This window comes from Styela clava, chromosome 12 (assembly GCF_964204865.1).
Source record: "Styela clava chromosome 12, kaStyClav1.hap1.2, whole genome shotgun sequence".
NCBI classification, from domain to species: Eukaryota; Metazoa; Chordata; class Ascidiacea; order Stolidobranchia; family Styelidae; genus Styela; species Styela clava.
Window position 1 is genome coordinate 19,379,750 of NC_135261.1, and position 135,257 is coordinate 19,515,006.

A 135,257-nucleotide genomic window follows, 5' to 3' on the forward strand; every position below is an offset into this window, starting at 1 on the left:
CTACCGGTACTTGATCACACGATAAAGAAGGCATGAATAACTTATGAATAAAGAGCAGACAATAACTTGTCCACACAGTGTTTTACTTATTCTATACTAATATGAATTTGGAATGAAAATCATATATTAAGCAAGTAGGAACACTCAGCAAATGAATTCCTAAATACAGAAATATTTTCACATAAAATATGACTTACCGATTTTTTCGGCTAATAATATCACAAACAAGCAGGTACTTCAATATTTAACATTTAAACAATCTTAACTGTATGGAAAAAGAATAATATATTAGACCAAATCAGAGAAGCACAAACCCTGTCAGCCTGTTCAACAAAATCCTGAAAATGGCGCAACCACGAGACAAACTTGCGCAACAATCTAAAGTACCACAATGAGGCGACAAAGGGCAATAAATAAAATGACGGCTGAGCCATCATTTACATGGCTCCCCTAGAAATGCTATTTCTATACTAAAATAAAATTACAATTTCACAATGTCTATTTCTGGCTCCCTCGTCGGGAATCTTCTCCCCTATCTCCACTCTCCAAGAAAAGAATCAACTTTTGGATTGGACGATCAAGAAAGAGAACATCCCTTATACGCTTTCCTCTCTCATCGAGTGTTGAATCTCCTATGTGAACTCGAACTCTTCGAACATGACCATCTGCATCGGGATAGACATCAACAATTCTTGCCATCTTCCACTGATTTCTTGGTGTATTTTCGTCAACGACTATGACAATATCACCAATTTTGAGGTCACGTTGAACTTTGTTCCACTTTTGACGAACTTGGAGTGATTGTAAATATTCTTTACGAAATCGAATCCAAAATTCATTGGCTAAATGCTGTACTCTCCTCCATCTTTTACGCGAGTACAAATCTTCCCTTCCAAATACACCTGGTGGTGGTAATACAAGTCTTGTCTTCGCAGTCAACAAATGATTAGGCGTCAGAGGCAGTGGTGAATCAGGACATGACAAATTATCCACAACTAGAGGACGTCCATTGACAACTGCTTCAGCCTCTGCCATCAGAGTGCGAAGAGAATCCTCATCTAGTTGCCTTCCATTCTTTTCCAGGATGGATGAAAGAACTGCTCTAATACTACGAATTTGACGTTCCCAAACACCTCCCTGATAACTTGCAGCGCTGACATTGAACTTGAATGGGAAATAATCACAATTTTCTCTAAGTAAAACTTCTTGAATTTTTGAATGATTCATTGCCTGTAGACCCTCTTTTAATTCTCTTGATGCTCCAACCATGTTGGTTCCACGGTCACATCTCAGTTGTCTGATTGGCCCATTTCTGCAAATAAATCTTCTTAGAGCATTTATAAAGCTGTCGGTTTCTAAACTTGGGGCGATTTCAACACGAACAGCACGCGATGCCATACATGTAAATAAAACTCCATATCTCTTGAGTTCTTTTCTCCTTTCTTTGATAATGAAGGGGCCAAATAAATCTGTAGCACAAAATGAAAAACATGGACTATCATCCATTCTGTCTTTTGGTAAATCAGCCATTTTCTGTTCTTGAAATGTTCCTCTAAGTCTCCTACATTTTGTGCAGTGATGTATGAAACTTGAGACAGCAGCAATGCCAGAAACTATCCAAAATCCAGCAGATCTTATTTCATTGAGTGTAATTCCTCGTCCTTGATGTTTCACGACTTCATGATAATGCTTGATTATCAGAGTTGTAATATGATGAGACTTGGGCAATATGACAGGATGCTTCAATTCTTCAGGCAAACTTGAATCTTTCAATCTTCCCCCAATTCTCAACAATCCATCAGATCTTATACATGGATCAAGCTTGAATAATGATGAAGATTTCTTTACAGTATCGAATTTCTTAGGTTTGTTCAATATTTCGATTTCATCTGGATACACTTGACACTGCATAAGTTTTAAAATTATCTTCTTAGCATCTTCCATCTCTTGTACAGTTATTGAATCAAAAGATGAAGTCAAATTCTTGTTTCTACGATTTTGAAGAATTTTCAGCCATCGGCATAAAATGACAACAAATCTCTGAGCTTTGTATAAACTTGAAAACATTGACAATCTCTCCAAAAGACTTGGGAAGGATTGCTCTTTTACTTCAGTCAAAAATGTCACAGAATTACGTATTTCTGGATCCGAAGCATCAAGCTCTTCGAATTCATGTGAAAACTCTTTTTCCACAGTAAGTGGTTTCCACAGAAAATCAGGTCCCTTTAGATATCGATCATGTTTGGTCAGTAGATCTTTTGGACACAAATCTCTTGAGGCATCATCAGCTGGGTTGTTCTTTGTATCCACATAAAACCATTGATTTGGCTCACTATGATCACGAATCTCTTGAACACGGTTTGCCACATATATGTGAAATCGACGAGAATCATTTGAAACATAACCAAGAACAACTTTACTGTCTGTCCAATATGTTTCCTTGATGTTGACAAAATTCAATTCTTGTCTCAACATGACTCCAACCCGAACAGATACAAGTGCCGCAGTCAATTCCAATCGAGGTATCGTGATAGGTTTCAATGGTGCTACTCTAGACTTTCCCATCACAAATGAACAATGAATTTGATTTTTCTGATTGGTCAGTCTTAAATAGGTGCACTGGCCATATCCACGAGTCGAGGCATCACTAAAGTGATGTAATTCAGTTTCTTTGATTTCACCAAAATTACTTGGCTTGAAACATCGTCGAATTTTTAATTCGGCAAGATGATGAAGATCATTTCTCCATCGCTCCCATCTTGGTTTCAAATTATATGGAACGGGTTCATCCCATTTGCACTTATCACGACACAACTCCTGAAGAATGCGTTTTCCTTCTAAGACAACAGGAGCAATAAATCCGAACGGATCATAGATTGAACATACTGTTGACAGAATTCCACGCCTTGTGAAAGGACGATCTTTCAAAGTAATACGAAAAGTGAAACTGTCATCCACAATACACCATTGAACACCCAGTGCTCTTTCAACTGGTATTGGGTTACTTCCAAGATCTAAATTCTTGAACTTTGTCGAGCGATCATTCTCATCAACAGCTTGTAAAACTTCATTATTATTAGACACAAATTTTGTCAAATTGAAACCACCTTTAGCACACATTTTCTTACTTGCTTTGATCAACGATGTTGCTTCTTCAACACTATCAACTGACTTTAAACCATCATCAACGTAGAAATTCTTTCTCAAGAATTGAGCTGCTTCTTCACCAAATTCCTTTTCATAGTCATCTGCAGTCTTCTTGAGGACAAAATTACAGCACGATGGACTCGACGTAGAACCAAACACCATGACTCGCATCCTGTAACAACTAGGTTTTTTCGTGCAATCTCCATTGTCCCACCACAGAAATCTGACAAAATCTCTGTCTTCTTCGTTAATTCGAACTTGATAAAACATTGATTCGATGTCTGCCATGAACGCAATTTCCTTTTCACGAAATCGAGCAAGTACTGATATCAGTGAGTTGGTAAGATCTGGTCCTTGTAGCAAATGCCCATTTAAACTTTGACCTTCAAATTCAGAACTGCAATTAAATACAACTCTGATCTTGTTTGGCTTACAAGGATGAAACACTCCATGATGTGGAATATACCATACATATCCATGATTACCATTGTCACCATCGGATAATCTCTCAGCATATCCCTTTTCAATTGCATCTTTCATGAATGCACAGTAAAGCTCTTTAAACCTTTCATCTTTCTCAAAACGCTTCTTAATTCCTTGTAAGCATCTGAGAGCTAATTGCTTGAAAGCTTCACTTCTTTGTTTCGAAAAGGGAGAGACATCTCATAATGACCATCCTGTGTCCTGTGAATACTTGATTGACACTTCTGCAAAAATCTACGATCTTCGATAGAAATAGGTTTGTTCGATGTACCATCAATTTCTTGCTTTTTGATATTATTCTTGTGCATGCATTCAATGAAATCTTGTTCGAAACTTCTCAAAATCATGCAAGGGTTAATGACTTCTTTAACTTGATTTATAGGTACAAATTGAGGAGAAATGATGTCAGGTGCATACAGGTCATGTGATATCACTTTGTTACAAGTTTTGGTAGCATATCCACCAACACATACTGCATCAATCATTCCTACAACTCCCCATCCTAATGCTGTTTTGATAGCATAACTTTCTGTGTCGGCATCTGATATAATTTGCAACGGACGCAATGCTTGCATACAATCAGTGCCAATGAGTATACCAATATCAATATTAGGATCACAGTCCGGGATTTCATCTAGAATATCTTGGAACTTTGTATACTTGTTCAGAACCCTCTTGTCTATAATTTGATTACGATTTACTGGGATGGAATCTCTTGTGTAACATGGAGGCAAATTTATCTTGTGGCCATTACAACCTAAAATTTGCAAGCCCATAATCTTGTATGAATCCACCACAGTCGAACTGGTCATAGTAGAAAGGTTCAATCTCACCTTAAATCCATTTGATTCCAAGCTTCGTCTGACATCATCCGAAATGAATGTGGTATCAGATTGTTCATCTAGAATTGCATAAACTTTTAATTTCTTGCTTGGTCGATCAGCACAAAGTATTTGTATTGGTACAATCCTTGTAGTTCGAATAACTTCTCGAGCTTCTGATGCATGACAGGTTATACTTTTCTTACAATCAGCATTCGTTAAACTATTTTCTTCATTTGAATCTATCTTCGTCTTGACCTTGCGAACGAATTCTTCTGAATGTATGGCAGTAGGGTGACCTTTACCACAAGTTTTGCAAATCTTTCTTTTGGTGCATCCTTTCGAACGATGACCTTTTCTTAGACATGCAAAACATATGCCATTTGACTTGATAAATTCGATTCGGTCATTGTAAGATTTCTTGAGAAAAGCTGTACAATCATTCAGATCATGTGATCCTTTACAACACACACACGAATCTGAGAAATGGGTAGTTTTCGACTTAGCTGTTTGTCGAGAACTGTGAACTTCTTCGCTTGCATCAATAGAGTACGAGTGAGAACCTCTATTATAAGTCCTTCTTCTAACGGGTACATTTGCAGCTTTCTTATTGTTAGCCACAAGTTCATCTAGTACTCCAGTTCCATACAGAGGAAGTGTAGTTACTTTAGATATTTTCTTGACATGATCACAGAATTCAGAAAATGGTGGAAAGCTTCCATGTTTTCTGTGATATTCACATGCATTTGACGACCATCTATCTCTTGCCGACTTTGGCAATTTCAAAACAAGAACTTGGATTAAGTCTTCATCATCCAATTTCTTCAGTAAAGTAGAATTTTTTACCAATAGCTTACAACTAGTAAGAAAATGACAAAACTCACGCATTCCTTTTCCGCCATCATTCATAGGTATGATAGGCCATTGCTTCAGTCTTTGCTTGTAAGCTCTGGATATTGTAGCCGAGTCGCCATACCACTCCATTAGTGTCGCTTTTGCTTCATTATATGCGTTTTCATCATCTATGCCCATGAAACCTTCAATAGCCTTTCTTGCATCTCCAGTCGTATACTTCAAAAGATAACGAAGACGCCTGTTAGGGTTTCGAACATTTCTTTCAATAAGATCTTCAAAATCTCCAAGCCATATAGGAAATCTCAATAAATCACCATCAAAAACTTCTGGTTCTTCATTTGGCAATGAAGCCCTTTGTTGAATATCAACAACTGTTTCAACTAGTCTTTTAATTTCTGAACTACTAGCGCCATCTGCCGATGGGTTTTGTGGTGCAGTAGACAAATTCAATGGATATGAAACTTCGTTTTCAGCAGTGTTCGAATAAGCAGGATTTGCATTCATATGATTTGTAACAAATGGTACAGCTGTATTTTCAGGTGCCGGTACCAAATTTTCATTCGTTAAAGCAGTTTGTTCAGCAGTATGGAATTGATGCGGACTTACTACAAAAGGTTCGTTCGGTGCAAAATGTGTCACATCACGTCTACTAAAGCTATCATTTTCACAATCAATTTGAGCAAAAATATTCTCTTCTGCTTCTGCTTTAGCAATTTCCTTTTGCAGATTCATTCTTCTCTTGTCAGCTTGTAATTGTATTTCAGCTTGTTGTACGTTTGCTTGAAGCCTTACAGCTTCAGCTTTGAGTTTTGCTTCTGTTTGTGCTAGTTCTGACTTCAATTTTGCATCTGCTTGTGCTAATTCTGATTTCAATTTTGCCTCCTCTTGTGCAATTTTTACTTCAGTTTCAGCAAAACTAGCTTCTGCTTGTAATGAGGCTTTCTTGGCAGCTATTTCAGCCAGCCTAAACGCCACAGATGAGCTCGATGATGAAGAATAAGATCTATGAGAATATCTTGAAAGACTGGTATGTACAGAACTGACATCTTTATCAGTCTCGATGCTTCTAATTTCTTCAATCGCTTTAGCACAAAATTCTTCAAACAAATGTTGAGCATTTATGAAAATATCATTTTCTTCATTAATAGCATTGGCATCAACTAACAATGCTACATACTCCTTATGTGCTGTACGATAGCCATGAAAACATAATTCGAAGGTTTTCAAATCGTCTTTTATAGTACGCAATGAGACACCATCATCAATACTTTTCAGGAGCTTCGTTCTTATTTTTGAAAACAATTCAAATTTCGACTTACACCTTTCCAGAAGCATTTTAACTTGATATTCTTGTCCTTTTTCTGTAAGTGTTCTGCTACGTTCAGACCTTCTGGGATTTTCTCTCATATCATTACCAGAATTAGAGTCCACGTCATCACTTGCATTTGTAGATCTTGCTGTAGCCATGATTAATAATGTATATTCCCTTTCCTTGGTATAAATATCTTGTATTCACTGATACAGGGTGAAGTTTCGCAAAATTACAATAACATGTTTATTGATCATCAATATTCTGATATTGTTCTACTGACTTGCTTAGTAGATCTTGAAATCTTTTACCAACTTGTTTGCAATAGTGTAAAATTGTTTACTAACTTGGTTAGTGAAGCCAAATCGTTTACTAACTTGGTTAGCAATCGACAAAATCGTTTACTATTACGGCCGCTGTTCACGATGCTACGAATCAAACAGTCTATTTAACCCTTTTGTCGCAGACTCGCAGTCGTATGTTCCGCCGTGTAGGTATAACCGTCGTTTAACTCACTGCTGCACTCACTGAAACCTGGAAACCCCAAGAAACTGTCCAACACAATGTTTTGATGTTACTTCCAAATCGTGTTCAAAAATGACCAAATGAAATAACTTAGATGTTATGAAGCGTTCCAAAATAGTGTCTCAGTGGACTGATGAAATGTTCCAATATAAAGTCTCAATGAATTGAAGAAGTGTGTAAACTGCAATTAAAATAAGAGTAAAACGTATAAGCAAAACACAACAGTGATGATCTAAAAATACCAGAGACATTGGCAAAATACAGTATAGGCTACCGGTACTTGATCACACGATAAAGAAGGCATGAATAACTTATGAATAAAGAGCAGACAATAACTTGTCCACACAGTGTTTTACTTATTCTATACTAATATGAATTTGGAATGAAAATCATATATTAAGCAAGTAGGAACACTCAGCAAATGAATTCCTAAATACAGAAATATTTTCACATAAAATATGACTTACCGATTTTTTCGGCTAATAATATCACAAACAAGCAGGTACTTCAATATTTAACATTTAAACAATCTTAACTGTATGGAAAAAGAATAATATATTAGACCAAATCAGAGAAGCACAAACCCTGTCAGCCTGTTCAACAAAATCCTGAAAATGGCGCAACCACGAGACAAACTTGCGCAACAATCTAAAGTACCACAATGAGGCGACAAAGGGCAATAAATAAAATGACGGCTGAGCCATCATTTACACTTACACTACACCACATTGTACGATTTGCAGTCTTTCTCATAGTGCTGCATATGCGGGATGTAAGAGATATAAAGAAGAAACTCAGACCCTTCGTAAAAACAAAAATTTGAATTACTCAGACGTTCGCAACTTTATTTATCGTTTGAAAAATAAAGCGACTGGTCAAGTAAATAAAAACCTTGGTTTTGAAAGACAGGACGTTGAGGCTTCTACAGTTCTACACCATTCGTTCGTCTGGCAGTGAAAGCACCAATCTATACCAGAACTTTAAAAACGGGTAGTGCTGACATTTGTTGTTGCTCAGCATTCAGGAATATCCCGTCTACAACGACAAAAAGATATCTTCCATTCTTTATCCAAATCTGACCAATCAATGGCTGAGCTTCTTGATAAAACAAAAAATATCCCCAAACAAAGACCTCAAATCACAGTAGAATGACAGGACGTTAAGGCGTCTACAGTTCTGCACCATTCGTTCGTCTGGCAGAGAACGCACCAAGCTATACTAGAACTTTAGAAACTGGTAGTGCTTCTCTGATGTCAGCGCTCAGGATTCAAGAATATTCGGTGTACATCGCCAAAAGATATTTTTCATTCTTCATCAAAATCTGACCAATCAAAGGCAGAGCTTCTTGATAGAACTAAAATATCCCGAGACAAAGACCTCAAATCACAGTAGATCCCATTCAATTCTTTGTATTTCTTACTGAGGTTATACAAAATACTATCGTTACTAATTCGGAAGGACAAAGTGTTGACAAATCTTCTATAATATCTATGTCAGCCGGGAAAACAAATTGGATTTTATTTAAAAAGCGTAACGCTTCAGTACATGGCCTCTGATAAAATTTAATGGCGGGGCTTGAGGTAATTTCTTTTTGCGTTCTACGGTGGAACTTTAGGAGCATATACATAAAACTGTATGAATTTAGGGAGTAGCCTACATATACAATTTAGAAATGAAACTAGATATCATTATGCTACAAGAAACTCATTTAATACCAAAGTACTAAATTTTTTTCAAATGATATTCAATAGTAAGAAAATATAGAACAATTGCAAAGGTAAAATTCTTTACCCCACAGAGAAATATCTTTGAATGCGCCATCAACTGTTGAAATGCAATGCATAGGAATTCATAAACATATATGTACCAGTATTTGTCAATGTATATATATATATATACCTCCTGGAAACATTCTAAATCAAAAATTTCAACTTTATCCTAGACTTTCCGTGTAGATCAATATTCTTTGGAGATTTTAATGCATATCATCGGATGTGGTTGAGCTATAAACCAGTGGTTCTCAACCGGGGGTCCGCAGACCCCCGGTGGACCGCGAAGCATTTCAGGGGGTCCGCGATTGAATTAAGATTTTAGGAAATCATTTGCAGTTTATTATCGTTTTTTGTAACACGCTCGGCATTTGCTGCCTACAAAAACTATTTCGATTTATCTCCCGTAGACCTATTGTGACAAATACGAGTTATGACATCACAATGATAAATACGGGAACGCAGCTACAGTGATTTCAAGGGCATGTGGTCACTGGTCACGTTCTTATTTGAAGCGAAGTATCTAATTGTTCTACATCCAACGTGTAACAAAGAAGATTGTGTTGCTTACTAAATTTTAACAAGCATGGCTAAATCAGGAAAGTTATCTTGAAATGGGATTTACATCAGTGTGAGAGGGTGGCAAGGAGAAACCGCAATGCGTTTTATGTTATGCTGTCCTCAGCAACAAAGCCATCAAAGCTTAAGCGTCACTTGCATCAGACACACCCAGAGCATACCGAAAGGAAGTGACAAAAATTATGCGCAGGTAAAAGACGTTGACATCAGTTATGGTTGTTCAATTTGTTGCAAACCTATTTGTGCGAATTTGGTTTTTCTGATCTTGTTAGCATCAAAACCGTCTCAAGGTTGACAGTGATATTCGTCTGATACCAAAAGATTATCATCGTACCGAACAGGCTTTGACTACTTTCCTCAAGGGACTCGTTATACAAACTATTTAAATGCCCGACCCCGAACGTACAACTTGGCTATTCTTCCCAGAAATATATTTTACATCGAAGTTGTATTGTATTATTTGTTATTGTAAAAATATATTTTCTCCCTCTATTAAGCTCTCTGCCCATCTATGTAAGCCGTAAATATATATATACTACTACGATGTAAACGTAATGATTTATGCCCCGTAGCAGTCGTTTGCATAAGCGTAGTTAGTGACATATGATCGGTTCAAGGTAAATTTACGACCATGTAAATATACATGCCAGTGTTCAACACAACAACACGCTCAATACACGCTAATGATTCGCGTTCACTTGTGGAATATTTTATTTCAGTCGCCGACAGCGTTCTCAAAGCAAAAGCTACTGGTTTCTCCCGGCCATGTGAATGGCTTCAAGAACTACGCTTTAGGCATCTATTGAAACAGAGCATCTGGATTGAAATAGGACAAAGGTGGTGCGCTGACTAATCTTCTTTTTAGTTCATCAAAACTCTTCTGTTCATTGGACGACCATTCAAACCTTCCTTCGGTGCAAAGTAATATTCGAGTTTCTTCACAGCAGCATCTCTTCGAGTGTATCTGCTTCCTAAAATGTATTAAGTACGGTTCTCGTACATTTGAACCCACGACAATTGCACATGCATATATACTATTCCACGTATGAATTTTTTTTGTTTTGTGGATATTTGAACCCATGGATTTTAGCACCCGCATATAGATTGAACCCGCGGATATACACACGGGTTCAAAAAACTTCAAATGTCGTTGGTCACCATTAAATATACGTCGACCTTCCGTACCAAGACAGTGTATCAATAAAACTCGTTTCTGCTCACGTTTATCGTCCGTAGTAGCTAACAATCCTATTGCAATTTGCAACACAATAGTTTTCAAAAGTTTTATACCACGCATTCCAAATAACTTGCGGTTCCCATGAATACTTTGAAAACAGCTGCGGCGGAGGTAACTATATATTCGCCATTTATGATATCTTTGTTGATCCTCGCTTCCGTTTACCCTCATTGCCAAATGTAGTGTTTATTTGTAATGCATAAATAAAGTAAGCATGTAAATTATACAAGTTACCTGAAAAGTCTATTAGAGTAGACCCAGCGAGAGACAGGTTAGCGCGACCACCTTCACTATTCGAATGTCCTTTAAGAATGTCCAGCCATAGCCCTTGATCAACATTTAGCGATAATCCACCAATACAAGAATATCGGTCAGAGACCGAGGAATCATCGATCAAAAGTTAGGGGATCCGATTAAAACCGATAAGTAACAAGAGAGCAATGCTCAAATATATGGACACTCAGAACAATTCCCCAAAAATCATATGCGGTGACTTACCAGTACCTGTATAAATAAATAAACAAAGCACCACATCACAGTAATCTAACAGACAAAAACACGGTGGTCGCAAATTGGTTGACAAAGATATTATCGACGTATTGGAAATGCGAACTCCCCAATTCCACCTCCTTTAAATGTAAAAACGCGAAACCAATCAATCAATCAATTTTATTCGGTCACTCTGATACAAACAAAACAACAACAAAGGGACAAACAAAATACAGAAGACCTGGAGGACGGGCATAACTTAATAAACAAGAGAGCTATGCTCAAATATATGGACACGTAGAGTCACATAATTTTGATGACGTCATAGCGAAAAAAAAAGTAATAGCCTTCTGGAGAAAATTTTTATCTTGAACCACTAAAAATTTCAATGCAATTGGTCCAGTATTCGAAGAGAAAAGCGACTTTTTAAAAACGTGTCAAGCGGTACTGAGTTAGCAGTCAGGCAGCATCTTACCTGTACACTGTAGGCCATATACGGTAATTGATCACAGAACAGTTGTTCCCTTGCAAATTTTATGTTGTTTACACTTTAGGACAGATAATTGATCACAGAACAATTCTTCCCTTTCAAATTTTATGTTGTTTCCAGTAGACTCTCATCAAAACAAGAGAGCTATGCTCAAATATATGGACACGTAGAGTCACATAATTTTGATGACGTCATAGCGAAAAAAAAAGTAATAGCCTTCTGGAGAAAATTTTTATCTTCAACCACTAAAAATTTCAAAGCAATTGGTCCAGTATTCGAAGGGAAAAGCGACTTTTTAAAAACGTGTCAAGCGGTACTGAGTTAGCAGTCAGGCAGCATCTTACCTGTACACTGTAGGCCATATACGGTAATTGATCACAGAACAGTTGTTCCCTTGCAAATTTTATGTTGTTTACACTTTAGGACAGATAATTGATCACAGAACAATTCTTCCCTTTCAAATTTTATGTTGTTTCCAGTAGACTCTCATCAAAATAAACAAATATAGTAGGCTACAAGTGCTACAACGCTTGCATTACTGCACTGGTAGGACCGTGAAAGAATAAGTTACGGTAATTTCATTGTGGTAAGACACCGGTACCGGCACCAGTACCAGTATCTTACTTACGTACTGAGCTACCAGTACCGGTTAGCAGTCAGCCAGCATCTTACCTGTACCCTGTAGGCCATATACGGTAATTGATCACAGAACAGTTGTTCCCTTGCAAATTTTATGTTGTTTACACTTTAGGACAGATAATTGATCACAGAACAATTCTTCCCTTTCAAATTTTATGTTGTTTCCAGTAGACTCTCATCAAAATAAACAAATATAGTAGGTTACAAGTGCTACAACGCTTGCATTACTGCACTGGTAGGACCGTGAAAGAATAAGTTACGGTAATTTCATCGTGGTAAGACACCGGCACCAGTACCAGTATCGTACTTACGTACTGAGCTACCAGTACCGGTACCGAACCTGTAGGTCTGATATTCCGTTCCGCATACGATAAGGCTATAAAACTTGCATTGCAGCATTAGTAATACCGCGGAAGGAATAAGTCAATTTCACTGCGTTACGGCACCGGTATGGCAACTTACCAGTACCGACCTACAGTAGCTGTAGTACTGGGCAAGACAATCGATCGCGAAACCGCTTGAAATAAGTGTAAAACAGTGTTCCCATGAGTAAAAATAAATACCGCGAAATTTTGTATGAAATATCATATCTCATAGGATTCATATAAAATTTAAGAATAAACAAAAGTAATAGCCTTCTAGCGAAAAAATTAATCTTTAACCACTGAAAATTTCAAAGCAATTGATCCAGTATTCGAAGAGAAAAGCGACTTTTTAAAAACGTGTCAAAGAACAAGAACAACAACATAATATTGAAACGATCGTTATGTCCACTACGTGTCCAATAAACAAATATAGTAGGCTACAAGTACTACAACGCTTGCATTACTGCACTGGTAGGACCGTGAAAGAATAAATTACGGTAATTTCATTGTGGTAAGACACCGGTACCGGCACCAGTATCGTACTTACGTACTGAGCTACCAGTACCGGTTAGCAGTCAGCCAGCATCTTACCTGTACACTGTAGGCCATATACGGTAATTGATCACAGAACAGTTGTTCCCTTGCAAATTTTATGTTGTTTACACTTTAGGACAGATAATTGATCACAGAACAATTCTTCCCTTTCAAATTTTTTGTTGTTTCCAGTAGACTCTCATCAAAATAAACAAACATAGTAGGCTACAAGTGCTACAACGCTTGCATTACTGCACTGGTAGGACCGTGAAAGAATAAGTTACGGTAATTTCATTGTGGTAAGACACCGGTACCGGCACCAGTACCAGTATCGTACTTACCTGCTGAGCTACCAGTACCGGTACCGAACCTGTAGGTCTGATATTCCGTTCCGCATACGATAGGCTATAAAACTTGCATTGCAGCATTAGTAATACCGCGGAAGGAATAAGTCAATTTCACTGCGTTACGGCACCGGTATGGCAACTTACCAGTACCGACCTACAGTAGCTGTAGTACTGAGCAAGACAATCGATCGCGAAACCGCTTGAAATAAGTGTAAAACAGTGTTCCCATGAGTAAAAATAAATACCGCGAAATTTTGTATGAAATATCATATCTCATAGGATTCATATAAAATTTAAGGATAAACAAAAGTAATAGCCTTCTAGCGAAAAAATTAATCTTTAACCACTGAAAATTTCAAAGCAATTGGTCCAGTATTCGAAGAGAAAAGCGACTTTTTAAAAACTGTCAAAGAACAAGAACAACAACAACATAATATTGAAACGATCGTTATGTCCACTACGTGTCCAAAAAGTTGAGGACGGGCATAACTTAATAAAAAAGTTGAATACGTACAAGTACGTGCCCGTCCCCCAAAAACAGAATAAAACAAAAACATCGGGCAACAACTTATAAATTAAAATGTGAGACGTGTATGTGCTTTTCCTATACAGATATATGGATTAAAACACTCGCTGACGAAAAATGGTGATGTTGTGGGCTTACTTCAATTATATTGCAAAAATAACACAGTGACAAATTTTTTTTTACTAAAAAACAAGCTTGGTAAATGGATTGGATGTTCCATAGCAGTCTATGCACGAATCATGGATTGGGGTGTTGGGTTCTTTTGTCTTTTTCTGTTGGTTCACTTTAAAATCGTTGTATCCGTTCCAATGCTTCCAACATTAATATCGAATTTCCACGCACGACCACCATTCAGCCATTCCAACAGGTGCAGTGATCCCATCTTTTCTACGCTCTGTTCCATCATACACGACTAGATTCATAAAAGATCGAAACCTCGCAAAATACCCGTAACAAATCGTCCACCATTCAACTTTAAATCCAATCTTTTATCCATAAATTTCTTTAATTCTAGTGGATGGGCTCTGCTCATGTTGATAATGCGCGTGAGACGACCACGTCTATAACTCTGTTTTATTTTGTATGCCCATATTTATTCTTACCACTTGAGTCACTAGTGAGCAGCTGTGTAACTTTCTCTTCTAGCTGGTTTGTCAGACTGCCGGCAGTGTGGAATTTCCTCTGTGTTTTGGGTTATTATTATAGTGTTTTCGTGCCGTTAATCTGTGTAATTCTTGTTGTAAAATGATATTAGTAGTACAGGTTTACTAGTTCTCCAGTTTGGCATAGTTCTGTTCACTAGTTAGCTTGTATTTAACACTTCCGTAACTAGTCTATTTTCGCAGTTTATTTCCTGTGTGATTTCTATGCGTATTTCCATGTATATTACGTGTTTATCGATAAGATAGGATTTGTGTTGTATCTTTAGTGTCATACTAGTTATTCTTATGTATATCTAGGTATGTTTTACCCAATTTTTAGTATCCCATTATAAGTAAATAGTCCATGACTGTGACGTCATAGACCAATTCCGTATCTTGTGTTACGTATGTATCCTACGGTATCTGTACTGTGTTTTTATTTGTTTATTGTATTTCTTATTGGAGTATTTGGTTGTATTAAGTTCTTACAGGTGTATAATTAATCTAGTTAGTTAACTTAGTTACTCTGCTGTAATTGGAACCGCAAGAAGATTATTTTGTGATTGACATCTATTGCAACTCCAGTGTCCAAGAAGCTGGCAGAAAGATCCGGTACGCCACATATACGAATTTTTGGCGAGCACACGCCAGGATATATTATTTGACACGGGGACTATAAAGACTAAGCCGATTAAGTAGGCTAGTCTGTGACGGATAATATTTGGACAATATTGGACATTTGAGGTTGCCGAATTTTTTTTTAATTGCGGTTGCCTGATATCTTGGAAAAATGGTTAAGAGAAGAAAGATTGTACCGGCACCAAAGGAAGCCAAAGAGGAGAATGAACTTTTGCATCTGCAAATACAGATACTAAAGGCAAAACTGAAGGAATCAGAAGAAAAACAAGAGGAAATGTTGGAAAAGCAAGAGGAGACTGACAGTCGGTTGCAACTGATAGACAGTCGCATGCAACAGATGGACGGTTGTGTACAACAGATTGGAAGTCAACTAGAATCAGTTGAATTCCAAAATACAAAAATGGGCTCGTCATTTGAGCAGATGTACAGCATTCTGCAAGATATTTCTGGCGTGGTTAATAAAGGAAAAATTGCTGATCCTGAGGAAACCCAGCCCATGTCACATGACCCAAATGTCAGCTTGATCACTTCAACACCAGCAACAGTTGTTCCAAAAGCAGCACCTGTTCTCAAGCATGATGAAATTTCTGATTTTGGATCAGAAGATGGACAGCCAGAAGGGAAGCGGAACGCGTTCTCACAGACATTAGAAGTGAAATTTTTGGAGAATGGTCATGTGAGTAACCTTACACCTACAATTCCTTTTTTGAATGATAATGGTAATGAGGGCACAAATGTCAGAAGGCAACTTAGTACTAGGCCGAAAATGGTTACAGTGGCTACACAATCAGCTCCTCCAGTGAGCGCTAGTAGTGTCTCAAATGCCAATGTTAGTCGTAGTGTTCTCAATAGCACAGCTAATGCTACGATGATGGCAAGAAATGCCAAAAAGCCAATGTATTTCGATGGATCCACTGTCATGACGTGGCCCAGTTATTTATGCCATTTTGAATTGGTTACCAGTTATAATCAGTGGGATGACGACACTGCGGGATTAGAATTGGCTACTTGCATGACAGGTCAAGCTCTAAATGTGTTGAAAGATTTACCAGATATGAAACGTACTAGCTATCGTGATATTGTGGCTCATTTCAATCATTTCTTCAAACCTGTCGGAAATGAGAGCTCCTACCGTACTACATTTCACTGTCGTAGGATTAAGCCAAATGAAGCGCCACGGGATTACGGTAATAAGTTGAAAGAGCTTGTTATTCTTGCCTACCCAAATCTGGATATTACTGGTCAAGATGATATTTTGAAATCGCAATTTCTTGCCGGTCTAACCGATGAAAGCATGATCAAGCATGTTACCATGCAACAGCCTGATACTTTCGAAAAGGCTTTGTCTCTTGCGACGCTGTATTACTCTGTTGATAATAACCACTCCGAGGGAAAGAACATGTCTAAACCGCGCATTGCAGCAGTGAAACAGAGCAATACTGGTAATGTAGTTAATCAGCAAAGCGACTTTTCTCTTGAAGACAGTATCAAGTTACTTGTACAGAAACTGGATGAGGTTATAGGATATGTTAAACCGCGTGCCAACAATCGCAATTTTGATGGTGTACCACGCAACCCGTGTCCTCGTTGTGGTAAACATGGTCACTGGGGCAGGGATTGCAAGGCTTGTTTTAATTGTAAGCAGACTGGTCATCTTAAACGGGATTGTCCACATCTTCAGAATCCCGCTGATCCTGCAACAGCTGCTTCCTCTTCGACCGCAAATTTAAACGACACTCAGCGGGCTTGAGGTCCTCAGTGTCCGCTGAATTATTACTTGATGACGGACCAACGAACCAGAATATAGACCTGAATATTTGTTCCTTGCAATATGACAATAGTTGGCATGCGAAGGTACTTGTAGACAATCAACCGTTCAATTTTCTTGTAGATAGTGGTGCTATGACTACTCTGATCGACATTTCCATCTTTGAGGCTATAGGTGGGAAAGAAGCACATTTAGCACCGCTCGAAGAATCTCTTGTTGCAGTGGGAGGACATGATTTATCACCACTGGGTACATTGGAAGTTGATTTGTCTATTGATTCTTTTGCATCGCGACGCACTGTTGTTGTTGCCAACCTAGGTATGTCTAATGGTATTTTGGGCATGGACTATCTCCGAGAACATGATTGCGTTCTTTACTTATCATCTGGACACATGATGATAGAGGGTCATGAAATCAAACTGTTTACTGAAAAGTCTGTACCGTGTTGTCGTGTAACTGTTCGAGAAGATATTACTATACTGCCATATTCTAAGGTTGTTATCCCTGCACAACTTAGTCGTCCTTGGCCGAAAAGCAATTTGTCTGACGTTGCTGCTCTTGTTGAACCGCTGAATTCTTCTTTCCTCGCTGATGGCATTCAGCTGATCTCTTCTGTTGTGGATCCAGAAAAGTCCACTGTTCCTGTTCTAGCGGTGAACCAAAAAGGCAGACAACTTAAGATCAGGGCTGGATCTTTGCTTGGTATTGCACATCCTCAACTTGTAGCACAAATTCAAGTTGACGAATCCGATAATCGAGTTATAGCTTCTGAATTACCAGAACATCTACATGACATGGTCAATTCCGTTGAGGATCTAACCCCGAGTCAACGTGAACAGTTGGTCAATTTGATTTGTGAATTTCATGATGTATTTGTAGGACCAAATGGTGAACTTGGCCGTACTTCAGCAGCAAAGCATAGGATCATCACAACCACACCACAGCCGATTCGGCAGGCTCCTAGTCGAATGGGGTGGGCGCGTAGGAAGATAGCCGAAGAAGCTGTTGATAATATGCTGGCTCAGGGTGTCATAGAACTCAGCGATTCCCCATATTCTTCTCCCATTGTCCTAGTTCCCAAAAAGGATGGTTCTACCAGATTTTGCGTGGATTTTAGATTGCTTAATGACGTCACATACAAGGACGCATATCCCTTGCCGCGTATTGAGGATATCATTGAGTCCTTAAACGGAGCACAATGGTTCTCAACTCTTGATCTCGCTAGCGGATATTGGCAAGTGGAGGTTGATCCTGCAGACCGTGAAAAGACAGCATTCAGCATCCCAGGCCGTGGTCATTTTCACTTTGTAGTGATGCCTTTCGGTTTGGCGAATGCTCCCGCAACATTCGAACGGATGATGGACAATATCCTTGGTGATCTTCTGTGGAACGGGTGTTTCAATTTTCTTGATGATGTTTTGGCTCATGGTAGTGATTTCTCAATGGCACTCTCAAATCTTCGGGAAGTTTTTATAAGACTTCGCCGTGCCGGTTTACGCTTGAAGCCCTCGAAATGTAAACTTTTCCGTCGAAGCACCTCTTATCTTGGTTATCTTATTTCATCTGACGGTGTCTGTTGCGACCCTGGAAATGTTGCGGCTATTAAAGAATGGAAAACGCCAAATTCTGTCAGCGATATTCGTAGTTTTCTAGGCACAGCGAACTACTACCGGAAGTTTGTTCAAGATTATTCAACAATTGCTGGACCTCTTATTCGATTGACCAGGAAGAATATTTCCTTTGTATGGAGTACTGAATGTCAAAAGGCTTTTGAAACTTTGAAGCATTGTCTGACATCTGCCCCAATTCTTAGCTTTCCGAGGACAATCGGCGAATTTGTATTGGATACTGATGCCAGTGGTTTTGGGATTGGTGCAGTGTTATCTCAAGTTCAGGACGACAATGAACCAGTAAGACTATGTCCAAGTCTCAACGTAGATACTGTGCTACACACCGGGAACTATTAGCTGTGGTGTGGGCTGTTCGTCACTTCAGACATTTTCTTCTCGGGAGACCGTTCAGAATTCGCACAGATCATGCTGCTCTGAAATGGTTGATCAATTTTCGTGAACCTCAAGGAATGTTAGCAAGATGGATATTAACACTTGGCGCTTATGACTTTAAGATTGAACACAGACCTGGCGTGAAACATGGTAATGCTGATGGATTGTCACGCCAAGTTCGCAAATGCAAGCGAGAAGATTGTTCTGATTGTGGTACCAATGGTGATGTGGTAATGGTAATGTTATTGTAAGTGCAAAATCAAAACAGCCCGGTCAATCATCGTCAGACGGTTCCGATTGTAATTGGCTAGATACCTACACAGATGAGCAAATTAAATCTTTGCAAAGTGAAGATCCAGATATTTCTGCTGTTTTGAAATGGAAACAACTTACGGCTCAGAAACCTGACATTCAAAAATACATGCCTGAATCAACAGTAACCAAACGTTTGATGTCACAATGGGATTTGATTTTTGTAGATAATGGACTTCTCTATCGTCGTTGGATTCCTGATTGTAAATCGGAGGAAGCGCATATCCAATTGATTGTTCCATCAAATTTGAGGCAGGATTTGTTCCATAAGCTACATTTTTTGCGCACTGCAGGTCATCTTGGTGCTAATCGGACTTTCAAGAGTATAAGGCGCAGATTTTATTGGCCCGGTTTCAAAAGGGACATTCTTAAATGGTGCAAATTTTGCAAGTCTTGTGCTTCAACAAAGATGCTTTACGGAAGAAGACAGGGAGATTTGAAACAACTTATATCTGGAGCTCCTATGGAAAGGATTGCCATTGATTTTCTTGGACCATTGCCTGTAACTGAAAATGGAAATGAACACATTTTGGTTTTGTCGGATTATTTCTCTAAATGGGTGGAATGTTTTGCTTTACCAAATCAGCGAGCTGACACCACTGCTGATGCATTGGTTACTCAATTTTTTTCGAGATTTGGGGTACCAAGAATTCTCCACTCAGATCAAGGAAGAGACTTTGAATCAAAATTATTTTCAGAAATGTGTCAATTGTACGGGATTCAAAAGACTCGAACAACTCCATATCATCCTCGTTCAGATGGACAAGTTGAACGTTTCAACAGGACCATACAGCAGATGTTGAAAGTTTTTGTAAATGAGAATCGAAATGATTGGGACGATCATCTCCCATATCTTTGCATGGCATATCGCTCCACTGTGCATGATAGTACAGGATATTCACCGAACAAGTTAATGCTTGGACGAGAAATTGAGATGCCTGTTGATGTTATGTTTGGCAAACCAGAGTCATCTACTCATCCTTGTTACACTGAGTTTGTCGAATGGTTTTCCTGTGCAACCGAAAAAGCTTTTCTTCATGCTAGGCAACATCTAAATGCTGCTGCAACCAGACAAAAGCGAAATTTTGATCTGGGTGTAAAACCACTTACTTTCCAGAAAGATGAATTGGTGTGGTATTATTATCCACCAAAGCATCGCAAGCTGAGTATTCCTTGGATTGGACCTTATCGAATTGTGGACTGTTTACCTAATCACTTGTATAGGATTCAGAAGAATTCGGGAACACGTTCTCGAATTGTACACGTTGACAAGGTAAGACCTTACCTTCATGAAGATGAAGAAGACAATGATATTGACTTAACTGGATTTGACATTTTACCTGATGTGGAACCTATTATGGAAAATAATGAGCAGGTTGCTCATGATATTTTTGTAGAATTACCTTTCTCTTCAAGGCCAGACACTGTACCAGAAGAAGTTACAGTTGATGCGAACTCTGATAATGGCCAACGTACTAGGCGAAGGCCTAGATATTTGAATGATTACATTTAATTTGACTTTGATAATGCTTTTATCAAGCTTTTAACAATTTATTGTTTTGATTTTAGATAGACATTTCATTTGAGTGTACAGTTCTTTACATTTTCTTCACATTTTTATGGTTTTTCAATTTTGAAGATGGAAAATTTCGTTGTAATTTCCCATCTGAAAAAGGGGGGAGTAATGAGACGACCACGTCTATAACTCTGTTTTATTTTGTATGCCCATATTTATTCTTACCACTTGAGTCACTAGTGAGCAGCTGTGTAACTTTCTCTTCTAGCTGGTTTGTCAGACTGCCGGCAGTGTGGAATTTCCTCTGTGTTTTGGGTTATTATTATAGTGTTTTCGTGCCGTTAATCTGTGTAATTCTTGTTGTGAAATGATATTAGTAGTACAGGTTTACTAGTTCTCCAGTTTGGCATAGTTCTGTTCACTAGTTAGCTTGTATTTAACACTTCCGTAACTAGTCTATTTTCGCAGTTTATTTCCTGTGTGATTTCTATGCGTATTTCCATGTATATTACGTGTTTATCGATAAGATAGGATTTGTGTTGTATCTTTAGTGTCATACTAGTTATTCTTATGTATATCTAGGTATGTTTTACCCAATTTTTAGTATCCCATTATAAGTAAATAGTCCATGACTGTGACGTCATAGACCAATTCCGTATCTTGTGTTACGTATGTATCCTACGGTATTTGTACTGTGTTTTTATTTGTTTATTGTATTTCTTATTGGAGTATTTGGTTGTATTAAGTTCTTACAGGTGTATAATTAATCTAGTTAGTTAACTTAGTTACTCTGCTGTAATTGGAACCGCAAGAAGATTATTTTGTGATTGACATCTATTGCAACTCCAGTGTCCAAGAAGCTGGCAGAAAGAACCTGAGTGGTGATACCAATTCCGGTACGCCACACGCGATACAGATTACAGATACCGAAACATACAACGCGTAGCATTCACTAGTCTATTCAAGCTGACACGTCCCCACCCGACGACCAACCTGCCAAGTTTCATCTTTTTATCTCTTATATTTGTATGAATTTTCAAGCTTTTGACAGCTACGAGTTAGATCAGTGTCACCGCGCTGTGTTACAGTACCAAAACTTCTCTATCTTTAAAAACATTGGGCTCCTAATTGCATTTCTGACCGTCATATATTTTAAGAACACGGTTATTTCGAACAAAACTCGTCAAATTATAAACAAAGCACCACATCACAGCAATCAAACAGACAAAAACACGGTGGTCGCAAATTGGTTAGCCCCACATCACAGCAATAAAACAGACAAAATATATCGACGTATTGGAAATGCGCACACCCCTATTCCCCCTCCTACCTGTAATGCCGGACGCTCCTTATTTGCAAAACCAACTTATTCGATTTATCACGGTATCATAACAGCAGATACCACAGCGAAGCATTTCGACCACAGTCTATAGATATAGTCACACCAAGCGAAGCAGTACAGTACCGGTACGGTTTACCGTACCTTTAGACCACAGTCTACAAATATATTCACACCAAGCGAAGCAGTGAAGTACGGTTTACCGTACCTCTAGACCACAGTCTACAACTATATTCACACCAAGCGAAGCAGTACAGTACGGTCTACCGCACCTTTAGCATCACCGCCATTCACCGGTAACCTCGAAAAACTTGCGATTCTTGATAGGCCGCGAGCCGAGGCCCTGAAAAACGCCTAGAAAGTGAGTTTCGTAGCGCACATCAGGTAACTACCTGAAAATGATTTTAAAATGTTCCTTAAAAATTTAGTAACAAATATTGCCTTGTTCCCACTTCCAAAAGTTGCACGTTTTACGGAAAAGACGCTTTTACTACAAGAAATATGTGCTACGATCTGTCCTATATTCTCTACATTTTCGGCACTGAACAATGACTTCTGCATGACGTAACAATTGAATTAAACCAGCTGTTAGCGAGCGGATGAATATTAGTTATTTCTGCTCGACCTTGCGCTGAGTTGGGCAGGCTTTCCATAGCCCTGTTTAGTTATTATTAGTTAAGTTATGCTAAGACGTTGTTGAAAAATGTATAGGTAAATTATTAAACACTTGTAGATCCTTACCACGAATATGGGCCGTGAGACGAAACCATGAAAACGCCCAGAAAATGAGTTTCGTAGCGCACATCTGGTAACTAAATAAATTCTTCAGTTTTGTGTGAAAACGAACATAATGAACGCATTACAGCTTGTTTCACAATCCTGGTGCGAAATTGAATATAAGAGGTTCCCGGAAATTCAATAACCATAAGTTTACAACGCATACATAAGAACTATACAATTCGAGAGCCCTACAGCACACTAACACAAATGTATTCCTGTAATGTTTTGCCTGACCAAAATCGGACTTCCTCAGTCAATCATAATTTATTAGGTAGATTACGAAAAATATGGCATACATGTAACCAACAACAAAAAATACTTTAATTGTGTGACAGGAGTCGGGAGTGACCTCGAAAGCAGCGACACCAACAACGCTGATTCACATTTGAGAATAAATTTTATGTAATAACCACAAGCAGTTTACAACAAGAACAGCATAAAAAGCTACATCCATTTTATAGAAGCTATCAAGTATCAAACGTATTTATTTTTAAGCAATGAAGTCACAAATTAACATCGTGAGCACGAAAACACAAATAAATCAGTTATTTCTCACTTAGAAATTTACCGCAAAAGTCAAGAAAATTAAATGAATGTACAATATGTACATAACATAGTGAACAGAAATATTACAATTTACAATTAATCTTTTTTTAGTTTATGTGGTTATGTATTTGAACAAAGGCAATACTATTTCTAGAAACAGGACTACGACACTAACAAATGTCCGAAAAAAAAAAAAAATGTATGATACTTATTAAATCAACTGTAATATCTAATTCACTTTCTTCTGAATTGTTTTCGAAATCCACTATCTCAAAAATCGACTTTTCCTCTATAGGTGTACTGTGATTTCTGCAGTCAATACAAAAATCTGTGCAATTTAAGTTGATTTTGGCACACTTTCATAAATTATTTTGACTATTTTTCTTTGCAGTTTGCCAACTCAAGAACTGATTTGAGGGCCACATGCTTCTTCAGTGAATCATTGTTGGGTGGAGAGTATAATCCTTATGTTTGACAGTGTTAAATAGGCGTGCCCTGGTATCATTTACATTCTTCATATCCTCTTCAAATTCCTCAGCTTTATTTATTAATACCTCGTTAACCTCAAAAGATCTTCATAGTCGAGGGAAAAAAATGAATTGAAAATCTCAATGAAGTCTCCAACATGAATTTGATGGGCAGTTCCAATTGCAGAAAAGTGCTAAAGTATTTCAATATGAATAGCCCATCTAAGCTGTTTGCAACTATTATGATTCTCATATACCTTTAAGCTTCAAGACTTCTTGTTTAATCCATTTTATAGCACTGATAGCAGCAGGGATCAGAGCCTGCGTTAGGTCGGATTGGTGGAACATTGCCGTTTTCTTTTGTAGTACAGTATCTAAAATAAGGAAGAAAATAATATTTGGAGCAGCATGATTTTAAAAATACCCCTAAATACTAACTAATACCTTGAATACATAATGCATTTTATCTGATGTACTAAATGAGCGTATATATGCTCATTGCATGTTCTACAGTCCAGCAGTGTTTACATACCGTACCGTACCATTACTAGACTATATCTACACTAAATTTTGATATATCACAGTCTGAAATGTCCTATGACAGTATGAGTATGGACTATAGACTACCGGTATATTTTGAAACATCAACTGTTTGTCTACAACTTCATTTCTCACCTCTCAATCATTTCCAATGCTACCTTTCTTTCCACTCCGGCATAACTTATCATTGCTTCCCAGGTTCTTGTCGACTCTATGAATTTAGATTTAGACCAACCGACATTAGTAAAATTGATTAATTTCTTCTCTTTCACACAACCGTGCATTACAGAAACAGCCATTCATTTCTATTTCCAAATATGCTGTGGCCTATATAGTAGTATAAGTCTGCTGAATAGTCAAGAAGAGTCATTAAATCAATCATAAACATTTCATGCAAGCCAGAAAATATCGTTGTTTGTGACATATTATTCTAGGTCTAGCCTTCCTTGGAGTTACCGCACCGTACCTATTTAACAACGTCTTATGAGCTAGTGCTCAACTAAAATTGCTATTTATGGCAAGGATATACAAGTGTTTAATATCTTACCTATACTTTTTTTTTTTTTTTTTAATTGGTTCACTCATTGAGTGATTTCAATAAATATGTAAAAAATAAATAAATAAATAAAATAAATTATAGTCCACATTCCATTCATGATCCATTTGTTAAATTGAGTTTCACAGTATTTCCAGTTTGTTTCATCAGTAATAAGTATCCAACGATAATAATGTTTTTTTAATAATTACAATGATATAATACAATATAAAAGGAAATACACAAAATTAGTAAATACAAAAAACTTATTATAAACCTGATTTAATATCTAAATTAATGCTTTACATAAATTTTGTAATTCTTTTTCAAAGGGTTTGTCTACTCTGGAATTTTCTATATTTTTTCTATACATTAGGGCCATTTTTATCTGTTTTTTAAGGAGAGCAATGTCAGGTGTTTTATTTTCAAATATTATAGAATTTCTCATTATCCAAATTTTATATCGCACTATTGATAATAAAAGAATAATTGCATTCAAATCTAATGCTGTTATATGACTAAATAAAGGATCATTAAAATTCAATAATATACAAGAATCATAATTTATAACAAAATTTATTCTAATTAATTTTAATATAATTAAGGAAACAAATTCATCATAAATTTTCTGAGTAAACTCACAAAACATAAAAATATGTGACACAAACTCAGGTTCTATATTACATAATAAACATAATTCATTTCCTGCTACTCTTTTGATCTCTGGTTTTGTTTTCAAGGGTAGAATATCCCATATTAACTTATAGTTGAAGGTCCTCATATAATTTGCCAAAATTTTATTATGAATACTGTTACAAGTTATACTGAGATTTGAATTACGGATAATTACAAGTCTTTCCCCATTAATACTTTTTAAAACTTTATCATATATGATTCTATGTTCACCCATTTTAATATCATTCATATTTAAACTATAAGTTTTCATAAAATCAATTACGCTTTTATAATATTCATGTGGACTAAATCTATGTAATATACTATTATTCAATGGTAGACCTAAATAAACACATAATTGTTGCCCTATGTTATATTCTAAGTAATTAAAATTGATAGTTCTGTCACTAAATATCACATTATTTTCTATAGTTTCTATATATTCAAAAACACACATAATATACATAGACATTGTAAAAATTGGAATATTCATTATATCGTATCCCCCCATACATTTTGGCTTACAAATGGTCTCTATTTTGAGCTTTCTTTTTCCATTGAATACAAATTTTTCAATAATTTCATCCACTTTTTTGGCTATATTTTTTGGCATCGGGAATATTTTACATAAAAACAAAAATTGAGGTAATATCTTGAGCTTTATTATTAAACATTTTCCTTCTAAAGTAAGAGGTATTTTTTGAAGATCAACTGCTATTTTCTTCACTCTCTCCAGACAATTATTCCAGTTCCAATTTCCAGTATTATTATTGGCAAATTTGACGCTTAATATTTCTATTTTATCTGCTATGGTAATGTCTTGAAATGAAGGGTCCTTTGTCCATATTCCGAGTTTCATGAGTTTCGTTTTAGTTCTATTCAATTTCATTCTAGTAGCCAATTCATGTTCATCGATAACTTTTAATGCTTCATTTATAGAACTTTCCTTATTTAAAAATAGTGTAACATCGTCTGCAAATCCTAAATTTTTCAGTTCCATATTTCCTGGCGTCACGATTCCTTGAACATTTCCATTCAAGTTTATACTAATTAACAAAGGTTCTATTGCTATGATGTACATAAAAATACTCATTGGGTCACCTTGTCTAATTCCCCTTCCCGGTTTGATTTTTTCACTTAAATAACCGTTTATTAGTATTCTAGTCTCAGCACCTTCATATAGACTGTGTAATAACATGATAAATTTATTTTTTATGCCAAATCTTTCTAAAATTCTATATAAATAATCTAAATCTACTGAATCATATGCTTTCATGAAATCTAACGATAATAATGCCTTTTCCCCTACTTTATTTTGTTCTTGTATACAAATATTTCTAATAATTAACAGTGTGTCACTTATCCTCCTCCCTGGTACAGCACCTTGGTGTCTATCTATGATGTCTGGTAGAATTATTTTGATTCTGTTGGCAAGAATTTTACTAAATATTTTATAATCTGAATTTAAAAGAGTTATTGGTCTGTAGTTATTTATTAGATTTGCTTCTCCTTTTTTGTATAGTAAAGTTATGTAACCCATTTTCATTTCTTTCGGCATATCATTTGTTATAAATATTTCTTGTATTACTTCAAAAAATTCATCTTTAATAATTTCCCAGGTCTTTTTATAAAATTCTATTGTTATTCCATCAGGGCCCGGCGATTTGTTTCCTTTTAAGTTTTGGATGACCCCCATTATCTCTTCTAGTTGTATTATGTCTTCTAAATTATTTGCTTGTTCCTCGTTTATTTTGCGATATGATTCATCCACTTTGTTTAAAAATAATCTTTGTTTTGTTTCATCACAATGTCTCTTGGTATACAATTCTTGGTAAAATTCCTTCGCAATGTTCATTTTATCTTGGATAGTTTCACATTCATCTCCATTTTTATTTATTAGTTTCCTTATACTTGATTCTTTCTGTCTTGTTTTGAATAATTTGAAAAAATATTTGTTGCATTTCTCATGACTATCATACTCTTCTGCATTCCTTTGTATACCAATTTTCTCATTCTTTTTCTTCTGCATCCTGATTAATTTTTGTTTTGTTTGTTTAAATCTTGTCATCACTCTTTCTCCTTTATCCAGTTTTTTTTTCAATAACTTCAAATTATCCAATTCAATTTTATATTCTTCTCTTTCTTTCTTGGCCATTTTGACAGAAAATCTAATTGTTAAGTTTTTGATTTTTTCTTTTATCTCAATCCACCACTCAGCTTTAGTTGGAAATAGCCACTGTAATGTGATCCAATTGTCCCATTTATTTTTTAATTCTGAAATATATTCTTCTTCATCATACACTCTAACATTATTTTTCCAATAGCCCTTTCCACGTTCTTCCATTTTTGTTTTAATTTCAATCATTATTAAATATACATCGTGATCAGAATAAATAGTTGGTTCACACATTATTTTTTGGACAATAGTTTCATTGGATGTAACATAAAACCTATCTAGTCTGGCTTGAACTTGGTAATTACGCCAGGTATAAAATGGTGTTACATTAGAAATTAATTCAATGGAATCAGTTAGCTCAAAACATTCAATCAATTCATTTAGAGTGTCTGAGACATATTCTCGTCTCGGTCTTTTAATATTACCAGTTCTATCTCTATCAATGTCATGTACACAATTTGTGTCCCCCCCTAAAATTATTGTATGTTGTGAAAAAATAAATCTGTATAACCCATCATAAAAATTGTCTTACCTATACTTTTCAACATCTCCTTAAAATAACTGGACTAATATTACCGGTAACTGAAAAAAACTATGGAAAGGCTACTCAACGCAAAAGCGAGCAGTTGAGTACATCTGATATTCATCCGACCACTGGGGATCCACCTACAGCTGACTAACTTGACTGTTACGTCATGCAGAAGTCTGCGTTCATTGGCCCATGATACCGGAAAAGCAGAGAAAATAGGACAGATGGTAACACATATTTATTGGAGTAAAAGCGTCTTTTCTGTAAAACGTGCAACTTTTGGAAGTGGGAACAAGGCAATATTTGTTACTAAATTTCTAAGGAACATTTTAAAATCATTTTCAGGTAGTTACCTGATGTGCGCTACGAAACTGAAAGATAAATGGCCTCGGCTCGCGGCCTATGAGTAACGACTTTCAGAATCCGCCGTCACACCACGTTCGATGTCACGTGATCAAAAAGAGGAGTGCCTGCATATGCGTCCGCAGAACGTTCAGTGACGTCATAGCAAACAAAAACAAATCTCATAGAGCATACAGAAATATTTGAAATAAATAAAAGTAATAGCCTTCTGGAGAAAAATTTCATCTTTAACCACTAAAAATTTCAAAGCAATTGGTCCAGTGATCGAAGAGAAAAGCGGTTTTTTAGATTTTCCACTAGATGTTCAAAAAGTGTCAAAGAACAACAACAACAACAAGACCAACATAATATTGAACGAACGTTATGTCCACTTCGTGTCCAATAATAACACTTCGTTCGAAAACTTACATGAGCGTTGACTCTTGTAGACGCTTTCAACCGATATCTTGCGATTCCACATGCGCTTTGCCAATTTCGAAAATAGAAGCAATCCATGATACATAATATATATTCTACGAATTTTAGTTATTGCTATAATTCTTCAAAGGAAGAGTCTACCAGCATCTACGGAAAAATTCAATAGAAATTTCAGACGCAGGTTATATAGGCTATGTATTTCCTGTTACTGAAATACCCCCCCCCCCCCCCATATGTGTGTGTTCCTTGTTTTTATGCAAACTTGTTTTTGTATAAATGGAGATCCATGTTCGGATCCTTCTCGTGGCTAATAGTTAGTTGCGATTATAAACGTGTGCAACTTAATAACCAAAGCGTTGTTATCACGCTGGTATGTTGTAAATCATCCCATGTAATACATGATTCGTATAGCAGATTACGAAGTCATCGATCTGAAGTTGTTGAATCATTAGCTGTCAAGTTCATACATCTGAAACAAATAAATGGCTAACCATTGGTTTTCAATGTGGGGTCCGCGAAGCGATTTTAGGAGGACAGCGAAGCAATTTTGACTGTGACACAGAGGTACTGCGGAGTAAACTTTTGACGTCTCGTTTCTCGAAATAATTCGAGGATTTTATTACGTAACAAAGGTTGGTGACCGTATCAAGTACAGGTTGCAATTTGTATTTCACTCCGCACATCAGGCGATCGCACTGAACTTACGTATATTTGATGAAATATGCAATGAAAGCGATTCCGAATTCAAAACTACGTTGTTGCTGGCTTTCAAGAGGGAAATTCCCGAAAGAAGTTTTAGTGGAAGCTTGGAAAAATGCACGGTTTTCTACAAAAAGTAAAACATATAGTGCACGCCCGATAAAGTCTTCGATGCGTATGTTGTGGTGTGCCTGTTTCAGATGCGCTACTCGCTATGAAAACAAAATTCCGAACCCTAATTGAAAAAATAAGACGTGATATGAGAGTTGCACTGTACCAAACTGTGTCAATGACATGCACTGAATGAATGTTTGATATAACGTGTTGCAAATTTTAACTCTTAGCGGATCGCCAGGCATCAGAAAAATTGAAACGGTACCTTTAAATTTTACCCAACTTTTCTTTAAGTTTGAGAACCACTGTTATAGGCAGAGATAAATTATTTCTAAATTCGTTGCTGTCAATTTTGTATCATTATTGTTTACATAAACTCATGCTCTGAATGCGCACGGAGCATCAGCTCCTGCTATCAATTGAAATAACCACTTTATCTGAATATTTTTGTTGCATAATATGTCTATGCATCCCAATTCCCCATCTTTTCTTATCCATGCAACATATCTTTCTATTATTCAGAGGCCGTTTACCACCCCATATACAATAGGGTGACCATATTTCCAAACCCAAAAAAGAAGACACATTGTACAGTAGAAACGCATTTTTCCCATGTATGAGATATATATTATAATATATCTACTAAATTTCCTAGGATTAAATATGGAAGTGACAATAGACGAAGTGACGACAATAAAATAATGCATTTTCGTCTTTATTAAAAACATCTACAGAACAATCGATTTGGATTTTAGACCAGGAGTATTTGTCCGTTCCTTCAATCATCGTCAACATTGCTGGGTTTTTATTTTCAATATCGTGAAACTACCTGCAAGAAATGTCGTTAAAATTGTAAACTAAGCGAGTGTACTAGAACAGCAGACTCAAAGGATGCTTTTGAATACTTTTTCCTTAGTTCCTTAGTAAAAAAGGTTTTTCTTTTGGGCATAATCTACTGGGTCTACTGACGTGATTTTCTGCCAAAATAGAAACTTTACTGAATTGCAAAATACGAGGTGAAATGATGTAACACCTAATTGCAGTACAAAACGATTATTTAGGTCATAAACGAGTAAGCGTAACAAGTCTGCATTTAATTAGAGTAACCCCGTGTGTATGCTATCACGGCGCAATGCTTTGCTTGTCATATCTATAATGATAGTTGTCATGTGTATAATGATGATCTACTGACTTTAAAATTTTGTTGATAGTATCATAAGAGAATTTTAAATATTTAATCTCGCGAAAAAAGAGGACATTTTAGAGCGTCCTCGGAGGACGCAAATTTTTTAACGAAAAACGAGGACAATTCCTCCAAAAGAAGGACGTATGGTCACCTTAATATAAAATCCCATATTAATTTATTTAAATCATTAATTGTATCTTTTGTAACATATTCATATGAAGACGAGTATTTCTTCATGTACCGCAGAGTAATATACGAGATATTAGCGAGAGTTAGAGGTGCGTTATTAGAAAACTACTCATATTGTTCCTCAATTCCGGCTACTGACACAAATCCATGTATTCTAGGATTATTTCTAATTTCACATGCAAAAGTTTTCATAATATTTCAAAGAAAATCCCTATCAACACTATCATATGCTTCTGCCAATCAATAGACAAAATGGCCAAATTCCTTTGAAACTTATTGAAGATAAAGATATCATCTCTTATACTTACTATAGATTTTCATGGATATCAATCCTGATTGATCAGGGTGTATCAAATTTCAGTTCACATATTTAAAGCGATTAGCTAAAATCTTCGCTATTAGCTTATAAACAAAATTTAATAATGAAATAGGTCTTCAATTCTCTAGTTTTAGTTTTGTCTTTTTTGTATAGTAGTGTAATGACAGCAATCTGCATTGATTCCGATAAATTCTGCATTTTCATACACGCATTGAAAATTACATAAATCATCAATTTCAAAGTGGACCAAGTAATCGAAGAAAACTTCCTTGTTAGTCCACCTAACCAAGAAGCTTCATTGTTTTAAAAGCTCCATCAATTTCATCTATACTAATACATTTATTCAGTGCATACTTTTCTACTTGGGAGACGAAATTTGTCAATTTCTCTAAAGGTGAGTTTTGCAGGATTAATCTAGGTGTTTATTCTATTTATATAATAATGAAAAGACTTTTGTTCCTTGATATGTTTTAAATTTGTAAGGATTTGACCTTTTGTGATTCAAGACTTTTGAAAAACTATAATTTTCTAAATTAAAAAAAAATATTTGGAAGATGATCCTTCTGTTCAGTCCATTTAATACTCGATTTTACAATTTGTCCTTGTATTTTCTTTTTAACTATTCGTTCATATGATTGTTTCGTGGCGCATAATTTATTATAGCATTCTGTACAATAAGGTATTTCTATATACTACGCTCTTTCGTCGTGAATTTTAAAATTCAATCCAATATCGTTATCATCAGCTTTCATTTGTTTTGCACAGTAACATGATCAATGCTTAAACTTGACTTTGTCCCAGAATTGTAAAGCAGTACCGGTACTGGTATAGTTGGACCATACTGTTTCAGCTCCCCATTCCTTTTCCATAAATTGACTTCAGTAACAGTATCACTATCCCAGATAGCACAACTACGTCGGGACAACCATGGCCGAACGTTGTTCGAACCACCGGCCCAATAATGGCGAACAACCATGTTCCAGCGAAGATTTGGCCGCTGGGCCAACGTCGGTCCTTTCGCTGTAATGCAACCGTGGCAAATGGTCGGGCCAACGTAGGCGATACGTTGTAACACAATCGTGAAATATGGCCGGTCCAACGTTGGCGATACGTTGTAACACAATCGTGACATATGGACGGGCGGACGGGCGTACGTAGGTGACACGTTGTAATACAATCGTGGCACATGGTCGGGCCAAGTTAGGCGATGTGTTGTACAGACAGGGTATGGATCTATACTACATAGAAATTTCCCACTAATCTAACATTATTTATATAATAAAAAACAAAAGATAACAAAATGTCTTTATTTTACAAATATGTATACATGTAATAAAATTAATCGGAGTTCGTTGCCAGATCATCCAGAGCTGAAAAATATTAAAATTCTGTGTTAAATTGCAGTATTAGCAAATTACAGCACCAGAGTTCAAAGCCTAGTCTGAATGACTGCATCCCAACAAATTTTCAGAGTAGGAATCTTAAGCCAAGTTTCTGCAGTCGCAAATGTGTGAGTGAAGCTTACATTGACAAGACAATAATAATTGAAAAATACAGAAATTCTTGATTCCGCAAGGGGAGCGTAGACAATGTTTTGAGGGGAATATTTGTTGGAGGGAATAATGATGATTTGAGATTTTATCTGACTAAAATGTCTTCAAATATTCCTTGTTGAAATTCATCTATGTTATTAGAAACATCATGCACCATGATTAGTCTATTTGTTTAATTGATTTAAAATAAATTAATTTGTAACTTCATAATTTGCTGTTGTGCTAGGGGGGGATGATAATGTAAAAAGTACTGTACGGGAGCGATGATACAAATAAGTTTGAAAACCACTGTTCGCCATTATGCACCAAACTCTGGCAACATTGGATTGGCAATTTGGCACTTGACTCTAACCATAATCAGCTTGGCGATATTTCCTCAATAAAAATTTTTCTATACTGTTCACTTTTGTATACAAAATCTACATTCAATTTCTTTACTGTTCACAGTTGTTTACAAAATCATTATTCAATTTGACAATCATAATGATAAAAATGAATGGTGTGGCAACTGGCAAGTACATTTTGTTTACTACCAAACTTATCTAAATTTTCTCGCCTGTTTTTATTTTATTATATCTCTGTTGTTGTTGTGTGTGAGTAACTTAATTTAATTCATGAACACGATAGGCATCTTTTTGGCAAAACCTTATATTCTTTACGCTTCAATCTTAATTAAGGTTTTGTTTTCACTCCAGATTGTCAGATTCTATTTAATCAATTTTTGTTCATTTCCCTTATGAATTATCTTAAGCTGATTTGGAGTCAAAATAATCTTATACTTATAAAATAGAAGAGGGTAGAGCAGAGAAAGATGGTGGTACAATATGATAAACATATTACATACGTACCTTTAATAGCAGAAACTAAGGGCGTCCCACTCCCTCCTTATCCACCGCATCCTGCACACATCCTGAGTAAATTTGTTGTAACTGAGCTCATGATTCTCCAATCCAGTCTTTCTCGGAGCAACCTCCAAGACTTGACAAATATCTTATCTGGAATGAGTAAATAAGCACAATTATAAGAATACATCTAATGAAAAGGTTTTCATCCGTTGCAAAAGCTCTATGTTAAATTATCGCGAGTATCTACTCTAAAATATACACATATGTGTTTTGTCTACATCCCATTCGTATAAAAGTGAACAATTTTAATATTGCAATCAGATCGTATTTAGACATTTAAATAATCTTCCTTGAACACGAAGCGAAAATATTGGGCATATTGTATTTCATACATAAATTCGAAGGGCTTCATGCAGTCAAAAACAAAACGACAAAAAATAAAAGGCACTCAATAAGATGAGACCCAGCAAGGGTATTTTCACCTATTTTACTTTCATGTTCTGTTTGGCTTTCCAATTAATTATGGAGTAATCTGCAATATTTTAACATTGTACTAAAACTAAACAAATATTCTGAATCTCAGAGATTTATACATCGTGGTCTTCATACGATGGCATGTGTTACCGGTCAGCGAACTCTTAAATTAATTTTGCTTGCCCGCTGGCCGCTGGGGTAAAAAGATTGGGAACCACTGAACTTAAGTACAAGTACAACCACGTTGCACTAATGCCCCGCAAACTTACAGTTGATTTTCATCAGAATGATTGAATAGAATAAATTGATTTTTAATGTTTTCTCGTTGTGGGGTCACAAGTATCTGTAGTCTGTGATTTTACAAAAATTGGGGTCGCGGAAAAAAAAGTTTGGGTACCACTGCCGTAAAGTGTATGTAATCAGCCTATGAAAGTATTCAACTTACGAGCGATTTTTTCATCCTTGAATGTTTTCTGGATCAAAATGTAATCAGACAATGAATTGACAATGAATTTCATCAATTCCTTTATGTCCGAGTCCACACTATAATCAGTGGAAAGTTGCAGATGCCGTAGCTTGTAGCATAAGAGTTTCTACCGCCTGTCCCAACAATTTTTCCATGGACTGGATTGGAGCATGGCTTGATCTCTGAAAATCAAGTTAGTGTTACACAATATATAGTACATGATTGTCTTTCAGATGATAAACGTGAACGAATGGCCTATACTAATTACCAGAATATAAATTTTTCATTAATATTAGTTACCGTATTTTCCGGCGAATAAGACGAGGCCTGTTTTTAAGCCTGAAAAAATGGGTTTTTGCATATAACCGGCCGATGAGTCGGGGTAGTAAAATCGCATCAACGTCGGGAATCTCAAATTATCATGCAATGCCTTTCGAGCGGTCGCCGCGTTTGCGCATTGGTTAAAATAGCCTATGACTTTTTTTTGTAGCGTAATATTCAGTCCATATATGATAATGCAAATATGATAATCACAGCATTGAAATTTCAGATTCACAGCACGAGAATGTCGATTTAATTAAACTAACCTGATGAGAACGTGGGGGATGCTATCGCCGAAGGTATTTTATTGTCCGGGTTCAATAATAGGGCAACAAAAAAATGAAAATGATCATACTCGCCTAATAAGACGACCCCCCCCCCCCCCCCAAAAAAAAAATCAGGCTAAAAATTTGGGTCTAGAAAAGCGACTTATTCGCCGGAAAATACGGTATTAACCACATGATGTTGTACTAGGTAATTATTCAACCGATATATCTAGCTATTGTGCAATATTTTATGGCACAGGTATGCAAGGAGCTACTATCAAACTATAAAACAAAAACACCTGTTTTGGGCATTGTCCGCATTGAAACATTGAGATGCTTGAAATGACACAGTGTATGATTGCGTGAAAGAGGGAATTGAAGCAGGTGAATTTTCCAGTCCATTGTCATAGGGCCTATTATAAAAATGGTATATATCATTAAACTTACAATGGTAATTTTGACACTTGACAGAATATCTAATCGGTAATAATTATTTAGAACCGGAAAAAAATGGATATTACACAAAATATGTCCAAATATTTGTAAAGGATGTGTCGTACATTACTTCATGCTTTTAGAGTCGCTGGGCATTGCACAGTTGCATGCACATTTGGCAGTCATTGTACAGAGTGGGCTTCCCCCCAATCGCCCGAATCTTTTTTGCTAGCGGTCTACTTTCCAATAATAACACTTAATTAGGGTTGGTTGGGTAAGATTACATAGCATACATACTGAAAATAAATCATATTAATATATATGATTACCCAATATAATTCTATTGAATTTTAAAACAAAATAGATATTATTCAAAAATCAGTAATTTATTTCTCAACAAAGCTGAAAATATGAAATAGAGCAGGATTGGACAAAGTTCTCGGACCTTGGACAAAAATTAAAAAAAAAATTCAAAGTGTTACAAAAACAAAAAGGGAAAACAATAATCCTTGAGCTATTTTTTACCCAAAAACATCAAATTTTAGTTTCAGTTTGATTGTGGCAATTGTTAAAACATATTTTAGATTTCAGCCAATTGAGATCTGTATTTAGATTTGTTGAAATTCATCAGACAGAAGGTTCACAAATGTACAACTATTCAGATTACTGGATTAAGTCGTTCAACGGGTTGGATTTGGGCTGCGGAAATGTTTGCACTTATACAAATAAAGTAAATATAAAAAATCATATCCAGGGATGAAGGACCAATACCGGTATCGGTACTCGATAACGAATACTGGTAAATAAGAGATGGCAACCTCAGAAAGTTTAACAAAAAAATGTGCCAAAAGACCAAGTACGGTAATGTACTGTACGGTACCTCATCTCGTTCTGTCGTTACCGGTACCTACGGTGTCCAGGATAAATATGTAACTTTTACCGGTATCAATGACATTAAACAACATGATAGGCAACTCTGACGTCACTCCATAAGACTACAGGAAAAACATTGTATTTCATGATACGCTCCAATGCACATATTTCTCGTCGCCTTTCGCGTCCGTTTTCCGCTCGCTTTTGCTACTCGGCGTCTTTTTTTACGTGTAGTACCTGCCTTTTTGCGCCTGTAACGAAACAAAATAATCTCTATATCTAAGAAGTTTTGCTTACTTGGAAAGCTGGAATAACAGGCAAGCTGTAAAGAGCAATTCTGGACATCATAGACTTTTTTTTTAACAGAGAAGATTACAAACGCGATAGCGGGAAGATTTGTGTGGAACATTTTGCAGATAATGACAAAGTTCAAAGTTAGTAATTTTAATGTTTGCGCTTAATCATTGAAATTTCATTTAAAGAGGGTGTCATACAAAACTGTGCTGCGATACAATTCCATAACACAAAGTTTGCACCTATCGAACTTGCTTTTGTAGGTGAATTTATTAGACATATTACATATTCAGTTAATCGTAGGTAACATTGCTGGTACATAATGCATCGTAGATAGGTTTGTTTAAATTTATGAATTTAGCTCATAGCCCACTAATTAATATTATCTTCTATGCAGGAGGTTGCAGGGCTGAATTCAACTTGCAGCCTTACCGATCACCTGACGATGCTCATTTAGTTTGGCTCGAGCAAGTCTTCTTGAAATGCTTGTGTGGATGGAAACTACCTATATTTTTTGCCTTCCTCCGATTTTAGACAAATTTATTCTGAGGGATTTCGCATATAATTCTCACTGATTGTTGGCTGTTTATAATTCCTATTGATTGTGAATTCTGATTATGACAATGAATTGGAAATTTTTTTACCTAGTTTACTGGCACCTTTTTCTTGTCAATACTCCAAGCTGAGGTAATAAACATGACAATACATTTATGTCATCTGGAAGCAAAATATGCACACTAATTAATAGTTTGGCACATTGAGATAATACATCATGACAGAAAATACAAGTTAAAGATATGTATGACCATCACATGGTAATTAAAATTAATAAAAATTAATAGGGGCTGTGGAGTATGGAAAGTTCAAGTCAAAGAAAAGAACAAATGTTCATAGCTCATGAACTCTCAATTTTGCCTCCATTGCTTTGTGAAGGCCAATATATTTCGAGTGGCTGAATTGGTTTACCTTTATGATAGCAACGATTTTGTATTTAATATAGCGAGATTATTTCAATTTAATTGAAGTGATATAATTTCCCAAAGCAATGCTTGAATCGTCTAGAATAGATCAGTGGTGTCAAACTCGTGGGTTTTCGAGAGCCGCATTGCATTTTGAAAATTGTAAAAAGAGCCGCAAACAGTTTTTGATAATGTATACTCAAAAGATATTTTTAAGATAGTTTTAGTTTCTGACATATATTGTGATGTAACTAAACAGTTGGATTAAGTTTTATAATTTCTTCAATTTCAAATGCAATTACATATTAATATTTGCATTCCACTATTATTGCAACATTTGCAAGTTACAGTATTTATTATAAAAAATCGTAAAATTCTATGTACAACCATCAAAATCATTTTTGAACAAGCTTTGAATAAGGAAAAAATAATACATACACTAAAAATAACTCAATCTAAATATATGAACCTAAAATTAACAAAAATACTACAGTATAAACTCAATGTTTTAATAATTACATTTGTCCTGGCGTTTGGCATCTTTTTTGTGTCACCAGCATACTAAGGCCAGTCTGAAATGATTTTATAGTACCAACTCTAACTAACGAGGCCACATGATCATGGGTTTATCTGGATCTTTACGAATGTTTAATTAATTCCAGAAATGCAAAATAGTTACTTTTATCATTTCATGTATAGATCAGTAAAAAAACAAATGACAGATTTTTTCGACAAGACATTTCGCACTACATTGCGTGGCATAGGATTGCTTGAATTATTATTGATATTGATTTTTAGTAACTAAGTCGTTGTATAATTATATTAATATACAAACACATGGAAATTTTCTGTTCGAAGTTGGTCTTCGAATTTGTCATATTGACTGCTGAGCTTATTGTGTTTTTTGATTGTATTGATGGAAATATGACAAATTAAACAATGTGCTTCAGAATTTTGTGAAGAGCAGAAATGTTACAACTCCCATTTTCTTCGAAAATGCCACCTTCTTCATGTACTTTGCGTTTAATTTAATTACTCAAGTGTTTTATTCAAGTATTCTTTTGCTAGCTTGATGTGTATTCTTAATTGGGTCAAAATGTGGACAAAAAAAATTAATATTCCAAAACTACTTTCAGTAAATTGTTTTCTGTGTGAATAATCAATTTCACTTTAGAAGGTTTGAAAAATCTATTACATTTAGATAAAAAAAAAACTTCCAAAATACTATTACAATTATTGTTAAGCGTTCGAGGGCCGCACTGGAAGTTCTCTGGGGCCGCGAGTTTGAGATCCCTGGTCTAGATTGAAGTTGTTCAAAAAATATATGATAGTATTTTATCATGAATGATGATTATACCCCTTCCGGAATTTCTTCTATAGTACTACCAAAAGTTGATGAACCAAATATAACACAGGTGCAGTGAGGTACCCGTAATCCTCATTTCCAAAGCTGTTTTAAGTATGTCTGGCGTGTTTTGTGCCTTTTTACAAATAAGACCGCTTATGCAATCTTACGCTTTGGAATTTTTAGTTATTTTCCTCAAGCCCTGCAGGATGTGGGGGCCATACACAACTCTACCGGAGGGTCAAATGTCTTTGCATGCCTCCATAGGTTGTTTTTCTATTGCAAATTTCTATTTTCAATTGCATTATATTTCTTGGAATCACACTGTCACTGATATGCCGCCAGACTTCTGATATCTCCCCGTCTGCTATAGTTGTCCTGTGAATAAATAATAGGAAATTGAGATTAGACGAATAGTTGAAAGTTTTGCTTGATGTCGGCTTAATTTCTTGATTGATATACTTACTATTTCTGCTATTGCCTCTTGTGCTGCAAGAGTCTCACAATGCTTAGACAGGTTTGTCCACAACTTTCACATCTGAAGAAAGAGAGGAGATTTATTAATTTTCGTTAAGATTAAATAAAGCAGTCTATATGATTCAGAATGGAAAAGCTAATAAATCCAATATCTCATGTTTTATTTAAAAAATATTTTACTGAATTTGGTATATAAACCAACTAATAAAAGGGTTTAGTCAAAAAATTACAAGCATTCGTGGCTCCAAATACTTGAGAAATCAGACTATACAATATAGACCGGTATGAGTGAAATGTTAGGTGAACTTGTTAACACTTTGATTCAATACGCAAATAAAAGTGAATGCGTAATAGTATGTTACAATGAGCAGCAATCAACAATGAGTATATATCCTCACTGATTAAATAAATCTAACTGGAGGTGCATGAACTATTTGAAACCATAAGGGGTAAGTAAATATGTAATTTCGGCAAATGGGCAACTACGTACCGTACTGAATTAATAACTTCGTAGTATTTGACAAAGGCTGGCTTTCCCACATGTACTTAACAGTGCGATGCCCGGGTGTGATATACAACAATAGTATTCACCTTACCTTTTACCGATTTCTTTTTACTCCAACTTTCAAAAATATCATTAAAATCGACAACAACTGTCAAAGCAGGCACGAACACCATTCGTGCTACGCCTTGAAAGCAGCACACATCCGCTCGTTTTCGTCTCGTCAAGTATGTGCATTGGAGCGTGCTATCGAATACGATCTTCGGACAAAAATGCCGGAGTTGCGCATCATGGTGTTTAATGTCATTGCCGGTATCTACCATAGGTACCGGTACTCGATAACGAATACTGGTGAATGAGAGATGGCAACCTAAAAAAGTTTAACAAAAAAATGCCAAAAGACCAAGCACGGCACGTACCGTACCTCATCTCGTTCTGCCGTTACCGGTACCTACGGTGTCCAGGGATAAATATGTAACTTTTACCGGTATGGTACCCTATCACCCTTATGAACCGTGACCTGACAACGCACTTAGGGTACCGGTACCATGAGATTAACTTACACGGTTACAACTAGGCTATCTCTACTTTCGCCATTCTACTATGAAAGCATTAAAAGTTCAATGTCACTGTCCCATCCACGGCAAAAACCTCGTAACAGGCTATCGATTACGAGTACCGCCAAAATGAATGGCGACCTCATGTGCTATATTCGAATCGCGCGCGCATTTCTTCGCATAATGGAGTGTTTCGTTGAAGGCCAATCATGGCCTTACCATGGTAAATGGTTGTAAAACCGCGTACAACGGTTGCCGGCGGATTATAACGTTGGCCCAACGTAGTTGTGCTATCTGGGATGATTCTCTTGGAGGAATACCATATGTGTGCGATTAATTCTTAGAAACTCGAATATAGTTTTTAATGTTATTTTGCAAGCCGGTATTCATTGACAAGATAATTTGTGGTTGAGGTAAAAAAGCATTACGAATGATGTATTATTACAATACCATTAATTAAACAGACTTGCTCAATAGTTATTCAGTCTTTCAATCTTTTTCCGTGAGCAGCATTCTTCGGTAATCATCGGCTGCTCACTTTTGTGTTTTGAATTTGAAAGTTAATAAGTTGAACGTCTTGTATTGCTTTGTTTTCTTCAGAGTTTTACATGCTTTGACACACAGACCTCTAAAAACTCGATTTTGTAAAACCGATATAGCATGAAGTTCACTTTTGTCTACTGAACTCCATGCCACAATTCCTTACTGCAATGGGGCATAAAAAAGAGGAAAATAAACAGTTCGCATGACTTTTTTAGCTTTCCCTCATTGTCACGATTCCCACCGCCCTCGACAACTTTAATTTAAGGCAATTATTGCCGCAATTCATCCCACTCCAGTTTGATATTTATAAATACCTCAAGATATTTTACACAGTCATGAATCTTCAATTTGGTACCAATCAATGTAAAATTGTGACTTGTTGAAATCTTGTTTTTACTATCACTTGGATAAATAATTAACAGTTTTTTTTTCTGGATTCATGATTGGTTTATTGCATGTCACCCAAAAATCGATAGTTTCAAGTTAGTCAAGTTTTTCTCAGCTTGGCTAGATAAGTCAATTATATTGGAAAATTGAGGTTTTGCTTGTATCGTCAGCGAAGAATTTTACAAATGCCGAGTTCTAATTTTCCACATCGTTGATATATACAATAAACAAGGTTGGGCCAAGCACCAAACCCTGGGGCACGCCGGGAGAAACAGGTATCTTCCTAATATCTTTTAAATATCATCCTATTTCCCAGTCTTATACACAGGGATTTTTTTTAAAGTGGGGTTTATGCAACTTATCTATTACTTCAGTTGAGCGCAGAATGACAGAGGGAATCCAGGTCTCCTTTCAAGATGGCGTTTCATGCGAGTTAATTTTCTGAGTGGTGCATGCTTTTGCATACACTCAAGATTTTGAGACAGAAACATCAAAATATAAATTTAAGTTTTTAGTGTGAAAAGTACTAGAAACCCATAAGAGTTAAAGAGTTGGGCATCCCTAACAAAGTTGTCCGATTCAAATTTGCTCATATCGCGTTCCAATTGTTGGTGGTTATGGGTGCAGTGCGCGCGATATCGACCGTCCCCCTAAACATCAGAAAAAATGTTGCTGGCAGCATCGGTCAAAGGTTACCGGTATGAAAGTTGGTAATTAGCAAAAACATAAAAATCACTTATGAAAGCATATGCATAATGCATGCTAGACTACTTTACTACCCGGTTACCCGTGACAATGATATCCGGATATGAGATAGCGAAATACCACCTACCTAACCACCACAGAGATATCAGGAAGTAAGAAATATGGTACGCGAGACCGGCGAGAATTGTTATGTTTCATCCGTATGTCAGTAAGTAATGATTGCGCGCCTTAATTAGTTTTTTTACTTTTGGGTGAGCGAACACGTACTACTTCTTTTATCAATACCTTTCCATCTAAAATCTGTACGTTTCAAACCTTATTCGAGGTTTTGTTCGCTCTCCCGATTCTATAATCAGTTACTTTTATTTTTGTTTTTATCTATTATTTTATCGTCTATTGCTGATTATTGAGTCGAAATAAACTTATACTTTTTATTATACTTATTTATAATATTATTTTATTATCAAAAAAGAAATATTGAATAAATTACATAGTACAGTAGTAGGCTAAATTAATAAAAAAATAAATGAAAAAAAAAAATCGTTTCCCACACCATATTACAGTATTAATAGTTTTATAACAGTTGCCAAATTGAATGTAGATTTTGTAAACAAGAGTGAACAGTGAAATAAATTATTTAATTAACAAGATATCACCAAGCCGATTATAGTTGGAGTCGAATGCTAAATTGCCCAACCAAAATTCATTCAGTTACCTATTTTAGAATCACTGTAAAATCGTATTAGCATATTCAGATATTGGCATCCATAATGTTACAAAGTAACTCAAAAACAAATTAATGTGCAAATATTGTAAACAAAAGTGATGCCACAAAAAATCATAAGATAAATGATAAAACATAGTTACTGATCTTGGGATTTGACTATTTCATTTGTTTGTAGTTAATTGATATCTAGTATAACTGTATAAACTTGACCACACAGGTGATATATACCAGGGCTTCCGAACTTTTGAGATCGCGGCCCCTTTTTATAAATTAAAATTTTTCGTGGCCCCCATGCTAAAGAGTTCGAAATATGCATTTTAATATTTTATTGACACAGCTAATTAACTTTTAGTAGGCCTACTCAATAACAAAAACAAGCACATATTTGCTAAGGTTAATGGGTGCGAATGCTTTTTGCTTCATAACAAGTCCAGCCGTGGCTCAATGTTTGTTTATTCAGGCCTAAATGATGAATTACAATGTCTGGCCACCAACGGCATGGTTCTTATCCGGAATTGTTACTCACTCTTATTGATCAAATTTAGCATAAGGCAGCGGTTTGTGCGACGCCAAATTATCAGGGAAACTCGCGGCGCACCTACACAAAAAATATGCTGCCTCAAAAAAAAACACAATTTTGTCATCGTTAATGTGTACTTTATGCCTTTTGAGTTTTATAAACATGTAGGCCTAATGAATAAAGGCAAAGGATAACTTTTATTTCTACTCCTTGCCTGGTTTTTTTTAAAATGCTAAAAAATCACCCATGTTCGATAATCTCGGTTCAGCAAATGAATAAACAAAATTGCAGCTCTTCTGTTACGCAACAATAGACCCCACGTACTGACATAACAGAAAGTGAACAACATAGAATGGTAAAATGAATTTGATTCATAAACACATCTTTTGCAATAATGAGAAAATAAAATACATTCAGAATAAATAATATATGTGAAATATACAATGAGAAAATGAATGCGAAATTTGAAAATGAGACTGAACCTGAATTTTAAAAGTACAACAGATAGAGTACTTTGTGTAAAATTGGTGTTCTCTTTGCGGCCCCTAAAATTCGTTTCGCGGCCCCTAGTTTGGGAAGCCCTGATATATACAATATAGGACAAACAGGTCTGGTATAGTTAAGTACCACATGCACTTCTAGTTGACCTGGCTCAACAAATTTTGCATATGTCAGTCCTAACCCCCATCTGACTTCGTCGCCCAAAAATTACATCATTTGGAAGTCACAGTGGCGTAATAAGGCCCACCAAAGTATGCGGATGGTCGTCCAAAACGCGCAGACGATCACCCGAAATCGAGCAAGCTATTTCTCTCGTTTTCTCATCACAACGATCGCCATAGGAGAGAGATCGCCCGCGTTAGCCAGTTTGTTATCGGCGGCCATTTCGGACAATCCCAATTATACTTCATGGCAAGCCCTATGACATGATGGTGACGTCGTAGTGAAGTAATTTTTTGATGGCATAGTCAGGTGGGGGTTAGGAATAACATATGCAAAATTTGTTGCGCTACGCCCACTGGAAGTACTTGTTTTACTAAACTATACTAGACCCAGACAAACTGGGTCACTGACAACTTGTTTACAGGTTCTAAAAATATACTTGCTAAAATGATTATGGGAAGCAGGTAGCTTGAGACTGTTGGAAATGCGACTATGTTATTATGTCTTTGATGGCTGCTTGCACAATTTCAAAGTTTAATAAAAAGATGTTTGCCAAAATTGCGAGAACTGGTTTTTGTGTGAATTCACTCGCAACACGACATGGGAATAGCAACAAACATTGGCATTTTATGACTTCTGCAGCAATTCACAGCGAAGTAAACAGAGTTTTTGATCGCAAAGCAAAGCGTATTCACAAGAACTTTTGCAACCAATCTATCGACGATATTGAAACCTATGAATATGTAAAAAATGATATTGCATTTCAACTTGGTGACAGAATCGCTGATGTAAGTCGTGATTTTCCACTTGCACTCGATCTGGGATGTGGGCGAGGATTTCTATCAAGCCATCTTACTAAACAAGACACTGTTAGAATGATTATTCAAGGTGACACTAGTGAAAATTGTGTCAAACACGCAAAAGAATCTGATATTCCAATCTCAAATCTCGTTTTAGACGAGGAAAATTTGATGTTCAGAGAATCCACATTTGATATTGTGATGAGTAATTTGAGTCTTCATTGGGTGAATGATTTACCTGGATGCTTCAAACAAGTTTTAAAGATACTCAAGCCTGATGGATGTTTTCTTGGTGCAGTGCTTGGTGGAGACACGTTATATGAACTTCGATGTTCATTACAACTTGCAGAAACTGAACGAGAAGGTGGCATGGCCGCACATGTTTCGCCATTCCTCCAAGGACCTGATTTGACAAATCTGTTTTCTAATGCTGGATTTAGCCTTGTTACTGTTGATATTGATGAAATGGTGATTGATTATCCTAGTATGTTTGAAGTTATGGATGATATTAAAGGCATGGGCGAAAATAATGCTTTAACTAAAATTAAACCCTTACATAGAGATACAATTACTGCGGCATCTTCAATTTACCAAGCAATGTATGGTGATGAGGATAATGTGCATGCCACATATCAAATATTATATTTTATTGGATGGAAACCACCCGGGCATAAAACTTCATGAAGTATTGTGAGATACACCTGGAGTTGTGTCGCATATAATACAGATAGGGCACATTACTATTTTCATATGATTATGCAGCACATAATTATTCTATATAAAATATGAGCAACTTGATGCTTTTTTCATTTAAATGTAGTTCTATCTGTATATCATTGATTTGGAACATGTAAGGTATTAGAGGTTGCAATATTACCGTTGCTAATTGAACTTTGTTGTAAACCTTTTATTCAAAAGCTAGTGAAAATAATTTTAAAATCAGTCTCAACAACTATTTATTGGATGCATACGAAAGATGCTTACCACGTGAGGTCCTAAGTCCTATTTTGTCTTTGTAGTTAAATTTAGTCAATTTATAGTTATACATCATGTCTGTTTTTGGGAACAGTGAGCTATTCGAAGAATTTGAAAATCCGGATATATCAGATGCGGTTTCAAATAGTGGATCTGATGACAGTGTGGAAGATGAATACAAGGAAAAATATAGAAATTTGAAAGTTGAGAATATCCTTTTACAAAACTTATTTTGTTATTTTTTTTTTTGTTGAAAATTTTGTTGCAAATGTCCTGTTGATATTTTTCATTATTATTCCTTAAAAGGTTCATTTGAATTTTACATGAGAAACTGAAAAAAAGTTTACGATTGTTTGAAAGACCTGCAAACATGAAGATTAAAGATTCTTCAAATGATGGACCTGTAGCTCATGTTATTTTATTTAATAATGTGATTGCAAGGTAAATATGAAGTAGCCTATCGTATTTCCCGGCTATTAAGTGGATTTTCTGGACTCAAATTTTTGGCCTGATTTTGAAGGCTTCTTTTTGGGCAGGTGTGCTCATTTAATTTTTTCTGGGATGGGCCTATTTTTCGCAAGTCTTCTCAAACATGATTTGCGTAATGTCCATATATGTGTTGATATATTTTATAATGTTATTTGTTTTATTTCTTTTAAAAACGTGGTCCATACCAGGAAGCACTCCCTGTTTATGCTCAAGCAAATGGGCTATCACAAGATTAAATGATTGATTTATGACTCTATGACGTTTTGCGGAGTCAGGAAAAAACACACCAGATGGAAAACAAAGCTGGTATTAACTTGTGCAGAACTTATCAAAGTTATCACACCATCAAATTTTGTATTGATATGTTTAAGTAATTTCTGCCATCTTGGGGTGTAGCCCAGCTGTAAAATTTTTCAGAATATTTTCATTTTTTTCTTGTTACCGTATCTCGTTTCAGGAAATTCAGAGAAGAAATAAAAGATTTTTTTTTTGATTTGTCAAATAGAAGATTAAATGGTGACTATTCAGTTTGCACTGAACCACAACCAGCGTTTATTCAATATTCTTCACCGAGCCATCACTCTCATAAACATAGAAAGTCATCCAGAAGATCAGAAGCCACTAAAAAAGCATTTCAAGCTTTCAGCAGTATTCAAATTTTTAAAAACTTTTATGTTGATCAATTGGGTGAACCATTGTCATTCGAGGTGGGTAAAGTATTTAATTAATGTCTTACTCAAAGAATTAAGTTTAAACGAAGTTAGAAGTAGAGATGTACCGATACCACTTTTGTCGCCGATACCGATCCGATACCAACTAAAAACGCCGATACCGATACTATGTAATTATTACATTAATTAAGTGTGCTGTGTAGGGAAAATGGGTTAAAACAATGGTCTTTGAGCGTTATTCATAGTACACATTATTTCAGGTTGAAAAAGAGATATATCACATGTGAAATTGATGTTTGGTATCCAGATGCACTAATTGATTCGGATGCATTGTATGCTGAAGCTAGTAATCTTGGTGTCCAATTAGAAAACTCATACGCCGGGATGTCCAATTCCAATTTAATATTAATATCCAACCTTCGAAAATCGTTTTTCGTGTTTAAAAGAATATCGAATATATGCAAAAATATTTTATTTTGTGTTTATTTGGTGATCGTTGCGGCAATAAATTACAGCCAAAATGAAAGGATATCAATCAGCGTCGACTAAAAGTACGTACGTATAATACGTATAATACTAGGTGGCCACATCAATAAATCTATAAAGAAATTGTGTATTTAAACAAAATTAAAATTATTATAATCAGAATATTTAATACCTGTGTAGAGAAATAATTGCATCGGAATTTAGCTTAAAGATTTCGATGGACTAAATGACACTCGCGCTTGACGATAACCAGTCAAAATTAATAACCGTGCCAAAAAGTGCATGTGCTGTAAAAAAGGACTCTCGATTCCTCTGTATGATTTAAATTTGGGCGCCTAGTTGCTCTCTTTTCTGTGCCGTGTTGATATATTTCTTCATAATTATTAATATGTAATATGTATTCAAAATGTCAATATGAAAATTTGGCAGCGAAAATAGCCTAATCAGATGAGCTAGTTTTGCTAGTAAATATTTAGAAACAAGTGAATCCTATTCCCGTTACCACTCATGAGGGTAGAGACATGCATGGCTCATAGTTCACAATCTCTCCAGGCAAAAAATAAATTGAAAAGTAATATTTTAATTTATCTTTTAAAACATTCTAGATCAGTGGTTCCCAAACTTTTTGAAAAAAATTCCATGACCGACCCCTTGCAATTTTTTGAATGATTCCCGGCCCTGCGCACTAAAACAAAACATTAAAAGATCACAACAAAAAATCAATGCGCCGTGAAGTGAAACGAACAAAAGAATATAAAGCGCAACTCTTATGACATGTGTGACATCCAGTCTGTTCCGATATTTGGTAAACGTACAAAAGGGCAACAACACCTACAACCCTGCAGTTAGTAAACTCGTGGTAACATGAATTGAACTCTTTCTGTGATATCACAAGCACACAGCTATGTGACATCACAATGAGGCAGTGTGATCAAAACAGAAAGTGACGAATCAGTGTCTCCAACGGTGATTACGAAGCAGAAAAAGGCGACAAATGTGTATTTGTAAATTTAAGCACTTAATTTTTGTATTATCGAGCTATGAGTCATATTACAGATTTGTTTCGCGGACCCTCCGAAAGTGCTTGACGGACCCCAAAAGGTCCGCGGACCCCAGTTTGGGAACCACTGTTCTAGATCATATCAAAAAGGTAAATATATCGAAAATATCGATATTGATTCAGCCGATATCGATACATGACCGATACCCGATACCGATACATCGGTACATCTCTAGTTAGAAGTAATTGGTCGAAAACACTGCTTACATTTTGGATTTTATATTTTGCATTATTATGTCTTTATTCATTAATTTATTTCTGGAAAAAATATAGTCACACACAATGATACTGCCTCTAAAATTCTTATATATTTAGGACCCAAAATTCAGTGATTGGTTCTTCCCGGAATATGATAGACTCAGTTATGAACCAATGAATGGAGATCCTGATGATTATATGCAACAGACAAAGAAAAGAAAGTAAGAATATGTCTGATATATTTGTTTCAGTTTATATGTAGACGAGTGCGACAAGAGTTGGCCAAAAATTATTGCATTAGCGGTCATGAGATCAAGTATTCCAAAACTTGGATAATTTTACGTTGTGACAACTTTTTTACATCTGTTTCGATGTGCTTTCACGCTTTTCGTATACATATGTAATTTGAAGTTTTGGTAAATTTAATATCCGAATATACTTTGGGTATACAGTACACTGATTGTAGATTTAATGCATTGGAAATATTTTAATTTAGGTTACATAGCATTTAGCATGTCTTTCAATAAATTTTGTATTTCTTGTTAACTTCCAGAAAATTACAGAGGATTTGTTTCAACTGTGGTGGGTCAGATCACCAAATGAAAGAATGTGAAAAACCTAGAGATCATCAAGCTATTTATGAGAGAAGACAGGTATATTTAACTATCTGCCTGGCATACAAATTTGATTGAAATTTTTCGACAATGTCAAAAAATATTACCCCGGTACTTGAACTAATAATTCATACTACTTTCTGGTGTACATGTAATGTGGCAACCAATCAAATCGCAATTTCTTGTAGCCAGTTAGTTGGCATATCCGAACCTTAGTTCTGTAACAAAGGTATTGATTATCGAGCATGTGTGGCTCGATATCTTCATGTCATCTAGCCCAGGGACTTCTCAAACTTTGGTGTTATAGAGCCTGTGAAGCGGTTGGCCATTATTTACAGAGCCACACAATAAATTTTTTGTATGTATAGAAGGAAAAAATTAAACATATATAAAATATTATAAACTTTTTTTAGCAGGGTTAATACAAGCTAGAAAATAAATCTGATTTTCACAGATAAATTATAATAACGGTGTAAATTGACACTCGACAAACATTAATAGAGTAGTGTCAAAATGTGGCAACAAGGCGGTAATTGAAATTCATTGGAACTTATAGATATTGAAATTACCGCCTTGTTGCCACATTTCTACGTTACTGTTGCCGAATTTCTTTAATGCAGTTATTGCTTTTTTTGGACAATTGGAAAATTAGACAACTCAGTATTTTGATAATTTGAAGAATAGCTCACACTTCACAGTCACAGGGCCCTGGGGCTCCCTATGGAGCACTTTGGTAACCTATAATCTACCCCACAGTGAATGCCTGGCCTACAATCACTAGTTTTATTGAATTATTGGTTGCTATTTATAAGTGATCTGATTTGTCTGGGTTTATTAATATATGATATGATTTAGCACATTCAGCGCCTTTGGACTTACCTTCGTTACTCAACGCTTTTCATTAGATTTTTATTACTTGTCTCTTGAATAGTAGGCAATGGTTGGGTAAATATTGGAATTCACCACAATCTCAAACTTTCCCTGATTAAAGCATCAGTATTCGTAGTCGAATATCAGCTCTTAATAATAAGGCCTTCATAAGGTTTTTCATCTGGGCTATTTTTTTTGTCATGCTAGTGTGACGCACTAGGACATATGAGAAGGTCATTGTTATATGATTGCTTTTACATGTTGTTAGACTATACTACTTAGCCAACTCAACTTGATGGTAAGGCAACCAGTTGAGCACTTTAGTGCGTATGCGCAGTTGTATTCAGGAATCATTGCGCATACACTAAATTCTGGGATAGTTATAGTCATTATTCATTCATAAACACCAAGTTTATTTTTCAGAAATTCATGGATGAAGTGGCAAAGTATTCAGATGGATCGCCACAAATTCGAGTCGATGGTCCAAGATATCATGAAGAAGATGAAGATGAAGACAAAGCAGATAGATTTAAACATTTTAAACCTGGTGTTATCAGGTTCATTTTTTTTATTTTAAATAATGTGATGTAACACCAACCATTATCTTTGAATGTAGTTTTTATTTTATATTCGACATGGAAATCAACCTTGAAATTGCGAATATGACACATAATGTAGTCTAGCTATTACAACAATGATGGGATCAATACAGGTTCTTTGTTTCAAACTTGCTATCAAAAGGTTTCTTCATGCCAAAAAAAACGCTGAACTCATAGCTCTATCACAAAACTCGAACTTGATAACAAAAACAAACACAAGCTTACATGATAAGACCAACTTAAACACTCACTAATGAATGTCACTGTGTAATCTACATTAACATTACACGCTTTACATAAATCTAATACATAACTTTCAAACCACCAAACATAGTGCTTCTCGTCAGCTACGGTGCATTTTACCTATTTGCTGGGATCCTCTGATGTCCTAAACAAAACACAATTATATTCTACAATAAGTGAGAATTTTTATTTTATTTTTCAGTGCTGAATTGCAAGAAGCACTTGGGATTACAGAAGTTGACATTCCTCCTTATATTTATCAAATGAGAAGACTAGGTTATCCACCTGGCCATTTGCAATATGCAAGAACAAAGAAGTCTGAATTAACATTATATGACAATAATAGTTCCAACGGTGAAAACAAGGAGAATCAATACGGTGAGTAGTTGTTGGCTGTCCTCAGATTTTGAGGATTTAAGGGATCCAAAAGATCAATCAAGTAAATTTTGTATTTGTTAATGTAGAATGAAAAAGACGTTTGAATCAATTTCGAACAGTGTTCCAAATTTTTATTATAGTTTATCATATCTTTGTGTATATCATATCTATGCTTCATATTTCAACCAACTCGTTGAAACTTATTGGTAGGACTAACGTCAAAATGGATTAAATAAAGGATAAAATTGGGATTTCATTTTCGTCTGGTTTTTGCAAAAGTTTTGGTTTAAAAATCTGGTATAAAAACAGAGATATCCATGTCAACTTTTATATTTAAGATATAGTTGTAATAATATTGGACAGCAGTTATGTGGGTCACCTTGACTACCATAACAGCTATCCTCTCCACTATATGGTCATTTTAACATTATTAGTAGGCATATATGTTTTTATATAAAGTATCAGTATGTATCATTTTTCAGTTCCTGTTGAGGTCGGCAAAATAGTTGGATATCCTGGATTCAACATTCCACCTCTTCCTGGTCAAGAAGATGTGAGTGTATCATTATTACTTCTTTGGTCATTATAAAGTGAAACTATTGAGGAGTTATTTATTTTAATGTTTCTCTAACCTTTGACCCTACATTGGAAATTTGTAATACGAGAAATTATTGACAACTAATTTTAACCTCCATGTAGTCGAATATTGCAAATATTGTTGTGAAATTCCAGTGTTATTATAGTCCTTGACATGTTTAATTCTGCAATTGTTAACCAAATGGAACAATTATTAACATAATGTATATTTCTTAGATTCTGGAATAGTTTGCACGTATAAGCTCATGGTTTGTGATAGAGGAAATATCTCCCTGGTGCAAAATAGCATTGTAATATTTTATGGTCACGCGTTCATCATTACATTTTAAATAACAGAAGTTCAAAGAACATTGTGTTGGACCAATGAATGATGCACAGAGTAAAGAAGTGATGGTATCTTATTTTGAGCACCGCAATAATTTATTCAAGTAAGATTTGTGATTTGGTGTTTTGTTTTTAACTTGATTTGTCAATAGTATCGTTTCAACAAATTAGTTTAGAATTGAATATCAGCCCTTGAGGAAAAAAGTAAGATGTAAAAACTAATTTTTGTTTTTGCATGTTTACACTCGAAAGAGAAGTTTAAAATGTAAAAAATGTACATATATTCTGCTTTGTCAAAACCAGTGAATTAGAATTGTTCAAGTAAATTTTCCAGTCAACGAAAACAAGCAGAGCAACAAGCTAAAGAGAGAGATGAAAAAGAGAAAATTCAAAACCGAGATGATGCTGATGTAGAAGAAGTTGATATGGACATAGGTGGAGATGAGGGTAATTTTGTTGACTGGTCTTAGCTCCTTTCGCTTAATTTTAGTAACTAAGAGTCCCATTCGAAAAGCTTTTACATGGTACTTGCAGGATTCCTCGCTGTTGTGGGTTCATGTAGGTGCAGGTTGCTTATGGATTTCTCCACCATCAATTCCATGCATCCAAAATACCAGGTTAACTACTCCTAGACTGGTTACCAGACGAAAGATCGTGGTTTGCCATAAAATTGAGTTTTATTATCGGCTTCCCTCTACCGCAGGATTAATATGGTAATCCAATGGTTGTATCGGTTGAAAATTTCTAGCTTTGGCGCCACAAGAGGTTAATAGTAACATGCCTATTGACAACACTCTTGGTCACCGTTGTTCATAATTAGGGCCGGGCACTTCGAATCGAATATTCGAATCGATTTGAATAGTAAATTATTCGAATCGCTTCAGAGCAAAATTCGGAATCGCCGCCATATTGTATTTTTCTTACCGCCAATTGTCGAGGTGTATTACCAAATCTTTTTTTATTGAAGCCATATTTTTTCAAAGTAATTCTGACATATGACCATTTCTGTAGTGAGGTATTGATAAATAAGTGTTTTTCATTAGGTGTGAACGATTCGCAATCTGTCTTAGTGGCGTATTCAGTAATTCATTTGTTTACAGGACCAAATACAATACAAAAGTCGCATGACTCCCAAGTATTCGAGATTCGATTTGAAAAAAATATTCGATTCTGAAATCATCAGATATTCGAAAATGCCCAGCCCTATTCATAATTAATTTGTGTAATATTTTAACTAATTGTCAACAAAAGATGATTCTACAAGAGCTTGAACCATTGACTAATATTTTAGAAATTTCTGTGCTAGGTGAACAAGAATATATTGAATTTCAACCCCATGCCCCACCAAGTCCCGTCGTAAGAACAAAAAGAGAAGACTCTGATTTAGAAGAGGGTGAAGTCGAGGATGACATCGAAGCTGACGTTGGCAGTTTAACGGAAGATGAACTTGAAATTAAGAGAGAAATGCTTCTTAAAGAACTCAAAAAAGCAGCAAGTGATAGTAACAATGATTCAGACTACAGAAATATTAAAACTAATGACCATGATTACAGACTTCCTCCCTCTGTTACTATTGATCTTACTGGTAGTACATCAGAGTCTGATGTCAACCTAACTATTCCTGTTGTTCAAGAGGAAAAAGAAGACTTGCAACCTGATGTGATGATAGTGGAGTCATCTTCAGATGATAAAGATGAAAGAGATGAACAAGCAACTGCTATAAAAGAACGAAATACATCAAGCGATACTGATTACAGAATGAATCCGGCTTTTATTTCTATCCGATCAAACGAAAATTCTCCAATCACATTTAATACTGATGCTGTGGAAGAGAAAAGTGAATTAGATACCCCACAAAGTCCTGACTTTCAAGAAAAACAAACTGTTTCCACAGAAATGACTGGCGATAATATTGACTCAAATTCCCAGCCAGCCCTTCCAGGTAGAAATAAATTTGCGAAAGGAATTACTCAATTTGATGCATATTATTCAGAAAGTAAGTCTCAAGGAGTTTACAAAAAATTACGAACACTTTTAAAAGATTCACCAAGGAGGCAACAGGAATGGAAGAAAGATGTATTTTCTTAAATGCAGTTATAGTTCGTCAGGTCAATGGGAACATTTAATTTTTTAGCAACATTGTCTAGCTATGAAGCTATTGCTCAAATTTATTTCGATATCATCAAGACATACAATGTGGAGGGTACATCCATAATTTTTCTGTGAAGTATACAATATTTCATATAAGTATGCTCAAAGCATGAAGAAATGTTTTTTTAATGTAATTCAATAAAGTTTGCCAGAAATACCATTATACATTATCCAATTATAGTAAACAATGAAAATTTAAGATTTTCAGCAGTTCGATTTTATCGTTCAAAGATTAAATAAATTTACTCATTCACAGATTAATATTATTATGTCAGTTATTTTCTCAATGCGACTTTTATTAATATGACATTGGATTGTAAACGGTTACGTGCTGTGGTAAGAAAGCATTTTCAATCTCTTTTTATTAAGAATTCATATGAATTTCCGGAATACTATATCATTTCATTCTTATATCGATGAAACAACTCGTTACTTCTATTCTTATGAAACAGTTTTCATTTTTGAAATTATTTCGAACAGTAGACTTAGGTGAGGTATCTGAATTATATTGCGAAATGCCTCTTTATTTTTTGATGTCTGGAAAATGTAGACATGTAGCATGGCTCAGCTAAGCACATAGTCTGATGTAGATGGCCCGAGTGAGAAAGGTTTGGAAATCCTTGTTGTCCCAGGTCTAATTCTAATTCTGAATGTCCACCATGAAAACAATTTCATATTTTGGTAAACTTACAGTGTTTATGTCATTTATATTGAAACTGAGCAGATTCATAAATCATAATAACGAGGCAGGTTATTTATATTTAAATTATTCCCAATGTAACAACTAAGGTCAACTAGTACTTATGGGAATGTCAAGTGCTCAGTGTTACCATTGCACTCCTTAAAATAACACAATGACTTGAGAAAAACAATTTCGTATTCCTGTGGGAGCTTTCCTAATGTATTTGAAGAATTTTGTTGAAATGTGGTGATTCCAAAATAAAAATTCAGACACCTTTTTGATTTGTTTTTTTTCTGCGCAATGTATTTGTGTAGAGTGTCATATAATGTTTGTTTTGTCTGTTTCTTGAAGTAATATTATAAAATATGACTTAACAACAATGCTGTTTGGCTGGTAGAGATAATCTGATTCACACAAGTTATGTATATAATTTGGCATAAGTCAAATACTTCTGAAATTTTATTTGAGTCTCCAAGTGGATGTCACCCACCTTACATCTAATAACTGGTATGTTATGCATCATTATACAAAAGGTATCTGTATCATTATACTTGTAAGTTATAACAAAATAGTAAAATCTCCTCTCTTTTTACAGTGTAGTTAACTGCAGTTATGTCTTAGTTGTCTCATGAAATGAATTTTTATTAATCAGTATAGAAATCGAATTATGCTATATACATAGCCCAAAGATTCTTATGCCTTGACATGTTAAAAATATGTCCTAACACATAGTCGACATGTCAGATGATATTGAATGAAGTGGAATCTTCTTGCAAAACTTGATGAAAAGTTGAAGGATTCACAGCCGAAGATCACAGCAATTTTGTGAAAAGACTAACAAAATTTGAAATTTCGTGTTACATGTTTACCCATGCAATGACAATCCTTGATTTGAATATTGAAGATTTGTCGTTCCAGACTAGCCTATATAATAGCATGTAAATGCTAGCGATTTTCTTTATCAACAGTCATTGTACCAATTTTAGTCAGAATATTGTTCTGGTCTAGTGCATATTTATATTGTACAATTCTGGCTGTTAGTCACCCATTCAGTATATATGTTCTGTTTCACCAAAAATGGAATTTTTCTATGCAATGTTTTGAACTATTGTCAGTTGTATTCAATTTGAAATTGGAGCAATAAACTCCTGTTTGAGCCTAGAAGGACTTCTTTTATCTTATATTAATGTTTCTTGCTGTTTTTGGCTCGTTTATAAGTTTTAGCTATGTTTGATGAATATTAGTGACTGATAACTTTTTGTGGTTCTTTTATTTATTCAATTACTGATTTAAATGTTTTCATTGAGACTAAATAGTCCATCTTTGTTCTTCTTATCAAAACAGAATGTGTGACCACTGTTTGCCTGCGCTTTCAAAATTCCCTCTGATTTTGAAAGGTTGTGTTTTCAGCATACCAGTACCATTGAAATTTCCAGTACCAGGGTAAATTTCCTATTATTTTCTACATTCAGATGTTATTAATGTGCATAGGCTTATGTTTTTTTTATGATGTGATACCTGATTGACCATTTGGAGTAATAAATTGAGTGAAGTGGAATCTACTGTATGGTAAGTACAATACAACTTGGCTGATGAAATATACTATTCATTTTTATTGCTGACAAGGTTTATATTCATTGTTACACATTGTTTTCTTCAATAAAATATACTGAATTCAGGAATTCTCAAATTTATATTCAACTTTTTATATCTGATTGAAGGTTTTTGATATTTTGTTAGTGGGACAGTTATGCAGCATGTTCTTCTTGTATTTCCTGATTGGTGTGTGCTGTCCAAGCACATGCGCAACAAATGGCTTGGTATATGATGACTAGTAAATAAGTGATGCATACTTCCTCTCATTGTCATTCTAATGAATGAATATAGATTTAGGTTATTTTTCAGAAGTTATTAAAATAGAAATTTCAGCGCTCGTGTGTACCAATATGGAGGTAACTAATTTTGTTTCCCTACTTTACATCAAGTTGTCTAAAGCGACGGAAGCCAATGGGTAGGGGATATATTCACTTGGCTAACATAAACAGTCCCCGAACTTGTGATAGAACTAAAATAAAGAAAATCGGAATGAAATTATGGCCTAATCCTAACCTGGTACAATACTATGGGAGTACCAAAATTTCGTTGGCAAACCACAAACTGCCTAAAACAAAAATGGTTATCCAAAATTAGTGTAATCACTGATAGAAGAGGCCACTGATATATGCTAAGGGCTACATATTGATCCATTGAGAAGCTACTGCTACTTAACCTATTTCTTCTGGGCAAACGGCGGCCATTCACTTGTAAAATCTATTAACTAAGCAAATACGTGAGCAAAGTTATACATCAGTAATGAGTATGATTTCCTAATTTAGAAGCTAGTTTTGTAGCAATAATATATATAAGCAGAGACAGAGTTACAAGCCTGCGACTATCCTACTTTCTGCATCTTTATCTAGTTGGCCACTATAATATAGAAGTCTATGCTGGATTGATTTTAATGGCAAGCACCGCGCGGATGTATCAAGATTTTTGAATAAATGATGACATTATTTATTATTCTAATTCGTGGTACATGCACTTTCTCACAATAATCTAACGATCTTCAAAATTGACATCTTGTAAATGTAAACGCTTCAAAATAGAATATATTCCAGTTTTTAATATTCTTTTTTTTGAAAAATTTTCCAACACATATTTAATTAGGTGTTTAATATGATCTTTAACTTCAGTGGCCTTCCAGACTTTAGAATTCTACAATTGATATGATACCACCTCATAATATAATTGTGATAATCTCAGTTCAGCAGCTGCCACTGTCAGCCATTCGAAACAGTTCCATTTCTATCATCTATGTTTTATTGCAAGAAGTGTGCGCACACACACAACTTGTTCGAACCATATAAATTCACTACTTAGCACCTTTCTTACATGAAGAGGGACCTATAAAATTTCAACTTCAAAGCAATTAGAAGTCATAAATGTTATTGTTTAATTTGGTAGATTTGAGTTTGATATAGTTCTGGAAAACATGTCCATTATAGTTTTAACATACTCTATTCAAATAGTACTCAAATAGAAACAGTTTGATTGCAGTCCATAGTATTGAGTTACATTTACAAGCACAAGTATCTGGAAAAGTTTAACGGAAAACAGCATCGAATGTTAGATATGATAGTTCAGGGTGGTCCAAACCCAGGTCAGGCTTTATTATCTGTGGCATACATCATATTTGCTGGTATATGTAACAATTAGTGGTCCAATTTGCATGTTGACTTATATGTTATTTTGTCATAAAATAACCTAAAAAATCTGTTATATCACTAACGTCTCATTGAATTGACTAGCGGTATGGCTAACTTAGACAGTCAATAGGCAGGAGTGGTGTTGATATGATACTGGAATATTGTGCTTAACTCGCTAATTAAGTTAGTGTTAGATTTCGACAGCCTCAAATGATTTTGAACTTGCACAATTTGATTCTTATCTTTTTCTTTGGAAATATTTGTTAATTGGGTTTATAGACAACTAAAAATCGAATGGGCAAACTATTAGCTTGGGTTGGCTATGCTTACTAACACCTGTTATGACCTAACCATAATTATACTCCTGCCGCATTGCCTTTTTGTAACAAGCTTTAAACAGTGACACAAAAACTGTTGCCTATATATATCAGAAAATATCAATCAGTACATCACATTTGGATAGAATTTAAGCTAAACCTTCCCTATGATTTCTTTCAAATTAGAACTGCATGATGATAAATGATCTGGGAAATCAAAATACTTTGGATGTTACAACTGGTTCAGGCAGTCCTTTTGTGATCAAAGTGAAGAAAAATGCCAATGAATGGCGTATTGAATCTGATGTAGAAGATTCTCAGCCACACAAAACAGGTAACGATATAGAATGCAATACACCTCACAATTTATCCTTGGCATGTACGATATTTGGCTGAATTCAAAACACAAATAAGTCTCAATTGAATTGTAGTCACAAGTACTTTCAATTTGAGAAGCAGGCAAGGAGCAATTTGAAATCAGCAATATTCTAGATCTAAAACAACGCTTGGTTTTTTTAGTTAATGTGTGTAAAGTGCATATTCATGATTTACCTAATTTAATTATCATTGTTATTTTAGAACAACAGGGTGATCCTAAAACAAAACAACCTAAGTTCGTTTGGAATATATTCTAGAGCAGTGGTTCTCAAACTTTTCGAGCTGCGCCTCCTTTTTAGAATTTGTCAAGTCTCGCTCCCCACCTCAAAAATAACTAGCTAACAATAAACTACAAATAACCGAAAATAAGGCAAAAATATGTTTTATTGAAAAAGCATGTTGAAAAAACTTGGATTGAACATAAATATCTAAAATAAGGCAGGCAAGATAAAATCTAACAAATATTATTATTTTTTATTGGCTTCACGCCCCTCAAAAAAATGTCTACGCCACTCTTATGGAGCGCACCCCACCATTTGAGAACCACTGTTCATTACTTTTGTTCAGAACGTTCTACTCCTAGATTACTGATACTTTTGATTACAATCATACACAAACAAACAGAGGTTCAAGTGTTAAATGAATTTTCTTCATTTTCAAAGAAGTAATTATGGGTCTGTTTTTTAGTCATCCTGTATTTTGTTATTTTAACTTTATCTGAATTATTGCAGATGGTGCTGCTGCTGTCATAAAGCAGGAAGTTGAAGATATTGATTTTACCTTACTGCCACCTACGAAAGTGGAATGTACAGCTGAGACATCTACTGCAGATGCAATTTATCCTGAAATATCACAGAAAAGTCAAATTGGTGAGGGAATAAATGATACAGAGGATGCTAAAACAGGCACAGATACCGGGCAAAGTATATCAAAACAAGCACACCAAAATAGGCCTACAACAATTTCTAGACGATACGACTGTAACTTATGTCGTTACAATACAACACATTTGCTGGGATTTTTGAACCATGTTATGAAATATCACTACGCTTCAAAAACTATCAAAACTGGTGCGAAGAGATGCCATTCTTCAGAGACAGAACAACCTGATAATTCCTTCCTTAAAGCTGAGCAAAATGATCTATCCGCAGATCTTTTCAATCCACCCAGCCAGAAGCTGAGAAAAAATGTTTTGCTGCCATCAGCATTCAATGCCCCAGAAAATACCACTGCAATAAATAACATGGATTTATCAGTAGGTGTTCAAACATCTTCTGATCAAACTGAAAACAACTATGCTGAAATGCCTGTTATGCTGGAATATCATTCAAAACATGTACCTGCCACCAACAATTCTGCACAAGAGTTAGTTGCACCTATATCCCAAATTGCTACAGCAACAAATAGCATTGATTCCCAAAATCCTGCAAGTGGAAATACTGAGGGAGAACAGGATTCACAAATCTCTAACGTTGATCCACTTGCACCGCTACCTGCTTCTCCAAAACTGAACACTGTTGTCAATCAAACATTTGATGATTCCGTACTCAATGAAAGTAATTCTAATAATAAGACTTCAAGTTTGAGTATCTGTAGCAGCGCCAGTGCTAGTTCCAAAATGAACAAAGATTCTCGTGGTGCTAAACTCAACAGTATTGTGAACAATTTGAAGGAATTTGTTTCAAACACTTTTCCACCATTTATTGGCCAGCCTCATGAAAGTGTGTCTGATAAGGCTGTTCCTGTATGTTCCAACTGCGGTATCCAGACCAATGCAAGATTAGGCCTCAATCGGTGCCATTTTTGTGTGCAAAAGTATCCACAAATTGGTGCGAAAAGAAGTAATATGGCCGCTGGTCAAATATTTCAACATCCGAACAATGGCAAAGATAGCATGAGTAATGGTGAACATGCTGCTTTCAACCATTCTGTCCCACTGACGTACACAAGGGATAAAGCCATATTTCCTCCCAATAATCAAACTATGACGAATACCATACCATCAAATCTAGGCCAGGGCATTGGTTTTTCTCAAAATAACCATTTTGAAGACTTACAAAGTCTGATGCAATCTGGTCGAGTCACCATGCCAGACCCAGTAGTTCTGCAATCAATAAACTGCTCACAAGGTAGGTGGAATTATATTCAGGAAATTTTACATGAAGCTTTCAGCGTATTTCCATACCTCACACACCAAGAAACCCAGACACTTACCAGGTTAACTGGTTTGCTTCCAAAACAGATCAAGACATTGTTTGCTGTGGCTAGATTGCAACACGGTATAAGTTGGGAACAACATGAAATAGAAAGTGCTAGAAGATCGCTTTCGAACATAAGTCGAGATCGTTTCCAAACATCATCACGTGTACAGTCCAATATGCAATCCCCACCTCCTGCGCTGAAGCAAGCTTTTCAACATTTCACAAAAGAGCAACATGATATTTTAAGATGGTCTTTCACAAGCATTCCATTAAATGTGAACGAATTAAATCGTTTACATGAAGTCACTACGTTAGACAAAGCTACCATACTCCATTATTTCAAACAATTGAATTCTCACATGTCACCAACAGAATCTGAAGTACAGCCCATTAATAATAAACAAGATGCATCATTCTCATGATGCATTGATTTCAATATTTGTTGAGAAAGAAAAAGCAACAAATAGGCTATTTCACTTTGATCGGCTCCACCATGTGTTTAATAGTGGTACTGGTTAAGTCCGTGGTTCTCAAACTTTTTTAACTGCATCCCCTTTTTAGATATTGCCAAGTCTCGTGCCCCACCTCAAAACTAACTAGCTAACAATAATGTACAAATAACAGATAGTAAGGCAAGGCGAAAGTATGTTTTATTGAAAATACGTGGACTGAACATAAATATACAAATAAAAGATATATATATATATCAAAAATAAAGTGGGCAAGATCAAATCTAACAAATATTTCTATTTTAAATAGCTTCACACTGCTGCAAAAAATTGTCCATGTTCCCCTTGTGTTGGGCACGCCCCACCGTTTGAGAACCACTGGTTAAGTGGTAACATATGATGTTTGCCCAAATTCTCTTTCTGCTATGGTTTAACATAACGGTAAGAACATATTATTAATGTTATACTCATCAACAGTGGGAAAATGCTGGTCTATTTTTTGAACATAAATTTTGCAATATTTTGTGTACAAATTAAGAATTTCAATCATTTGTTGGAAGATGACACCCATTTCATGATGAGATCATGTTTTTTATATTTCTAATATACTTTTTATTAAAAGATTTAAGATTGTGTTTAATCATCCAGGATTTTCATCCTGGGGGACAGGAAAGCCTATAATATGGCCTATCATTACCAGTCCAGTCTGGTATGGTCATAGTTACTTGGTTGTGAGTTTCATATAAATGCATTGATGGTGCAAAAAGCCCTCAGCGACCAGAAGCAGCGACATAAACCATCCATCCTACTGTGGTTCGAACCAGAGGTGCTTGTATACTTCCTTGTGTGTTGCTGGGACAAGTGACAAAATGATAACCATTCATGTTTTAATGGCTATGGAAAATGTTATGTTTGGAGTTATAGGCCAAAAGATGTATTAGACTAGTTCTTAATATCAGTGACTTAGTTATGTGTGTTTGTAATATTTCACAGAACACTAACAACCACATACAAATTTTTTCTTTCTTTCGAAATCAATGATGTTCAAGCTTGACACATCTTTTTTCTATTTCTTCTTGCTGAAAAAATTTCATACCGATATTGTATTTAACTGTCATCATGTCGGGAATAGCTAGTTATCGTGCTGTTGTTAAAGGATGTGTAGGAACATCCACCAATCTACCGAAATACATCGACATTTACAATATAGATGGCTACATATTACATGGCATGAACGGTATACGTCGTTCAATGTGGAAACGTTCTTTACATCAACAAAACTTGCATTTCCTTGACTATGTACCTTGATTTCCCCGACCTTTGACCCCCGAAAAATTCTTCTTATACTTTACCATTGCAAAATTTTCGGGGCTATTTTAATAGTGCTTTTGCGAGTTGGCGCCTGTAAAATGAGGTATGTGTTTCAAACCATCATTATGATTCATCGCATAAAACAATCTGTTTTTTGAAAGTACCTGTTAATAATTTTAGACTAGTCTATCATAGAGATGTACCGATACCACTTTTGTCGCCGATACCAGCTAAAAACATCGATACTACAAAAATGCCGATATTCCGATACCGATACTATGTAATTGTTACCTAATTAGGTGTGCTGTGTAGGGCGGACGGGCTAAAACAATGGTCTTTGAGCGTTGTTCATAGTAGAAAGTACACACTATATTTCGGATCGAAAAAAAGAGATGTATCACATAATATGAAATTGATGTTTGGTATCCAGATGATTAAGATGCATTGTACAGTGACGCAAGTAAAATCGATGTTCCATTAGAAGACTCGTAAGCCGGGATGTACAATTCGAATTTAATGTCAATATCGCGACTTTCGAATATCGTTACTCGTGTTTAAAAGAATATCGCCCACACATTCTAGCGCCGCCGTCCTACGTTCAAATTAAAAGCATTTTACAAATATTTTATTTTGTGGTTCGTAATCGTCGCCGCAATAAATCAAAGCCAACATGAAAGAATATCAATGAGCACCGACAAGTAGGCCTACCTATAACCGTCGAGGATGTTTTTTACTTTACTATTTCATAATATTTTACAATTGCTATCATATCTTTTGAAACAGTCTAGGGGCTCCAGGCGGTCATGTCAATATATCTATAAAGAAATGTAGTTAAATAGAATTAAAACCTGAGGGATAATTGTGTCGGAATTTAGTTTATTGATGTCGACGGACTAGATGACACTTGTACTTGACGAGAAACAGTCAGAATTTATAGCCGTGCCCAAAGTGCATGCCTGACTTGGATGACCATGCTTCCGGAAACAAATAACAAACTAATCCCATACCCGACATGAAATGGTAACCGGGCGAGAGGCCGTGGTTCGCCATATGGTTAAGCCGCCATATCGGTCCTCCTCTCCCCCAGCATAAATATGTAAATCATATCCTATGTAAATCCTATCAGGATGAGATGTTTGTTAATAAATAATCTCTCAATGCCAACAACAAATCTGCATTATTTTATCCGAGCAAACATAAAAATGCTGCTCAAAACTTCTTTGCTCAACAGCCGCCTAAAGGTGCACAAATTTACGTCTTAGCACACGAAAACGAATTCTATATAGCTCACAGAATGCTACGCGCTGTATGTTTCGGTATCCGTATCGCATAATATCAACATGAGCAAAGCTCATCCACCGGAATTAGAGAAGTTTATGGATAAAAATTTGGATTTAAAGTTAAATTGTGAACGACCTGTTACGGGTATATTGCGAGGTTTTGATCTTTTCATGAATCTAGTTGTGGATGATGGAACAGAGCGCCGAAAAGATGGGACGGGACCACTGCACCTGTTGGAATGGTGGTCGTTCGTGGAAATTCGATATTAATGTTGGAAGCAATGGAATGTATACAATGATTTTAAATTTACTTATCGAAAACGACAAAAGAACCCGATACCCCAATCCAATCCATGATTGGTGCATAGACTGCTATGGAACAATCAATCTATTTACCGAGCTTGTTTTTTAGTAAGAATTTTTTGTCATTATGTTATTTTTGCAATGAAATTTAACTAGGCCTACAGCATTACCATTTTACGACAGCGAGTGTTTTTTTCATTCCATATTCTTGTAGGGAAAGCACTGTTTGTGTTACACATACAGGTTTCACATTTTGAATTTGATTTAAAGATTAAAGATGATTTTTTGTTTTATTGTGTTTTTGGTGGACGGGCAGTAGGCTATATGTACGTTTTTAACTTTTTTCATTGAGTTTTGCCCGTCCTCCAGGTTCTCTGTATTTTGTTTGTTGTTGTTTTGTGTTTTTGTTTCTATCAGAGTGACCAAATAAAATTGATTGATTGATAGTAGCCTTCTAGCGAAAAATACAATCTTCAATCACTGAAAATTTCAAAGTAATTGGTCCAGTAATTGAAGAAAGAAGGTGATTTTTCATAACGATCAGAAGAAAACTTCCAACATTGAGAACACCAAGAACGACAGAGCTAAGCTCAAATATATGGATTAGGATTAGGATTTACATATTTATCCCGGGGGAGAGGAAAGCCGATAAGACGGCTTATTCATATGGCGAACCACTGCCTCTCGTCCGGTTACCATTCCAAGTCGGGTATGGGATTAGTTATATTGTTTGTTTTCGGAAGCATGGACTTGGTGGTTGAGGAAGCCGTAACCGACCAGCGGTTACATGAACCACCCAACGTGGCGGTGTGACTCAACGGGCTAAGCGTTAGGAATACGCTCGCCACCGCACCTCTAATTACTCTGCGTGGGTTCGCAGGTTCGAATCCCATGCAGGGATGGTTATGTGCGAGAGGATTGCTGGACTCCTCGCCGTCGTTGGGTGGTTCACGTAACCGCTGGTCGGTTACGGCTTCCTCCACCACCAAGTCCATGCTTCCGAAAACAAACAATATAACTAATCTCATACCCGACTTGGAATGGTAACCGGAAGAGAGGCCGTGGTTCGCCATATGGACAAGCCGTCATATCGGCTTTCCTCTCCCCCGGGATAAATATGTAAATCCTATCCTATCCTAAGAGAGCTATGCTCAAATATATGGACACGTAGAGTCACATAATTTTCATGACGTCATAGAGAAAAAAAAGTAATAGCCTTCTGGAGAAAATTTTTATCTTTAACCACTGAAAATTTCAAAGCAATTGGTCCAGTATTCGAAGAGAAAAGCGACTTTTTAAAAACGTGTCAAATAACAACAACAACATAATATTGAAACGATCGTTATGTCCACTACGTGTCCAATAACATAATCACAATCCAGCAATCGGTCCATTTCATGTCCAATAATAATAATTCGACCGGCGATTTCCTTTAAGGCACGTGAGGACGTGACTCTTGGTGTCAATTTCGAATTGCCTCTTTCAAAACAGTCTCGTTGTTGTGCACTACGCCCTGCTGCTGCATAGGCCGATAGACAGATTTCCTTGGTTTTGTCGAGTTGTTTTTATTAAGTTGGCTACATTAGTTGAAAGTGGGATGGTGTAGATACGCTTTGGACATAACAGGTGTAGCGTCCTGAAGGCTAAAAGCAAACTAGTAGTAGGTGGGTAGTGCGTAGGTATTTGACTCTGTAACGGTAGAAAGAATATACCGGTATTGCAGCAATTTCTGATTTAAGAGTCACCCTATCCAGTTATCGTATCAGGCTCGACTGAATGGACTTAGGCTAAATATTAAAATAACGTTACAATTTCCGATTTCAGAAATGCATAAACTGTTTAAGTGAAACTACAGAACTAGCAGAATACAGGAATATCTGAAGATGAAAATAGTGAAGCTTTTAGCACTTTTCACTCTGATGAGAAGTGTCCAGTTCTGCATTGCGGCTCACTGTGATGTCAACCTTGAAAAGTAATAATCATGAGTTTTAACATTTACAGATCGATGTGGTTGCTTCTTACTGCAGTACTGACATATTTATTTTGAGCCACTGTACCGTAATTTCAGAATTTATTCACCTATCACAGTAGCCTATATTAAATTGTGGGGTCTTGTGTAGTTTCGTACCTCAAGTACTTCTGGTGAGCATAGGACAGTATGATAGGGTATGGTGGTTTACGTAACCGCTGGTCGGTTACGGCTTCCTCCATCATCAAGTCCATATGTAAATCCTAGTGAAGTAGTGACATAATTTTGGACGACGTAGTCAGGTGGAGGTTGGAATTGACATATGTAAAAATAGTTATGCCCACTAGAAGTACTTGGGGTACGAAACTACTCTAGAATCTAAACATATGTCCAAAACACAAAAGAAAAAATTAATAACTTTTGCACTAAAGAGTTTTAAACCAATAATGTTGGTGGCAAAGAATTTTGAACAGGTGATAACACGATTGATTTATATTACCATCGCGACAGCCAACAAGCATTGTCGCTGCAACAAATTGTGTGTTCGTTTTATTGAATCAAATATTGAGGAAACCTGCTCAGTGCTCACCACTATTATTTATTTGTAGGAGAATTGATTGTTTTCCGGAAAGTTCTCCATTGCATCAAGAAAAATGTGAACAGCGAGGATGTTGCTATAATCCCCGCCATTCCCAGCATGCAAACGACGATGTTCCCTGGTGTTTTTTTCCATCTGATTATACAAACTCTTATTTGCTAACTGACTTCCGGGTAATGTGCAATAGGCCTATACCTTTTGATATCCAATTGCCATTTTGTTAACATAGTTGATCATTATCGACTTAGGCATGATTCAATTTCTTGTTTGTACATCGCCATCAACTAGGAATTTTAATGAATGTAAATTTTTTGGACAAAATGTCATGGTTCAGAAAGTATCTCTCGAATTTAGGATATCTGACAAGTGACAATTTAAATAATTCGATATTTGAAAAAAAATATCAGATATCAAAATGTTGATTATGAGAAGTTGGGAAATAACTGATGAACATTGATTATTAAAAATCTAGACTTTTTTATTTACACTGATTATTACTTATTGGCAATTTCATAATATGCTGATTTCACACCTCCTGTATTTATACCTTATGTTCTATATGATATTCAGCGATGTTTGAATTTTGTCTCTTATGCATAGAACTGGGGTGACACTAAATCAGCAAAAACTGAAGTCTGGATTCATTATTGTTCATTCTTTTAGACTGAAGTTCCTATTAAACCTTAATTTAATATTAAAATGAGTCTTCAACTGTACAAACAACTCGTATTGAGTACCAGCACTAATTTTACATTTGATCTGATATCTTGAATGTGTGATGTATTGATATGAAAAATCATCACAAATATGAAATTTGTTTTTTATTCTAGGAAACGAATACAGGCTTCGAAGGGACTTTGAAACTTTCTTATTCTGCGGCATCTTATCCACCAAATGCGCTTCCGGTTCTGAAATTATTCATTTATCTCGAATCTCCTAATCGCCTCCATTTCAAAATTATCGACCCAGTAAACAAGAGATATGAAGTACCTATTGCTACTCCAAAGAGTGTGAAATCAGTATTACCACTTCTGTATGATGTCAATGTATCATTGAAAAATGAAAAGTTTTTTTTGAAAGTAGTAAGATCCGATACTGGCCTAACCATATTTGATACAAGTGTGGGACCAATTTTGTATGGAGATCAATATTTACAGGTACTTTTACTGTTTTATCATTCAATGTTTATTTTTTTTTATGAATTATAATTACTATGTTATTCATGTATAATTTTTCTAGATTTCTACTAGTTTGGCATCTTCAAATATATACGGATTGGGAGAGCGCCATGGCAAATTACGTCCTGATGTATACTGGCACCGCATACCATTTTGGGCCGCTGACCATGCGCCAGGGTTTCCGCAAGGAGGGAACTTATATGGTGATCATCCTTTCTATATTGTTATGGAACCTGATGGCAAATCACATGGTGTGTTTTTTCTCAACAGTAATGCAAAAGAGGCAGAATTGCAGTCTGAACCTGCATTAACTTGGAGAAGTATTGGAGGTTAGCTTACAAGAATTTATTTTGACAATTATTATTCAAATTCGTTGCAGGCCTCAAGTTTCACTATTTTTCTAACTGTTTACTTTGAATGCTTTTTTGCTGTATGCACCTATTTTTAGGTCATATGAGTAATCATCATATGTTACTGTGTTAAAATGAAAATTCATGCACATTGCCACATTACTTACAATGGAGCTGTTTGTTGGCACAATGTAGGCTATAACAAACAATACACAATAGCTTGAAAATTGTCACATGGTATTATTATCAGCATTATTCCAGAAGTGGTCATATTTTATTAAATGAACTGTTGTAACATTGTATTCATTACATTGAAAGAAAAATTAATCATAAAATGATTTTTATTCATTCAAGTAATCTCAATTAAGGCCAATAAACGTTGAAATTCTTACATGCCAATATGAGTAAACGCAGTTTTGACAAGACGTCCCGGATTTGTCGAGAATTTCAGCCGTGGCATGGAATTACAATGCCACTTGCACAAATGGTAGGGAGAGTCCACTCTCTTGTGTAACATAATTAGCATATTATTATTTATGTAAAGATTCTGAAAATACTGATTCATGAGTTTCTTTGCTTCTGAGTTTGTGGTTAACTTTTCTCTCACCTGACAAAATTGCTCATAATGAACATGATTTGAATAAGGCATCAATTATATCACAATTCACAGATGAGTGGAAACTTAATCGTAGCAGACTAAAACATATTTTATTATTTTAATGAGAAATTGTGATACATTAGGCTACCTATTTATGTATTTGAAAATCACATCACATAATTTATAGCCTACTCAATTTCAGAATCTTTTACTTCAATATTTTTTAAAATTTCGGTTACATTGCATTATTCGTTTTGCAATTCAACTAAAACTGAATGGAATCATCATGTGATATTTACTGTTCTGTATCACAATATGTCAATATTGTTTGTCATGTCAGTTTTCTAAACACTGTTTCAATTTTTTTTTCGTTTCATTTTGCACATATTCCATTGAATATAGCAATTGATTTTGATATCTCATCAAGGGGGCAGATTATATTTGACTTTTTCGTAAAAATGATATTTCTTCTTTTTTAGGCATTATGGATTTTTATATCTTCTTGGGTCCAAGTCCAGAAGAGGTTATTCAACAATATACAGATACTGTTGGTCGTCCGTTCATGCCCCCAATGTGGTCACTGGGTTATCATCTGTGTAGATGGGGTTATTTAACAGCAAATACCACATTGGATTATGTAGAAAAAATGAGGGAAGCAAAAATACCACAGGTGACAAATTGTTTTATTTTTTGGGGGGATTCAGTATTGTATTGAGTTGAGAAAATCTTGTTTGAAAAGTTTATCAAATTTCGTTAAAATGAGTATACATGGTAATTGGTAACCATTGTATTTAAGTAATATGGAATGAAAAATAGGCATTAGAATTATCATGAAATCTTACCTCTTGTGCATGCAGGGGCGGACACCCGGGGGGGCAAGGGGGGGCGGTCGCCCCCCCAATAATTTCGTAAAAAAATTTGATACATGTTGTTTCCGCCTTACAAAATTATCATTTCCGAAAAGTGCGATAGTCAAGCGCAATTAAACGGTTAATATTCACTGATATTATGACTGTTTTCTTACAATAATGTGGACCAGGGCGCCTTCACCGGTGGACGTATCTTTTCACGTTATGGATTTCGTGCGAGGCCCAGCATAATTTGCGGGCAAAGATCAAAGCATTTACTATGTCGAAAAGTTGAAAAGCGACAATATAAAATACTAAAAATAAAACTGTAAACAATATAAGTTTTGTTGAGGCCCGCGACAGTCTAAAAACGCTTTTCTAGGCATGGAAAATTGCAAAATTTCGTGTGCCTACGGCACAAGTTATGTTTGCTTGACCCTTAAAAACATTTCGTCACTAAAATCAAAACACGGTCAATTGTGAGCGGGATTTGCCTTTTTTATCCATTACTTTTAAATTGACGTCGAAAATTTTCGTGTTAACAAACAAAGCTGAGAACGCGACTTTTCCCCGGTTTTTGATGATATATAAGATAAATAAAGTATATTCGATCACTTTTTGTATTTATTTATGTATTTTTATTGTACTGAAATAACTTTTACTACGTGAGAATTGACAGCAAATTTACGGATTTTTCGAAAGGGGTTATCTTTAAAAATGTGTGACAAGTACATCTCAAATTTATCGAATTCGCAAAATAGCAAAAATACGGATCAAAACAATATATAAACGGGCGGTTTACCACACATTTTTATGTCCGCGGATTGCCGTCGTGTTTTAGAGTGGCTCTTGTTTTGTCGACTCAACCGCAGTTTAAATTGAAGATAATTAAATTAATAAATCAAGACATTTTGAATATGCCTGTATCGGTCTTTGATTGATTACTTTGCACAAGTGAAAAACCATTTTTCGTTGATAAAGTCTGCTTTTTTTCAATCGCCGCGACTGTTCCGCGTGGATTTCGAGGCGGTGAATTTGTATTTTTGATTTACTAGTATACTTTATAATTATTTTCATTGTATGAATTAAAATTGTACTATATGGGATTTTATATCAGATATCGAGATTTTTGTAACGGCGATAACGAGTTCGGAAGATTGCAAAAATAGGTATCAAAATTAAATACATCAGGCAGCTTATCTCATATTTTTATGTCCACATATCGCCGTGGTACTTTAGTTTAGTAATATTTAATATAGTCGCAACAGCGACTTACGTTGCACACTATTAAATTAATATATAAGGACATTTTAGAATCTCGTGCTGTCATGGATCGACAGAAAAATCATTATACGCTTAAATAGGCGGCTCTTTTAACGAGCGCGTAATCCCGGTGCTTGTTGCAGACGGCAATGGGAAATTCCGACTCTGAGCCGTGGGCTAATTCTCGCGGAATTCAAGAAATTGGTTCAGTGACGCGCAAGTTCCGTGTCCGAGCAAAGCAGCCTAGGTACTCGATATATGAGTAGCAAAATGACATGCTAATACTTAGAGAATGACATCGACAGGTTATTGTTACGTGACGATACACGGCGCGGTGTTTTTCGGTAGGCGATCCAAGTTCGCCCCCCCAAAATTATGGAAAGTGTCCGCCCCTGTGTGCATGGCTAAAACTCTACCACACATAATTATCTTAAATATCTAAATAATTCATTGTTATCTATTCAGGATGTACAGTGGAATGACATTGACTACATGGATAGACAATTAGACTTCACATACAATTCAACAACTTTTTCTACATTGCCTTCTTTAGTTAAGAATTTGCATTCACATAGACAACACTATGTAATGATTGTGGATCCTGGAATATCTAGTGATCAACCGAAAGGTTCTTACTCTCCTTTTGATGATGCTGTTGCGTCACATGTACTTGTTAAAGATTCTGTAACTCAAGAACCTGTTAATGGAGTCGTATGGCCTGGTAATGTTGTATTTCCTGATTTCACCAATCCTGCAACTACAGAGTATTGGCACAAACAACTTTCACTCTTTCATCAGTCTGTTGAATTTGATGGTGTTTGGATAGATATGAATGAGTATTCAAATTTCCAGGATGGCTGTCCGAAGCAGTGTTACAAAAACAATACGTATGACTACCCACCTTATGTACCAAAGGTCACAGGGGGAAGTTTATTCACCAGAACAATATGTCCGTCTTCATTGCAATATGTTTCTAACAATTACAATGTTCACAGTCTGACTGGTCTATTTGAAATGAAAGCAACAAGTGAAGCTTTGATTAAAATTCGAAATAAGAGACCATTTGTTATATCAAGATCAACTTTTCCAAGCGCTGGATTGTACGGTGGACATTGGACAGGGGATATAAAAAGTACATGGGAACATATGAGACTCACGATTCCAGGAATACTTGGATTTAACATGTTTGGTATTCCTTTAGTAGGAGCTGATATTTGTGGCTTTGGAGGAAAAACCACCATTGAATTATGTACAAGATGGAGCCAACTTGGAGCTTTCTATCCTTTTAGTCGTAACCACAACGATATTAACGGATCTCCACAAGCTCCAGTTGATTTCCCGAAATCAACGCAATCAATAATAAGGAAAGCTTTATCTCAAAGATATACATTTCTTCCATACTTGTATACCTTATTTCATATAGCACACACCTATGGTGGGACTGTAGCAAGACCTTTGTTTTTCGAATTTCCCACCGACACTAACACATATGCAATTGAAGAGCAGTTTTTGTGGGGTCATAGTTTAATGATATCACCTGTTTTGTATCCATCTATGGACTCGGTGAAAGGATATTTTGCAAAAGGATTGTGGTATGATGCTTACATGGAAATGGGGAAGCCTATTTCGTCTGAGGGGGAAATGTTTATGTTGAACGCACCTATTGATTCCATTCCGCTTCACATAAGAGGCGGATCTATATTACCATTATGCGATCCTGACATAGTAACAAGTATGGCTGGACCGTTATTTTTAATAGCAGCTGCTGATGAGCATGGAAAAGCAAATGGCTCAATTTTTTGGGATGATGGTGACACATTAGGCACATACCCAAATGGAGAATTTGTGTTTTTCAAATTCGACATGAGAAACAACACCTTATCTGGCAAACTTGCGAAAGGCAGTAAAAGTCTTCCAATGAAAATGGAGATGAGTAGAATCTTGATATATGGTTTGCAGTGCCAACCCACTGAAGTGACTTTTAATGGACAAAGTGTTAAATTCGTCATGGGATCATATAATGATTTAACTGTAAATTTGTCTCATGCCACTTTCCAGGATTCTTTCATATTGGAATGGACTTGTGCTTAAACAGATTTGAAAACATCCACCGTAGAATCAAATCAGCTTATGTCACACTTTATAAATTTATTAGAAATTTTGCAATAGTTTGCTTCTAACAGCCAAACCCAAAAATAAAAACATAAGGAACTGCCCCCAAATTAAAACTAAAACAAGTACAGCTATGAAACCCACACCAAATCATGGCCACTGCTCCATAATAAAAGAAGATGATAAAAGAAGACTTCTGGAAAGTATGACTTGAGCTACTCTGATTTTAATGTGGCGACTTATTATTAGAAAACCTTTTAGATATTGATCTTATTACTGTGAGAATAATTCAGAAAGATATTCTTGGCTTTCTTTAAAAGTATTTGCCTAATATCATGCTGGATATAGATATTATCATGACTTCATGAGTGAAGCTTACTAATTATTATTTTTTTGTCACATTTCATTCACAATTTTTATGCCATATTATATTCTCACCATGTTTTCCTATTTTTCACTTCATATTATGCGATGAACTTACTACATTATGCATTTATTGCTTCTGATTTTTCGTGTGCAATTTTCCCTATTTCTTGTTCAATACATCTGGTTTGAGAGTAGTTGCAAAATGAGAAATTTAGGAGTTCACTGTTTTTTTTACTGTGATGATCATCCCGCCATATTAATGCTTTCAAATAAAATATACTTATCTGCAAGTCAAAAATCGATTTGTCTAGATCTGACATTGACACCCTATGCTCCGCAGGCCAAATCTGGGATCTCGCCCGCCTGATGCTGCCACTGCCAAACTAAATTTCGATGTTTTAGCTAATAAAGCTAAGGAATTTGTTGAGATTGCGTTTATATTTAGTTTTTTCACGACTCGCACGAGGCTTATTGTTTTCCACTTTTGCTTTGGCACCACTGTATATATATTGTTCATAAAATGAACATCTTTACATGGCTCTCCAGTCTAGGTGGGCAAAATTTTTGCCCCTGGTTAAAAACACCTTGCCCACCTCTGGTTTAGACTGCTTTTTTTTACGTTTAGCCTGCCCATTTATTGGTCTTGTGAAACAGCACATAAGCCCAAAGTTTGGAATTTGTGTTTCCAATAATGTTTGTACTAATGCTTTGTAAATTATCCATTCTTATGAATAAAAGTAAAAGTGTATTTCTATTTAATAAATGTTAAACATTATACCAATGGGAATAACCATAATCTTTCGAGTATAGTTTCTGCCATTGATATATAATTAAACTAATGGATTTACTTCAAAATGCCAATGATTTTCATTTCATTTTTTTTTTTTCATTTAAAGTATATTATTGTTGTTGTAATAATTTTTTATTATTAATGAATTGCATATATTTGATTGCAGATATAGTATAATATGTGTTGATAATTTAATTCTGATAAATAGTTAGGGTTATAGCTGCTATTACTGGATTTTCGTCTACTTTGCAATATTTATAAAAAGTGCAATGAGTGATCGAGATTTATTGATTGTTGAAGAAAACGAAGTAACATCATCAGAGGTATGTTTAATGCTACACAACAATATCACCGTCAAATAAGTTTCAAAAACTGCCTGCTATTCTATAAAACTGAACTTCTTTGTCTTTCAAGTCTTCTTGTCCAGGAAAAACAAACTTTGGAAAAATATGACTGAGTTTAGAGCTAAGATATTGTTGACCTTATATAATAACAATCAACAAATAATAATCTAACACAGGGGTGTACAACCTGCAGCCCACAAGGAAATTTGTTTGGTCCGCGGAGAAGTAACAATTTTAAATGGTTTGCGCCCACTAAACAAGTTTTTCATTTAGTTTAATCTGGTACTTGCAAGTAATTCCAATGTCTTAGCTACAGCTAGCTTGTGCGAAGCGAACAATGCATGTCATATAGGATCAATAACCAAAATTTTTGTGTCTGAACCTACTAGAAACCTATGTTAAATAAATGTGCGGTCTGTGGTTTCACCCAGTTATTTTTATTCGGCCCTCCTGTACAAAATGTTGCAAACCCCTGGGCTATCACAAAGAACTGAAATACCTTCATATATTGTACGCCATGTACGGTACTTGAAATTGTTCTGATGTTTCAATTATATTGCGAATTCAAATATTTTTCATTAATAGCTTTGCTATCCCTGTTTATTAACAGCAAATAGTATACCGCGACAAAAGATATTTCATTCAGGTATCGTAACATCATTTGACCCTCTTTCCTCACCAATAGGCATTTACCTTTTCATGTTCTAGAGGTCATTGATGACATATTGAAATGAAAGAACTATCAATAAAATTTCTTTTGTTTTTGAGACTGGTTATGTTTTTGTAGTTTTAACAATGCGGTCCTGATATTTGATACATGATTGTTTTTCATACCTCATGTTATGAAATGTTATGTATTGCTATATTACATTCGCTGCTTTTGTTCAGGTTGTTTAGATTTTGAGGTCATAGAATGATAGGAAGGTATTTTGATTTAGTTGCAGAAGAGTATGAAACAAATAATTAGGAAGCGGAGAAATGATAATAAAATATGAAATTTTCAAATTTCTTATTGTGTTGAATAATTGCAATTTGTATGATATTCAAATCATTGAAAAAAGTTGGAGATTAAAGAAATGTTTAAAAATGAATTATACAAATTAGTTGCTTTCCATAGTGATAAATGTTTCCAGCGAAGATGCAACTTAAAATCTTTATATTGCTGTTGTCAGTAGTAAGAAACAAATAATATTGTCCGATTTTTGGTCAATTGTCAAAAGGACCTAATCGTTGATATTTAGTGCCTGAAGTTGCTCTTGTTTCTTACACGAAAGATGATTCAGCGTACTGTAGTTAAATATACTGAAAATTTGTTTCGTAGTGTAATAAGGCTTGGTAAAATCTCTCTCAATTCTTCAAATTAATGGTTGTTATTGCTATCTGGTGTTGAAAAAGTAATTACAGGAATCTCGCCAGCATGGATCAAGAAACCAAATTTATTGTAAGGAGTAAATTATTACATAGTAGCAGTTAATGTTGATGAAATAATGTCTTTTTAAAATTATGTCAATTTGAATGGTGTTATAAAGAGAAGATTAATTTTATCACAGAAAAAGTATAACTGATAAACAACAGATCTTAAAGTATTATTATGAACTGAAAATTGTGGGCCTGATGGCATAGTAGTTAAAGTGTAAGACTCAACTGGGATGCCATCACCGGTTTGAGTTCAAATCCCACGCCCGCCACGCGATCCAGGGTGTAACAAATTGGGTAGGCGATGACGAACTGGAAAAATTTCAGTATTTCCGAAAATAGTAGTTCTTTTCACATCGTCAGATATGTCGCTGCTTGTCCAGCGCCTTGTGAGTAAAAGGCGTAAAAGAGCGTCACATAAAAATAATTCTTCATTAAACAGTCCAGGTTGGGTATGAGATTTAATATACCGGTAGTTATCCATGTTTCGCCTTGTGAGTAAAAGGCGTAAAAGAGCGTCACATAAAAATAATTCTTCATTAAACAGTCCAGGTTGGGTATGAGATTTAATATACCGGTAGTTATCCATGTTTCTAGTTTTTCTAGCAAACAGTAACCAGTACTGTTTTGATGATTTATACTTTTATATTTTTCGTTGTGTAATGTGTAGGATGAAGAAGAGAATCCAGAACGAGTGCAAGTTCGAAGACCTAAACAATTGAACAAATACAGTTTTCATCAATTAGAGGTATATTGAATATTGTGGATTTGATGTTTTTTCACAATAGAGCACATCTAGACATGCTGCAAAATCAATAACTAATTATTTAATTAACATCTGGAAAAATAGAAGTGTTTTCATTTATGTGTTTGTCTTTTGAACAAATCAGCCCAAACTTGATGTATTCACCAGAAAGACATTTAATATTTCTATCGATATTCTAACGTGTAATCTGAATGGGCCAAATTGTTTTTATTTTTGTTAGGCATTGGATTATGATACAATTGAAAATCAACTACATATTGAAGAAGAGAGTGTTACATCAAAACAGGTTAAATTACTCCTATTTTTTCTGCATTAATTGAAAATTTAGTGCTTCAAAATTAATCTTATATATTTCAATAGCAATGGGCCTGTATTCGAGCACAAAGATGGTTGATTTGTATCATCATTGGAGTTATGACAGGGGTTGTTGCTGTTATTATCGATATTTCTATTGATCAACTGGCAACTTTGAAGATGAATACATTGGAATCTTGTAAGTTTTTGAGTTATCAGTTTTATACCAGTAATCTGACATGGACGGGTGGGTAACTGGGTGAGGAGCCGTGGTTTGCCATATGATATATTGAGGTGTATTATTGCCTTTCCTCTACCCTGTGAAAATATTCAAATTGTATCATATCATACATTTATACTATCAAAGTTTATTTGTCAGTGATGATTTAAGACTGACAAAATCTGAATTTGATTTTACTTAACAAATTCTCATTTTTTTCTGAAAAGGAGTCAATAATTTCATCAAATCAAAATATTTAAGTCACTTCGAAGATTGAATAATTGCTTGAATTAGAATACGAGAAGAATATTATTTGTTTTTGCTGCCTAGATATTCATATTTCCAATGCAGATTTGATTCCGATGGTGGCGATTTTTTTATAAGCAATGGTTCAAAATTCTGCCATCACACTTTAACAAATTGTATTCTTCAACATTTTATGAGACCCATGCCATGCTTTCTCAAGCAAGAGATTCGCAACAATCATAGAATAAAATGAATGGCACTTAGCATTAGGTATAATCAATTGAATATATTCTAATAATTATCTATTATATTTTTTATGCCCTCAGTGAAAGATTTTGATCTACTACATCAATTCAGAATTGAGATGAAAAATTTCTAAAATCAAGTGTTTGTCATAGTGTTCTGGGAGATCGTAGATTCTGTCAGTCTTTCATTTTCATATGACAAGTTGATTTGAGTGTTTCAAATCATTAAAAACTATAAATACTTATGTCATGTACAGTAACAGGTTTGGTATATTTTCAGCTATTAAAGATTGCGTTCAATCAGATTGTCTCTGGAAACCATTGCTAACATGGATTGGTATAAATGCTGGTCTTGTGGCATTTGCAGCTTCCATAACAACATTCTTGTCTGTAAGTTTCAACTAATTGATAAGTTGTGATATTTGAGGTAGTTCAGGTTATTCTATCTTTATATAATACATGTATTTAATGTTTTAACATACTCATTTTGAGATATAGGCTACGCCTTCTCAACCATGTTTCTTTATATTGAATTTAACAATTTTTCTTTACTATTTGAAATTGACAAAATCGATAGTTTATTACAAAATTTGTGCAGTCTATTCACAGTTTTATTTTATTAATAAAAAGGTGTTGCTTGACATGCATGCATATCGTTTATAATTTTCTAACATTTAGAAAATAACAATTGCTCCCTCTGGTTATTACAATATTTGAATAAATGATAATTGTTAACTAATTCATATTGGCTTATGTATCAAATTTAGCTTGTTATGACTGATATAATTGGATGACTATTTTGTTTTTAGCCTGTAGCAGCAGGAAGTGGAATACCTCAAATAAAATGTTATTTAAATGGAGTAAAAGTTCCAGAAGTGGTCAGACTAAAGACATTGTTTACAAAAGTTGCTGGTATTATCGCTTCTGTGTCTGGAGGTCTTGCTGTTGGAAAGGTTTGAATCTGATCACTTTACTAACAAAGGGTCTTAAAATGTCATTCAAATTTACTGAAAAATCTTTTTCAGTTCCTATAGTCGCTAGTTTTCGACTAATTTTATAAAGAAAATATCAATTTGACAATTTTTCAATCTATAAGTTTTGTTATTTCTCCACTGAAGTCTTTTTTGGAACAATCGGTGCTGAAAAAGAGCTGACATTCCAGCTGATAATGTTATATACAATCCACTGCTGATGATAACCGAAAAATGCCATGACAATGATTGCATTCAACATAAATGAGCCATTACGTTAATTCATAATGTTTTTATCCTAATTACAATGCAATACAATTTATTCAATTAGAATAGAAAAAGGATTGAACATATTTAACAATGAATAGACTTTATTTAATCATGCGTCGGAATAAATTTGTGGTGGTCTCATTTGAAATCAACAATGGATAAAAGGTCCTATTGCAGATGAAATAAACCGTTTTTCATCGTTCGTTGTCATCTCTAATCACCATTCATTCACCTTCCTGCTATAGGTCAATAAAGCAGAGAGCCCTGAATAATCACAGGAAGTACTGTATTTTGATATTCTTTGTTGTTTAATGTTCCAGAAATGTTATCAGATTTTTTCTCACAAATTTTTTAAAATGGACTATTTTTTTTATACAGGAAGGTCCCATGGTACATTCAGGGGCTGTGCTCGGTGCGGGAATATCACAAGGTCGTTCTATGACCACTGGGTTGAATACGCCATTCTTTACACATTTCAGAAACGACAGAGAGAAAAGAGATTTTGTTTGTGCAGGTTTGTCGATTTTTCAATATATTATACCTAATAATTGATTAAGTTTTGTCAATGTTTTTTAGGATTGTTGTCTAGAGAAATTCACAGGTTACTAACATGTACTTGCTTATCTAATCTTTTTTTACATTGATATCGTAATAAAATGAGATGCCAAAATTTGGCACACACAGCTTTAGGTGCCATACTAATATGACGTTTTGTAAGGAATATCAGATTCCCGCCGTAATAAGGGTTATGGGCACTCGTTCATTACATAGCCTATATTGGAACTTACAAAATGGGGTTTCCTCAAAACTTTAAAATGTAATAAAGCTAATTTGGTTCTATTGCGGCCAAATAGCCGCATGTACAGCTAGTTATGCTATAGAGACAGCTGGTTTAGAGTCAGCGAAAGCATGTTTAAGCAAATATTTAAATCAGATAAATCAAGTTGCTAGGAGAAGTTCTGTCATCAAATTTTGGGCAGATGGAAGTAGGCTTTCATCTCTCCAGTCTCCATAGCGAGAAATCATGGAAAATTTGTATAAAATGTTTCTATATTAATTTTTCAGGAGCAGCTGCCGGTGTGTCTGCTGCATTTGGAGCTCCAGTGGGTGGAGTATTATTTAGCTTAGAAGAGGCTGCAAGCTTCTGGAATCAAGCTCTAACATGGAGAATTGTGAGTAAATACAAACCTCAATCATTTCTGTGTATTTGATATGTATTGTTTACAAAGTAAAACTGTGTAAAATTGAATTATGTTGCATAAAGCAGCTGTAAGATGATAACTTGAGCAAAAATTTCTTATCTCCTTCTACTATAACAATGCAAACTTTTTTTCAAGCATTATCTTTTTCTTATCTTTTTTATTTATTCTTTCAAATCATGTGTGGGATTATACCAGAATTTCTAAACCCCGTGTAATTTATTCAATCCAAATCTATGCATATGGAATTGTTAACTAGTTGTGTATTCGAGTGATATAGCCTCGCCCCTGGATTAATGATCCATGATATAAGGTATGCTTCGGAATGACCCAAACTGATGGAATATTGTAGTTGATTGTAAATTCTTGATTTTAGAATAGTTTTACTTTAAGCTATTGAAATTTTAGGTATGAATGAAAATGCTTTCTTTTAAGCTGTTAAAAAAGCAAAAGCAATCAAATTGTTGATCAATTTAATCTCACTTCCCATTCAACCCCATTTTTAATATACAATTCAGATTATTTGGTTTAGGCCACCACTGGTTAGACTTAGGATTGCTGGTATAAATATGAAATCTACTTTGTTAAAAAACGAATTTTGCTACTCAGGAATGGCAAAGACTAAAATACTATTTTTCAAAATGTTTTTTTTTTTCAGTTTCTTTGCTCAATTTTGTCGAGCTATACTTTGAACTCTTTACAAAGTTTGTATCATGGTCATCCAGGCGATCTTGCATATCCTGGCCTGATTAATTTTGGGAAGTTTTCAGGAACATACGTGCCCACAGATTTGTTCATCTTTTTCTTTATGGGCGTTATCGGTAAGTGACAATTTTGATTCACTGTCTTTGCATCATCATAACAAACTGTTTTGGCAGTTTTGTGCTTGGCACATCATGCTAAGCCTTAGGAATATGCTTGCCATTGTACCTCTGATTACCCTGCACAGATTTGCAGGATTGAATCTCATGGGGGATAATTGCATTGCTGGACTCCTCGTCATTGTAGGGTGGTGCGGTTATGTTTACTCTGCCACTACCTCGATGCACCCAAATAAATAACTGGCTAACTAATCCCATATTTCGAGATAGACCGTTGTCTGATTGAAAGGACATAGTATGCCATATGATTAAACTGTCTAATCGGCTGTCCTCTCCCATAGGAATAAATATGAGAATTCTGTCCTCACTGACGTAGTTAGTATACTGTTTACCAAATGCTTAACCTTTCATCATATGTGGCAAAAGGATAGTGTTTATTCTAGCATATTTAATGACATTAGAAATTAGTTGATATAAAAACAATTAACTTTGAATCAAGGTGTCTTTCTTTTTTATGATAGTTTTTCATGGTACTATTTTGTTTCTAGGTGGTCTATGTGGAGCTGCTTTCAATTCTTTAAATATTCGTTTAATGAAATTTCGCTTGAAATATGTAAGATGGAAATGGTTGCAAGTCATTGAAGCATCTGTCGTGGCAAGTGTATGTGGCACAATAGCCTTCTGCATGATGTATTTCAATATTGAATGTAAACCACTGGGTCAAGATCCAACAATGAAATTACAGGTGATTCAGGTTTAAGCCATGAAAATATTACAGAATGTGTTGCATCTCTTAGTACTGAAAAGTTCAAAGAATGGATATCCGGTACAGTACACAGTTAAACTAAATATAATACACATATTTTAATGTTTTATAGGTGAGGATTCTGTGTTGATATTTACCGGTACTTATATATGTTACTGAGCTATATCTATTGCTCCTTTGACCATTCGTTTATTTACTTTTACATATTAAACTAATTACCAGATGAACATTTTGCAATTATATTGATTCAAATGTATTAATTAATCTATCAAATGGATAATCTAATTTACAATTATACATTTTTAAAATATTTGCGAATTTAATTTCATTTGTCAAGCATTGACTCAACTCACTCAAGTTTACTGTTTGATTCGGGTTGCATACTAACGTGCTTTTTCCCTTCTAGTTTTTCTGCTCTGATGGAGAATATAATACAATGGCGACATTATTTTTTACAACACCTGAATCGAGCGTCAAAAGTCTATTTCATGACCCACTTGGTGAGATATACGTTTTTATGTTTTGAGAATAACCACATATATTTTGATTTATTCCATGGTTGTTCCTAATTATCAAATTATTTTTACTTACCGATCTCGATTGGTAAGTATGTTGATGGTATTTGTCTGTTAGATGCACGCGATATCTCACGAAAGCGAGGTTGAATCCGCTCCAAATTTTGCATGTGCATTTAGCATATCGCAGACCAGAAGCCTATTGATTTTGGATGAATTATGTCGTATAATTAGCGAGTTAATAATCAATTAGTGATGGGACACACGGTGTTGCTATGGAGTATGAGCAGATGAATTGAAACCACAGTTTCTGTTTTGGGGGATCCCCTAACTTTCGATTGATAAGGTTTCGGTCTCCGACCAATATTCCGTTTGTTTGTTAGACACTTTCGTATATTACGCGATCTCGTGAAAACGAGGTTGAATCTGCTCCAAATTTTGCATGTGCATTCATCATATCTCGGACCAGAAGCCTATTGATTTTGGATGAATTATGTCATATAATTAGCGAGTTATTAATTAGTTATTAATGGGGCATGTGGTATTGAGTCAGAGCGAAGGAATCGAAACCGTAGATCGATAAGTTGGCGGTCTTCGATCGCTATATAGTTTTTATATTATCAATTTTGTTTCATTATTTCCTTCAAATATTCAGGTTCATACTCTGCTGTTACATTGATAGTATTTGTACTGCCATATTTTTTCTTGGCATGTTGGACATACGGACTCAAATTGCCCAGCGGACTTTTTATTCCATCGTTATTGATTGGGGCTGCATGGGGAAGATTAGTTGGGGTCATTGTCAATGCGATATCCCCAACCAGTTGGTGGACACAAGATTTGGCCAAATATTCACTCATTGGTGCCGCTGCTCAATTGGGTGAGTAATTGCTACAATTTGTATGTATGGTACAGTTGTTTTATTTGTGGAACTAAGTATTAGGATAAGATTTTCATATGTATCCTTGAGCAGAGGAAATGGATAAGGCGACCTAATCATATAGCGGCCTCTCGTCCAGTTAACAGTCCTTGTCAGCCAGTTATTTGCTTGAGGAGTCCAGCAATCATCCTCTTGCACACAATTAGCTTTCACAGGGTTCGAATCTATAAACCCAAGCAGGGTAATCAGAGGTGCGATGGCGAGTGTATTCCTAACGCTTAGCATGATGCGTCAAATGTCGAACCTGTAACGTAGCTTGGTGGATGAATAATGTTTTTTGCTAATATAAATGACTATTTTACAGACAGCACAGGCGCACAGCATTTGAAAGTATATTGGAGTCTATAATTAATTGCAAATATATATATATTTCAGGTGGAACAGTTCGAATGACCATCAGCCTCACTGTTATCCTTATTGAAGCAACTGGGAATATTTCTTACAGTCTTCCATTGATGGCAGTTCTACTTATTGCAAAATTTGTTGGTGATATGTTCAATACCGGAATATATGACATGCATATTGAGCTTGGTAAAGTTCCAGTATTAGAATGGGATCCACCACCACTATCTAGCAAAACAACTGTTAGGTATGATTAGTTGAGCTTTTATGTATCTTCTTCTTTTTGGGTAGGAATTTCATATTCATACTGAGGGAGCGGAAAGAGAATAAGATGGCCGATTCACATAGCGGACCATGACTCTCATCTGGTCACCAGTCCATGTCTAGTTTGATAATAGTTAACAATTTGTTTGGATCAGATGCAAGGCCAACGGATGGTGGAGGAAGCTGTAAACTACCAGTGGTTATATGAACCACCATTTGACACCGAGGAGTCCAGCAATCCTCTCGTACATAGTTATCTCCCACAGGAACCTGCGTACCCACCTAATTTATTTAAACTTGTGATGGCAACCTTATTCCTAACGCCTAGCACAGTGTGCCAATCGCTGAGGCAACTTCAAACAACACCATCTTTTGTTTTATTACACTGTGTTTGGATTTGTGTCGTTTAAAACAAATTTTAAATCTTGTTTTTGATCAGTTTTTACTTGCTTTTACAGTGAAGTCATGCATCAGCCTGCCATAACCCTGAATCTTCATTGTCGAGTTAAAGATATCATGGAGAATTTGTCAAGTTCGACCTCGAATCATGGTGGATATCCAGTGCAAGATGATCATGGAAAATTTCGAGGAGTGATTTTACGTTCTCAGTTGCTTATACTCATAAAACATAAGGTTTGTATAATACCGGTATTTGTAATCCATCAGAGAATATCAAATTTAACACAATTTTCCTTTTTTCAATGAATTCCCGCAGGTTTTTGTGGAAAGAACTTCAAATGGATCACCCTTATCATTATCAGTATTTCGAGATAGCTATCCAAGATTTTTCAGTGTCAATTTACTGAACGTTTCGGCAGCGGAACGTGAACTACATGTAGATCTTGAACCATATGTTAACCCTGCTCCATATGTTGTACATAAGGTAATTTTTTTTTCGATATGGTATCATTATTTAATGGAAAGCTAATTTGCTTTTTTAAAATGATATGATTGATTTTAGTATTCATGTCATTGTTACACTTATGCCAATGTTTCATTTTAATTGTTATCCAGTTGCAAATTTAATTTCATCAGTTGAATTATTCTTCTTATCAGAATTCATCATTTCCAAGAATATTTCGCCTATTTCGAGCCCTCGGACTTCGACATCTTGTTGTAATAGATGATGACTATAGTGTAAGTAGCATACGATTTTATATTTAGTATTTTGAATGAAAAAACACGATGTAACCATAATCGTGTCTTGGTTGAACATGATAAAAACAAGTTGCTATTGTGTGCAGTTGATTTTCCTGCTCATGTAGTTAGTCAAGATTGAAATTCATATAATATATATACAGATATATATACTGCAAACGTTAATTAATTCTGCCCTACAGAAATATATTATTTTATTTGAATAAGTGATATTTACTTTATCCCTTGCATATCGTTCATGGTAAGGTATAAGTTTATTAACACATCATCTTGGTATCATAAGTAAAAGTCCTTTGCAATTTTCTGTGATCCACCACCTCATCCAAAGAGTTACTTAAGGTAAGAGGCCAAATTAGGTATGCTGTGCTGAACTGGTTTTCTCTCATTCAGATCATTGGAATTGTGACGCGAAAGGATTTGTATAAGGCTCACAAAGCCAGAGAACATTCAAGGATTCCTTGCCATTAAAGGATTAATGAAATATTTGGTTTTAGTACATTATCAAGTGCACTGTGTTTGTTTTAAATTTATTATTTTGTAAGGCGTGAGTCAAATATAACCCTTGGCATAATCGCATGGTGGACTTGCACACTTTGAGAATAATCGAAGAATCGTTTAGATCAGATATAATAACATGTGGCTTTAATAATCGGGAGATGGTACACCATCTGAATTGTAATCATTGCATCTGTATTCTCCCTGTGATACGATATGTGCTCAAACCTTTGTCAGTGACATAAGCGACGTATTATTTTCGAATGATAACATCAGGATTCTGGGTGTAGTGCGTTTTCTGCGACTCCATTCATGCCCGTGAGTAATATATTAGAATGGCGTCATAAGAGGCTAAATATAAAAAAAACTTTTGAAGAGTGAAGACAATTAGTAGGTTAGATGTGTTGAATAAAATATCTGGATTATGTTCCTGTAAAAACTGTCTAGATCAGGGATGGTCTATCTTTTTGCTATTGCTTTTCGAATTAGGTTTATATATATATATTTATAGAGTGTTAAAAAAGTAACGCAAAATTTAATCTTCAAAAGTTTAAAAAAAAGGAACTCAAAATTTAGTCATCCACTGTGATGGCCGAGGGGTTAGGGCGTTGGAGTTATTTATTCTCGCGCGGGTTCGAATCCCGCTCGCAGCGACCCTCTTGCTTCAAACTTAAGAATGAGTCTCATTACGATGGAAGGATGAGTTGGCTTCTCACCTGCTTTCCTTGCGGCTTCTGATGCTTTATTTTCTGATGAGTAGTAATTTCTCACCAAATCAATCCTTTTTTTGACGGTAGACTTCACACGCGAAGAGAATGAATGTTTGCTAAGTGAATTGAATTTGCATGATAACTATGGTAACCAGGCGAAAAAAAAAGATCCTAAAACTGAGTTTGTTGGAAGTCTGGTATGAAGAATTAGCTTTCGGTGTTAAAAGTTTAATTGGAATCGATTTCTGTGACGCGGTTTGGTGCAATGACGAAAAATTTCGACGATGTCCAAGTCGAATTTCATATCCGAATATCGCGATTCTCAAATATCGTTTTTAGTGTTTATAAGAATATTTTATATATTTCAACATAGTCGAGATAGTCTGGGTTACTGCGGCAATAAATCTAAAATCAAATTTTGTCGTAATTAATCTTTTTCATCCTTAGTTTCTATAGTGACCGAGCATTTCCTACATTTGCCCCGTATGAACTAGCTCTTGAATATCATTTAGTATCTATCGCAGATTTTATTTTTACACTGCCGTCATTAATATAGTTCAGTGCAAGTTTGCGGTATTAATTTATAAGCAATAATAAAAGCATAACAGTCGACGTGAAATATTCAAATCAGAACTGACTTGAAGAAAAATGAAACACGATTTTCAGTCTTAACTCTCCGTCTTTGGCGGATGGCAATTTGTGAATTGGGTCGACTCATTTGATTACCACGATAATCGCGTTATAAGCAAAACAAACAGTCAAAATTTGTGGGGGGAGGGATAATTGTGGCGGAATTTAGCTTACCGATGTCGATGTCACGCTGACGATAAACAGTCACAACAAGAGTTAGCCGCGACAAAAATCCGAATTTATGTTAATTTTACTGTTTAATTTGAATCATTTCTCTGGGCGCCTAGTTGTAGCTAATTTCAATCAACGAAAATATCGTGAATACCCATTTCCTGTGCTCATGGAGTTAAGAATGTATTTGGAATTCTGATTCAAAGATATTTTTTAAAATGTATTAGTCAAGTATTCGGTTGTGGCTTGGTATTATGGCTCTCCTTGGTATTATTACCACACTGGATCACAAGGCTCTGTGACATCGGATAATATAGAAAATGATCCCAATTATTACATAAGATGAGAGCAGGGTCGCATTGATACGTTGAGAGGCCCCATGCTATATATGCTGCTTGTGAGCCCCATCTCTAACAATGACGTAATTCGTAATAATTATTCTGATGCCATTTGGTCACTGCTTTGTCATTAGCAAAAACCTTCATTGAATTATCGTTTCATGCTCTCGAATTAGCCTCCAGTGCTTCGTTTTTGTGGTTTTAATTCTTGAAAATATGTGCAATTATACATTAAATTCGATGGGTAATGATGGTTTTATTTTTTTTGACAAACGTGTGTTTCGTTTCGAAGGCGAAATTTCGTTTCGATTTCGAAACACCAGTGTTTCGCAAATGCCCAGCCCTAATAAGAACATTATTATTTCGACACTCGGACGAGGCCGGAAACACACGTCATCGGTACAAAGAAGGCTATATGCACCAAGCTAGTGCTTGGAGCTGTCGCGGTATCTCTTAATCAGGAAAATTGCTCTAATGACTTATTTCCATGGAATTCAAAACATAGCCTACTACAGTATGAATTTTGAGGGGTTAAATAACATTAAAATCCATAGCTGCGATCCACATCCGCTACGCTGTTTCTATAATAGACTATATCAGTTTGTAAAACAATTATTGAACTAATTGGTAAGAATAGAAAAAATCCTTGTCCTTTTGTTGAACTTGATTGCAGTAGTACACAAATTGCAAATAAATTCAATGAAACCTTTTCGAAGTGGCACAAAGCTTGCTTGACGATATGCCTCAACCAGCTAGCGGTGATAAAAACCACTTCTCATATCTTGGGAAGCAAGAATTCTCACCCATGTTTTTGAGGCCTACTACATCATTAGAAATCGAAAACAAGCTCAAGTCAAGTTTTGGGATTGGTGGTATCCCATTCGAAATATTGAAATATGTTCCCCAACATATTATCAATATACCAGGCGTGTATCGCGCTTGGGCGATAAGAACGGTTTTATCAGCGACTCGAAATCCAAGATATATGTATTTTATTGGCAGCGCAAAGTAAATGTAACAAAACGCATTGTTTTGCGTTATAACTTCGTATTTTCGGAAACCGGGTGTAGTAAAAGGTAAAATTTTATCTAACGTAATCGCAAATAATGTTTTATCGTCCAACGTCGGGTACTCGGCATTTTCCGGGAGAACTCGAAAAGTCATTTAATTTAAAATAATGAATGTTTCACTATTACAAAAAATCAAGATTGTTGCAATCGGAAAATCGCCTGTAAGATGACAGTCGGCACCAATAATAAAATGGTGCAATAATGCCGTCTTCGCTTTCTGAATATTCAAGCTGAGATTACGGTGTTTGATGTCTGCCGCAAAGGCTAATGAGGGCTCTTTGGGAGAAACACAAATGTAATCACACCAGACCGAGATTTCTCGCGAGCTAATAACGCTCGTCGTGGCAGATGCCACGACCGCCTACTTTATCCTAATGTCGTACTTTATCCTAATGTCGCGAAATGTCGTAAAATGGAATCGGAAATTTCCATGCAACGGCTCCTGAAACGGTCTCCGCGTTGTGTTATAAATGCGTGCTTTTTCATATTATAATAAATTTTTCTGTCTCTTAATATTCAATCTATGACAACTAGAAGAATTCAAAATATATCTTTATTTTAATTCATTTGTGTCTATGTAACTCGCGGTGGCGGCGACTCACGACAAACTTATTACCGATCTGAAATACCACGCCAATCCGCGGACATAATAATGTGATATTAATAATAATCAATCAATCAGTAATAATTAACTGCTCGATTATATTTAGTTTTGATATATATTGCGCTCATGCGAATTCTTTATTGTCGTTAGAGAGATCTGGTATAAAATCCCAGAAAGTACATTTAATTTAGTACAATGAAAACACATATAAAGTATATTAGTATATGAAAAATACATGTTCATCGACTCGAAATCCCCGCGTTACGGCTTCTGAATCAGTGGTCGAGATTACGCCACTGATTCAGAAGCCGTAACGCGGGGATTTCGAGTCGATGAACATGTATTTTGCTGAATTTTTCAACGATTAAGTAATGGTTTTTCTGTTGAACAAAATATTCAATCTATGACCGATATACGTATTTGAAATGGTTGCTTTATTTATTTAATTGTAATAAATTAAATCTGCGATTGCGTCAATAAAATAAAAGCAAAATTACTCCGAAATACAACGGAAATCCGCGGACATAAAAATGTGCTGTAAACTGCCCGATTACATGTCGAGGAAAATTTCTGATAAACACCGAAATAACGATTTTTACGGCTTAAATAACACGTCACGCTGACGAAAACAATCGGTGATTTAAACAAAAATGGCATCGCAAACATCATTACCAACTTTGTTTTTCAGCGGTCAAGGGTCGGGGAATCGTCCACATGCATATCAACTTTTACAAAAAAAAAACTGCTTTTCTTTTGGCTAAAAATGTACATAAATTCATTTACACTTATATATCAATTTTGTAAACTGCATTTTTGAACCTGGTGGTTGTCCAATCCAAAGGTATTGGTAGTGAATTTTGGAGACGTTAGGCATGCCAAGAAGTCTGTTATTGTTGTATGTTTCTGACACACAGTAAATAATTCTAGCATTGCTCAGTAGTGATGAAGTGAACATTCGATTGACATCTTACGTGTCTTATATATATAAACGTTTAAGCAGAAAATACATTAACACGCAAAAAGCATACGTTTGTTGCGTGCTTAGTTTCACTTAAAACTTAGTTTACCTTTACCAGGTATTGCAAACAAAGCGGAAAACGGAGAATGTATGATGACCACTATTTGAGTATATATATATGGTGTTACGCATACGACAGAGAACAACGAAGTTGTACTCCGATGCGTTTTATGCCTAAAAAATCAGAGCAATGATGCTATGAGACTAACACTCTTACAGCGCCATCTTAATATAAAACAACTAGCGCATTACAAAAGCAGATTTCGAAAGAAAAAAAAGGGGGGGGGGGGGGCGCGAAGTTTGTAAATTTTTTCAAAGGGGGGCGCGACTCAAAAAGTTTAAGAATCACTGCAGTAGACTATGGTATAAAGGAGTAGATAGTATAATATCAGTTTAAGCGAGTTACTAATTATTGCAACTAGGCGAGTAGTAGAGCTATATTAAATTCTCCTCTTCAAATTTTAATTTGCTGGGGGTCATATTAAGTTGATGTGGTTTTATATTATTTATGTAAGCATGTATTTTATGTTCAAGCAGAGCATTGGTGTGGAGTTGACTTCTGTGTAGGGCTGGACATTTCGAATCGAATATTCGAATCGAATAGTAAATTATTCGAATCGGTTCTGACGGGAATTTCAAATCGCCGCCATCTTGTTTTTTATCTGTCCACCAGTGGTCGAGGCGAATTAACGATTTTTTTGTGGAGCCATCTCTCGGCGGGACATTTCGATCGCTGTTTTTTATTTTATTTCTCTCACATCTGTAGGCGGCGTTTGAACATGTCGATACTTGCACCTCTCCAAAGCCCTCTCTCTGCTCTCAGCTGTGAGCAGGACAAACGGCCGAACTGCTCTCTCATATTATCACTCGGACGTGCTAAGCCGGCATGATTTTGTCACGCACGCTTTTATGGCGCGTAATTTGTTCAGAATGCGGGAAGATCGGTTGCGCCGTCAGTTAGGATAGGCCAGGGATGGCGAACCTTTTTCAATGAATGGGTCAAAAATTATAATTTTATCGCGGAACAGAAGAGAGTGGGTCACAGATATTTAATTCACGTTTGTATTTATAAGAAACTTCTGAAACAAATCTTATCAGCTGGTGTTGGTGTAGTTTTGGGCTTTACTTATGCAGCACTTCTATCAGGGACTTTTTATGGCCATCGGTTTTATGATATTAGAGTACGAAAAAAACGTATATGAATTACCAAAAACGTTTAGGATGATGCGTTAAATTATTTTACGGTTCTAGTGTTTGGAGGTAATTCCGCTTTGATAGTGTTAAAATTTTGGATCAGCTTCCAACCACATTAAGGCACTTTTACACTGCCCCATTGTAATATCAGATTTCTAGATTTTTATTTCAAGTCTGAAAGATTTTGTTTTCACGACGGCATTGTAGGCGAGAAACTAATTAAGTGCAAAGTAGCTTCTAGTTCTCGTATAACCCCTGAAACAGTCTGCAGATGCACTTCCAAAAAAGACAGGCGTTGCGAGAAATGAACAGATCAATTGCATTGTTATATCATAAACGATGTCAGGCCCAATAGCTGAATAACGGTACACAACGGTGCATACATGCGTACAAGATTAGGGGTTTTAAAAAGTACCGTACCGGCCCGAAATCAACATTTTGAATATGAGCGATCGCAGCCCTCCCTGACTGTCCAACTGACGGTACATCATAATAGTTTAGTTATTGTTAGATAAATTTAAGGCCGGTTTTATCAATTTTTATCACTGATATATTAGCATTTTATTTTATTCGTGCCTTCGCTTGGCGGGTCACTCACAAATAAAACGCGGTGGGTCACGCGGGTCAGTGGTTCGCCATCCCTGGGATAGGCAGTTGTAGGACAGGCAGTTTTACACTTGCGTATGTTTTTGTGATTGCCGACATTGCAAGTGAGAAGGTATAGAAGACTAATTTGCGTGCTTTTTTGCAGAAATATTGTGTATTTTTAAATGGGGTTTCTAGAATAATGTATACTCGGCAACAGTATGATGAATAGGAAATCTCCCGTTTGGCGCCACTTTACTCCCCCAACCAAAGTCGATGGCGAACGCCAGTGCGTCGTGTGCAAGAGATGCGGAGACAAACTTAGTTACCATGCTACCACTGTAATCTATTAGCCCATATTAAAAGAAGGCATGTAACTATTTGTTTGAACCCTGATAATCGAATTGATTTAGACGAGTCCTCCAGTAAACAGTCCAAATTGGAACTTATTTGTCCCATCCTCCCTGCTCAGCAAGAAAAGATTACTTCTCTAGTTGTGGATTTTATTGTAAAGGATATGCGCCCGCTCAGCACAATAGAAGGAACACATTTCAAGCGCTTAATGGGACATGTTGCACCAAATTATTCACTGCCATCCAGGAGGACCATAACACGACGTGTAGAGGAAGAATATTGTGAAAAAAAGATGGAGCTTAAGAGAGTTCTTGAAAACATTAAGCATATCAGCTTGACTTTCGATGCTTGGACTAGTGTGAAAATGGAAGCATATTTGAGCATTACAGCCCATTATGTTGATGCTAAATTCAATCTAAGTGCAATCGAGTTGGAACTCACAGTCTTATTTGAACAAACAGTTGTTGAAAAAGCTGAATCTTCATCAGTTCAGCAATCGACATTCATCATAAGCCTTGCCTTCGAATCATCAGAGTCCGATAACAGTGCAGATACTGAGGTCCCAGTAGTTGCCAACGAAGTGAACAAATTTTTTAGTTCCAAAGTACTTTCTGAACGTTCAAACCCCCTCACTTGGTGGAAAGGGCAAAATTAATTATCCAATATCCGCTAATTATCCAAACTTGAGCAAGCTTGTTGGCGAATATATGTGTGTAACAGCAACACCAACCCCAAGTGAGCGATTATTTTCTGCAGCTGGAAACACTGCCACTGAGCTCAGATCAAGCCTCACCGGATCACATGTGGAAGCTCTTGTATTTTTAAAATGCAATTCTGACATATGACTCTTTCCTTCCCATTGACTTATTGATGAATCATGTTTCTTATCATATGTGACAACTTAGCAAATGACTGAGTGATACATTTTGTGTTTTTAGGATTTCTTGTATCTGAAGGACCCGTTGCAATAAAAAAAGTCACATGTAAGTTTGTAGTTGCTAATTTGTTAAAATTTTTATAAGTATTCGAGATTCTATTCGATTCGAAAAAAATATTCGATTTGATTCTAAAATCATCAGGTATTCGAAAATGCCCAGCCCTACTTCTGTGTTTCAAACAGAATGTTTTCCTAGATCGTTTGACCATCACTATATAATGACGATACATCCGAAACGCATTCGAACAATTACTTTGTCTGTAATTAATAGTTCAGCATGTTCCTCTTCATTCAATCATAAAACATCTACTCGCAGATTTATTTTCAGGTTACTTCACAATGATTAAATGAAGAAAACACATAGGTAAAAAAATTGAACAAAGAATGTGATAAAGTGACCCTGTGAAATAACAATCTCCCTCCTATATCCGTGTATGAAGTCAATATATAAGAATGAAAAAAAACTTACTTTTACACCCTTTGTCACCAATTTATTCCAATATCCTCATTTAATTATAGTAACTTATACTATTACCTGTAGCTCCGAGTACTTATTTCAATATGGACTTTAATTTGGTGAATGAAGTGGTCTAGCCCAGTGGTTCCCAGACTTCGTATCATCGCCCCCCTACAGTAGTTTATACAACTCCATCGCCCCCCGGCACTGCAAATAAATTGAAAGTCTGAAACGAATATATTACAGATCAAATAAGGAGACAAATCATAATTTATAGTGTTTTTTAATGAGATGGATGAGCTTAGTGTTCTTCACCGAGTTTTTTTATCATATCTAAAATTACCCCGTTTACTGATGGAAAGGCGATTTAGTTGTTTTGATAGCAATAGTGTCACGACTGAAAACCCCTTTTTCACCATATCAGAGGTCGTAAATGAAAGAATCCAGGGTTCTACCTCCTCAAAAACCGCCGTGTACTCTTGCCTTATAGCATTTAACTTCCTAAATTCACCCCGTTTCACATTAAAATAATGCAAACAAAATTAATTTTTTAAAACTTATAAAAATGATTTAGGTACATGTCATTCATCCCTACAGCCTGATGACCTTCACCAAAATAAATGATATATAACGGTCTTCGGTAAAATTCATCCCCCATTCCTCATACAACCACGTCCTCCAGTCCAATCACCAGTCCATAGAATTAATCTGCCATTTGTTTTGGATTCGTGGACTCGGATGGCTCGGGGCTCGGCAAATTTTACGTCGCTCGCGGGACAAAATTTAGGGTTGCTATTTTTTTGCAGATCGCATATATTATTTTGAAAGTTAAAAACGGAACATCGTGCAAAAACTGCGACAATTCGTGAACTCAACTCAGTCGTCTTATTAAAAAATTATTACAGAGACATTTAATGTGACACTTTCTTGTTGCTGCATCACGCTTGATAGCTTTACGACGCCAAGATTGGAATATTTTCTAAATAGGCATCACTAATCCTAGTTCTTTGCTTGTTCTTTGTAATGTTCATTTTCAAAAATAATTGTTCGCACAAATATGTACTTCCAAACATCGAAGTATATATTTTCGTACACACATTTTCTGAAATGAGGCAGAACCTGTCGTAACTGAATTCGATTAAAATATAATCTGCCCTTAAAATTTTGAATCCCACCACTACACGCCTATTTCGGGAAATATGGTAGACTCTAAAATTAATTAATAGTGGTTTTTATATTTTAATCCGAGTTGTCGAGTTTAAAAAAAATGTAGGTTAACCGTGATAAGTGCATTGTCTTCATAGTTGTTACCTGTGAAAGCCTGCTAACAGTCCGCGTATCATTTTGATGCGTTGCCTTTCTGTTTATATCACTATCGTAACATGAAATAATGTATTGACTAACCTATGAATCGTGATATGCTTCCAAATAATAAATAAAACATAAAAGAATTTACACAAATATTCGAAGTATAAGTGTCGGAGAGAATTCCCGGTGAAATGAATGCTTTGGTTTTCTACATATGACACCAACTCTTTCATTTTACATCGAAACGACGTATGATATCAACGATCCAATGCTTACAGTGAAAATTGACTCGTTTAATAATCAGCCCAGCACTGGTATAGTATTGCAAATTACCACTTCAAACTTTATTCAATCGTCAAGTTCGCGATTCTCGTTGAATTTCCAAATTCCGTTACCAAATCGAAAATATGTTCGTCTATCATTGGCTTTTTCTTTACCACATGCTTGTTGGCACGCGGTAACAAAGTTGTATAGTACAGGGATTTTTGTTTCGTGTTCACAAAAAGAATGGACATCAAATCTTTGGTAACATCGCAATAGGTGAAAGCTCCGACTTTGGTGTCCAAACTTGCAGTCCAAAAAAACTTACTGGAATCCATCAGCCCATCCAAGTGATCTGGACTATCATCCCGAGGATGGGTTGCTCCGGTCACAAAGTAATTGACTCCCTTTGTATCTTTTCCTAGATAGTGTTGAACACTGTGATCATGGCCACAAAAATATGCAGATACATGGTAAGTTTCTAATAAAGGTTTCAGTCGTCGCTTCAAGCAAACCGTAGATCCGTGCTTTCCTCCAGACACCACAGGATAGTGACCAGCAACAAGAAGATAACTCGCCCTAAGAAATATAAAGTATTTACATTTCAGGAACATATTAACTTGTTCGTAAATATTCATGAACGATTTATGATATGATTTTAAAATGACTAACGATGACTTTTTCAAGTTTTTTTCGATCCACTTCCATTGCTGTTCAGCTTTCTCCTCGTCGTCTGGCTCAATCGGTTGCGTTTCTCCGGGTAAAATTCTTCCACATAGCTGTACAGTGTCTATCATTAATATATCTATGCTAACATTGCGATAGGATGGAAGCTGGAAAGACAGCTTGTAGTATTCTCGTTCAAAAAACCATCTCCTGGAAAATGAAATGAATTTTTCTCAAATGGCATCGGATGTTTTCCGATACACTCGCATGATCTAATTTGTTGTACTATTCATTTGTGAATGGACCAATAAAAATATTGATCTCATTTGCAACTATCCATAATGCAAGTTCTTATTACAATAAATACCCTACTGCTCATTCATTTCCCCACAATACGCCCTCTTCTGATATCGTATACAAAAAGCGCAATATTGCATAAAAAGACTTAATTTGTGACACATTTTCAAGTAGTTGGGACTTTACAAAACTCAATCTTAACCTGGATTTTTTAGTATATTCGATTTCAGCAGTTACGTTGCCTTTGTAGTCATCGTTTCCTGCAATTATATACCAAGGTCTTTTTAATGAGGGCGCTGTGAACACGTCTTCAAATGTATTCTGAAAGGAAATAAAGAAATCAAACAATGCATCGAATGATAACTTTTTTCTACAAATAAATAAATAAAATAAAAAAAAAAACTATTTTTGCATTAGGGTCTCGAGCATGCAACGAATTCAATCAAAATTGAACAAAGAAATATGCGTACTTGGGCTTCTTTCAAATGATTACCAGGATTCGCGTTATTCACTGCAAGTTCATATATCTTTCCAGCATCCGACGCGCTAAAAGCAGATGCTCTCATCCACGCGATGTCATAATATTAAGGTTGTTTACGTTGATGGAACGGTATTTTGTAAGCACATATTTCTATAAATTTGAGTTGGGTTGCGCGAGCCTAACTTCCTATCTTTTCTCTATGCCTTTATGCTAGTGGATCCGTATGCGTATACTGCAAGGATACTGTAGCTGGAATAAATATGACTATTCTATTCAATTAAAGAGTCCAGCTGCACACTAACACAAATGTATTTCTGTAACGTTTCGTCCGACCAGAGTCAGACTTCCTCAGACAAGCAGTTTACAACATATTTCTATATTGCTTTCTTACATTAAATAAGAATACATGTTGATACCTATGTCCAAGTTCACGAAATAGTGTGTATTTGTGCCGCAATTGTCATGAAACCATAAACTATTAAGTTTTTGTTTGTTTGTTAATAAACATATAATTAACAATAAATGTGTTAAGTTGACGCTACATCCGGATGCTACAGCTTCCAATGAAAGCCATATTTTAGAAGCATGACATCACCTTAAATCTGGGATCATCAACGTCTGTCACTCCTTCATCACAAAAGTTATCTCCCAGCGACAAAGTAAATTTCGTTTCATATCGCCTGGCAAATTCTCCCAATGCTTTGGCTAAGTTTAGTTGTACCGGGGTGGTGTAAGGTTCCTCTGATTGTCCACCCCAATCACCGACAATGAGAAATCGCAATGAAAATTCGTTTCCATCGTCATCGAATTCTAAAATGATAAATATTTAGATAGGAAAATATGTTCTGGTTTAAAATTGATTACCAAAAGTTTGGAGAAGAAATGATTTATGTTATCAAATTCCGTTAGCCTTTTGAACGCTAACCAATTTTCTAACTTAATTTCACAACTTATTTTACTGTTTTAATCAGAAATTGTAATTACGCAGTTCGACTGAAATAGACGAAAGTTAATAACTGTGTCATGGCGCAGTAAAAAGATGACTGAAGTCGAATTTTTTTACAACGCAGAGTAAGGAGTCGGGTCGATTATTGTGTTCTTAAGGGTCCCACGAGTGTCATGTACGTTTTTTTGCTTCACAACCCATGATGTACCTCCTGCCGGAATTTGTTCAAAGCAGCCTAAATACGAATAAATCTGGCTACCAACATTCCGAAATGACCTAAATCATAGTAAAACGATTCATGATTTTCGAAATCGTGCTAAGTTTACCTTTCGGGTGTGGTTTAACAACAGCGGGCGTTGTTGAAGTCTTTGGTAACTCAAAATCGAAGACTGGCCCAACCTCACCGATCTTGAAGTCATCCCATTTTGGTTCAATAGGCAAAATTGGAGCCCATTTTTCGTCCGTCGAAAAGGCTGGCAATTCAATAGAAGATAATATTAAATCCATAGTTTCTTGCTTTGAAGCAGAAGATTTCCATGGTTTTATTCCATGAAAGAAATGTTTTTCTGCATTTTCGTGTCTCCTCAGTAGAAAAACGAGAGCGAAGAATAAAAATGTTGCTATTCCTAGTGACCAGCCTTTATTGCGAACCACTTTTGTGCGAGCTGTGCCATATGTTCGCACAAACATGTTTTTGTTATCACTTTAACTTGAAATTAAAAATATTTAAAAGATCTTAATTAAGAAATTCACAATACATCGGGATTTTACGTCCTATTTATATATACTTTGTCTATTTTAACGCTACAGAGAGTTTGAATGTAAAAAAAGAATATAAGTCAAACATGAATTATTAGTTATTCAAAACTAATATAAATTCCCATTGAGAAAATTAACATAGAAATCGTTTTGGAGTATGTAAAGTATATATATAATGAAACATTAGATGGACAATATTGCCTCCCACACAACCGCAAATATAATTTTTTTTATTATAACTGCGGGTTAGCAACGCATATTTATTTTTAATAATTGATCCAAAATTTTTAATAAGAATTTGTAATTATCTCGATGAGAATATATTTTCTATATTTGATTAATAGCAATCGTCAACTCAATTTTATGACATGTTTCAGAATTGGCGACAACAAATTAGCAATCCTCAAATCGAAATAGTATATATATACATGTATATTAAAAATATACAAGCATTCACAGTTAGAAGGCGTTAGACTAGTTACTGATTCTATTTGTACAACTGAAGGATTTTCTGAAGCCTGCAAATTGTCAAGAATGTCGTTCTTACCCTGTTGAGCGTGAAACCCAATTGGCGAAATGGTAGTGTTAGAGGTAGACCAACTTTGCAGCACAAAATCATAATACTATCAAGCAGTTGATCCGCCCTGGATACAGTTCTATGTTTATAAAATTGTTCTCGAGTTCTTAAAATTGGGCTTGTCACGAAACAATAGATACATCAAAGCAACGTATTAGAGTTGTTTTTATTGTTAAAACAGATTAAATTTAATGAATTTCAATACTAAATGTTTTCTCCCGAAGCATACTCTTTGGTACCTCGCCCCATTTCTTTTTCAATATGTTTTTTTTAATATTTTTAAAGGAGTATCGTTGTCAGATTCTACATGCTCAGACGTCACAACATTACACAAAATAGAAAACTATTTTATTAGTTAGAACAGCATAACTTGCAATAAACCTTTGCTTATGACTCATCTAGACACCCAAAATGGTATTCTACACTTGTTGACTTCTTTTTCGAATCAGCATCTGAACACTTTCCCATTTACGGGACAAAGTTATTAGAAGTGTAATTATCAAGTACTACAATATTCACCAGAATGGATTTCATATATTATGAAAACCGAATACTTTGAAATATAGGCAAATCCGACTTGTTCTTCACATACTGTATCGTTATATATCTGGTTACCAGACTTGATAATGTCTGAACAAAAACAACGTCCTGTATTCGGAGTCAACAGCGTCAGTTTTTATTGATTGATAGAAGGTTCTGAAGTGTCCTCGAATCAAAACAGGACAATATACTATGTATGTCTGAGTGCATGAATTGGTGATAAAAATTTGTTATACATGGTTTGTTCTTTTAGTAAAATGTATTATATGAATCACATACGAAAATTTGCAAGATTTTTTTTATTTAAATTTTTTTTGAGAGTTTAAAAGCACCACATGTGATAAGATTGCTATGACTGCCAATGTTTTTATATCACGCTATTATACTTCTGCACTGGGATTATGAAACCCATAATGTCACTTTATTAATGGTTGAATCTTATTGATTAATGTCATGTTCAGAATATTCTTCGTCAATTACTACCTCTATAAAATCTGCCAAACATTCACGAAATCCATCCCGCGTTCAGAAAAACATACATTGTCAGAGTTGTTTTATTAGTATATTGTAGGCATATATTATACACAAATGTAGACGAATAAAATGTGTTAACTCAGAAATAAGTATCTCTCAATTATATCTATTGTTTGTTCATCAATGCTATTTCAATTCTAATACTTATATGGTGATTTTCAATTAGTATTTGTCTAATTTCTAAGATGGTGACGAGGCAATGGCGAGGTACTGAAGGCAGTTCCAAGTACTATCAAGGATAATGGCATGCCAATAATATGTTCTAATTCTTGGACTAGGAAATAGTATTAGTTTTTTTGTTGACTGGCTATTTCGACGCATAAAAATCTGAAAATTTCGATATTAGATTGAGAGGAAAATATAGCGAAAGACTATGGAAAAAATATTATATATATAATTTTAGTATCTGAGGCAGGGAGGGATTCACTAAAAAAAATACTCAATATCTAAATATTCAAAAAAACATTGATGACAATCAGACAAAGTTCTTGACAATCTACGATATTTTTCTGAAGTTCTCTGTATTTATTTTAATTTCGAATGTTCATCGCCATAGAAACCAACGTAGAGTTATTTTCTTGACGACGATGATCAGAATCAAGTTTCTAATTGTTTTTGTCCTTCATCATGTCTCCGACGGGGCCTTGCGAAAATGGTATATTGATTCCCAATTTTCTAACTGTAAAACACAAAAAATGTTAATATCAGTTTTAAATTCATTTATTCTGTGCTATTTTTATTATACACCCCCTGGTTCCTCATTTCCAGTCACGCAGCCGGGTGTATATATTCATATGTATAGATTCACAAATGGCTATTTTCAAAGTGTTCCAAGTATGAGGGCCAGGCTAACACTGCTATAAAGTAGATTGTGATATTTTAGATACAATGTCATGAGCGTAGATGTTTAAAACGCTCGAAACTGTGCTATGTTGTTTGTGTAATAAAGCTACAACTCCCGAATTTGCACTATTGATTCATGACTCCTATAAGTAAATTACTTGCTCCTAAGTGTTTTATTATTTCTTTATCAATTATTATTCTCTACAGAAAAATCAAATATTTTGTCAAATTCAACCCATCTTAGTAATACTTTCATTAAGTTTACTTTGTCACACCTTTTGACAAAAATTTAATTTTAGCAAAACGTTTATGTGCAAAAGATTTTACTCACGTTCTTCTTCGGATAGAAGACCATCCAATCCAATGTTACCGTCGAAAGTATCAATGGTTGTTACTCCATCTGTACCTGTTTGAGTAAGTGTACTGGTGGTACCTGAGCCATCCGTGACGACAGAAAGCGATCCACTAGATGAAGATGTAACGGTAGATGATCCGCCACCAGTAGAAACGAAACCTCCTCCGCTAGTAAGGAACCCACCTCCTCCACCACCACCAGTTCCTCCTTCGGTGATGATAGCTTCATCTTAATCATTAAAATAATGTTTACCATAAAGCATTTGTTTTTATATAAACTGTTTATCAACACAAACGTTACCATAATACCTTAAATAAAAATTATATAAATATAATATACTAATTAAGGACCGGTTAAAAGATTGGAGATTGCTGGTACTAGTACCAAGTTGCCAAAAATTTAAAAAATATATATGTTTTCAACTTCCATTACGAATGGTATACAATGTACATATAACACTACTTAACTGTAGGCAGTATCAAGCTTAAAATTCTAAAACCTAGAAATATATCCATTAAAAGCATTTTAAGAAAAAATGTTTTACCTGGAACAAAGCACCAAGGTACATTGGGGATTGAGTTATCCCAGCAGCAGGAAAGTGCCATACATTCCTAAAAATAAAGTTTCAGAAATAATAGTATAGAAAAATAAAAGCCGATAAAACACCGTTATCAAACTTGTGACGTATATTTCAAGGTTTGGGATAGGTACATGACAACTGAGTGTTTATAAAAAAGCTTCTTAAAGTTGATTGAATATCAAAGAATTGCATTATGCTATTTTGCGGGTTTCACATAACCAGGATGCAAGTCACATGGTAGCTAAACTTCCAAATTCGTCAGGTCGTTGTGAGTATATTACGTTTTTTAACTACACACCTGATTTCATAAAACAATTTGCATCCAGTATGGAAAACATTCAAACCTAAGTATTTATTTAGGAAAAAGAAGTCTTCACTAGTGAACTTCTGGATAAAAATCGACCTTAGATATGCGCAAGATACAATTTGAAAAACAAAGAGCTAGATTTTCTTATACTTACGCTTTGCGTTATTCCTTCAAATCCACAATCTCGTCGATCACCTATTCCGGTACATGATATCGTAGTAGTCGTGGTACTAAAACCTCCACTGCTACCACCTGTGATGACAACACCTCCACCACTGACACTGCCTCCCCCTGTTATAACTGCACCGCCACTACTGCCGCTTCCACCTGTTATAAATGCACCACCACTACTGCCGCTTCCACCTGTTATAACTACACCACCACTGCTGCCACTTCCGCCTGTTGTAATTACACCGCCGCTGCTACCGCCAGTGACGTAGGTCTGTCCGTCATCTGTTGGGCAACATTCTCTTGTCCTCCGATGCTCTGTGCAGTAAAAAGAGAAATTCGTCGAGTTGCTTGCCTTAACCTTGAGTTAACTATTTATTACTCTGAGATTTTTGTGTTATTCGAAGAAAATTTAAGTAATAAAATCACTTGGAAACAAAAAAGATTGGTTCGAAACGACGGTTCCGAATTATGAACCTCTTGTCATTACTCCTTTACTTTATTCATAATTTTTAAAGTTTATAAAATTTTTTAACTCCAAGTAACAATGTGGTGTTTTATATTTTCAATTTAATTGGAACAACCTACACACCTTCTCCACCACATGTCGTTCCGCCTACGCAGATTCTCGTTTGTTCTGACACTCCACATCGGCCGCCACAAGACGACCAAGATGACCAGGATGACCAAGATCCGGAGTCCTCAATTGCTGAGAAAAACAAGAAAATACTACATTACATCCTTGTAAAATATTTGGAACAATTTTACAAAGCGTGCAAAATTATCAGTGATTTATTTTATAATTATTTTTTCAATTTAAAACTGAACAGATGAAGAACTACTTTGTCTAATTTCACAATGGCAAGTTTTGATCGATATGAGCAAAATTAAACCAAAATATATGCCTGTCAGTAAAATATTTAATTTATACTTACGTATGCATTCAACGTCATTACACACTCTTGTTTCTCGTGATCTTCCAAAACATTTCTTGGCTGAACAAAATCGAACTCTGGCCTGCGATCCTGAATTGCATGTAGCGCTACATCTCGACCATTCTCCCCACTGTCTCCATGACCCAGCTGTATTAAAAAAAAATTTAATTAAATAAAAAATTAAAAATATACAAATAAATGAGCTTCAATTCAGTATCAATATTTTTTTACTGAATTTCGGAATTCTTGTAATTATTCAATCAATTATTTTGCAAATATAAACAAATAAAATGAGTAATCTAATTGCAATGTGGATTCGAAGGGAAGATAAAATCCATTGAAACAGCTAATTACTGTAATTTAAAATATTTATATATATACTCACGACAATCGTCTTTGAAGCATTTGATTGTAATGAAAAAATCTCTTCGATCTGTACTGCATTGAGAATCTGATGCTTGAATTCCAGACACGGTTTCACATCTTCGACGCTTTTGTTGTTCGCCTGATCCGCACGGTACAGAACAAGCCGTCCAGCTTCCCCAATCGGTAAATCGATCTGAAAGATTTATATAAAATTTTATCATTTATTTAATATTAGCATGCATAACATTTACAAGAACTAATATGTTTACTATACGTTAGCCAAGTATAGCTATTCTGTGACAATATAATTTGAATATTTATAAATATAATTTAGAACTCATATTCTGCACTCATCCCCTAAAAACGTTATTTAGTTAATTGAGAAATGTGACGATATGTCACCACTCACCATACATTCATATGAGATGGAGTTATAGGTAGTAATAATTTATTTTCATTTACAGCTCTGGATGCATCAGCGATTTCAGCTGTGACAATTTTGATACCACGGTGGTCTTATTATTACTTGTTTAAATAAAGTTTCGAAATTGAAAAGTACAGTTTGAGATAGTTTCACTGAAATTTGAGTTCGACAACTAAGCAAGTTTTGCATTTTTACACGGTTAAATTAATTTATTGGTATTGGTTGACGGTTAATTTGTTGAAATAAACTTACGACAATCCCCAAGATTACAATCTTGTGTTTCAAATCTTTCGCCCAGTAAATCAGTGCAGAAGCTGTCTGAAACTCTTCTTCCTCCAATAGTCTGACAAGATTTGGATCGAGTTCTGATACCCTCTCCACATGATCTAGTGCACTTACTCCAATCCGACCAGAGGGATAAAGTGTCTAGAATTTAAGAAGTTCAAATTAAAATATCGCATTAAGTATTCTATCCAATTCTGCAACGTTTCGTCCCACCAAAGGTAAACTGCTTGTCTGAGGAAGTCTGACTTTGGTCGGACAAAACGTTACAGAAATACATTTATGTTAGTGTGCAGTTGAACTCTTTAATTGGATAGAATAGTCAAATTTATTCCAACTAAAGTATCATTGCATTATGCGCGTACGGATCCACTATCATGAAGGCATAGAGGAAAGATAGGGAGTTAGTCTCGCGCAACCTAATTTAAAGTTTTAAATTATATTGGTGTGTCATTTTAGGATTTGTAGCGATGCACTTCACATTATTGCCAGTCGAATTTCATTACAATTGTCAGGTTCTTCAATTGATAAACAAATGTATGGTTATGCATGCGCAAAAAAACAATGAAATATGATTGATATTTGAACATAATTTTAACAACTATTCTGTAATATCAGATTTCTTACAACAAGGTCCTCGATCGCATGTTTGCACGTCAAACGTATTAGTATCATATTGATCAGCTTTGCACTTTTCTGGTGAACCCTCTTGTCCTTCGTCGTCAATGCATCTACGGTTTCTAGAAATCTGGCCCGTGCCGCAAGATACAGGACAGGTTGTCCAATCAGTCCATCTTGACCAACGATCTGGAATAAATTTAAAAATGATCAAAAACTAATTTAGATCAAATATAACAGAAATCTGCAACAACGTCTTGGAGTAGAAATCAAAAAATACAAAAACATATTCTCTTAAATGATGTTTGTTGATCTAAGGTTGGTAATGAAGTAAACTAATTCCGTTTTTGACCAAACAAAAAGTTGTGTCCACTCACAGCATTTGTCAATTTGACATGGTCTACTATCAAAAGCATTTTCATCTCCGCAAACTGTTGAAGATGGAGCATCTTGATCTCCTCCGACAGTGACACATCTTCTGCTTCTTGTTTCAACACCTAGACCACATTTTGCCGAACAAGTACTCCATTCTGTCCATCTTTCCCATCTAACTGCATATTCAAAATTAATACATGGTTAACATGGCAAGATGGCTATCGAGAGAGACATACGAGATTGGATGATTTTGTTACATACGGAAACAATCAACTCAATTATTGAACGAAACTGTATTTGTTAGTGCCGATATATCTGTTCAAACTCTAATTATTAGTATCCATCGTGGTTTTATAACATTTGTTTAGTTTTGTTTTGACATCTTCAAATTAGGATTGAGAGTAAATCGTTTAGTTTTATAGAAATAAGTGTCATAAATTAAAAACTACCATGCAAATGAAAAAATTATTTAAATAAAGTGAAAAGATATATCCTTTTTTTATCATTCTTGATACTGCTTTGTACCGCAACCACTACCTCGGGACATTGAGAGATTTTTCTTAACGCTTGGCATTTAGTAGCTAGAAGCGAAAGTTCGAGTTGATATAGAAAAATTGTAGTCACATGAGTTTGAATACTTCGATTGTAAATCAAGTTATTGATGAAAGCATATCCTACACGGAATTGTCAGAAGACTGACTATTGAATTGTCTCAATATAGAGCCCGGATCCACCAATGCGAAGTAATTACTGGATTACAGAAACTTCGTTTGATAGTTTGTCACTTACAGCAAGGTCCTTGGTCGCATGTTTGTACATCAAAGGTTCTAATATCATCATATTGATCAACTTTGCACTTTTCTGGTTGACCGTCTTGTCCGTCGTCGTCAATGCATCTTCGGTTTCTGGAAATCTGGCCGATGCCGCAAGATACAGGACAGGGTGTCCAATCAGTCCATCTTGACCAACGATCTGAATTGAATTAAAAAACAATTCAAACCTAATTTAGATAAAAAAGAGGCAAATCTGCGACAATTTTGAAATAATATATTTAAGGTAATGACATAAATATATTAGGCATTATGAGAAGAAAACTTTTTTTGTATTTCAGTACACTTGATTTTATAATGACAAATAAATGATTGTTTGTTTTTATGAAATTGTAATTTCACCCTCCAAGTGGCAAGCCTAATTCCCTTTTTTTAGTGAATAAATCTGATTTAATTTTGACAAAAAGTTGTGTCCACCCACAGCATTTGTCAATTTGACATGGTCTACTATCAAAAGCATTTCCAGTTCCGCAAACTGTTGAAGATGGAGCATCTTGATCTCCTCCGACAGTGACACATCTCCTGCTTCTTGTTTCAACACCTTGACCACATTTTGCCGAACAAGTACTCCATTCTGTCCATCTTGCCCATCTAACTGCATATATAAAATTTATTCATGATCAACTATGAATGAAAATACTCTCAATGAAATCATTGATGAGAGATGAGAGCTATAGCCAATTTTAATTTTTGATTAAAGCGGTACGAACGATGAATGGCTTTTCTATTTTATTTTCGAATACAAAGATGTACGACACTTACAGCAAGGTCCTGGGTTGCATGATCGAACTTCGAAAGTTTTCAAATCATATTCATCAGCTTTGCACTTTGTTGGTTGAGCTTCTACTCCTTCGTCGTCGACGCATCTACGGTTTCTAGTGATCTGACCAGTGCCGCAAGATACAGGACAGTTTGTCCAGTCGGTCCAACGTAGCCAGCGATCTTAAAGAAGTTTGTGAATAATTAACGGATTGGAAAGTAATCAACGGATAGATTCGAATAAATTGGTAAAATTGAGCAAACATGGATGTCCCTGGAACTTGGTCAGGAATTATAAGTGGCTAAATTTTTACCTGCCTTATACCCGATTCGCAAATCACTCCAATCTAGGTCAAAGTGAAGAACAAAAAACTAATATATCGCCGGATGAGAACAGAAGGGGCCTAAGTCACATTTTTGGAAAATTGACTTTTTTCAATATTTTGTGGTTTTGAGCCATGCTCTACAAGGTGGTGGTCTTGAAATCCTGAATTTCCCAATAATAAAAATTTTAGCTGGACTTAGGCCTAAAATATTTAAGAACAGAATGGGCCTAAGTCCAGCTAAAATTTTTATTATTGAGAAATTCGGGATTTCAAGACCACCACCTTGTAGAGCAGGGGTCGGGAACCCATGGCTCGCGAGCCATATATGGCTCTTTTGGTGACGGCATATGGCTCCCAGAAAAATCTAATATTCTAAGACTAAGCTTACTATTGTTACGAAATTTCAAACACTTTTATAGCCAATTTTGGCAGAAAATTCCCAATACGTTTGAGAACGCGCGCCCAGCACATGTCTATGTTATGTAAGATAATCACCAGACAGGCATTGTGACAAACAAGGGGATTCTGGAACATATAATGTGTTCCAGAATTCATATAAAGCGATAGAGTTTTAAAAACACTACGGAGATGCCTAAACGAAAAAGGGTGATGAGTACCGTAGATTTCAACTTGGGCTGCAAGTGAGCAACCGTTCAAGGCCCGCAGCGACTACATGCAGCATCAGAAATCTCATTAAATGTATATTGACACTGTATGTGTTGACTTTTGAGTAAACATTTCAGGCCTGATTAAGTGAAGAAATGTTATATGGCTCGCACGGAAATGCAATTGAAAATATGTATATTTTATGGCTCTCTTGACCAAAAAGGTTCCCGACCCCTGTTGTAGAGCATGGCTCAAAACCCCAAAATATTGAAAAAAGATAGTCCTAAGTTCCAATATGATGGGCATGGACATCAGAGATGAAATGTCCGAAACTTACATCCCTAAAAATTTGTTCAGTGCAACTTAGGCCTAAGTCACCTTGTTTTACCTTGCATCCCATACAAAAAAATTCAGAAGTTGTTGAGAACAGAATGGGCCAAAGTTTCTTATGGGGGTAAAAAAGCAGGAAGGAATTGAAGCTGAAGTGCCAAAAAATATTGATTACAAAGATATTCTCATCCACATTAAAATAACCAGAGCTCAGGACTTTACTAAGTGTGAATATCTAGAAATTCGAAAATAAAAAAATTCCAAATTGTTTTTTGCGTTTTTCTCAAAACTCAAAATTGTGACTTAGGCCTGTTCTGTTCTCATCCGGCGATATATATATTTGGTTTCACGCGAACATTATTTCCTATTTTAAACTCTCTTAGTTATACTAACAGCATTTGTCAATCTGGCAAGGTCGACTTTCGAAGGAAAGCTCGCTTCCGCAAAGATCATATGATGGAGCATCTTCATTTCCTTCTACTGTCACACATCTTCTGTTTCTTGTTGACGATCCCAGACCACATAATGACGAACAAATCGACCAATCTGTCCACTCCATCCATTGATCTTCAATTTAAAAAGAAAAATTTGTGTCCAAATATGTATACTCATTCAAAAGTGTTTTTTTTGGATTTTCATTCTACTGCTAACTGAAATCAACTCATAATAGTAACCGCATATAATTTTTACTTGGACAAATTTAAAAGTTATAACCACAAAAAGCGTCTGTTCTCTGTTCTCCAAAAAGAGAGCAGCGCACAAATGAGGACACAAGGCATATCCATCAGTTTTGATTGAAATTATTTTTAAACTATTGAAAAATTTGAAAATGTAAGCAGTTCTAAGACTATAGACCTGATCTTGACTCGGAAATCATGCTTCTAAAATAGTTAACAAAAAATTTTCTTACAGCATTTTCTTAAGAAACAAGGTTTGGTTTCGAACCCAGATCCGTCACATTTAATCGATGAAACTGCCAACCCATCCGACAGCCCAATACAACGTCTAGATCTTGAAACTCGACCAGATCCACATGCGGCAGAACAATCTCCCCATTCGCTCCATCTGTCCCACCCATCTAGTGACAAAAAAGACAAGAAAAGTTTTAGAAACCAGTACAATTCAAATAAATTTAAAATTATGTCGTATACCTGATGATTAAAATTCCGTACATCAATACACGTAATTTTGATGTATAGATGTATACCAGAGGAGAATTGATAAAATAGTACAGAAACTTAGGAGTAGTTAGTAATGTGACAAATGGGCAATCCTGAAATATTGGCGATATTACATAGATGTGACGCATATCGAGTGATTAGCGATTGATATGGAATGTATGTGTGAACTTATATAGTGTAAGTAGGCCGTTACCGAGCAGCGGTCATCTGAACCGATTATCTTGAGAAGTTCCGGCATTTTCTCGTACATAATTAATTGATAAAACCTGTTATTCGTTGGAAAGAATTAGTGAACTTGTTTCATTAGATTCTATTTTACACATTATACTTTCGGTCCTAATTTCATTTAACTACCTTCAAAAATAGAAGAGATACAACTTGTTATTAATCGGTCTTACATTCTCGCGGTCAGAGTTCATGACTCAGCATTATGGTAATCTATGGAGAAAGATTGTTCTTCCAGCGGTACTAAAATGATGGTATCTCCGTTATTTCTTGCCGGTTTATTTTTGCAAACTTGGTATCGCTTTCCTATTTCAACTTAGATCTATCTACTGGCACAGTTTTCATTCGAATCAGATAATTTTTTTTTTGTAATATACCTACTCCCAGTGACATAAATCGAGCGACATAAATCGATGCTCTTCATATTTGTATAAAAATAATCAACAATCCTTAAAAACGAGAATATCGGTCAGAGACCGAAGACTTATCGATCGAAAGTTAGGGGATCCCCAAAACAGCGCCCTTACTCCATAGTGACACCTTGTGTCCCATCACAAATTAATTAATAACTCGCTAATTATACGACATAATTTGCCCAAAATCAATAGGCTACTGGTCCGAGATATGATGAATGCACATGCAAAATCTGCAGCAGATCCAATCTCACTTTCGTGAGATATCGCATGCATCTAACAGACAAACAAACAGACAGATAAACAGACAAATACCTATCAACATACTTACCGATTAAAATCGATAAGTAATAAACGAGGGTTAATTTATACACTGCTCCTCTAATTTTTCCATACCCTGACATTTATAATCTATCGTTGTCAAAATGAAATCGAAACCACTTACAGCATTGCTCTCGTTCGCATTGTTGAGTTTGAACGGAGTCGGAGCCGTGTATGTCAGGGGCACAACTTGCGTAGCTTGGTGCGTCGACACCATCAGCAACACATCCTCTTGACCGACTGACAGTACCAATTCCACAGGAAACTGGGCAAACAGACCATTCGGTCCATATTGACCATCGGACTGAAAATATTTTGATAATAATGTCATTGTGCTGTGTTCGTATTATTTCCAATTAAACTCTGTTGTTTGTTGCCAAGATAAACCTTTGACGTTCGGAAAATGCTACCAAAGTGACAGATAGAAGAAGATCCATAGGCTAGTAACGAATATTGATTCGATTCTTTCCAAAATGTTGGTTAGAAAACGTTTTGAAACGCCGACTATTCAAACGCAATGGGCGTTATTTATATTAATATTATCACGTTTTTTTTTCTTGTCTATTATTTATTTTGCATAAAAGTACAATATGAAGTAACTCACAGCAGGGTTCCGGGTTACAAATCCGTGTTTGAAAGTTTGGAGCTTGACCATCGTAAAAACCACCTTCACACTTGTCAAAGGGACCATCCGTGTTATCGTCGGCAACGCAACGTCTGCTTCTAGTTGTTTCACCGCCACCACAATCTTTCGAACATTCCGCCCATCTTGTCCAAATTGACCAACGATCTGAAATTTTCGAAGTTGATTGAAAATTAATCCCATAGTAAATGAAAGTTGAACCGTTAGACAACCATGGTTTGAATTAACTGAATTTAAATGAATTTTCTACTCGTGCAAAACACATATACGACTAGGTGCCATTATCTTTAAACCCACGTACACATTTGCACCCGCAGCTTTTTGCACCCATATATAGATTGCACCCATGAACATTTGCACCCATGGACATTTGCACCCGCGCACATTTGAACCTGCATACATTTACAATGTTCGTTGGAGAGAATGTACATGGATTCAAATGTCCGCGGGTGCAATCTATATGCGGGTGCTGAAATCTATGGGTGGAAATGTACGTGAGTTCAAATGTGCTGTCACCATACGACTAGGACATAATTTGTATATTGACAGAGGAAATAAAAGTGAAAAAATAATAATTTCGGACGTGAACGCAACTTACAGCATTTTTCTATTTGGCAAGGTTGAGATTGAAATGATTGTCCGCCATCAATATCTCGACACAGATTACGATCATTTACTGGTTGACCGTCAGCCAAGCATCTTCGATTTCTAGTGATTTGCCCGGGTCCGCAATCCCGAGAACATGGAGTCCAATCAGTCCAGCGCTCCCATACGTCTTAATAGTAAAAAAAGTTATATTTACTATGTCACATACGCGATAGAAACAGGAGGCACACGAAATATGCAGTATTGCAAATACCAAATAAATTTGTAATTGTACTTCACTGCAGCTCTTTATGGAAAAGGTTTGTTTAAAGCAAAACTTTTATTTTCATCTAGTAAGCTCAGAAACCAAATTTTGACCCTTGTTATCTGTTGTTTACACTAACATGAAACAAATAAAAAGTTGAACATTATTATAGCTATTTGTGTTATTGATAAGAGCCGGCATGAAAGTTCAAAGCAAAAAATAAAAAAACACAATAATATATTACTTACAACAGGGCCCTTGAGTACATTTTTGCACTTGTATGGCACCGAAATCATCTAAACTGTCGCAGGAACCCGGTGGTACAGGTCCAGGTAATAAAGAAGTACATTCTCGATTTCTTTCTGTTTCGCCCAGACCACACGTGCGAGAGCAGATTGTCCAATCGGTCCAGATACCCCAACGGTCTATATGTTAATATAAAAAACCTTCAGTCAAAATGCGGAGTAGGAACGATAATCTGGGCTGTAATCAGGCAATAATTGATATCCGTCCGAAATAGACTAGGAGTAAAATTTATTTAAAAAGAAGCGGAATCGCTAATACACAGATATTTCAGATTGGTGGCATGTTTTGCTACGTTCAATCCTCTGTTTTAACATAATGAAGAAGAAGGATGTCTCTTACCCCATATAGAGGCACGATTTTTATTTCGACTTAAAAAGCTACTGCTTTATGCCTTCAAATGTTTTTACTCACAGCATGGAGGTCCGAAGCAGTCCTTTGTCTGTACAGATTGTCCGCCTTGACGCATACAACCGTCGTTGCTTGCTGATATTTGTCCGTTTTCCAGACAATCACGCACACGATTAGATTGACCGCGGCCGCATGGTGTGCTACATTCTGTCCATCTCTGCCATCGTGCCCATCCATCTAAAAATTTTATAAAATTGAAGAAGAGTTGTATCATTGTTCTTTTTTTTGTCGAATCAACATGAATGACAGATGCATGGGCGATTCAAAAAACTAATATACTCACAGCAGGGTCCGTCTGAACAAGATTTTCTTTCAAGTGCTTTTCCGTTTTCAATATTCCTGCATTGGTTTGGTGCAGTCGATCGAACACCGTCGGCAACACAGACTCTCGCTCGAGTACTCTCACCAGGTCCACATTTTGGACGGCAGGGTGTCCAATCCGACCATTGTCTCCAGGAAACTGATATAAGCGTAATGAAAATAGATACTTTTATCTCTAAATGGCAGGTTTATAATATTTAACATGCGATGAATATAATCTTATTTTAAAATATTAACACTATAAAAGAAGGGCATGAGTTTGCTAGTTTCAAGCTGCAACTGAATTATTTGTTTCTCGAATTTCGAAATCAGACTTACAGCATGATTGGATTAGACAGGGTTTCGACTCAGAAAACACTGTTAATGTTCCGCAGGTGAGGCCACTCTGAATTGCGTATGGATTCCCATTTGACAAGCATCCACGAAATCTTTGAATGATACCTTGACCACAGTCTTGACTGCACGAACCCCAGCTTTCCCACGGTCCATATGCCCCTGTAATTGTAAATCTTGAAATAATAATCATTGATTTTTGAATTCCTTGAGCTTGCAATTAGGAACATTTCAATTTTCCGTGGTTATATTAACAATTTCTAGATAATTTTTATATGAAAGAATTCGAGAACAAGTTTTCTGTTACTGATGTACGTCTTTGTTTTCAGAGGTTAAATCGCCGTATTGTGAATTTTTCAATTTGAGTTCAAAGCATGTGGATTTGTTATATCGTTAGTTTTATTTATGTTACGAAAATAATAAGTAAGAAAAAGAATAGGGAAATAGATAAAAAAAAGTGGATGAGCAGCAATGAAACGGTAAAAATGATGAGAGGAAGAAAAATAATAATGAAAAAACATTTTACAGCATGGGCCTCTAGTGCAATCTCTTGATTGTGATATTTCTCCTATTGAATTACAAGCACCGGGTACCGAAGTAGGTGAGCCATTGCTCAGACACTGTCTGGTTCTTGTCTCTGTTCCGGGGCCACACGCAGGGAAGCAACCGGACCAACTCGTCCATATATTGAAAGAGACTGGTAAAAATAATAATAAAATGTTAGTCGATTCAATTGGGCTAGAGAAAATAGCCCATTTATAGTTTTGTCGGTGTTATTTCAGAACAATCATAGGTTAACTTTAAATATCTAACTAGGCATATGGTTTTCTTTCATAATACGTAACACTTACGGCATGGCTTTGCGAAGCAAGTATTTGTTTGGAAGCTATTTCCTCCATAAAGACTTTCACACTGTGAATCTTCAGAAACGGTGGAGCCATACATACAAGGTCTTGATCTGGTATAAGTTCCTTCTCCACACGACGCGCTACAACCGCCCCATTCTCTCCAAGCTCCCCATCGATCTGAAAATATAGGCGTATTAAATATCGGATTGTATTACCTCAAATTACTAGCTAACTTATTAGTAGATATTATTTGTTAATGTTATGAAATGTTCGCAAAACTGAATTAATGTGGATTTGAAACATAGTATTCGCGAAAATGTCGCCTACGTGGCGGAAATGCTACAATAGCCTACTACATCTACATATTCTTAATTGATTAATTGAAATAACTTACAGGTGATACAATCTTGAGGATTGCACGTTTCTGTCTTTGAGCTTGGTCCAATACAAGTAGCAGCGCCAACGCATATTCTTATGCTTGTCCTTGTACCGCCACCACAGTCTTTAGTACATATTGACCACTCTCCCCAGGCTCCGTAAGTACCTATATTTGACAATGATAGATAGGAGGTATCAAATTATGTCACGCGCATTTACGTACTCCATTAACTTCCCAGACACGGCTTGATTTTATCGTCACATTGTAATTCCCAGGCAGATATATACACCAGCAAAACTAATATTTAAGGAAACATAATGAAATTAAAAGAATTATGAATTTACAGCAATTGTTATAAGTAACCAAAATGAATAAAACTTGTTAGTTTCCGGTCTGATTGTTACTTGATCATTCAGACAAAGTTAAAATTTTGTTTGAAATATTGAATTATCGAATTATACGCACCGTAGCAAGGTTGCGGATTGCATACAATTGTTTCCGATGGTGGTCCGACACAGTTTTGTTCTCCAATACATATTCTTACACGAGTTCTGGTTCCTCCCCCACACTGAGCAGTACAAGCATCATATACTCCCCATACTCCCCATCGGCCTTTAAAAATGTTTATATATTTATATAAAAGCGATTAAATTTCTATATTTCTGTGGTATTCGATGGTTACACACGTCAAAAATATACATAAATAAAACAGTAAAGCTTGAGAGTATAAGAAGTCGTAATGTTGTAGTGCAAAGCACCCCGTACATTTATTCCCATACAATTAGGACTAAGCGACGATCACGGGGCTGTCGCTACGAGTACACTTTCTACGTAATAGACGTATCATTCTTAGTCATTGGCATTCAATAGTGTCGAGATAATTAGTGATGGAAAGACATCTAATACACCAATAGATTTCGTCTTTTGTGTACTTAAAGATGACTGAAGTCATAAGAAGACTTTTACTTTTTCTTCAATTTTTACGGAGCCCTATGGGATACGATATCCCAAACAATTTTCTGTCTTACTTTAATTTAAAGGGGAACACTTTTTTGTTCCGTTGCGATCATTTGATGGTTTTTTCCGCCAGACTTAGTGGTGGTACCGGTATTGGTGTGACCTTGTTGTCCATATATTGCACAATTGCTCTTTTTTGATAAAAATGTAAAAATACCTATGTACATGTTTATTTGCTCTAAAACAATATCATACCTTGGCAGGGTTGAATATTGCAACTTCTGGTTTCCGCCGATAATCCTACACAGTTATCTGTGGAGCAAGTTCGAAATCTTGTCTGAGTCCCTCCGCCGCAATTCAACGAACAACCTCCCCATACTTGCCATACGCCCCATATACCTGATGAAACATATTTATCAATTTTATTTCTCACAAATTCAAGTAAAACGTGATAGCAAGATTATTGATGCATGAAACAAGTACTTTTGAATAAATAAATGTAGTCGATGTACTCCAAATACTAACCTACACACGGTTGAATGTTACAAGATCTCGTCTCCGATGGCGACCCAGGCGGACATGTAGTTCCACCTTCGCACGATCTGGACCTGGACTGAACTCCTCCACCGCATTGAGCTGAACAGATGGTCCACACCGTCCATCGTGTCCATCGGCCGATAACAACACAAGGCTGGAGAGCACAGCCCTAATAAATAAAAATGTTTTTGTTTAGGCTTTTTCGTATCACATCCATTTACAATAAATTCATTTGCAGATTTATTTTTTGGAAAATAATTCAGTTGCACATATAAAAAACCTCTCATTGAAAATGAATACAATTAAATGATTGTTATAATGAAAAATAAAATTAATTCTGAATTGTTCTCTTGCGCTCAAGAAATCACCACGTGTAAAAATTTGAGATATATTTGTTTTCCCTCGCTTTCAAATTCTCCCAATAATAATACCCCTTGAATAGCCTACTTCAATTTTGTTATAATTCAGACAACTGCAGCAATTCTATTTTTGTGGTTTAGAATTCTAAAAATTCCATAGTTTTCTAATTTATATGTTAAATTTCTATATTCGACGATATATGGTGTGCGCATAAAACACTAGAGAAATGAATATTATATACCTCAGCTTGAACCAACGTTCCTACACATCCTGTGTTGTATTGAGGGGAAATTTGTGGTACTTGACCAAAGATATCACCGGTGTATTGCTGTGAGCTCGTCACAACTTGACCACTGCTCTGAATCACACCACCAGTCTGAATTGCGCCACCGGCCTGATACTGGCCACCGCCCTGAATCACACCACCGGTTTGGTATAAAACACTGGCGTCATTAGCTGGGGACTGGCCGATAGGAATACCACCCCCAGTACTGATTACTTCACCAGTAGCTCCTGCCAAAATCCCAGTGTTACCAACAACACCAGATTGCACGAACTGTTGGTTGCTGTAAAATGAAATACAATGTGTTTTACAATCAATTTCCTCGATCTTTTTAAAAAAAAATTATTGTCGCGATTTTTTCATAACAATATTAATTATATTGCATCCCAAGTTTTTCTGTGGGAAACGTAATTCATCCAAAAGTTTGCACTGTGATCCATTTCATGCATTTTTACTATACCTTTGTGAGACAACTATTCGGCCTTCCACGGAGGTTACAGTTGCGAAGCAAACTCTCTGACGTAAGCGATACCCAAGTCCACATGTTCCGCGGCAATTCGTCCACAGTCCGTAGTTACCCCAATAAACAGGCGCACCCTGGTAATCTTGTCTGTTGACGAAATCGCCTGAAATGTATTCATAAACAGATCAGCAAACCAACGGTTGCAGGATGGGTTAGTAATCGAATTTAAAATTAATGTAATTTGAAGGAAAAAAAGAACGTACGCGGCTTTCAGTGTTGAAGTTAGTAAGTATAAATTATCAACCTAAGAACTTATAACAAAAATACAAATCTTTTTACAATACAGTTTTAACATTTAACAAAACGAATGTAAACAAACGCTTGTATTCTATGTTGCAATAACCATGAATGATACGCACCGACATTTGCTATCTCATCCACACGCAACGGCGGTATCTGAATACTGTTCGAGGTTCCAGACACTTGGAATCCTGATTGACCTGACACCACACCTCCAGTGGTTACACCTCCAGTGGTTACACCTCCAGTGGTTACACCTCCAGTGATTACACCTCCAGATTGGCTGCCAGTTATGGTCACTGTACCCCCAGAGAGAACCGCGTCTCCTGGTGGCAGCTGTGACAAAGTAAAAATAATGTAAGTCGAGGCTTTTCTTATTTAAACTAGATTATATTTTACGTTTATCGATGTTTGAATTCTACGCCCAACTTCAGTTTGAAATATATTGGTTTTTTAATATATTGAATACATAAAAATGAATCTTACCACTTGAGCGTTTGAGATGACAAGGAACGATAATAGCAACACGAACGACACAGAGTGCCGTGATGTGTCAGCCATGTTGTATCTAACCTGAAGTTATTACAATATGCCTTAAACAAAAGTTGAATATCATAAGTAATTTATCCGAATTCTTCTAATCATTAATTGTGAAACTGATAATATTCGGCTTAAGATTAATTTTCGTTTTATCGTTTTTATTTATTTAATTTCGACTTCGTATTATCGCGTGGTTGTATATGTTGCGATGTTCACATATGTTTATAGTTGTGAATTTATATTTCTCGATCGCTCGAGTTGTTCATCGATTCGTTCTCAGTCGAGATCAGTGTATTAAGTTTCAATTCAGATTTAAACTTGCCAGCACGTAAATATAAATTTGGCATTGACGATCTATTTCGTCGTAAAAATATAGAATAACCGCGCATAGGCCTGGGGGGTTTAATTTAGATGGAACTTTGCGATTAGACATCGTTGATCGTACCAGGAGACGGCTGTCGGTGAACGTATCCGATAGGATTGCTGGTACCTGTATCGGAAACCCTCGGTCACAACAATGTTAGTTCGCAATAATAGGGTCATAAGATTTTTATTTAACTATTTTTGTAGCATTATGATGTAATTACATATTTTGGTGAACCACGTAAATAAAAAAATAAAAAATACGATTATTGGCATTTGATGATATGAGTGACATCATTCGATGCAACAAGTGGATATTGCGTACAAATATAATTCATATTCAACTTCCGGTGGTGCATGATTGAACAAATTTTCACCGAGCGATTAAGAATCTTTCAGTACAATACCAACGTGAGAGAAAATGGTCACACGGAACACGCAATCATATTGCAGCATATCTGAGACATAGCACCGAGCGGCACCGATTTTATTTTTAGCGGCTTGCGGTTTTGTACATTTTTTCCTGTCAAATTCTACTTCCGTGGCGTGAGTTCAATAATTAAAAGCACGTAGTAAGACAACGACTTTAGAAATAGTAATAGAATATTTGCCATGGATCAACCTTCCTCAACGAATAAAATTTTCCAGATTTTTCGTGAACGGAAAACCTGAAATTTGTAGTTTCAGCGAAATAGTAGTATTAACTACGAAACAATAATTCCCAAACTTTAATCCTTGCTTTTACTAAATCTTTTTTAAAAATTTTCAAAATCCAGCATTTCGGTTGCAACAATACACTAAGACAACTTTCTAATAATATTTTTGGTTCAGTTATTCTTATATCTATTCAGTTTTGAATAAAAATGAAAGAACGAATTCTTTATACAGTATGCTCCAGTTTATAACGTACTTCTAAGCTTAACTAGAACGTCATTTCGCATTTAAAATGTTAATATTCAAAAACATCCATGAGCGATAACTTGCAAATTTGCCAAATGCGCTAAAAATTTTTTTTAACTCTCTCCGAACCACTCTATTTTAATAAGTGAAGAGTAAGGACAAGACGATCAGTTTTATACTCTCACTGCTGATGTTTATAAATATTCCAGTCGAACCCACGAAAAAGTGGTCAATTTCAAACGTGGATAACAGATGGGGTATAATTTTCATGTCGGCTGATCCGTCGCTTAAAGTTGAACAACTAATTTAACATTTATAATTTTCAATAGAACGCATGTTTACTATATATGACGCCATTTCATCATATCATCGGCAAACGATGACTTTCTATTGGCAGTCCTAATTATTATGTTCTGTTACTCTCCACGTGGTATTTTGCAGGATAAACTGATGTTAATTTTTAAATTGATACAACAGTATAATTATGTAGGTTAAATGCTTTGCAGGACTAGCTTGACAAGTTTGACAATATCGTGATTTTATAACGCAAATACCCGTACAATAAATACCGTAGTTCTTGTTACACACGTATTTGTTCATCGAGCTTATATCAGAAAAATGTAAATTTAATGCTGCATATTTGAATCAATCACTAAATATCAATTACATCTTCTGATAAAATAGAAATTGATACACTGTAACACCGAATACAAATTTGACTATTAGCAATTTTCTTCAGTTTGCACTAAACCCGAAACTTCGTCATCGTGTATACTCGAAGCTATTCCATATGCAAAAATGTGCAAACCACGAGCGCATCCGTGCTTTATACAACGTAAATTAGCGTTTTTCTTTTTGTTAAATATTTTTAAGATTTTGGGCGTTCCTTTGAGAAATGTACTTCCGTGAAGCATATCTAACCGGTGTAAGGTACCGGTACGGTGATTGGCACAAAGTGCCCCTAATGTTAAGTAAAGGTAACCAGAGTAACGTCGCGACTAATACCGCCTATCAACCTATCACCTTTTTGACTTGTGCCCCCGGGGCAGTTCTCTTACCTCCGCAATTTGCCCTGATCGTTTATCATTACATTGTTATAAAAAATATTTTTTGCAACCGGTTCATTGCTACAAAGTGAGATTCAATGTTCAACTTATCTTACGTTAAAAATCTCAGATTGATTTTAAAATTTTTGCTTGGCCAAAGTAATTAGTCGAAAATAATGACATTTTAATAATGTTTAAACGGAGATTTACGATGAAACGTTTTCCACAAATTTAGTACATTTTAAATGCCCGTAATAAAGTTATCAAAATCACCGCAATATTAGTAAAGGTATTTTTATCACTAAATACTATCTCGTTTGTGGTACATATGAGGAAAATATGGTGACGTTGAATTTTCTAATGATATACGTTGAAAACACTTTCTTGGCTTTTCCATTCATAGTTGTCACGTTATTTTTAGTAGTTCAATTTCAATAATTAACTTCTTATGTTCTTCAAAGCTGATCGTAAAACAGGACGCATTACATAGCCGTTTAATTGCATAATTAATGTTAATTATTGGAAGTGACAATTGAAACTTGCGAAAGCCGGAATCGTCATCAAAGAATTTGATAATGCCGAAACATACTTGATAGAACATTTATTATATTACAAAAATGGAAGGTTCATGGAAAGCGAACTTTCGTTAACGAACTTTATCAAGTACATTCAGTTAAATTATGACACAGGCCTGATTGATTTCATTTTTTTTTAAATATTGTTTGTACTAATCTGGTTGTTCAACTTGGTGTTTTATCTTCAGTTATGAATGTTTCAATTTAGTTATATTTCCACTATCCAATGCAAAACTGATAGGTACACGCGCAATTGGGAATAGCGCTGAAGTTTATGTTAAATTGAATATTTTTTCAAATAATAGACAGTCCTGTGAATAATCCTGCGTAAAAAGAGTTTTGGTTTAAAAACCTATAATTTTGTTTCTGATGTTATAATCATTACACCATGAAATCCCATAATACCGACGAAATCCAAGGAATTTATCTAATCATAATAAGTGAATAAAAACTTTATTGTTAGTTCAAATTCCCTGCCATAGTAACTTATATGCCTTTTTATGTTTAATATAAACAGCGTAATCTCCGCTTAACTACACATTGCAGTCCGAAGTAAGTTTACATGCTTTCTCATTTCCGAGTCTGAGAAAAACTTAAATCTTGAGTTTACCGTTTGCGCCTATGAAATTAGTACATTCCTTATTACTTTGAACAAGTTTTACATGATTTATTTTTAAATTTTCAGAAAAACCAACAGGACGAAAAAGGATCCGGTGACCACAAACGTTTTATTAAAACAATTGTCGATTTTAAAGTTTTACACATTTACTTGATTGAATCGTGATTTATAATTGATTGATTTATAACTTGAATTAATTACAAAATTTCTGTAAACCTTTCCTTCAATCTTTGAAGCTATTTGACCTTCGACCGCATAAGTTTGTACTATATAGCAAAAAATCCGTTTCTTTTCCGATCATCGTCACATGATAACAGAGTATTTATTTTGAATCTTATCTTGCTATATAATAATGAAAATAATTTTTTAGAGGTCAGCAGAAACATACTTTCTGATCGCTCATTAACAACAATTATACATTTAATACCCTAACAGTTCCTATAACATTTTAAAGTGAAGCAGGTCAATTATGACAGCAATGATTACTGTATTTAGGTGGACTTGAACATTGTTATCAAAAATTGTTTTTATACTTTACATTCATTTTATTTTCCGAATATCCCAAAGAATTGTTCACCAGGAGGCAAGTTACGAAACAATACATTTTGAAATGCAAATTCCAGTAATGCCATGAACTATTACAGTACGAGTAGTCGAGTAACCATTAGATATATCCTTTTGCAATCATGAACCAGGTTTTAACGATCAATTGTTTGTTGTTCCTGTCGCACGAGTTTCAAGGAAGATTCTAATATCTTGAGATTGTTAATAAAACGCGGTAAATTCATTAAAATTTGAAAAAAAAAGGATTAAGACCAAATATTACATGAAAGCGTTAGAAAATTAATTAGTTTGTTATGGGTGTTTTTGAAAATGACTTCAAAACATGAAACGGCCGTACGCAATGTTTGAAGAGTATTTTTGAATATGCTTGGAGATTAAATGATAAAAAATGATCTTTTTCACAAATGACTCCGAATACCCTATTATTTTTGGTTTAATTTTTCTTGAAGGTTGGCGTAAATGAATTGGGCGTTTAAGAAATCCATATAGTGTGAGTTATACAATAGCTGTATGACGGACTAGAACTAACATTCAAATGCAATATTTATTCTACGTTCAACAAGAAAGCTTGATACTAATGCGAAGAGTGTTTTTCACACATTTTATGAACGCTGTTTCTGTTTATGAAAACTGTAAATAAACCTAAGGCTTTAAATGATGGTCAGGCCTAATTTCGTATACTACATATTAAAAAAATATCCCTAAAGTCTTGTCGTTATTAATCATTGTATATAAATATTTTTATTATATCGAAAATATATCAAAATGTAATTGCGTTTGGAAACAAATAAATGATATGCATTCCTTTTTTAACTGGCCGTATAATGCAGTTTACTGTTGAAAATTTGACACGATATCATAGTTCAAATTATCTCGAACATCCTATTTTTTAACTAAAAATCACACAAGATCGTTATCGAAAAAAAGTAAGGGTGACATGCCCCACAGCATAATATCCTTCATTCTAATTAGCACGAATTCTTTGAATTTAGAGGTCAATTTCATACAGTTCATACGCATTTTATAGTTTTATAGAAATCAAAATATATTAATTCTAATAATATAAAAAAATTAGTACTTTTGAAAATTTTCAAGTATTAGAATTTTTCTGCCGAATTTTTGATTTGAGACTAGTAACTGGATCCGTCGTTGATAAACTCCCCGTATATATTTGATACAATTATCGGTTTGAATTTCAAGATTGCTGACATTATAATACAACCCACGCAAAATATTCTTCAGGGATATATTTCACAACTACATTGTACGGACGTGATATATCACTTGATATATTACCAGAATGAACCCTATCAAACATCGAAAACCAGTGATATCACAACTGTCAACTGAATTGTTTCTTGTTTAATTATTTTGAATTTTCTGGAATAGGCCTACGATTATCTGCCCTTTTCAGCAAAATTATAAAAAATTGCAAATATCATTTTGTTTCAATGTGCAGACATATTTATCTTGGACATTTAATTTTTTGTGAAGGTTCACCAATAAAACTCTGAATCTGTAAAAATGAGTGAGAATTGTCGAACGCATTTGGTCTCAACAACAAACGCAACCATAACCACTCATATTACCCAGTCAAGTGTTGAAACATGGAACTCAGGCCAAGGTGAATGAATGAATGCGCTGGAGTGAGAATGCTTTTTGTAGATAGCAGATAACGGGAACTAGAGAGTGTTTTCAAGTTAATGGGACGAACATATTAGTTTTAATTATAAATAGAAGACTTTGAATTAGTTTGTACTAGCGAAAAAAATAACAGCAGACTGAGAAGACTGAAGGCTTCCAATTACAATAGTATTACCATTAAATGAACAAAAAGAAAATATCAGTAAATGAATAAATATGATAATAATTTGGGTAAATATTATCAAGTGGCCTTCGTGCTAATAAAGATCAATAGTAAAAAATATTCCGAACTTTGGAAAGTTTTGAATTAAAAATGGTTCTATCTTTAGAATATTAGATTGATGACGCAATAGTAACTGGAATGAAATGTTAATTATATTTCAAAAATGGCAACTGACGATTGTAGAACGGCCGTAACTATTTTTACTTACTTTTACCAAAGCGCAAAAAAATAGAGCAACGTTTATTAGCTAGAAGGGCACATAAAGTGCTTTGGTATCGAAACGGTTGATTGTTGCCACCTGTAATGTTGTTTTAATCTTATTTCTTTGAACACGACTAGAGTTAATTCGTTTACTCTCTTTCATTTTTTTGTGTATTGGCCCAAACAAATTAAACGTTTCTCGTGTCCCAAATTTTAAATTGGGGTGTATATGAGCCAAGCAGCGACGTGGAAATTTATAAAAGAAAAAACTCTGGTATACTATCGCGATTGAGATGTTAATAGACGAATATACTCTACCCGTAACAAAATATTATCAAAAAACTCGGATTGCTATATTGCTGTTCAAAGCTTCAAACGTGGTATATATATATCTAGTGCTTATAGTTTCATGGGTGGCAAACATCGTTTTATTGTATATATTAATAACTGTAAATATTATATCTTCCGTCATATCTACTAACTGGATCTCATGTTGTATCAAATTACTAAATGCTACGATGAGTATAAATTTTCTCTAAATTTGATAAAAACAAAGTATATATATATGTATACTAAATATCGCAAATTAACCAAATTATGCAAAAATGTTGAATCATCATTATTTTAAAAAAGAGCATAGTATGCTTAGCTTTACTTCTAAGAAAGATACAGACGGACGATTGGATGGGATTATGGATAAAATATTTCGTTTTGGCTTTCGTGTCCATATATTTCACCATTGTTCTCTTGTTGGACACAGAGTATTCATATGAATCGTTTTCGGACACGAAATGTACCTATGGATCTTTTGTTGTGTTGTTGTTGTTCTTGTTGTCTTCCAGGTATTTTTTTTTATTGTTATGAAAAAATCACTTTACGCTTTACCTACTGGACCAATTGCTTTGAATTCTTCAGTGGGTAAAGATTGCTATTGTTGCTAGAAGGCTATTACTGTATTCGTTTTCACTTCAAAGTTTTGTTTGATGACGTCATCAAATTTGAAAATTGCGCACCGTTTGGCGGTTCCGCGATCTGTTGTGGTGGATTACCGGCACAGTGGAAGACTTGATACCACGCTTGTGACTCGAATTATTTGATTCACATTGAGAATAGATGCATGAAGCTTCGTCACAGGGCCTGAGAAAGTCCGGGTACCGATAGGCTACTGGTAAGTTACGTGGCTGTTCCACTTCGGTATCATCGAAAAGTAATTTCGACCAATATAATTGGGATTTTGCGGCGATCGTCCTCCGGAATTGGGAAAACTCAAAGGGCGAAACAATTTACACCATCAATTTAAACCGGAACGGCTATCGTGTTCTAATATTTGAGCTTCGCTTTCTTATGGAGAATACTATGCTGATTGTAATTTTTGTCGTCAGTGAATGTTTATTATAAAATAGAACTGATTCTGAATTGATTTGAATTATCGATTGACTCTGGACATCACTTGCTAATGGGGAACAAACGATCTTTTGAAAATTACACACTGAAATATATATAGTGAATGCAGTGGCGGCGCGTGGTCATTTTGACAACCGGGGCAAGCTACTGCGGGACCAAGTCACCCCCATCTACGGGGACAGGATGAGCGCTGTAAGTTCTCCCATCATTTTATGAGTATAAAAACCATTCCATCGGTAACAACCAATCGGCAAAAGTGACAATTTTTAACGATAAGAAAGTGTCTTTAAAACCGGTCCAAGTCAAGGGATTAATAAATATAGACATAGTTTATTTTGAAACCTCTTTCAAAAGGAAAGGCAATATTTACCCAGATAAATACAATGATATATTAACAGAAACTTCGGGAAAGCAGACAAAACCTAAAATAAGGTTTAAAACGTTACTATGAAGAAAGGAAAGGTAATGCAAAGAAGAGGACATGCGTCGCTCACTCATAGATATATATGCTGCTAGACTTCTACTGCTTGAACATATATGCAACACGCCGCGGTTTCTTGGAAGCAAAATGCTCAATAACGCGCTGATTAAAGTCATGCATCCCAGAAATAACGTCTCTGTGAATGGATAAAACAGCAAAGGAATTTAATCTATCTTGCTTCATTGTGTTTCTGAGATACGTTTTAATACGCTTCAGCGTGCTGAATGTTCGCTCTGCGTCGGCGGAAGAAATAGGCGTCGTCAAAATGATGTTCAGAAATTTTGCAGACGCCGCAAAGGTAGTTACTAGAGTGTTATCTATGAGGAACCCATAGAGCGCGCAAGTTGATGTGATGTTCAAAAAAGTTTGATTGGTGTATATACATCGCAATTCATTTTCCAATTTACCGACGTTTATCATGGGGTAAAATTTGGAGACAGTAGCCAACAAATGGATGGGAAATTGACGTGCAAATTTTGAAAAATTTTTGGGGTTCATCGAAGAGAACGCGGCAAGGTGTTCAGTGCGCAAACGATCGCCTATTTGATTCACCAGAATGTCACAGCATTCCTTTGCAGACAAAATCAAACGCTGCGTTGTTTGCCCGCGGCGTAAAGAAGCACTCCATGTGTCGTCGTATTTTATTGTTTCCCGTATACGAGATACAGCATCGCAGAAGTCTGAAATACACGACTGCACAGACGCTCCATCCATTAGCCTTGACTGCAATGCGCCGTATAATCCATCCACGTGATAGAATATTGTGGAGAAAAAAGCGAGAAAAAATGAAAACTCACCATCTTCTAGCAGACGCTTTAGACCTGCCGCCTCCCTCACAGAGCGTTCGTCCCAAACCGGAGAGCTCTGAATGCCATTGAAACACTCAATGAGCTCAGACCTAATTTCGGACACGCATTGCACCACGCGTGATTGGAAGTTCCAACGTGTTGGTGCACAAGCTGGGAGACGGCGGCTACATATTTGGCGAAGGAGGTCAGAGCGCTTCGGCGAAACGGAAAAAAATGAAGAAAACCCCGAAACATTTGCAAAAAATATACGGACGAGAGGGGTATCAAGACACATATTTTTAATATCGAGGTTAAATTGGTGTGCATAACAATGTAAAAAATGCGCATGAGGAAAATCTTCTTTTATATAAACTTGAACACCATGTTTCGACCCACTCATGACTGCCGCGCCGTCATAAGTTTGAGCTATCAATTTTGACTTCGCGTTGTAAGGCTGTAACACTTCTTTCAGTACAGCCGATATCCCGCAAGCCGTGCGATCAACGATTGGTACAAAGCTGTGAAATCTCTCGGTAGGTTTACCATCTTTCACAAACCGAAAATTCACAGCCAGTTGGGAAACGCACGTGATGTCAGTTGTCTCGTCAGACTGAATCGAAAGGAACTGGCAATTCTCAATTTCCAGAGCCAAATGTTGTAAATAAATTTTATACATTGAGTCGAGCAAATCATTTTGGATATCCTTAGATGTCCCTTTCGAAACAGTTGCGGCATCAAGATGATCTCTCAATACTGTATCTAGGGATGCGGTGTATTCCATCATATCCAAAAATACCCCTCTATTAGAAGAGCCAGCCCGTTCATCGTGCCCACGGAGGGACAGCTCGTGACAACCAATGAACTTCAAAACATCTATCCATCGACCGAGAACATGGCGGTTTTTCTTTCTCGACGTTTTGGTTGTGCCGACGAATAGAAACCGTGCGTCCTTCATCCAACTGTGCTGCAATATTAACATTTCCGAATGTTCGGTATTTTACTGCATTGTCCAGATGCTCCATAGAAGATTGATGATCCCTGGCACGCTCGGAAAGATGTTTAAGATCTCTAAAACCAAATTTACACCAACGTGAGTCACGGGCGGTAGCAAAAAGTAGGCAATAAAAACAAAAAAGTGCATTTTTGTCCTCGCTGTAACACAACCATTCGTGTTTTTTATACCAAGTTTCTGCGCAGAATGTACGCCGACGCTTTTCTCCGTCATGGGATTGTTCCAGTGAACAATTTTTTGGTTGATAAGGCCCAAGAAGTTGTACCTCTAATTTTTGTTCCAGCGGCAGCTGCGAAAACGGAGTGCGAAATAGTGCATCAACCTTATTCATTATGAGGTCTAAGGCTAAGAAATGCGAAGCCGGAAAGAAGTGAGGAGCTCAAAAGGAATGTGGAAAATCGAAAGCAAATGGACTAAAGGTCTCTAACTGATTCAAATAGCGAAACAAGCGACAAAAACGAAGGCGAGGAAACTATCAACTCTTCAAGCAACCAACGAACGAGAAGGAATGCGTGAATATGTCAACACGTTGTTGTAAGAAACGTCGGCATTGTGTCGTCATAATTTCGGGGCTAGCCCCGATCGGTCCCGATGATTTAGTAAAAGAAACAGAAAACAAACGAGACAAACGCGGGGAGTGGAAGATAAAAGAGAGAATACGATATACAATGAGCAACCGTGACAAAATCGGCGTCGCCCCGTCGACGTTCGGCGAAGGCTTTGCGAGCGAAAAATGAACCATGTCGGGAGAATATGGCTAGTGTAGACAGTCTGTGCAACCGATATTGAGGTATTTTTCGAATATTTTTTATTATACCGAAAAAACCCTATTGGCCCTATTGACGCACCGCCACTGAGTGAATGTATACAATCGCACAATGGAGCAACCTAGCAAGCGTAATGAGCGTCACTCTGAAAAACTGAATGGATTTTGACAAAAGAAAAGAGGAGTTTAACCAGCGGATAGTCAAGATGAGAGATGAACCTGTCTTCTACAACATTTGTTTCTATTTTGAAACGCCAGGGAATGCGAGAAATGTTCTCGCGATTTCTTGACTTCTTCAAATCAATACGATACAATCTCGGTACTGCTTTATATAAAAAACGGTATATATGTTTTTTGAAATAAATTTCATCCACATGACTTACTAGGCATCTTTATCTTTCGAATGAGGAAATTTTTAAAGACAATATCTATCCAAACAGTGAAGACAGTAAAGATATGGATTCAATGCCCACAATATAAATAGTACTAATGACCAGCTTTCATGCAGTATGATAAGATAAGTTTATTTCGACCTCATAATCAGCAAAAGAGAAAACGGCTGATAAAACACAAAAAGTTAAATAAAAACTGATTATGAAATCACAAGTGCAAGTGAGGAGTGTCCCAACTTTTTGTTATGGATCGTCAAAAAGATATTCATTTTATTTGAGATTTGATTGCTTCGAAACTATTAACACGTATCAGTGCGTCTTCGAAACAGTAATTTTTGATATTTGAAGACTAGATAAGACTTGACTTGTTTTGGAAAAGATTTTTTAGACTTCAATATTTTCAAATTTGAGGAAAGAGAGTTCCAAAGTTTGGGTCCATTAAAAAACAGGGAATACTGGCTCACAGATTTACTCATGAGGGGTAGGAACAAATCGGAGCTACCTCTTCGGTTGGGGGTATTTTTGATGAGTATGTCGTCGAAGCAGTTTGTTGGTGTCTTTTCATGAGAGCTAATGACAATACTTCAAATTTTATCATATCTTCAACCTTAAGTATATTTAGCGATTTGAAGTAATAGCCTACACCAGGGTGGTCCAAACCCAGGCCCGCGGGTCACATGTGGCCCACCGCTCCATTATCTGTGGCCCGCGTCACATTCGGAGAGTAATCAAAAATCGCATTTCGTGTTGTTTCGTAATAAAATTAATCAGAAAAATCTTTTGACATTTGTTACATCACTAATGTCACTAAATTGACTAGTGGTATGGCTAACTGAGGCATAATAAGGTGCTTGGCAGTTTAAATTATTATCTGGCTTTCTATCTTTTTGGTCGGGAATATATGCTTACAATATATAGGCATCATAGAAAACTAAAAATAAAATGCAAATTCTATTGGCCTGGAATGGCTATGTCTGATAACTACGTGTTTGCACAATAAAAGTGTTTGTTTTGTATTGCACTGTTTACCTATCCTTGGCGGCTGGCACTATTGTGGCCCGCAAACAATTCAAAGATAATTTTGTGGCCCGCGGATCCGACAACCTTGGACCACCCTGGTCTACACATTCATATTTTTTTTTCTTCTATCCAAACAGTGAAGATATGGATTCAATGCTCACGATACAAATGGTACTAATGACCAGCTTTCATGCAGTATGATTAGATAAGTTTATTTCGACTCCATGATAAAACACAAATAGGTAAATAAAAACTGATTATGAAAACAGGAGAGTAAACAAAACCTTGGATAAGGTTTAAAACGTACAGAATATAAAATGGAAGGTATTGCCAAAAAGAAGTGGTACGTGTTCACTCACCTAAAACTATTGAATCAAATCATCCACACACACACACATACAACCATAGAGCATTAATAAAAGTAGAAAAAGAGAGAAGCTTTAGATAAATTATATGGTAACCAAAAAAATAAATAAACATGTAAAAAAGAAATTAGAATAAAAGAAAAGAAATGTAATAAATAATACGAATTGTTTGCCACACCATTTTAATAATTTTGTAAAATTTCCCAAACAAGATTGAACAGTATTTAATATATATATGGACAAAAAAATGAATTCGCCAAGCTGATTATAATTGGAGTCAAGTGCGAAATTGCCCAACCAATATTGCCAAAGTTGAGTGCATGAAGAGGTGGGCTAAACCTTTTTATTCACCAAAGACATGCCAAAATATTGTCAAATTGTAGTCCAGATTACATCAATTAATAAATACTACTAGTAACAGTTTAAGTATAATATAATTATACTAGGGGATTGATACTGAAGTAGGTATTGTAATTTATTGGTTATAAAGGGTGGGAGCAAGGTTAAAGGAAATGAGGATGTTTTTTCATAGGATCCTTTGAGATTATTACGGAAGATTCATCAGAGTCACTCTTTGGAAACTTGTTCACATATTTCACGTCATTCGATGATTGTGACGCAGCATGAAAAACGAAGAAACAATCTGCGAGTAGGTGTTCAAAAGATTGCATATATGCAGTGGTGGGATTCAGCCGGTTCGCTTTGGTTCTATAAAACCGTCTTACGGAATTTTATGAAATCAGCGAACCGGTTAGCTTTACTGGTTACTGTCAATGTTCTGTTTGTAACAGAACCGGCTTGAATTTGAATTCCACCACTGCATATATGGATATATGTTGACCTATTAATTATTAGGAGATAAATGAAATTGTTGAATTGATTTTAAAAAGTATTGATCATTAAATTCTTATCACTTTATATTTGTGTTTGGAGGATCCAAAAGCAATTTTTGTAGAAACACAATTTTCACACCATGCAAAAATACTCAATTTTGATCATATCACACTATCTACAGTTTGGTCAACAAGTCAACTCCACAGCATTAGCTTACCGAAACATAAAGTGCATGCTCACATTAAGAGGTAGAAAACCACATCAAATTAAAATCACCAACACAAAATTAAAAATTTATTAAAGGGGAGAATCCAATATAGCTCGACTGCTCACCTAGTTCCAATACTTCGTATCTTGCAGGAACTATAGCATGCTGTCTACAACCCTCATCAGGATATATCACCACTCATGCAGAAAATAAAAGATATACACGTGTAATAAGAATGATCCCACACCACGAAAAGAAGCATGACCATGCAATTGTCAGAAAGTAAAAGCTATTCATAAAAAATTACCATCCAAGTATGTCAGTTACCATTGGAAAAAGCAAATAACACATATATATATATATATATATATATACAATGATAAGAAAGCTTTCACCAGATTGCGATTGAAACAGACTAATTACAATTTGAAGCAGGTATAAAAGAGCTACACAGCACACCTAGTCACAGTAGTTAATAGCTGTAGGAACTATAACAGGATTTCTATAGCTGTTAATAGCTGACAAAAAAAAAAGTGCAAGTGAGAAGTGTCCCAACTTTTTGTCATGGATCGTCAAAAAGATATTTATTTTCTTTGAGGTTTGATTGCTTCGAAACTATTAACACATATCAGTGTGTTTTTGAAACAGTAATTTTTAATATTTGGAGACTAGATAAGACTTGAATTGTTTTTGAAACGATTTTTTAGACTTCAATATTTTCAGAGTAAGTTCCAAAGTTTGGGTTCATTGAAAAACAGGGAATGCTGGCTCACAGATTTACTCATGAAGGGTAGGAACAAATCGAAGCTACCTCTTCGGTTGGAGGTATTTTTGATAAGTATGTCCTCGAAGCAGTTTGGTAGTGCCTTTTTATGAAAGTCATAAGCTAATAACAATACTTCGAATTTAAGTAGCCTATATTTAGCGATTTGAAGTAATGGTCTACACTTTCATATCTTTTTTTCTTATATAGCCCTGTGCTTTTAGAACCATTTTGGCCTTGTTAGGCTTTCTTTTCGGCATTCTGTACGCAGTTGCGTGTCTGGAGGGGGGCGAAGAGGGCAACCGCTCCAAGCAGCACTTTGTAGGGGGAAGCAGAACCGAGCTGTAGAGTTTGTGTTATTGAACTTTTTTTTTATAGATGTGTTTTTATTTATTTGAAAATTGACATTGTGTGTTCAGTCTTGTGTGATCCCCGTCCCTTGATCCCAGAAAAATTATTTCTTTATTTTACAATAACAACATTTTTTGTGCTCATTTAAGAGGGGTTTCGCGAGTTAGCGCCTTAAACGGGTTTATATATATATATATGTTTCAAAGAATCAATTTAATTCAAAATATTCAACCCTATACGCCTCCCTGAAACTATTATTTTAATTCCTCGCGACCCAGGCTCTGTGTTTTGACCTATCATTTCGAGGTGTGATGCGTCAAACGCCGTGCGTTAGGTGCGTCAAACCTCGAAGGATTTGACAATCTATTTTGACTTATTATTCATTTTAAATCGTCGTCTAAATCCGGCCCTGATTCGAAACCACGTATGTTGCCGCTTTGCTTCATATTTGTTCTTGCTTTTTTTACTCAAAGCGTCTCCCTGATATCGTTGATAAACATTCCTGTTAAAATCTGAATGAATTTGGCACAGGTACTAACTTGGCGATAAAGTTACGCGATAAGAGTGAAAGTCAAATCAAGAATATATTCTTACACTTTTGAAATTATTATTCCGGCACCGTGGCAGCTGCCACAATATTTCGGCGTAGTTAAATAGGTATTTAAATGAAGAATACAAAAGATACAGAAAAAATTTGATTTTGCACGAGCCCTTGTCTCGCGACCCAAATGTGGGTTGCGGCCTACCATTTGCGGACCCACGGGCCATAGCCTATCACCAGGGGCGGATTATGCCCTTTTGGTGCCCTAAGCACTGAAGACTTTGGTGCCCCCTCATGTGTAATTCAATTATAAAAACAATAAACCACATAAGTGTATTATCCATTAAAAATAATCACAACCAACAGTAAATAAAACAACTTTTACGAACATTTTTAGATTTTTTAACTGTTATATATAGCCGATATATATATCGGCCGTTTACTGCCAATATGATATATCGGCAGACACATAACATCGGGCCGATATAACGGTTGAGCTCCAGTCCTGAAGGAGTGTGACAATAAAGATTCATGCTTCCAGTCTCAACATGAATCGAAATACCAAAGGATATAAGTCACAACTGTAGTTTGCAATTTTACCTGTACCTAGTATAGTCTACCTCAGGGTGGTTCAAGGTTGCTAGGTTGAAGGACCGCAAAAAGTTTCGAGGAGGTCTCGCCGGCCGCAAGTCGGAGAAAACCCAAAAGTGATCGAAATATCGCAGGTTTACTTACTTTTAATTTAATAAACAACTAGAGTTTACCGTTCTAATCAGACCATTATTATGTTGCATGGGCGGTGTTTTTTAAAGAAGATATATAAAGCCTTCAGGTATTTAAAAAATAATTCCCTAAAATTAACGTTTGATGTCGCTTCAAATTATATTCTTTCGTGACAGATATTACTTGAAATCAAACTAGACACTGTGTGATGGGCAAGGAAATACGTTTCCGCCGTGTTTTCCTTGTGCCACTTTTCTTGGGACAATCATTGTATACGAATTGTTATATTTGAGTAATTTAAAAACTTGCAGCGTGAGCAAGCTCAGTGCCATCGTCAAATAACCACCAAGTCCGTCTGAGTTGGTATTTCAGGACCTTGCTGAACAAAACTGGATTGTGCAGCGTTAAGCGGGCTCTGCGTTTCGTCACTACTGTCACATGGCCCACGCTTGAAAACAGAGGAGTGTTTTTGCTAAAATAAAGACACAAAGCGTTAGAAAAAGGGAGTTGAATCTCGGGA

General features: G+C 35.6%; 9 protein-coding genes and 2 long non-coding RNA genes across 19 annotated transcripts in view; 5 read left to right on the top strand and 6 right to left on the bottom strand.

Annotated features, from left to right (window-relative positions):
• The window catches only part of LOC120335650 (uncharacterized), a 2,036-nt gene extending 393 nt beyond the window's left edge, over positions 1-1,643 (bottom strand). Inside the window, exon 1 of the mRNA XM_078118578.1 lies at positions 198-1,643. Within this exon, the coding sequence (XP_077974704.1) occupies positions 499-1,530 (1,032 nt within the window). The 5' untranslated portion in view covers positions 1,531-1,643 and the 3' untranslated portion in view covers positions 198-498. The remainder of the gene's footprint in view (positions 1-197) is intronic.
• On the bottom strand, positions 1,553-3,687 carry LOC120338117 (uncharacterized). Its single transcript, XM_078118631.1, has 2 exons — positions 1,615-3,687; positions 1,553-1,561 (listed from the first exon to the last, which is right to left on the bottom strand). Exons 1-2 carry the CDS (start codon positions 3,685-3,687, stop codon positions 1,553-1,555), a joined length of 2,082 nt encoding a protein of 693 aa, XP_077974757.1.
• Positions 3,688-23,358: 19,671 nt separating this feature from the next.
• LOC144430639 (uncharacterized) lies at positions 23,359-25,038 on the bottom strand. The gene is made up of 3 exons (XR_013479643.1): positions 24,802-25,038; positions 24,384-24,500; positions 23,359-23,968 (listed from the first exon to the last, which is right to left on the bottom strand). It is a non-coding gene; the product is annotated as an uncharacterized LOC144430639 (long non-coding RNA).
• An 8,004-nt stretch (positions 25,039-33,042) lies between these two features.
• LOC144430836 (uncharacterized) lies at positions 33,043-41,540 on the bottom strand. 6 transcript variants are annotated; one of them, XR_013479754.1, is made up of 6 exons: positions 41,130-41,540; positions 37,109-37,135; positions 36,093-36,206; positions 35,186-35,388; positions 34,270-34,416; positions 33,044-33,238 (listed from the first exon to the last, which is right to left on the bottom strand). It is a non-coding gene; the product is annotated as an uncharacterized LOC144430836 (long non-coding RNA). The 6 variants fall into 6 exon arrangements; XR_013479753.1 differs by having other exon boundaries at positions 41,124-41,540; XR_013479751.1 differs by lacking the exons at positions 37,109-37,135; positions 41,130-41,540 and adding an exon at positions 36,359-36,508 and having other exon boundaries at positions 33,043-33,238.
• Positions 41,541-45,149: 3,609 nt separating this feature from the next.
• On the top strand, positions 45,150-46,604 carry LOC120330168 (arginine-hydroxylase NDUFAF5, mitochondrial-like). The gene has a single exon (XM_039397022.2). The coding sequence runs from the start codon at positions 45,281-45,283 to the stop codon at positions 46,262-46,264; it is 984 nt and encodes a 327-aa protein (XP_039252956.2). The 5' UTR covers positions 45,150-45,280; the 3' UTR covers positions 46,265-46,604.
• Positions 46,605-46,629: 25 nt separating this feature from the next.
• On the top strand, positions 46,630-56,512 carry LOC120330166 (zinc finger CCHC domain-containing protein 8-like). Of its 2 annotated transcripts, none has more exons than XM_039397018.2 (11): positions 46,630-46,765; positions 46,879-46,996; positions 47,502-47,751; positions 49,577-49,680; positions 50,013-50,112; positions 51,367-51,500; positions 51,988-52,163; positions 52,646-52,716; positions 53,097-53,188; positions 53,419-53,531; positions 54,376-56,512. In XM_039397018.2, exons 1-11 carry the CDS (start codon positions 46,630-46,632, stop codon positions 55,170-55,172), a joined length of 2,091 nt encoding a protein of 696 aa, XP_039252952.2. In that variant the 3' UTR covers positions 55,173-56,512. The 2 variants fall into 2 exon arrangements, with proteins under 2 accessions (XP_039252952.2, XP_039252953.2); XM_039397019.2 differs by having other exon boundaries at positions 54,391-56,512.
• An 851-nt stretch (positions 56,513-57,363) lies between these two features.
• Positions 57,364-63,130, top strand: LOC120330167 (uncharacterized). The gene is made up of 3 exons (XM_039397020.2): positions 57,364-57,486; positions 59,666-59,813; positions 60,589-63,130. The coding sequence occupies exons 1-3, from the start codon at positions 57,484-57,486 to the stop codon at positions 62,478-62,480; spliced, it is 2,043 nt and encodes a 680-aa protein (XP_039252954.2). The 5' UTR covers positions 57,364-57,483; the 3' UTR covers positions 62,481-63,130.
• Positions 63,131-67,225: 4,095 nt separating this feature from the next.
• LOC120329290 (lysosomal alpha-glucosidase-like) lies at positions 67,226-75,642 on the top strand. Its single transcript, XM_078118358.1, has 6 exons — positions 67,226-67,373; positions 67,979-68,141; positions 68,799-69,125; positions 69,208-69,475; positions 70,574-70,764; positions 72,671-75,642. Exons 1-6 carry the CDS (start codon positions 67,285-67,287, stop codon positions 74,294-74,296), a joined length of 2,664 nt encoding a protein of 887 aa, XP_077974484.1. The 5' UTR covers positions 67,226-67,284; the 3' UTR covers positions 74,297-75,642.
• LOC120329291 (H(+)/Cl(-) exchange transporter 7-like) lies at positions 75,615-86,826 on the top strand. Of its 2 annotated transcripts, none has more exons than XM_039395867.2 (17): positions 75,615-75,796; positions 77,904-77,981; positions 78,220-78,285; positions 78,360-78,492; positions 79,285-79,394; positions 79,814-79,957; positions 80,624-80,759; positions 81,311-81,417; positions 82,103-82,265; positions 82,814-83,010; positions 83,438-83,531; positions 84,202-84,426; positions 84,862-85,075; positions 85,551-85,725; positions 85,808-85,975; positions 86,149-86,229; positions 86,641-86,826. In XM_039395867.2, the coding sequence occupies exons 1-17, from the start codon at positions 75,743-75,745 to the stop codon at positions 86,716-86,718; spliced, it is 2,223 nt and encodes a 740-aa protein (XP_039251801.1). In that variant the 5' UTR covers positions 75,615-75,742; the 3' UTR covers positions 86,719-86,826. The 2 variants fall into 2 exon arrangements, with proteins under 2 accessions (XP_039251801.1, XP_077974485.1); XM_078118359.1 differs by lacking the exon at positions 75,615-75,796 and adding an exon at positions 76,527-77,258.
• Positions 86,827-96,177: 9,351 nt separating this feature from the next.
• Positions 96,178-99,511, bottom strand: LOC144430630 (tartrate-resistant acid phosphatase type 5-like). Its single transcript, XM_078118641.1, has 5 exons — positions 99,099-99,511; positions 98,422-98,636; positions 97,548-97,666; positions 97,055-97,258; positions 96,178-96,961 (listed from the first exon to the last, which is right to left on the bottom strand). Exons 1-5 carry the CDS (start codon positions 99,460-99,462, stop codon positions 96,466-96,468), a joined length of 1,398 nt encoding a protein of 465 aa, XP_077974767.1. The 5' UTR covers positions 99,463-99,511; the 3' UTR covers positions 96,178-96,465.
• Positions 99,512-101,186: 1,675 nt separating this feature from the next.
• On the bottom strand, positions 101,187-119,060 carry LOC120329427 (A disintegrin and metalloproteinase with thrombospondin motifs gon-1-like). 2 transcript variants are annotated; one of them, XM_039396044.2, is made up of 32 exons: positions 118,901-119,060; positions 118,534-118,750; positions 118,112-118,277; positions 117,610-117,934; positions 116,997-117,177; positions 116,727-116,870; positions 115,980-116,126; positions 115,530-115,679; positions 115,139-115,312; positions 114,814-114,984; positions 114,273-114,449; positions 113,917-114,093; positions 113,637-113,810; positions 113,168-113,344; positions 112,668-112,844; positions 112,031-112,216; positions 111,551-111,730; positions 110,197-110,364; positions 109,680-109,853; positions 108,028-108,207; positions 107,687-107,860; positions 107,225-107,407; positions 106,438-106,611; positions 106,070-106,249; positions 105,413-105,586; positions 104,756-104,929; positions 104,371-104,517; positions 104,028-104,144; positions 103,422-103,753; positions 102,925-102,991; positions 102,357-102,608; positions 101,187-101,861 (listed from the first exon to the last, which is right to left on the bottom strand). In XM_039396044.2, exons 1-32 carry the CDS (start codon positions 118,973-118,975, stop codon positions 101,788-101,790), a joined length of 5,568 nt encoding a protein of 1,855 aa, XP_039251978.2. In that variant the 5' UTR covers positions 118,976-119,060; the 3' UTR covers positions 101,187-101,787. The 2 variants fall into 2 exon arrangements, with proteins under 2 accessions (XP_039251978.2, XP_039251980.2); XM_039396046.2 differs by lacking the exons at positions 107,225-107,407; positions 107,687-107,860.
• Between the last annotated feature and the right edge of the window lie 16,197 nt (positions 119,061-135,257).

What these genes read in the sequence shown, in the direction of transcription:
- LOC144430630 (XM_078118641.1), bottom strand. Translation starts at nt 99,462, where the DNA reads ATGTTTGTGCGAACATATGGCACAGCTCGCACAAAAGTGGTTCGCAAT. An exon ending in TGTTAAACCACACCCGAAAG is followed by an intron (nt 98,637 to 99,098) that starts GTAAACTTAGCA and finishes TTATCATTTTAG; the next exon opens with AATTCGATGACGATGGAAAC. An exon ending in GAATATACTAAAAAATCCAG is followed by an intron (nt 97,259 to 97,547) that starts GTTAAGATTGAG and finishes TTCATTTTCCAG; the next exon opens with GAGATGGTTTTTTGAACGAG.
- LOC120329290 (XM_078118358.1), top strand. Translation starts at nt 67,285, where the DNA reads ATGAAAATAGTGAAGCTTTTAGCACTTTTCACTCTGATGAGAAGTGTC. An exon ending in AACTTGGAGAAGTATTGGAG is followed by an intron (nt 69,476 to 70,573) that starts GTTAGCTTACAA and finishes CTTCTTTTTTAG; the next exon opens with GCATTATGGATTTTTATATC. An exon ending in GGGAAGCAAAAATACCACAG is followed by an intron (nt 70,765 to 72,670) that starts GTGACAAATTGT and finishes TTATCTATTCAG; the next exon opens with GATGTACAGTGGAATGACAT.
- LOC120330168 (XM_039397022.2), top strand. Translation starts at nt 45,281, where the DNA reads ATGTCTTTGATGGCTGCTTGCACAATTTCAAAGTTTAATAAAAAGATG.
- LOC120329291 (XM_039395867.2), top strand. Translation starts at nt 75,743, where the DNA reads ATGAGTGATCGAGATTTATTGATTGTTGAAGAAAACGAAGTAACATCA. An exon ending in ACGAAGTAACATCATCAGAG is followed by an intron (nt 75,797 to 77,903) that starts GTATGTTTAATG and finishes TGTAATGTGTAG; the next exon opens with GATGAAGAAGAGAATCCAGA. An exon ending in GATGAATACATTGGAATCTT is followed by an intron (nt 78,493 to 79,284) that starts GTAAGTTTTTGA and finishes GTATATTTTCAG; the next exon opens with CTATTAAAGATTGCGTTCAA.
- LOC120329427 (XM_039396044.2), bottom strand. Translation starts at nt 118,975, where the DNA reads ATGGCTGACACATCACGGCACTCTGTGTCGTTCGTGTTGCTATTATCG. An exon ending in ATGCGATCGAGGACCTTGTT is followed by an intron (nt 105,587 to 106,069) that starts GTAAGAAATCTG and finishes CTTAAATTCTAG; the next exon opens with ACACTTTATCCCTCTGGTCG. An exon ending in ATGCTTCAAAGACGATTGTC is followed by an intron (nt 104,518 to 104,755) that starts GTGAGTATATAT and finishes TTTTTAATACAG; the next exon opens with CTGGGTCATGGAGACAGTGG.
- LOC120330167 (XM_039397020.2), top strand. An exon ending in TTCTCAGCCACACAAAACAG is followed by an intron (nt 59,814 to 60,588) that starts GTAACGATATAG and finishes GAATTATTGCAG; the next exon opens with ATGGTGCTGCTGCTGTCATA.
- LOC120338117 (XM_078118631.1), bottom strand. Translation starts at nt 3,687, where the DNA reads ATGAAAGATGCAATTGAAAAGGGATATGCTGAGAGATTATCCGATGGT.
- LOC120330166 (XM_039397018.2), top strand. Translation starts at nt 46,630, where the DNA reads ATGTCTGTTTTTGGGAACAGTGAGCTATTCGAAGAATTTGAAAATCCG. An exon ending in CTATTTATGAGAGAAGACAG is followed by an intron (nt 50,113 to 51,366) that starts GTATATTTAACT and finishes TTTATTTTTCAG; the next exon opens with AAATTCATGGATGAAGTGGC. An exon ending in AAACAAGGAGAATCAATACG is followed by an intron (nt 52,164 to 52,645) that starts GTGAGTAGTTGT and finishes ATCATTTTTCAG; the next exon opens with TTCCTGTTGAGGTCGGCAAA.